Raw genomic sequence first — 144,179 nt, forward strand, 5'->3', positions numbered from 1 at the left:
GAAAACGGCGAATTGTTCTGGAAGCTTGTGGGAAAATTGTAAGTACCTATAGATTATAATTAATGTTGCAAAATTCCAATGGGAAAACTAGTGGTGAAATTAATTCCATAAATTTGACATTATATCTATTTTTGAAAAATAAATAAATAAATAAATAAATAAATAACTAAAATGCGTTGTGGATTTCATGCTGTCAAAATTGTTGTCAAATTTATCATTTCAGGACTTCCAAAACATTACCAGTGCAAAAACTTCAGTTTTCAACTTTTGAGTTTTTCAATTTATAGATTTTGCAATTTTTCGAATTGAGTTCCTCGAGTTTTCAATTTTTAATTTTTCCATTTGCAATTTTTCGTTTTAGTTTTTTATTTTCTTTATTTTTGTTTTTTCAATTTTTTGTTTTTTTTTTTTCTACAATTCTGCGGCAACTCTTCGAGTTTTCTTTTTAAATTTTCGAGTTTCAATTTTGAAAGTTTGCAGTTTTCGATTTGAAATTTCACGAGTTTTGAATTTTTCAGTTTTTCGTTTCTTCAGTTTTTCGAGAAAAACGAGAAAGTACAAGTTATTCTACGTGGCTTACATTAGAAGTACAGTCCAAAAGTATTGAATAATATATTGACACTATGTTTTTTATTATATCTCTTGTTCTTTGTGCCAAAAAATTGTGTGCTTATATTTTATCTATTTTTTTAATAGACGAAGTCTTCTTTTGCCAAAAAGAAACTGAAAAGATGTTTAACTTTCCTGTTGTTGAAAGAAAAGGACTAAAAGGACTAAAAGATGAAAAGGACGAAAAGGGCGACAAGGACGAAAAAGGACGATAAGGACGAAAAAGAATGATAAGGACGAAAACGACGACAAAGGACGAAAATGACGAAAAAGGATGAGAAGGACGAAAAGGACGGAAAGGGACGACAAGGATGAAACTACTGAATTTAATGTAAATGACATAAATAAACACTTTATTGAATCTGTCCCTAAGTTTTCCAGCTGTGGTGAGCAGCAATATCTTTCATCTTTTACTATGCAATCCTTTTCATCCGATCAATTTTTATTCAAACCGGTACATGTTGCAACAATTGAGACCTTTGTTTCAAACTTGAAACCTGTGCTGGTGTGGATTGCATTACAGGTAAAATGCTTCAGTTAGCTTCTACTTGGTTTAGTGAACCACTCACTCATATTATCAACCTCGCTTTTGAACAGGGACAAGTCCCTAAACTGTGGAACTTCTCTTTGGTGAAGCCGATTCCTAAGAAAAAAACATCTGTTTCTTTAGATGATTTTAGGAAAATAAGTCTGATTTGTAACACGCTAAAAGTGGCTGAGTTTGCACTATGTGCTCAATTTAAAACATTTCTAATGAAGAAAAACATTCTTCCGTCGCAACAGTCCGGATTTCGAGAAAACTTCAGTACATCTACAGTTCTCATTTCCTTGGTTGATGACATTTTTAGTGGATTCTCCACTGGTAAAGTCATTTTGCTAACTCTGCTTGACATGTCCAAGGCATTTGATAGCCTCAATATATCTCTGTTGGTTACCAAACTTAACTATTATGGAATGTATGGAGCCACCTTGAACTGGTTCTAGAATTATTTATTTAATCGTGCTCAGTTAGTTGACTGTAATGGTCAAATCAAATATGATGGCTTTAAATTCCGGGGTTCCCCAAGGATCGGTACTTGGACCTCTTCTCTTTCCTTTATATTCTGCCGACTTAGTAAAAGTTATTAAACATTGCTGTGTACACATGTATGCAGATGATGTACAACTTTATCTTACTTTTAATTCTGAAGAAACTGAAGCGTGTGTTAACCTTATAAATAGAGATCTAGAACATGTACAGCAATGGTGCGTAAACAACTGCTTGCAACTCAATCACAGTAAATGTGAAACGATTCTCTTTGGTATGCCTACAAAGCTTCTTCAGTGTAGAAATCGTGTTGAATTAAAAGTAAACAATCATGTCTTGAAAAGTTCCTCTGTGGTTAAGAGTCTGGGAGTTATGCTTGATAGCCAACTAAAGTTTGTGGAACATGTTAATCACATTTGCAAAAAAACCTTTTTATCTTTTAAGCAAATAAGTCCTTACAGATTTTTTCTGGATACTAAATCTAAAAAGCGGCTGTCAGATACTTTGATTTTATCTCATTTAAATTATGCTGACACAGTATACGGCCTTTGTCTATCTCAGCTGCAAAAATATCGGCTACAGAAAATTCAAAATTTTTGTACCCGGTATACATTAACTGTTCCACGTTTTGCTCATGTGACCCCCTTCATTAGACAACTAAATTGGCTGAAGTCAGGTGAACGACGTTTCATTCATTACGTCTTAATTGTTTACAAAGTGTTGCACACATCAGCACCTTCTTATTTGATTAACAAAATAGTGCTGCGATCGACTATCCACAATAAAAACTTAAGAAATGTGTGTTTTTCAGCTGACATACCACGCATAACCTGGTACCTATGTTTTAAGTCTTCATTTTCCTACTTGGCGGCGTATGTTATAAATAATGTCATTGGCGTAGAGAAGAGCCCCATTTTTAATCAAACTTCAGAGAAACTGCTAAAACAACGACTGCTGAATGGGGAAATACCAAATATAAATTTAGGTCTGCTTTAAATTATTAATAAATAAACTTCATTTAATACTAATGTCAGGTCAGATTAATATCAGTTTTTCCTGTATCAGTACCTTTTGTACCAATGTTTTTAATTTATTTATTTAAAATTGGTTCAATAAAAATTATTTTTATTTTTATTAATATTAATATTATTATAAAAAGGACGATAAGGACGAAAAAGGACGAACAAGGACGAAAAAGGAAGAAAAACCACGAAAAGGACAAAAAAGGATGATAAAGACGACAAAGGGCGAAAAGGGACGGAAAAGGACGAGAAAGGACGAAAAAGGACGAAAAACTACGAAAACGACGAAAAAGGACGAGAAGAACGAAAAAGGACAAAAAGTAGGAAAAAGACGAAAACGGACGAAAAAGGATGTAAAGGACGAAAAGGAGGAAAAAGGATAATCAGGACGAAAAAGGACGAAAAGAATGAAAAAGGACGAAAAGGCCGAACAAGGACGAACAAGGACGAAAAAGGCCAAACAGGACGAAAAGAACGACAAAAGAAGGGAAAAGGACGAAAAGGACGAAAAAGGACGAAAAAGATGAAAAACTATGAAAAGAACGAGAAAGGATAATAAGGACGAAAAAGAACGAAAAGGACGAGAAAGGAATATAACGTCTTTTCCCAAAAAGAAACTGGAAACATGTTTAACTTTCCTGTTGACTAAAAGGACTAAAACTACTGAAAGGACCGACAGGACTAAAAGAACAAAAAGGACTTAAAGGACGAAAAGGATAAAAAATACAAAAAGGACGAAAAATACGAAAAGTACGAAAAGGACGAAAAAGGACGATAAGGACGAAAAAGGATGATAAGGACGAAATTCAACTACTAGCACAAACATCAGCGATTAAAAAAAATGACATTTGGTTGATTTTGTGTACTCAACGCAAAGGAAAGGACTGATTGATGAATTCATACCCAGTTTTTTTCACAAAAAGGTTCATAAATTTGAAGAAATTCGGGAAAAATGTAAGATGACGGATAAATTTTGGCCAACGATTTATGAAGTTTCAAATAACCTTAAAATTTTTCACGATTTCACAGCATTCGGTTTTTGCAATTTCAAAGTTACATTGTAAAATATTGTTATACAATGTTGTTTTTTCCCAATAGCCTGGATGCTGAGGGTGAAAACTCGACACAGATTCATAAATCACACATACAAGAATATGTTATGTTATAAAATTTAAAGAATATTTGTTCGGTAGAATTCTAAGATGATGTCATAATTTTTTGGGAAGGCCTTACAATTTCAAAGTTAAGTTGTAAAATGTTACAGTTTTGAATTTTTCCCCAAAAATCTGGATGCTTTTAGCACCAAAAAAGAGGCAAATTAGAAGTAAATAAAATGGTGCGTTTCACCCCTCATTTTCTTTTTTAATTTATTATAGACTTGAATTTTTTAGTTCTTCAATCTTTCATTTTTTGTTTCATTTTTTCGACTTTCCAACTTTTGAATTTTTCAATTTATAGATGTTGCACTTTTTCGAATTGAGTTGCTCGTGTTTTAAATTTTTAATTTTTCAATTTGCAATTTTTCGTTTTAGTTTTTATAATTATTTGTTTTTTCAGTTTCACTTTTTCTTTAATTTTTCGTTTCGTCAATTTTTCCATTTGAAATTTTTCAATTTTTTGTTTTTCTTTTATACAATTCTGCGACATCTTTCCTAGTTTTAAAAATGTAATTTAAAAATTTCCCTAGAAAGTTCTACCCTTTTAAAAACATGTTTCATATGGTCATTTCTTGTGGAGAAATGCAAATTTTGCAAGTAAGCTCCACCCTTCAGCTCAGGATGAATAAAAAATTCATCACAATTGAGAAGGGGCGGGTGGGTGGGGCTTATATTTTGTGCATTTTTTCTTAATATACGAAGTCTTTTTTCCTACCAAGAAACAGAAAACATATGAAGTATCTTGTTGTTGGAAGAAAGCTCTATATCTTAAAAAAAAACGAAGATTAACCCCTCCCCACTCGCCCCGATCTCAATTGTGAGGAATTTTTCATTCGTTGTTATAAATAGTGGAGCGTAATTGCAAAATACATACTTTTGAATATTTCGTTCAATTTTGTGATTTTTCAGTTTTTCGATTTTTCAATTTTAACTTTTCAATTTTTACATTATTAATTTTTTTCGATTTTTGAGTTTTCAGTTCTTCCATATTTCAATTTTTCAATTTTCGGAATTTTTAAATTTTCGATTGTCCATTTTTTTTTTATTTTTACGATTTTTGAATATATACTGAAACAATGGTTAAAGTAACCCGAAATTTTAGCAAAACCATACAGTAAAAACCAGTGGCGTAAATATTATCGTGGCAGGGGGCGGTTCGCACAAATGCAGACGAATGAAATGTGTATAAATCAAATAACTTCAACTGTTTATGTTCATAATATAGCACGTTCTGATAACACACATCAGCGGTCGCATTTGTGCTAAAAGAAAATGAAATTTGCACGTTTAAAAAATATACAAAATTTACTTACAACATTTCAAATGGGAGACATTTTTCAGCTAAATCACAACATATCCTCTTCAAAATTTTCACTTTCACTCTCATCGTCACTTTCTCCCTCTTCACTGTCCGTCGGCACGTACATATCATACAGAAGTTCTTCAATTCTGTCGCTGTCACTGTCACTTTTAATGTTGTAGTCACCTGACGATAGCGGTGACAATAAATTGTAACGGTTATCGACCATGTCATTACCTTCCTCATCACTAGGCACGTACATATGGTATAACGGCGTTTCAAATTTGATTATTTTCTTGTTACTTTCGCCTATAGGAAGACCGTTCACTATTGAATAAAACTCTTTAGCTGTTTTCACCTCAAATCGTTCAACGATGTGTTTCCTGGAGACGTCTCTAGCCAGTTCCAATAAAGAAGGCACCCTTGGAAGAACGTCTATTTTTTTTGCAACAACTTTCGGCAAGTTTTCTATCGTTAATATGGCAGTTCTTAATTTTGGGTTAACGCAGAAATCTAGTAAGCGCAGTACATCATAGGGAATCCATTGGTAAAACCATGATGGGGACAAGTTCAAACGAGGGACATCCCAAATTGTATACTGACCAACGGCCGATTTTTCTGAAATTAATGCAGCGATATCTTCTACGCTTAAAGTAATGTATACGACCATTACAGTTTGATACGTTAGGAGACTTGCGTGCAGTAAAGTCCGAAAGAGGATGCAATCACCGAACCTCCTGTAGACAATGGGACACATGTCAATATCGCATTTCATACCATACTCGACCATGAACAAAACGAATGTTGTGGCTTCTAGTTCTGAATCTCCAGATTCACAAATACTTCTGCCGTCCACTCTTTCGAAAAATTCTATAACGCAATTGAAATAGAAGTCGTTTGTCGACAATAAATTTTCCATCCTTTCCTGGAAGACAGAAAAGGATCTAAAAATACAATTCGGCACCTCTTGTGACTCCAGAGCAGCTCTTACAGCCTCCGGGTGTCTCCGGACTACTGTTTTGAAGCGCTCGAAATCCATTCCCATCAAACATATTAGCAAAATTGCGTGATCTTTATTGTCATTGATCACAAATTCTAAATCGTAGTTAATTAATCTATCGACTAGAAATATTTTCACGTGATTGCGGTCTTGTGATTTCTCCAAGAACTTTTGCTTGTAGACTAGGTGAAGAAACGTCTGCAAACGCAGTTTGCCACACTTGGAGTCATCGTTCATGGTATGCATGAACAATTCCTATAAAACAAAATTTGATACTTGATCATACATCTGCAGCGACACAAAGTCGAACGTGCTGTATGGACCAAACAATTCGGAGCAGTTATCAGTGCGACTTTCTATTGCGGGGTTGCCTCCATAATAGAGTAACATGGCTACCGTCTCGTCTAGGCTTTCATCGTAGATTCCGTTCCAATGAAACCCATCCAAAATAAGGCGGAAAATGGTCTTCTTGTCTTTGTGGATAAAATTTGGGTCCAAGCCATGGTCTAGGCAGAATTTTATTTCCGCGGGGTCTGTGCTGTAGTATAGTGGAATATTATTAGCGTAGTGAAAGCTGTTCAATGAGGGTTGGGTTCTATCTAACTGTAGATGAAATGGGGAGACATCCAGGTACGAATATGCAGCCATTCTGAAGCGGTAGATGGGTGGACGGTGATTGCAACGCCAAATAGGTATTTCTTTCCTGAAATAAAAAAAAAGAGTTCAATACTGTGTAACTAAAAAAGGTAAATTATCAAACAATTATTTATCACTTAGTATTTTTAAAAATGTCCAAAGTCAAATCGTCTTTAAAAGACAAGTTGAAGGAATGGATGGAAAGAAAGACGTTTTTCAAATAGAAAACGACGAATTGTTCTGAAAGCTTGTGGGAAAATTGTAAGTACTAGGGATGTACCGACTAGTGGCCGACCGGTCGGATAAGCCGACTATTCGGCCGTTTTTCATCGTCGGCTAAACAGCCGATCGATCGGCTTTTTTATTAAAATTAAAATAGTATATACAACAATTAAACCCGGTGTACAGAACCTCAATTAAATATTTAATTGCGATTTAATTTTTAACCCTGCGTTAAAGTACCATGTGACCGACTCTACGCCAATCAGACGTCGCTAATGGCCTTGTTAAATGCGCGATCAACTTAATCTCAGTTAAAATATTGTATAAACTGGCCCTTTAAAATGTGTTATTCTTTGTTTTTGTACTGAGTTACTAAAAAAAATTAAATGTTAAAATTATCCAAACAAATTTAACACATTTTTTGGAAAACAAAGAAACTTTAGTTATTCCTTTTATTAAAATAGAACAAATCTTTAAGGTAGTCAGAGAAATAGAAAAAAAAACACACTGTTTGTCGCATTCATAAACCGGTTTTAGCAAAGCCGAACAGTCGGCCGACTAGTCGGTTTTTACTGGCCGAACAATCGGCTAGTCGGCCGGACCTACAGTCGGTACATCTCTAGTAAGTACCTATAGATTATTATTGATGTGGTGAAATTAATTCCATAAATTTGACATTATATCTATTTTTGAAAAATAAATAAATAAATAAATAAATAAATAAATAAATAAATAAATAAATAAATAAATAAATAAATAAATAAATAAATAAATAAAATGCGTTGTGGATTTCATCCTGTCAAAATTGTTGTCAAATTTATCATTTCAGGACTCCCAAAAATTTGAAAAATAATTGCGAGTTAAATAAATAAACGGTCCTTTATTTCATATTAATTTTAGATATTTTTTAATTTCAGACAGACACGTGTTAACCCAACAACACGACAATTTCAATTAACAAAAACTTCAAAACACAATGGTTTAACAACAAAATAATGTTAATATTAGAAAACATGTTATTATCTTATCTTTTAGTGCAAATCTGGTTAATATAGATTATTGAAATAAAATTAATCATTACTTAATTACGATAATGTGGTGTCCCAGTTTGAATTACAATTTCGCGCTGAGAAAAAAAAACGCGCGTAACTGCATTTGGATAATTAGAATTTGAAAAATAAATTAATAATATAAACATGTGGAGACTTTCAGTCGCAGATGGTTAGGATTGGAATGTAGGTAGCAAGTTATTTCTGGTATACTCCTGGCAAGCAAAAGTGGCAAACCTAACTTGCTATTTATGAATAAACACCTGCACAGGGCTACGTAGAAGACGCCGAAGCACTTTGGGTACACCATTGTATTATTATTTACCTGCCTACATTTACCGTTTCGCTTGTACCATCTTCTCTCCTGTGCAGGTGTTTATTCATAAATAGAAATTTTCTAATTCTATGACTATCTTAATAATATTATGAGCATCACGGACAAACAAAAAAATAAACACATATTCAATACGATCAAAATCAAAATCTGATAAATGATTACTCAAATCAAGCCGAAACAAACTATTACGCTTGTAAGAAAAAATTTTTGAAGGTGCTTTCACTCAAAATGGACCAACTTTTAGATCAATTTAAATGCCATAAATGAATTATTAGCGGGAAAATCCGGGTTGTTACCCAGGATGGTCAAGTACAAAAATTTTAAGCCGACGTCGTTAAAGGATTGAAATTTCGGTTCCTGGTAATTTTGTCAACGACCCAAACTCTAAGTAGATAGTTTCTAGATGCGTCATTAAATTTTCAATTAGGTAGTTATATCAAATTTAGAAGCGTAAGTAATGCTGTTAAAAATGTATGATGCTAAAATATCACAAAACAAAAAAAATGTTGGGTTTCAAATAATGTTGTTTTTAGAACAGCTGCTACCTACGCTACGTAGCTATTGTGTGCTTTATAACAATCTCGAGTGAAAAATTAAGGAGTGTGTTATAACGTATTACATTATTAAGAAAAAACATCCACAAACATTAGTTATAGAATATATAGAATAGAAAAACAATTGACACTAGATGTTTGACACGAAAAAAAAACTGTGGCATCTGTATTTTCCTCTAAACAAGTTCTATTTTACGAAATTAAAACTAAATTTAACGTACCTTAATAACACCACACTAAGACCGATACACTAGAAATTACGCAACGCGTCTAAAAGCCGGAGAACTTCAACTGTGATTAAGGTCGGACGATACTTTAACTTCGGTCTACAATCACCTTCGAGCTTTGGCCAAAGAATATTAACAACAATGATAAGAAGCTCTCGGACGAGAAGAAGGTGATTTATTTCTACTGCGCAGGCGCAGTTGTAAGACAAACATTTGTTGTTATTCATTTTCTACACATTTTGGTCCTGTAATCGTATCCAGTTTTCATTGAACTGCAAAATTTATTTCGTTATAAAGTTTTTCCGGTGTATAATTTCTTTAGTTAGTGCATGTCGATTTTGTTGTTATTTTTCTGGATTTTAAATTTGAAATTCCAATAGGGACGGGTAAAATTTTTGTAGAGCTTACATGGGTGCTCTTATCAGTCAAGGGATTAGGACACTCCAGGTACGAAATAAGCCGGTCGAGTGACCCTAAATATTCCACCTGCTGTACTTTCCAATCCTAATGATCTGTAACCGAAAATCTCTACACGTGGTTGTCAATATTACTGACTAGCATTCCTAGCTTATTTTCCAAATTCAATTTATTTAGATGCCGTTTCGCGCAATTGTTTTTTATTCAGCACGAAATTGTAAGTCAAATGGGACTCCACAATTATTGTAATTATATATGTATAATTTTCAATAAAAAAAATGTAACAATCTGTCCGGTAGTTTTAGAGATTATTATATGTCTAAACAAAATCCACACGGGCAAACAGATAGATAAAGAGACAGACACAGACATGGGGGTCCACCGTGAATTTATAAAGTGGGGCCCTGTGGTATTTTATACAGATGTTTTTTTGGGTATTATTATTACTATTCTTATTTTCGGTTTTGCTGGCGACACTGGCGTTTTGGAAAAATTATGTTGTTTTTGGAATGTTGATGACACTACCAAGAAAACAAAGCTAGTAAAAAAATTATGGAAGGTCATTTTGACCGAAATTCCCTCGCTTTTGAAGTACGGTCCGATAAATTCCGCTGCTTTAAAAATATATAAAATTAGATTCTACGATTTCGTTTTGTGATAACTGTTAACCTCTATAAAGTGTCGTAATTGACATCCCCGCAACCCCTACGTCTTTAAATATGAAATATATATAGCGAACTAACGCGAAAAATGTAAACAATTTCAATTTCGCACCATATGCGTAACTTCAACTGTTTATGTTTATACTTCGACCGAATTCAACTACTAGCACAAAAATCAGCGATTAAAAAAAAATGAAATTTGGTTGATTTTGTGTCCTCAGCACGGAGGAAAGGACTGATCGATTAATCTATACCCAGTTTTTTCACAAAAACGTTCATTAATTTGAAGAAATTCGTGAAAAATGTAGGATGACGGATAATTTTGACCAACGATTTATGACGTTTTAAAATTTTTCACGATTTCACAACATTCGGTTGTTGCAACTTCAAAGTTACGTTGTAAAATATTGTTGTACAATGTTGTTTTTTCCCAATAACCTGGATGCTGAGGTTAAAAACTCGACACAGATTCATAAACTACACATACAGGGATGTTATTTTATAAAATTTAAAGAACATTTGTTCGGTAGAATTCTAAAATGATGTCATAATTTTTTGGGAAGGCCTTACAATTTCAAAGTTAAGTTGTAAAATGTTACACAGTTTTGAATTTTTCCCCAAAAATCTGGATGTTTATAGCACCAAAAAAAGGGACAAATTAGCTGTAAGTAAAATGGTGCGTTTTAATTTATTATATACTTGAATTTTTCAGTTTTTCAATCTTTCATTGTTTTGTTTCATTTTTTCGATTTTCCAACTTTTGAATTTTTCAATTTATAGATTTTGCACTTTTTCGAATTGAGTTGCTCGTGATTTAAATTTTTAATGTTTCAATTTGCAATTTTTCGTTTTAGTTTTTATAATTATTTGTTTTTTCAGTTTCACTTTTTCTTTAATTTTTCGTTTCGTCAATTTTTCCATTTGAAATTTTTCAATTTTTTGTTTTTCTTTTATACAATTCTGCGATATCTTTCCTAGTTTTATAAATGTAATTTAAAAATTTCCCTAGAAAGTTCTACCCTTTTAAAAACATGTTTCATATGGTCATTTTGTGTAGAGAAATGCAAATTTTGCAAGTAAGCTCCACCGTTCAGCTCAAGATGAATAAAAAATTCATCACAATTGAGAAGGGGCGGGTGGGTGGGGCTTATCTTTTGTGCATTTTTTCTTAATATACGAAGTCTTTTTTCCTACCAAGAAACAGAAAACATATGAAGTATCTTGTTGTTGGAAGAAAGCTCTATATCTTAAAAAAAAACGAAGATTAACCCCTCCCCACTCGCCCCGATCTCAATTGTGAGGAATTTTTCATTCGTTGTTATAAATAGTGGAGCGTAATTGCAAAATACATACTTTTGAATATTTCGTTCAATTTTGTGATTTTTCAGTTTTTCGATTTCTCAATTTTAACTTTTCAATTTTTAAATTATTAATTTTTTTCGATTTTTTGAGTTTTCAGTTCTTCCATATTTCAATTTTTCAATTTTCGGAATTTTTAAATTTTCGATTGTCCATTTTTTTTTTATTTTTACGATTTTTGAATATATACTGAAACAATGGTTAAAGTAACCCGAAATTTTAGCAAAACCATACAGTAAAAACCAGTTGCGTAAATATTATCGTGGCAGGGGGCGGTTCGCACAAATGCAGACGAATGAAATGTGTATAAATCAAATAACTTCAACTATTTATGTTCATATTATGGCAAATTTTGATAACACACATCAGCGGCTGCATTTGTGCTAAAAGAAAATGAAATTTGCACGTTTAAAAAATATACAAAATTTACTTACAACATTTCAAATGGGAGACATTTTTCAGCTAAATCACAACATATCCTCTTCAAAATTTTCACTTTCACTCTCATAGTCACTTTTTACCTCTTCACTGTCCGTGGGCACGTACATATCATAAAGAAGTTCTTCAATCCTGTCGCTCTCACTGTCACTGTTAATGTTGTAGTCACCTGACGATGGTGGTGACAATAAATTGTAACGGTTATCGACCATGTCATTACCTTCCTCATCACTAGGCACGTACATATGGTATAACGGCGTTTCAAATTTGATTATTTTCTTGTTACTTTCGCCTATAGGAAGACCGTTCACTATTGAATAAAACTCTTTTGCTGTTTTCACCTCAAATATTTCAACGATGTGTTTCCTGGAGGCGTCTCTAGCCAGTTCCACTAAAGAAGGCACCCTTGGAAGAACGTCTATTTTTTTTGCAACAACTTTCGGCAAGTTTTCTATCGTTAATATGGCAGTTCTTAATTTTGGGTTAACGCAGAAATCTAGTAAGCGCAGTACATCATAGGGAATCCATTGGTAAAACCATGATGGGGACAAGTTCAATCGAGGGACATCCCAAATTGTATACTGACCAACGGCCGATTTTTCTGAAATTAATGCAGCGATATCTTCTACGCTTAAAGTAATGTTTACGAGGTATACGACCATTACAGTTTGATACGTTAGGAGACTTTTGTACTTGTTCGTATCTAATTCTATATCTAGGTGCAGTAAAGTCCGAAAGAGGATGCAATCACCGAACCTTCTGTAGACGATGTGGCACATGTCCATATCGCACTTCATACCATACTCGACCATGAACAAAACGAATGTTGTGGCTTCTAGTTCTGAATCTCCAGATTCACAAATACTTCTGCCGTCCACTCTTTCGAAAAATTCTATAACGCAATTGAAATAGAAGTCGTTTGTCGACAATAAATATTCCATCCTTTCCTGGAAGACAGAAAAGGAACTAAAAATAGAATTCGGCACCTCTTGTGACTCCAGAGCAGCTCTTACAGCCTCCGGGTGTCTCCGGACTACTGTTTCGAAGCGCTGGAAATCCATTCCCATTAAACATATTAGCAAAAATGAGTGATCTTTATTGTCATTGATCACAAATTCTAAATCGTAGTTAATTAATCTATCGACTAGAAATATTTTCACGTGATTGCGGTCTTGTGATTTCTCCAAGAACTTTTGCTTGTAGACTAGGTGAAGAAACGTCTGCAAACGCAGTTTGCCACACTTGGAGTCATCGTTCATGGTATGCATGAATAGTTCCTGGAAAACAAAGTTTGATACTTGATCATACATCTGCAGCGACACAAAGTCGAACGCGCTGTATGGACCAAACAATTCGGAGCAGTTATCAGTGCGACTTTCTATTGAGGGGTTGCCTCCATAATAGAGTAACATGGCTACCGTCTCGTCTAGGCATTCATCGTAGATTCCGTTCCAATGAAACCCATCCAAAATAAGGCGGAAAATGGTCTTCTTGTCTTTGTGGATAAAATTTGGGTCCAAGCCATGGTCTAGGCAGAATTTTATTTCCGCGGGGTCTGTGCTGTAGTATAGTGGAAGATTATTAGCGTGGTGAAAGCTGTTCAAAGAGGGTTGGGTTCTATCGAACTGTAGATGAAATGGGCAGACATCCAGGTACGAATATGCAGACATTCTGAAGCGATAGATGGGTGGACGCCAAATAGGTATTTCTTTCCTGAAATGAAAAAAAGAGTTCAATACTGTGGAACTAAAAAAGGTAAATTATCAAACAATTATTTATCACCTAGTATTTTTAAAAATGTCCAAAGTCAAATCGTCTTTAAAAGACAAGTTGAAGGAATGGATGGAAACAAAGACGTTTTTCAAATAGAAAACGACGAATTGTTCTGAAAGCTTGTATGAAAATTGTAAGTACCTATAGATTATTATTAATGTGGTGAAATTAATTCCATAAATTTGACATTATATCTATTTTAGAAAAATAAATAAATAAATAAATAAATAAATAAATAAATAAATAAAATGCGTTGTGGATTTCATCCTGTCAAAATTGTTGTCAAATTTATCATTTGAGGACTTACCAGTGCAAAAATTATTATTCTTTAAATAATCTTTCAAATTACAGAATATTTGCCGGATGTCTTGACCGAATTTGGGAAAATACATTTTCTAATCAATCTTGAGAAAATCTCGATGTTAATAAAAACTGGTCGAAGGTTATTTCAAGAGAACTTTCCTCGCCTCTGAAGCGGAGCCAAATAAATCCCGCTTTTTCGAAAAATTTTATTTTGTTTTTGCAATTTTTGTTTTCTGATATCCCCTTTAAAGTAAAATCCAGTGGCGTAAATAACGGTCTCACAGCTTTTTTGATTTGAATTTTTCAGTTCTTCAATTTTTCGAATTGAGTTCCTCGAGTTTTCAATTTTTAATTTTTTCATTTGCAATTTTTCGTTTTACTTTTTATAATTGTTTATTTTTTCAGTTCCACTTTTTCTTTCGGGAAAAATGTAAGATGACGGATAAATTTTGACCAACGATTTATGAAGTTTAAAATAATGCAGGTTTATTCATAAATAGAAATTTCCTAATTCTATGACTATATTAATATTATGAGCATCACGTACAAACAGAAAAATAAACACATATTCACTATGATCAAAATCAAAAGCAGTTAAATGACCGCTCAGTTCAAGCCAAAACAAACTATTACGCTTGTAAGAAAATGTTAACAGCTTCCCGTTTTTCGAGTCCACGAGATTCAATTTTTCAAGTTGCTTTCACTCAAAATGGACGAACTTTTAGATCAGTTTAAATGCCATAAATGAATTATTAGCGGGAAAATCCGGGTTGTTACCCAGAATGGTCAAGTACAAAAATTTTAAGCCGACGTCGTTAAAGGGTTTAAATTTTGGTTCGTGGTAATTTTGTCAACGACCCAAACTCTAAGTAGATAGTTTTTAAAACAATTGACACTACATGTTTGACACGAAAAAAAAAACTGTAGCATCGGTTTTTTTCTCCAAACAATTGCTATTTTACGAAACTAAAACTAAATTTAACGTACCTTTATAACACCACACGAAGACCGATACACTAGAAATTACGCAACGCGTCTACAAAGCGGGAGAACTTCAACTGTGATAAAGGTCGGGCGATACTTTAACTTCGGTCTACAGTCACCTTCGAGCTTTGGCCAAAGAATATTAACAACAATGATAAGAAGCTCTCGGACGAGAAGAAGGTGATTTATTTCTACTGCGCAGGCGCAGTTGTAAGACAAACATTTGTTGTTATTCATTTCCTACACATTTTGGTCCTGTAATCGTATCCAGTTTTCATTGAACTGAAAAATTTATTACGTTATAAAGTTCTCCGGTTGTATAATTCCTTTAGTTAGTGCATGTCGATTTTGTTGTTGTTTTTCTGGATTTTAAATTTGAAATTTCAATAGGGACGGGTAAAATTTTTGTAGAGTTTACATGGGTGCTCTTATCAGTCAAGGGATTAGGACACTCCAGGTACGAAATAAGCCGGTCGAGTGACCCTAAATTTTCTACCTGCTGTACTTTCCAATCCTAATGATCTGTAACCGCAAATCTCTACACGTGGTTGTCAATGTTAGTGACTAGCATTCCTAACTTATTTTCCAAATTCAATTTATTTAAATGCCGTTTCGCGCAAAAAATGTAACAATCTGTCCGGTAGTTTTAGAGATTATTATATGTTTAAAAAATTCACATGGGCAAACAGATAGATAGACAGACAGAGACAGTATCGAAGACTGCGGACATGGGGGTCCACCGTGAATTTGTAAAGTGGGGCCCTGTGGTATTTTATACAGATGTTGTTTGAGTATTATTATTACTATTATTATTTTCGGTTTTGCTGGCGACATTGGCGTTTTGGAAAAATTATGTTGTTTTTGGAATGTTGATGACACTACCAAGAAAATAAAGCTAGTAAAAAAATTGTGGAAGGTCATTTTGACAGAACTTCTCTCACTTTTGAAGTACGGTCCGATAAATTCCGCTTCTTCTTCTTTAAAAATATGTAAAATTAGATTCTGCGATTTCGTTTTGTGATAACCTCTACAAAGTGGCGTAATTAACATCCCCGCAACCCCTACGTCTTTAAATATGAAATATATATAGACAACTAACGCGAAAAATGTAGACAATGTCAATTTCGCACTATAAGCTTAACTTCAACTCTTTACGTTTATACTTCGACCGAATTCAACTACTAGTACAAACATCAGCGATTAAAAAAAATGAAGATTGGTTGATTTTGTGTCTTCAAAGCAGAGGAAAGGACTGATCGATTAATTCATACAGTTTTTTTCACAAAAGCGTTCATAAATTTGAAAAAATTCGGGAAAAATGTAAGATGAAGGATAAATTTTGACCAACGATTTATGAAGTTTCAAATAATCTTAAAATTTTTCACGATTTCACAGCATTCGGTTTTTGCAATTTCAAAGTTACGTTGTAAAATATTCTTATACAATGTTGTTTTTTCCCAACAACCTGGACGCTAAGGGTAAAAACTCGACACAGATTCATAAATCACACATGCGGGAATATGTTATTTTATAAAATTTAAAGAACATTGGTTCGGCAGAATTCTAAGATGATGTCATAATTTTTTGGGAAAACCTTACAATTTCAAAGGTAAGTTGCTAAATGTTACACAGTTTTGAATTTTTCTCCAAAAATCTGGATGTTTATACGAGTATTACGAAAAAAAGGAACAAATTAGCAGTAAATAAAATAGTGCGTTTCACCCCACATTTTCTTTTTTAATTTATTATAAACTTGAATTTTTAGTTCTTCAATCGTTCATTTTTTTGTTTCATTTTTTCGACTTTCCAACTCTTGAATTTTTCAATTTATAGATTTTGCACTTTATCGAATTGAGTTTTAAATTTTTATTTTTTCCATTTGCAATTTTTCGTTTTAGTTTTTATAATTTTTTTATTTTCAATTTCACTTTCTCTTTAATTTTTCGTTCCGTCAATTTTTCCATTTGAAATTTTTCAATTTTTTGTTTCTCTTTTATACAATTCTGCGATATCTTTCCTAGTTTTATAAATGTAATTTAAAAATTTCCTTAGAAAGTTCTACCCTTTTAAAAACATGTTCCATTTGGTCATTTCTTGTAGAGAAATGCAAATTTTGCAACTAAGCTCCACCCTTCAGCTCAGGATGAATAAAAAAATCATCACAATTGAGAAGGGGCGGGTGGGTAGGGCTTATATTTTGTGCATTTTTTCTTAATATACGAAGTCTTTTTTCCTACAAAGAAACAGAAAACATATGAACTATCTTGTTGTTGGAAGAAAGCTCTATATATTTAAAAAAAACACGAAGATTAATTCCTCCCTACTCGCCCCGATCTCAATTGTGAGGAATTTTTTCATTCGTTGTTAGACCGAGGGGTGGAGCGTAATTGCAAAATACATACTTTTGAATATTTCGTTCAATTTTGTGATTTTTCAGTTTTTCTATTTTCAATTTTTAAATTATTAATTTTTTTCGATTTTTTGAGTTTTCAGTTCTTCCATTTTTCAATTTTTCTATTTTCGGAATTTTTAAATTTTCGATTGTCCAATTTTTTTTTATTTTTACAATTTTCCAATATACTGAAACAATGGTTAAAGTAACCGGAAATTTTAGAAAAACCATACAGTAAAAACAAGTGGCGTAAATATTATTGTGGCAGGGGGCGGTTCGCACAAATGCAGACGAATGAAATGTGTATAAATCAAATAACTTCAACTATTTATGTTCATATTATAGCACGTTATGATAACACACATCAGCGGCCGCATTTGTGCTAAAAGAAAATGAAATTTGCACGTTTAAAAAATTTACAAAATTTACTTACAAAATTTCAAATGGGAGACATTTTTCAGCTAAATCTGGACACATCCTCTTCAAAATTTTCACTTTCACTCTCATAGTCACTTTCTACCTCTTCACTGTCCGTGGGCACGTACATATCATACAGAAGCTCTTCAATTCTGTCGCTGTCACTGTCACTGCTAATGTTGTAGTCGCCTGACGATGGTGGTGACAATAAATTGTAACGGTTATCGACCATGTCATTACCTTCTTCATCACTAGGCACGTACATATGGTATAACGGCGTTTCAAATTTGATTATTTTCTTGTTACTTTCGCCTATAGGAAGACCGTTCACTATTGAATAAAACTCTTTTGCTGTTTTCACCTCAAATCTTTCAACGATGTGTTTCCTGGAGGCGTCTCTAGCCAGTTCCACTAAAGAAGGCACCCTTGGAAGAACGTCTATTTTTTTTGCAACAACTTTCGGCAAGTTTTCTATCGTTAATATGGCAGTTCTTAATTTTGGGTTAACGCAGAAATCTAGTAAGCGCAGTACATCATAGGGAATCCATTGGTAAAACCATGATGGGGACAAGTTCAAACGAGGGACATCCCAAATTGTATACTGACCAACGGCCGATTTTTCTGAAATTAATGCAGCGATATCTTCTACGCTTAAAGTAATGTTTACGAGGTATACGACCATTACAGTTTGATACGTTAGGAGACTTTTGTACTTGTTCGTATCTAATTCTATATCTAGGTGCAGTAAAGTCCGAAAGAGGATGCAATCACCGAACCTTCTGTAGACGATGTGGCACATGTCCATATCGCACTTCATACCATACTCGACCATGAACAAAACGAATGTTGTGGCTTCTAGTTCTGAATTTCCAGATTCACAAATACTTCTGCCGTCCACTCTTTCGAAAAATTCTATAACGCAATTGAAATAGAAGTCGTTTGTCGACAATAAATATTCCATCCTTTCCTGGAAGACAGAAAAGGATCTAAAAATACAATTCGGCACCTCTTGTGACTCCAGAGCAGCTCTCACAGCCTCCGGGTGTCTCCGGACTACTGTTTTGAAGCGCTCGAAATCCATTCCCATCAAACATATTAGCAAAAATGAGTGATCTTTATTGTCATTGATCACAAACTCTAAATCGTAGTTAATTAATCTATCGACTAGAAATATTTTCACGTGATTGCGGTCTTGTGATCTCTCCAAGAACTTTTGCTTGTAGACTAGGTGAAGAAACGTCTGCAAACGCAGTTTGCCACACTTGGAGTCATCGTTCATGGTATGCATGAACAGTTCCTGGAAAACAAAATTTGATACTTGATCATACATCTGCAGCGACACAAAGTCGAACGCGCTGTATGGACCAAACAATTCGGAGCAGTTATCAGTGCGACTTTCTATCGCTGGGTTGCCTCCATAATAGAGTAACATGGCTACCGTCTCGTCTAGGCTTTCATCGTAGATTCCGTTCCAATGAAACCCATCCAAAATAAGGCGGAAAATTGTCTTCTTGTCTTTGTGGATAAAATTTGGGTCCAAGCCATGGTCTAGGCAGAATTTTATTTCCGCGGGGTCTGTGCTGTAGTATAGTGGAATATTATTAGCGTAGTGAAAGCTGTTCAAAGAGGGTTGGGTTCTATCTAACTGTAGATGAAATGGGGAGACATCCAGGTACGAATATGCAGCCATTCTGAAGCGGTAGACGGGTGGACGGTGATTGCAACGCCAAATAGGTATTTCTTTCCTGAAATAAAAAAAAGAGTTCAATACTGTGTAACTAAAAAAGGTAAATTATCAAACAATTATTTAGGTATCACTTAGTATTTTTAAAAATGTCCAAAGTCAAATAAATCGTCTTTAAAAGACAAGTTCAAGGAATGGATGGAAAGAAAGACGTTTTTCAAATAGAAAACGACGAATTGTTCTGAAAGCTTGTGGGAAAATTGTAAGTACTAGGGATGTACCGACTAGTGGCCGACCGGTCGGATAAGCCGACTATTCGGTCGTTTTTCATCGTCGGCTAAACAGCCGATCGATCGGCTTTTTTATTAAAATTAAAATAGTATATACAACAATTAAACCCGGTTTACAGAACCTCAATTAAATATTTAATTGCGATTTAATTTTTAACCCTGCGTTAAAGTACCATGTGACCGACTCTACGCCAATCAGACGTCGCTAATGGCCTTGCTAAATGCGCGATCAACTTAATCTCAGTTAAAATATTGTATAAACTGGCCCTTTAAAATGTGTTATTCTTTGTTTTTGTACTGAGTTACTAAAAAAAATTAAATATTAAAATTATCCAAACAAATTTAACACATTTTTTGGAAAACAAAGAGAGAAAAAAAAACACACTGTTTGCCGCATTTATAAACTGGTTTTAGCAAAGCCGAACAGTCGGCCGACTAGTCGGTTTTTACTGCCCGAACAATCGGCTAGTCGGTTAGTCGGCCAGACCTACAGTCGGTACATCTCTAGTAAGTACCTATAGATTATTATTGATGTGGTGAAATTAATTCCATAAATTTGACATTATATCTATTTTTGAAAAATAAATAAATAAATAAATAAATAAATAAATAAATAAATAAATAAATAAATAAATAAAATGCGTTGTGGATTTCATCCTGTCAAAATTGTTGTCAAATTTATCATTTCAGGACTTCCAAAAATTTGAAAAATAATTGCGAGTTAAATAAATAAACGGTCCTTTATTTCATATTAATTTTAGATATTTTTTAATTTCAGACAGACACGTGTTAACCCAACAACACGACAATTTCAATTAACAAAAACTTCAAAACACAATGGTTTAACAACAAAATAATGTTAATATTAGAAAACATGTTATTATCTTATTTTAGTGCAAATCTGGTTAATATAGATTATTGAAATAAAATTAATCATTACTTAATTACGCTAATGTGGTGTCCCAGTTTGAATTACAATTACGCGCTGAGAAAAAAAAAACGCGCGTAACTGCATTTGGATAATTAGAATTTGAAAAATAAATTAATAATATAAACATGTAGAGATTTTCAGTCGCAGATGGTTAGGATTGGAATGGAGGTAGCCAGTTATTTCTGGTATACTCCTGGTAAGCAAAAGTGACATACCTAACTTACTATTTATGAATAAAAACCTGCAAAGGGCTGGGTAGAAGACGCCGAAGGAATTTGGGTACACCATTGTATTATTATTTACCTGCGTACATTTACCGTTTCGCTTGATTTATATTCTCTCCTGTGCAGGTGCTTATTCATAAACAGAAATTTTCTAATTCTATGACTATATTAATAATATTATGAGCATCACGTACAAACACAAAAATAAACACATATTCACTACGATCAAAATCAAAATCAGAAATAAATGATCGCTCAGTTCAAGCCAAAACAAACTATTACGCTCGTAAGAAAAAAATGTTGACCAACAATGGACCAACTTTTAGATCAGTTTAAATGTCATAAATGAACGATTGGCGGGAAAATCCGGGTTGTTACCCAGAATGGTCAAGTACAAAAATTTTAAGCCCACGTCGTTAAAGGGATTAAATTTCGGTTCCTGGTAATTTTGTCAACGACCCAAATTCTAAGTAGATAGTTTTTAGATGCGTTATTAAATTTTCAAATAGGTGGTTATATCAAACTTAGAAGCGCAAGTAATGCTGTAAAAAATGTATGATGCTAAAATATCACAAAACAAAAAAATGTTGGGTGTCAAATAATGTTGTTTTTTGAAACAGCTGCTACCTACGTAGCTATTGTGTGCTTTCTAGCAATCTCGAGTGAAAAATTAAGGAGTGTGTTATAACGTGTTACATTATTAAGAAAAAACATCCACAAACTTTAGTTATAGAATATACCGGGTGTCTGGAAAATGGCGGATCAACTCTCCGCTACGCTCCTAACAATCAACTAGTGAGTCTGGGAAAAATAGTAAAAAAAATCCTTCTCACATTTTGGTGGAGTTATAATGATTTTATACTAGTCCAAAAGGTATAAGGTTATATGACCATCATAAAAGTAGTTGACCGCAAATAAATACCCCCTTTGTGTGGTTCGCACTAAGCTTACCGGCTGGCAATAAATCGTCTTCTAAACATTTCTTGCTTACATTTAACAGGGCCGGCTTTCAAAGCGAGTGGTTATTTCGGAACCCTCAGCGGCTGCAGGTAGTAAAGAAATAGTGGAGTGGTGGATTTACATATCTAGTGTAAGCCGCCCCTGAACGAAACACAACAGCCGATCGAGCTGCCGTGGACACGTTATTTACGACCCTAAAACCTTTTCTATTGTAAACAACTTAACTTCGACACAATGGGATGATTTTATGATGGCCATATAACCTTATAGCTTTTGGTCTACTATAAAATTGGTTCTTTTTTTACGTTTAACAACTAAACAACTCATTCATTGTCACAACAACAAGTAATAAAACTTTAAGTTAATATTTTTCTCGCCCATGACCATCTTTAATTACCATTTCAGTTAGAATGCACAAAGATATGGCTGTGTTGTTTTTGTAATAATTTGCTAAAATTCCATTTGACAACAATGTTTGCCTGATATAAAGCGAAGGTGGATTTCAGTCACCATTGTTACTAAGAAACCAGAAAGTAAGCCGGAGGTATTCGCGCATTAGATGTGTGCTGTGTTGCCAGTTTTACTTTAATAAAATTACATTTTTTTCGTAATCTACACTTTAAAGAATTTTTTTATTATTTTTTTGGGACTCCCGAAACTCCCGTATATAATGTACTGAAGAGTTAATCCGCCATTTTCCAGACACGCGGTATAGAATAGAAAAACAATTGACACTACATGTTTGACACGAAAAAAAAACTGTGGCATCTGTATTTTCCTCTACACAATTGCGATTTTACGAAACCAAAACTAAATTTAACGTACCTTTATAACACCATACGAAGACCGATACACTAGGAATTACGCAACGCGTCTAAAAAGCCGGAGAACTTCAACTGTGATAAAGGTGGGGCGATACTTTAACTTCGGTCTACAGTCACCTTCGAGCTTTGGCCAAAGAATATTAACAACAATGATAAGAAGCTCTCGGACGAGAAGAAGGTGATTTCTACTGCGCAGGCGCAGTTGTAAGACAGCTATTTGTTGTTACTTATTTCCTACACATTTTGGTCCTGTAATTGTAGGTATCCAGTTTTCACTGAACTGCAAAATTTATTACGTTATAAAGTTCTCCCGTTGTATAATTTCTTTAGTTAGTGCATGTCGATTTTATTGTTATTTTTCTGGATTTTAAATTTGAAATTTCGGTAAAATTTTTGTAGAGTTTACATGGGTGCTCTTATCAGTCAAGGGATTAGGACACTCCAGGTACGAAATAAGCCGGTCGAGTGATCCGAAATTTTCTACCTGCTGTACTTTCTAATCCTAATAATCTCTAACCGAAAATATCTATGCGTGTTTGCCAATGTCAGTGACTAGCATTCCTAACTTATTTTCCAAATTCAATTTATTTAAATGCCGTTTCGCGCAAAAAATGTAACAATCTGTCCGGTAGTTTTAGAGATTATTATATGTCTAAAAAATTCACATGGGCAAACAGCTAGATAGACAGACAGAGACAGTATCGGAGACTGCGGACATGGGGGTCCACCGTGAATTTATAAAATGGGACCCTGTGGTATTTTATACAGATGTTGTTTGGGTATTATAATTACTATTATTATTTTCGGTTTTGCTGGCGACATTGGCGTTTTGGAAAATTTATGTTGTTTTTAGAATGTTGATGACACTACCAAGAAAACAGAGCTAGTAAAAAAATTGTGGAAGGTCATTTTGGTAGAACTTCCTTCGCTTTTGAAGTACGGTCCGATAAATTCCGCTTCTTTCAAAATACATAAAATTATATTCTACGATTTCGTTTTGTGATAACTGTTAGCCTCTACAAAGTGGCTTAATTGACATCCCCGCAACCCCTACGTCTTTAAATATGAAATGTATATAGCTAACTAACGCAAAAAATGTAGACAATTTCAATTTCGCACCATATGCGTAGCTTCAACTGTTTATGTTTATACTTCGACCGAATTCAACTACTAGCACAAACATCAGCGATTAAAAAAAATGAAATTTGGTTGATTTTGTGTCCTCAACGCAGAGGAAAGGACTGATCGATTAATTCATACCCAGGTTTTTTCACAAAAACGTTCATAAATTTGAAGAAATTCGGGAAAAATGTAAGATGACGGATAAATTTTGACCAACGATTTATGAAGTTTAAAATAATCTTAAAATTGTTCACGATTTCACAACATTCGGTTTTTTGCAATTTCAAAGTTACATTGTAAAATATTGTTGTACAGTGTTGTTTTTTCCCAACAACGTGGATGCCAAGGGTAAAAACTCGACAGAGATTCATAAACCACACATACAAGAATATATTATTTTATAATATTTAAAGAACATTTGTTCCATAGAATCCTAAGATGATGTCATAATTTTTTGGGAAGGCCTTACAATTTCAAAGTTAAGTTGTAAAATGTTACAAAGTTTTGAATTTTTCCCCAAAAATCTGGATGTTTATAGCACCAAAAAAAGGGACAAATTGGCAGTAAGTAAAATGGTGCGTTTCACCCCACATTTTATTTTTTAATTTATTATAGACTTGAATTTTTCAGTTCTTCAATCTTTCATTTTTTTGGTTCATTTTTTCGACTGTCCAATTTTTCAATTTATAAATTTTGCACTTTTTCGAATTGAGTTTTAAATTTTTATTTTTTCCATTTGCAATTTTTCGTTTTAGTTTTTATAATTTTTTGATTTTCAGTTTCACTTTTTCTTTAATTTTTCGTTTCGTCAATTTTTCCATTTGAAATTTTTCAATTTTTTGTTTTTCTTTTATACAATTCTGCGATATCTTTCGTAGTTTTATAAATGTAATTTCAAAATTTCCCTAGAAAGTTCTACCCTTTTAAAAACATGTTTCATATGGTAATTTCTTGTAGAGAAATGCAAATTTTGCAACTAAGCTCCACCCTTCAGCTCAGGATGAATAAAAAATTCATCACAATTGAGAAGGGGCGGGTGGGTGGGGCTTATATTTTGTCCAATTTTTCTTAATATACGAAGTCTTTTTTCCTACCAAGAAACAGAAAACATATGAACTACCTTGTTGTTGGAAGAAAGCTCTATATATTAAAATAAAAACACGAAGATTAACCCCCCCACCAGCCCCGACCTCAATTGTGAGGAATTTTTCATTCGTTGTTAGACCGAGGGGTGGAGCGTAATTGCAAAATACATACTTCTCTACAAAAATTTACCATTTTCAACATGTTCTAAGTTTTTTGTTGTGAAAAGAAGGCTACAGTTATGATAAAAAATCAATCAAATCTGTCAAATTAAACAAAACATAACGTTAATTTGGTGATTAAAAGTAGGATAAAAACGGACATTACAAATCGAAAGAACGTAAATTTTAAATTTGAAATACTGGAAATTAAAAAAATCGGAAAATCGGATAACTGAGAAATCTAAAAATTGCATTATTAAAAAAATTGAAAATTGGAAAAATAATTGCGAAATCACGAATCAATGTAAATAAATGTTTTAATATTACAACAGCAATAAATAATAGGCAAGACTAACCTTTTTGTAAGATGTCCAAATCTAGTTTCGTGGGACTAGTGAAACAAACCGCCAAACTTTCACAGAAAATTGAGAACACATGTAGACAAATTATTTAAATCTTGCATACAGTATTTCATACACAAAAACTGTGTGTGTGAAATAATTTTGAACACAACGGTGAAACAAATGTTTGATAACATTTACAACAGATTTATTAAAGAAATTTATCCCAAATAACTAGTAAGAAGAAAATTCCCCAAGTTTGCTTCTCGAGTTAAATAAATAAACGGTCCTTTATTTCATATTAATTTTAGATATTCTTTAATTTCAGATAGACGCGTGTTAACCCAACAACATGACAATTTCAATTAACAAAATCTTGAAAATACCGTGGTTTAACAACAAAATAATGTTAATATTAGAAAACATGTTATTATCTCATTTTAGTGGAAATCTGCTTAATATAGATTATTGAAATAAAATTAATCATTACTTAATTAGGATATTGTGGTGTCCCAGTTTGAATTACAATTTCGCGCTGAGAAAAAAAAAAAAACGCGCGTAACTGCGTTTGGATAATTTGAATTTGAAAAATAAATTAATAATATTAGTCATAAACATGTAGAGATTTTCAGTCGCAGATGGTTAGGATTGGAATGTAGGTAGCCAGTTATTTCTGGTATACTCCTGGTAAGCAAAAGTGGCAAAACTAACTCGCTATTTATGAATAAACACCTGCACAGGGCTACGTAGAAGACGCCGAAACACTTTGGGTACACCATTGTATTATTATTTACCTGCCTACATTTACCGTTTCGCTTGATCCATCTTCTCTCCAGTGCAGGTGTTTATTCATAAATAGTAATTTTCTAATTCTATGACTATATTAATAATATTATGAGCATCACGGACAAACAAAAAAATAAACACATATTCAATACGATCAAAACCAAAATCAGATAAATGATTGCTCAAATCAAGCCGCAACAAACTATTACGCTTGTGAGAAAAAAATTTTGAAGGTGCTTTCTCTCAAAATGGACCAACTTTTAGATCAGTTTAAGTGCCATAAATGAACGATTGGCGGGAAAATCCGGGTTGTTACCCACAATGGTCAAGTACAAAAATTTTAAGCCGACGTCGTTAAAGGGAATAAATTTCGGTTCGTGGTAATTTTGTCAAAGACCCAAATTCTAAGTAGATAGTTTCTAGACGCGTCATTAAATTTTCAAATAGGTAGTTATATTAAATTTAGAAGCGTAAGTAATGCTGTTAAAAATGTATGATGCTAAAATATCACAAAACAAAAAAATGTTGGGTTTCAAATAATGTTGTTTTCAGAACAGCTGCTACCTACGTAGCTATTGTGTGCTTTATAGCAATCTCGAGTGAAAAATTAAGGAGTGTGTTATAACGTATTACATTATTAAGAAAAAACATCCACAAACTTTAGTTATAGAATATATAGAATAGAAAAACAATTGACACTAGATGTTTTACACGAAAAAAAAAACTGTGGCTTCTGTATTTTCCTCTAAACAATTTCTATTTTACGAAATTAAAACTAAATTTAACGTACCTTAATAACACCACACTAAGACCGATACACTAGAAATTACGCAACGCGTCTAAAAGCCGGAGAACTTCAACTGTGATTAAGGTCGGACGATACTTTAACTTCGGTCTACAATCACCTTCGAGCTTTGGCCAAAGAATATTAACAACAATGATAAGAAGCTCTCGGACCAGAAGAAGGTGATTTCTACTGCGCAGGCGCAGTTGTAAAACAGCCATTTGTTGTTACTTATTTCCTACACATTTTGATCCTGTAATCGTATCCAGTTTTCATTGAACTGCAAAATTTATTTCGTTATAAAGTTTTTCCGGTGTATAATTTCTTTAATTAGTGCATGTCGATTTTGTTGTTATTTTTCTGGATTTTAAATTTGAAATTTCAATAGGGACGGGTAAAATTTTTGTAGAGCTTACATGGGTGCTCTTATCAGTCAAGGGATTAGGACACTCCAGGTACGAAATAAGCCGGTCGAGTGACCCTAAATTTTCTACCTGCTGTACTTTCCAATCCTAATGATCTGTAACCAAAAATCTCTACACGTGGTTGTCAATATTACTGACTAGCATTCCTAGCTTATTTTCCAAATTCAATTTATTTAGATGCCGTTTCGCGCAATTGTTTTTTATTCAGCACGAAATTGTAAATCAAATGGGACTCCACAATTATTGTAATTATATATGTATAATTTTCAATAAAAAAAATGTAACAATCTGTCCGGTAGTTTTAGAGATTATTATATGTCTAAACAAAATCCACACGGGCAAACAGATAGATAAAGAGACAGACACAGACATGGGGGTCCACCGTGAATTTATAAAGTGGGGCCCTGTGGTATTTTATACAGATGTTGTTTGGGTATTATTATTACTATTTTTATTTTCGGTTTTGCTGGAGACATTGGCGTTTTGGAAAAATTATGTTGTTTTTGAAATGTTGATGACACTACCAAGAAAACAAAGCTAGTAAAAAAATTGTGGAAGGTCATTTTGACCGAACTTCCCTCGCTTTTGAAGTACGGTCCGATAAATTCCGTTTCTTTAAAAATATATAAAATTAGATTCTGCGATTTCGTTTTGTGATAACTGTTAACCTCTATAAAGTGGCGTATTTGACATCCCCGCAACCCCTACGTCTTTAAATATGAAATATATATAGCTAACTAACGCGAAAAATGTAGACAATTTCAATTTCGCACCATATGCGTAGCTTCAACTGTTTATGTTTATACTTCGACCGAATTCAACTACTAGTGCAAACATCAGCGATTAAAAAAATGAAATTTGGTTGATTTTGTGTCCTCAACGCAGAGGAAAGGACTGATCGATTAATTCATACCCAGTTTTTTTCACAAATTCGGGAAAAATGTAAGATGACGGATAAATTTTGTCCAACGATTTATGAAGTTTCAAATGATCTTAAAATTTTTCACGATTTCACAGCATTCGGTTTTTGCAATTTCAAAGTTACATTGTAAAATATTGTTGTACAGTTTTGTTTTTTCCCAATAACCAATCTTCTTGCTTCAAAAAGTGGTGCGTGCATGCATATGTGTACTCCCTTTGTTTTCTCAGTTTTCATAGTTAGTTTCTGCAATTTAATTAAATAACTATGTAAGTGTGTACCTAAGAAGATTGTGCCCACTGATTTGTGACTTCTTTTGCTAATAGATAACTTTACGTGGTATTAGTACCCATCATTGTGAGAAAATCACACTCGCTTATACTTATCGGTCAATTTTTTGCCAACAAGTGAGTGCCATATACTTAAAGTTATTCCTGGTGTTTCCTTGCTTAAACTTTTCCGTTGCCTGTTTATCCTTGTGTGTGTATAGACATATATATTTTTTCAAATCGCTGCGATAGGCACCGCCAGCGTGAAGGGTGTGTCCTTGTCTCTCCTTACTTACCTATTTAATTTAAGTATCATTCATTAATATGAATACTTGCACTTGTTGTGGTAAAAATGCCGAGCCACATAAAATGGTTAGTTGTTGCATCTCCAGTAAGTCCTTCAAAATCGAGTGTGTTGACGTAAGTAACACTGAGGCCAGAAAAATACATCAAAAATCTGGGCTCTCATGGACTTGCAAGTGTTGCTCTCAAGTCGGTAATGACATAAATGAGTTAAAGGAAGTTACTGTGGCTTTACAAAATGAAATTAAACTCCTCAAATCTGCTATTTCCACCAGATCGCAGTCTCCAACTAATTCTTTGTTAGATATAGAAAAAATTATTCAAGAAATCTCCGAACGGGAAAAAAGAAAATGCAACATAATTATTTATGGAAACAATGAGGAAAATAATACATCTAAAGATGAGCAATCAGCTGTTGATACTGTTTTTGTTAAAGATGTATTGTCGAGTTTATCAGTTACTGATAATGACAACATAAAACCTATTAGGCTTGGTAAATTTGATGCTACGATGACTGATCGACGTCGTCCCATAAAAATAACATTGCCATCTGAAAATTCGGTAATATCTGTACTACGCATGTCCAAAGAACTAAAAAAGTCGACTCGATTTAATAACATTTTTATTACAAGAGATAGAACTCCTATGCAATTAGAGCTATATCGTAACACAAAAATTGAGCTGAATCAACGTATCGCGAACGGCGAATCAAATCTAAGAATTAGATATGACAGAGGAATTCCTGTTATTATATCATCAAAACTCCCTGTTAGCCCCACGGTAAACTAAAATCGCCTAACAGATTACCAGTCTCCTTAAACATATATTATCAAAATACACGAGGCTTACGTTCTAAATTGCACGTATTTTATGAAAATATATCTGAATGTTCTTTTGATATCATAGTAGCAACGGAAACATGGTTAAATAATACTTTTTTTAATTCTGAAATATGTCCTTCATTTTATAGTGTTGTTAGATCTGATAGAAAATTTTCAACTATCGGAATTACTAAGGGAGGTGGTGTTCTTGTTTGTTTGTCTAATAAAATCACTTACAATGTTATTGATACTACAATAATTACAGACATAGTGCCCTCTATTGATTTGGTTGTTTGCGGTTGCCTCTTCAATTCGTTTCAGTTTTATTTAGCAGCCATTTATGTGCCTCCTGATACTTCTTCTGCCAATTTGGAGTTACTTTTTGAGGCACTAGAGTCCGTATTACTGAATAAACCAACTTTATTTGTTGGAGATTTCAATTTAACGCACTACAGTAGTAACAATTTAATATATAATTCTCCTCGTAGTAAAGAACACTTGTTTTCTACATTTTGTAATTTGCTTAATTTTAGACAACATAACTCTGTATTAAATGCTAATAATAGAATGCTGGACTTAATTCTATCAAATTTTGACTGTAACATTTCAGTTTCTCAAGAGGAATTTCCATTTGTCCCAGAGGATGCTCATCATCCTTCTTTGGCAATTACGACTGAGTTTCTTCTACCTTCTAAAACTAATAAGTTCCCAACTGCTGACAATACTAGGTACAATTTCAGAAAAGCCAATTACATAAACTTGTATAGTGATCTGCTGATGGTTGAGTGGTCGTTTTTAATGGACTTCAGTGATGTAAATTCTTGTTTGGATTCTTTCTATGATAAATTTTATAGCATAATGCACTCTTCAGTTCCGCAGTATAGATCAACTAAATCGCATTTTCCTTCCTGGTTTAATAAAACGATAATTTCAAAATTAAAACTAAAAAAATACTACCATAAAAAATGGAAAATTACTTGCTATGATTCTTATTATATCGAATTTAAGAGGCTTCGAAGTGAATGTAAGAGATTAATAAATGTTGCACACCATAGTCATTTAAATAAAATTGAAAATTCTCTATATGATTCTCCAAAAAATCTATGGAAATATGTTCAATCTAAGAAAGATACTACTCGTATTCCTAGTAAACTGTGTCATAATGCCAGGGAAAGTGAGAATCCTCAGCACTGTGTTGATATGTTTGCAGAACAATTTTCAAGTTCATTTAGACCAAAACTAAATGCTACTGTAACAGATGCTTACACTAATAGTCTTTCTTTTATTTTCCAAAATGTTTCCGAAGATGAAGTTATATCTGTAATGTCAACTTTATCTAATAAATTGACAGCCGGAGATGATCTCGTTCCTAGTTTCTTGATTCATGATACCCGATTTGTCCTTGCTAAACCTATTGCCATTATCATTAACCTAGCCATTAAGTCAGCAACATTTCCAGATAAATGGAAGATAGCGAGAATTGTTCCTATCTTTAAAAAAGGTGATTGCCACTTAATAAAAAACTATAGACCTATTTCAATCCTTTCTAACTTCGCCAAAATATTCGAAATTCTCATTTATCGAAATATCTATTATGATATTAAAAGTCATCTCTCCATTCACCAACATGGATTTCTACCAGGTCGGTCAACAATTACCAATTTAGCAGTAATTACACAGTTTATCTCGCAAGAATTAGACAGAAATAATAATCAAGTCAATGTTATTTATACTGATTTTTCTAGCGCTTTTGACTCAATAGATCATTATACTTTATTAAATAAGCTAAGCTGTTTTGGATTTGCGGCCAGTTCTCTCAAGTTATTGCAATCGTATTTAAATAATCGTCCTAACTATGTTTCGTATAACGGTTTTAAGTCCAAGAATTTTATTTCCACTTCCGGAGTCCCCCAAGGATCTAATTTGGGTCCCTTATTTTTTGTTATATTTATCAATGATCTATTAGAGCTTCTTAATTGTAAAGTACTGGCATATGCAGACGACATAAAGTTATACTCTTCAATTAATAATATCAATGATGTTAAAATCTTTCAAACTAACTTTGATAAATTAGTAAATTACTGCAGTAATGTTAAACTGGTATTAAATCCTGAGAAATGCTTCTACATGACATTCACAAGGAAAGTAAATCCTGTGCATTCTACGTATACTATAAATGGCCAACATCTAAAAAAACGTCAAAATGCTAAAGATCTAGGTATAACATTTGATTCGCCACTTTCTTTTTGGCAACATGTTAACAATATTTCCCTAGCGTCGTTCAAGATGCTAGGATTTATATATCGAACTGCTAAAGATTTCACTGACCCGATCTTAATGAAAATATTATATTTTGCCTTTATTCGAAGCAAACTTGAGTATGGTTCCATTATCTGGTATCCTTATTATGCGTCACATAGCCTGGTACTTGAAAAAATTCAACGCCGCTTTCTCAAATACTTGTGTTTCAAAATTGATGGTAACTATCCTGAGCGTGGTATAGACTATAACTTTCTATTATCAAAACACCAAATACTTAGCTTAAAGTAACCGAAGGGATATCCATAGTGCAAGATTTCTGTGGAAGCTTATACATGGCAAGATCGACTGCCTCCAATTGCTATCTAGCGTCGATTTCTATGTACGTGCCAACAATCGCTTCTCGACACGCAAGTACCTTCTTACCACCACGACCAAGAACCAACTTGTTACGTAAAGCGCCACTATCGCATATGTACATAAATGCTGGAAAACTATATGAAGATATTTTTTGTTGATGTAAAATGTAATGGGAAAGCATTTATTATTATTTTCATATTACTATATTTTTTTATTTTTTTTTATATATTTTTTATTATAGTATTATCGTATGTACTACTTTTTTTTTTTTTTTTCTCTTTTTAGTATTGTGCTATAAAAGGATTGTATATCTGTTGGGCAATAAAAGTTATTTATTTATTTATTTATTTATTTATAACCTGGATGCTGAGGATAAAAACACAACACAGATTCATAAACCACACACACAAGAATATGTTATTTTATAAAATTTAAAGGACATTTGTTCGGTAGAAATCTAAGATTATGTCATAATTTTTTGGGAAGGCCTTACAATGTCAAAATTAAGTTGTAAAATGTTACACAGTTTTGAATTTTTCCCCAAAAATCTGGATGTTCATAGCACCAAAAAAAGGGATAAATTAGCAGTAAATAAAATGGTGAGTTCCACCCCATATTTTCTTTTTTAATTTATTATAGACTTGAATTTTTCAGTTCTTCAATCTTTCATTTTTTTGTTTTATTTTTTCGACTTTCCAAATTTTGAATTTTTCAATTTATACATTTTGTACTTTTTTGAATTGAGTTTCTCGAGTTTTAAATTTTTAATTTTTCCATTTGAAATTTTTCAATTTTTTGTTTTTCTTTTATACAATTCTGCGATATCTTTCCTAGTTTAATAAATGTAATTTAAAAATTTCCCAAGAAAGTTCTACTCTTTTAAAAACATGTTTCATATGGTAATTTCTTGTAGAGAAATGCAAATTTTGCAACTAAGGTCCACCCTTCAGCTCAGGATGAATACAAAATTTATCACAATTGAGAAGGGGCGGGTGGGTGGGGCTTATATTTTGTCCATTTTTTCTTAATATACGAAGTCTTTTTTCCTACCAAGAAACAGAAAACTTATGAACTATCCTGTTGTTGGAAGAAAGCACTATATATTAAAAAAAAAAACGCGAAGAGTAACCCCCCACCCACCCCTATCTCAATTGTGAGGAATTTTTCATTCGTTGTTAGACCGAGGGGTGGAGCGTAATTGCAAAATACATATTTTTCTACAAAAATTTACCATTTTCAACATGTTTTAAATTTTTTGTTGAGAAAAAGGCTGCAGGTATGATAAAAAAGTCAAAGTCAATCAAATCTGTCATTTTTAAACAAAACATTTTGGCAAATGACATACCCTCTAAGAAAATAGAGGCGGGTGGACAGGGCTAGCACCTGCTCAGATAAGACTGATTTTGGCAGACGCCATACCCTCTGAATAAATACAGGGCGGGTGGGCGGGGCTAGTACTTGCGAAGGTAAAACTTATTTTGGAAAATGACAAACTCTGAGGAAATAGGGGGCGGGTGGGCGGGGCTAGCACTTGCTAAGATAAAACTTATTTTGCCCCTATTAAACTTGCAAAAACTTAAATTTAAAAGGTGTTAAATTGCATATTTCCATCGTAACGAGCAAATTCCTAAATCTGATTGGATATTTATTTTGTTAACAAATCAGTCCTTAATTTTTCTGTGACACCCTGTACGTCAAAATTAAAAAAATATTAATTATAAATCAAAAATAAATCACAAGTATAGACTCAACATATTTTGCACATTTAAGATAGGATATATTCAGCAATATTTTGAGGTGACGTCATCAATTTTCTAGGGGGGATGAGCAAATACATTTTGATCAAAAATTTACCACGCTTATGATTTTAAAGGACTTCAAATGATTCGGTTCTTCAGTTCCTTATTAAATCAATAAAATAAATTCACGCACTCATTAATTTTTTTGAGCAAATTTAAAAGATATGAATGCAGTGATCAATCACACACTAATCATATTGTGCACATTTTAGCAAAATTTTGAGATGGCATCATCAATTTTTTGGAGGAGATAAGCAAGTATACAGCAACTAAAAGTGTAGCACTATGTTATTTTATATGTACAATTTAAAACCCATTTTCTATGTACAATTTTGAAATGACGTCATCACATTATTGGTGGCGATGATTAGACAAATTTTGGTTAGCGTTTTACCAACCTAATATAAATACAAAATTTGACAACAATCGGCCCAGTACTTTCGGAGATTACCTGTCTAAAAAAAATCAGGACGGCAGACAGACAGACCGACGGACTCAATTACAAAATGAGGTGAAATGTTAAAAAAATACACCAAAAAAAAACTTTACGACAAAAATTGACTTTTTATTAAAAAAAAGCAATAAAAAAACATGATAAAGTACCTTAAAATACATGAAAAAACAGGTAAAAAAAGCTTAAATATATGAAAATAAAAAATATCCTGCATGTGTGAAAAATGTAAATAATTGTATCAATATTGTATTTTTCGTACTCTAATGGTCATGACCCATCAAGAGAAAATATGAAAGTAACCAGTTGCCCAATAGACTGGATTATATAGTCTTGCCTTCGGTATATAATGGTTTTCAAAATTAGTACAGCTTCATTGTTTCGAAAATTGGACGGTTTTCTTCTACTAGCCTCTTGAATAGATCGCAACTGCCTTCACGATGTCATGTAGAACTTCTTTCTACCTATAAATATGACAGAATTTATTTTTCTACTCGAGCTAAAAGCAGACAAAACCACTTACCGTCTTGGACTCCTCTTTGAACTAGGGTAGGATTTTCTACGAGAATGCCTAGCTAGCTAGCTAGGGATACTGCGAGACTGCAATAAATTGCTTGCCACACTAAAACCCCTCCATCTTCACTTGAAACTTTTCAACGATATATTTTAGAAGGACCTCCATTTTTTTCGAAACAAATTTTGGCAACTTTTCTATAATTAAAAAAGTCGAAAAAAATTATGACGCAGTTAAATTAGAAGTCGTTGGTAGACAATAAATATTGCATCCTTTCCATGAAGACAGAGAAGGGTCTACAAATACAATCCGGCACTTGTTCTGACTTCAGACTCTTACAGCTTCCGGATGTTTCCTGACGACTATTTCGAAGCGATCAAAATCGATACCCATCTAACATATTAGAAAAAAAGTGTGATCATTATTGTCGTCGACCACAAATTCTAAATCAAAATTAATCAGTCTGTCGACGAGAGATATTTTGACGTGAGTGCGGTCTTGAGACTTTTCCAAAAACTTTTGCTTCAAAAACAAAATTTTATACTTCATCGTACAATATCCACATCGCTGTCATCTCGTCTAAAGTTTCGTCGTACTTTCCGTTCCAATGAAATTCATCCAAAACAAGGTGAAAAATGGTTTTCTTGTCTTTTTCGACAAAATTTGGGTCCACCCCATGGTCGAGACAGTATTTTATTTTCGCGAGTCTGTGTTGTAATATAATGGAACATTAACGTAGTGAAAGCCGTCCAAAGAAGATCGGTTTCTATCAAACTGTATTCAACAAGCATTCTAAAGCGTTAATAGGGGGCGGTGGTTGCAAAAGCAAGTAGATGGTGGAAGATTTCTTTTCTTTTCTGAAATGAAAAAAGGAACTTAACACTTTCAATGGTAATGCGGGTTTTGAAATATTTCTAAACATGATTTTAGAAGCTATGGACCAGTTTTTTCCCATCGTTCGGAAAACACAATTTTCCAGATCAAGAAAAGCAGGAATAAATAATAACCGCTTTACCTATAAACTAAAAAAAAAAAAATGCGTAATACAGTAAGAATATTCTATGATTTAACTGTTAATAATTTAATAAACAAAATAATTTCCAAGTCTTATAAAAAATTAGATAAGACCGAAATTTCGAAGGCTAAAAAGTTTGCAAATGATCTGTATGTAACTAAATCTACAAACAAGGTTAAAGCTAGTCTACCTAGATAATTATGAGAAGAGTAAGGCAAAGAGCGTGATTCATCTGCGACTGAAAGTCTCTACATGTTTATGACTGATATTATTAATTTATTTTTCAAATTCAAATTATCCAAACGCAGTTACGCGCGTTTTTTTTTTTCTCAGCGCGAAATTGTAATTCAAACTGGGACACCACAATATCGTAATTAAGTAATGATTTTTATTTCAATAATCTATATTAAGCAGATTTGCACTAAAATGAGATAATAACATATTTTCTAATATTAATATTATTTTGTTGTTAAACCACGGTATTTTAAAGTTTTTGTTAATTGAAATTGTCATGTTGTTGGGTTAACTCGTGTATATATGAAATTAAAGAATATCTAAAATTAATATGAAATAAAGGACTGTTTATTTATTTAACTCGAGAAGCAAATTTATGGAATTTTCACCGTTGTCTTCAAAATTATTTCACACACTGAGTTTTTGTGTATCAAATACTGTATGCAAGATTGAAATAATTTGTCTACATGTTTTCTCAATTTTCAGGAATGGTAACATCTGTGAAAGTTTGACGGTTTGTTTCACTAGTCCCACGAAACTAGAATTTAGACATCTTACAAAAAGGGTAGTCTTTTTGTCTTGCGTTTTTGTTTTGTTGTAATATTAAAAGATTTATTTACATTAATTCGTGATTTCGCAATTATTTTTCCAATTTTCAATTTTTTTAATAATGCAATTTTTAAATTTCTCAGTTATCCGATTTTCCGATTTTTTAATTTCCAGTATTTCGAATTTACAATTTACGTTTTTTCGATTTGTAATGCCCGTTTTTACCCTACTTTTAATCACCTAATTAACGTTATGTTTTGTTTAATTTGACAGATTTGATTGATTTTTTATCATACCTGTAGCCTTCTTTTCAAAACAAAAAACTTAAAACATGTGTGAGAATGGTAAATTTTTGTAGAGAAATATGTATTTTGCAATTACGCTCCACCCTCGGTCTAACAACGAATGAAAAATTCATCACAATTGAGATCGGGGCGGGTGGGGGGGGTTTAATCTTCGTGTTTTTGTTTAATATATAGAGCTTTCTTACAACAACAGGATAGTTCATAAGTTTTCTGTTTTTTGGTAAGAAAAAAGACTTCGTATATTAAAAAAAAAATGGATAAATATAAGCCCCACCCACCCGCCCCTTCTCAATTGTGATGAATTATTTATTCATCCTGAGCTGAAGGGTGGAGCTTAGTTGCAAAATTTGCATTTCTCTACAAGAAATTACCATATGAAACATGTTTTTAAAAGGGTTGAACTTTCTAGGGAAATTTTGAAATTACATTTATAAAACTACGAAAGATATCGCAGAATTGTATAAAAGAAAAACAAAAAATTGAAAAATTGGCGAAACAAAAAATTAAGAAAAAAGTGGAACTGAAAACAAAATATTATAAAATCTAAAACGAAAAATTCCAAATGGAAAAATTAAAAATTCAAACTCGAGAAACTCAATTCGAAAAAGTGCAAAATCGATAAATTGAAAATTTCAAAAGGTGGAAAGTCGAAAAAATGAAACAAAAGAATGAAAGATTGAAGAACTGAAAAATTCAAATCTATAATAAATTAAAAAATTGGTCTAAAGAGTATAGACAGTACTTCCCTCGCTGTCGGAAACTTGACGACTGCATGCCTATTGTGTTTTTTTCTCATTACATTTTTGTAGTGGGAATTTAAAAAAAATTGCGATGACGTCATCAACATTTTTGCAAGGACACGTATATCAGTTGGGATAGATGTAGTGTATTACTAAGAATAAAATTATTGTATTCCCAAATTTTCGGGAAAATGAATTGGGTCGTTTTGAATATTGATTTTTTATAATCAATAAAATAACGAAAAAATTTACTCACGTATACGGCAACTGAAAATCGTTTATGTATAAACATTCTTAATTTAAGATGACAAGCGTAACAGCATACGTGAGAGTCAAACAGAGAAACTGTAAACAAAACGACCATCGGTTTTATTGCTTCGACTTCCGCTTATTATATAAAACATTGGGTTTTATTTTAATTCTTGACGGTGAAATTCACAATTGGTTGATTATAAACATGTCTATTTCACATTCGCGGAACCAAGTGAGCGCATAAAACAAATGCAGGTCTGTAATGTTAAAGTCGATGTAAATAAGCCTGCTACCCTTATGTTTCAACCGAGTTTTTCCTTTAACAAATTTTGTGTCTACCAAATTGGGTTGGTTGGGGTGTAATACTAATAATAAGTGTTGCCTTTAATTTAATCAATAAAATAAATTGACTTCATTAATTTTTTTGAACCACCTCTTAAGAAAATCTAAAAAATATGAATGGAATGATAAATCACAAGTACAAACTCATCATATTTTTTGCATTTTAGATAGGATTTATTCAGCAAAATTTAAGGGTGACGTCATCAATTTTTTTAGGAGGGATGAACAAATACATTTTGAACAAAAGTTTACCGTGCTTATAATCACTTTAAAATATTCCCAAGATTTCAAAGTATTCGGTTTTCTAATTCCTGATTAAATCGATAAAATAAATTCACGCCTTCATTAATTTTTTTGAGTCACCCTGCATATGCAAATCCAAAAATATGATTGGAATGATAAATCACAAGTACGGACTCATCATATTTTGTACATTTTAGATACGATTTATTCGGCTTTTGAGCTGACGTCATCAGCTTTTTGTAGAAGATAACCAAATATATTTTGACTAAAAATTTATTATGCTCTTTATAACCTTAAAACATCTGCAAGATTTCAAAGCATTCGGTTTTGTAGTTCCTGATTAAATCAATAAAATAAATTTACGCATTCATTAATTTTTTTGAGTCACCCTGTATATGCAAATCGAAAAAATTTGAACGGAATGATAAATCACAAGAAGAGACTCACCATATTTTGTACATTTTAGATAGGATTTTTTCAGTAAAATTTTGTGGTGACGTCATAATTTTTTTAGGGGGGACGACCAAATACGTTTTGATCAAAAATTTACCATGCTTATGATAATTTTAAAATATCTTCAAGATTTCGAAGCATTCGGTTTTGTAGTTCCTGAGTAAATCAGTAAAATAAATTTACGCTTTCATTTATTTTCTTGAATCACCCTGTATATGCAAATCCAAAAAATTTGAATACATACACGATTTTCAGTTGCCTCTGATACGTATACGAGAGTAAATTGTTTCGTTATTTTATTGATTATTACAAATCAATATTCAAAACGACCCAATTCATTTTCCCGAAAATTTGAGAATATAATAATTTTATTCTTAGTATTACACTACATCTATCCCAAGCGATATACGTGTCCTTGCAAAAATGTTGATGACGTCATCGCAATTTTTTTTTAAATTCCCACTACAAAAATGTAATGAGAAAAAAAACACAATAGGCATGCAGTCGTCAAGTTTCCGACAGCGAGGGAAGTACTGTCTAAACTCTTTAGACCAATTTTTTTTTTATTTTTCCGACTTTCCAATATCAGAAGCAATGGTTAAAGTATCCCGAAAATTTAGAAAAACCATACAGTAAAAACCAGTGGCGTAAATATTATCGTGGCAGGGGGCGTTCGCACAAATGCAGACGAATGAAATGTGTATAAATCAAATAACTTCAATTGTTTATGTTCATAATATAGCACGTTCTGATAACACACATCAGCGGCCGCATTTGTGTTAAAAGAAAATGAAATTTGCACGTTTAAAAAATATACAAAATTCACTTACAAAATTTCAAATGGGAGACATTTTTCAGCTAAATCTCAACATATCCTGTGCAAAATTTTCACTTTCACTCTCATCGTCACTTTCTACCTCTTCACTGTCCGTGGGCACGTACATATCATACAGAAGTTCTTCAATTCTGTCGCTGTCACTGTCACTGTTAGTGTTGTAGTCACCTGACGATGGCGGTGACAATAAATTGTAACGGTTATCGACCATGTCATTACCTTCCTCATCACTAGGCACGTACATATGGTAAAACGGCGTTTCAAATTTGATTATTTTCTTGTTACTTTCGCCTATAGGAAGACCGTTCACTATTGAATAAAACTCTTTTGCTGTTTTCACCTCAAATCTTTCAACGATGTGTTTTTTGGAGGCGTCTCTAGCCAGTTCCACTAAAGAAGGCACCCTTGGAAGAACGTCTATTTTTTTTGCAACAACTTTCGGCAAGTTTTCTATCGTTAATATGGCAGTTCTTAATTTTGGGTTAACGCAGAAATCTAGTAAGCGCAGTACATCATAGGGAATCCATTGGTAAAACCATGATGGGGACAAGTTCAAACGAGGGACATCCCAAATTGTATACTGACCAACGGCCGATTTTTCTGAAATTAATGCAGCGATATCTTCTACGCTTAAAGTAATGTTTACGAGATATACGACCATTACAGTTTGATACGTTAGGAGACTTTTGTACTTGTTCGTATCTAATTCTATATCTAGGTGCAGTAAAGTCCGAAAGAGGATGCAATCAACGAACCTTCTGTTGACGATGTGACACATGTCCATATCGCACTTCATACCATGCTCGACCATGAACAAAACGAATGTTGTGGCTTCTAGTTCTGAATCTCCAGATTCACAAATACTTCTGCCGTCCACTCTTTCGAATAATTCTATAACGCAATTGAAATAGAAGTCGTTTGTAGACAATAAATATTCCATCCTTACCTGGAAGACAGAAAAGGATCTAAAAACACAATTCGGCACCTCTTGTGACTCCAGAGCAGCTCTTACAGCCTCCGGGTGTCTCCGGACTACTGTTTTAAAGCGCTCGAAATCCATTCCCATCAAACATATTAGCAAAAATGAGTGATCTTTATTGTCATTGATCACAAATTCTAAATCGTAATTAATTAATCTATCGACTAGAAATATTTTCACGTGATTGCGGTCTTGTGATTTCTCCAAGAACTTTTGCTTGTAGACTAGGTGAAGAAACGTCTGCAAACGCAGTTTGCCATACTTGGAGTCATCGTTCATGGTATGCATGAACAGTTCCTGGAAAACAAAGTTTGATACTTGATCATACATCTGCAGCGACACAAATTCGAACGCGCTGTATGAACCAAACAATTCGGAGCAGTTATCAGTGCGACTTTCTATTGCGGGGTTGCCTCCATAATAGAGTAACATGGCTACCGTCTCGTCTAGGCATTCATCGTAGATTCCGTTCCAATGAAACCCATTCAAAATAAGGCGGAAAATGGTCTTCTTGTCTTTGTGGATAAAATTTGGGTCCAAGCCATGGTCTAGGCAGAATTTTATTTCCGCGGGGTCTGTGCTGTAGTATAGTGGAAGATTATTAGCGTGGTGAAAGCTGTTCAAAGAGGGTTGGGTTCTATCAAACTGTAGATGAAATGGGGAGACATCCAGGTACGAATATACAGACATTCTGAAGCGGTAGATGGGTGGACGGTGATTGCAACGCCAAATGGGTATTTCTTTCCTGAAATGAAAAAAAGAGTTCAATACTGTGGAACTAAAAAAGGTAAATTATCAAACAATACATTTTATTACAGATCTAAGTACCAACGTATATTGCTTTTCTAGGAAGAGCTTGGAAGTATTAAATACACCAAGTCCTCCTACAACTTTCTTTTCGAGTTCTTTTCCCCTATCATATGGTTCGTGTTGGGTTTTCGTAAAGTAATGTTCAAAAGTGTGAAAGTGTTAAAAATTATTTACCACCTAGTATTTTTAAAAATCCCAAAGTCAAATCGTCTTTAAAAGACAAGTTAAAGGAATGGATGGAAACAAAGACGTTTTTCAAATAGAAAACGGCGAATTGTTCTGGAAGCTTGTGGGAAAATTGTAAGTACCTATAGATTATTATTAATGTTGCAAAATTCCAATGGGAAAACTAGTGGTGAAATTAATTCCATAAATTTGACATATCTATTTTTGAAAAATAAATAAATAAATAAATAAAATGCGTTGTGGATTTCATGCTGTCAAAATTATTGTCAAATTTTTCATTTCAGGACTTCCAAAACATTACCAGTGCAAAAATTTCAGTTTTCAACTTTTGAGTTTTTCAATTTATAGATTTTGCAATTTTTCGAATTGAGTTCCTCGAGTTTTCAATTTTTAATTTTTCCATTTGCAATTTTTCGTTTTAGTTTTTTATTTTCTTTATTTTTATTTTTTCAATTTTTTGTTTTTTTTTTACAATTCTGCGGCAACTCTTCGAGGTTTCATTTTTAAATTTTCGAGTTTCAATTTTGAGAGTTTGCAGTTTTCGATTTGAAATTTGACGAGTTTTGAATTTTTCAGTTTTTCGTTTCTTCAGTTTTTCGAGAAAAACGAGAAAGTACAAGTTATTCTACGTGGCTTACATTAGAAGTACAGTCCAAAAGTATTGAATAATATATTGACACTATGTTTTTTATTATATCTCTTGTTCTTTGTGCCAAAAAATTGTGTGTTTATATTTTGTCTATTTTTTTAATAGACGAAGTCTTCTTTTTCCAAAAAGAAAGTGAAAAGATGTTTAACTTTCCTGTTGTTGAAAGAAAAGGACTAAAAGGACTAAAAGATGAAAAGGACGAAAAGGGCGACAAGGACGAAAAAGGACGATAAGGACGAAAACGAATGATAAGGACGAAAAGGACAAATAAGGACGAAAACGACGACAGAGGACGAAAAGAACGAAAAAGGATGAGAAGGACGAAAAGGACGAAAAGGACGAAAAGGGACGGCAAGGATGAAACTACTGAATTTAATGTAAATGACATAAATAAACATTTTATTGAATCTGTCCCAAAGTTTTCCAGCTGTGGTGAGCAGCAATATCTTTCATCTTTTACTATGCAATCCTTTTCATCCGATCAATTTTTATTCAAACCGGTAGATATTGCAACAATAGAGACCTTTGTTTCAAACTTGAAACCTGTGCTGGTGTGATTGCATTACAGGTAAAATGCTTCAGTTAGCTTCTACTTGGTTTAGTGAACCACTCACTCATATTATCAACCTCGCTTTTGAACAGGGACAAGTCCCTAAACTGTGGAACTTCTCTTTGGTGAAGCCGATTCCTAGAAAAAAACATCTGTTTCTTTAGATGATTTTAGGAAAATAAGTCTGATTTGTAACACGCTAAAAGTGGCTGAGTTTGCACTATGTGCTCAATTTAAAACATTTCTAATGAAGAAAAACATTGTTCCGTCGCAACAGTCCGGATTTCGAGAAAACTTCAGTACATCTACAGTTCTCATTTCCTTGGTTGATGACAATTTTAGTGGATTCTCCACTGGTAAAGTCACTTTGCTAACTCTGCTTGACATGTCCAAGGCATTTGATAGCCTCAATATATCTCTGTTGGTTACCAAACTTAAATATTATGGAATGTATGGAGCCACCTTGAACTGGTTCCAGAATTATTTATTTAATCGTGCTGTTAGTTGACTGTAATGGTCAGAAATCAAATATGATGGCTTTAAGTTCCGGGTTTCCCCAAGGATCGGTACTTAGACCTCTTCTCTTTTCTTTATATTCTGCCAACTTAGTAAAAGTTATTAAACATTGCTGTGTACACATGTATGCAGATGATGTACAACTTTATCTCACTTTCAATTCTGAAGAAACTGAAGCGTGTGTTAACCTTATGAATAGAGATCTAGAACATGTACAGCAATGGTGCGTAAACAACTGCTTGCAACTCAATCACAGTAAATGTGAAACGATTTTGTTTGGTATGCCTACAAAGCTTCTTCAGTGTAGAAATCGCGTTGAATTAAAAGTAAACAATCATGTCCTGAAAAGTTCCTCTGTGGTTAAGAGTCTGGGAGTTATGCTTGATAGCCAACTAAAGTTTGTGGAACATGTCAATCACATTTGCAAAAAAACCTTTTTTTCACTAGCAGCCATCAAGCATGCAAATGTCGACTCATTTAGAGATAACAAATTCAACTTTTGCGACCACCGGTTCAAAAAGAAAAATTGAGGTTATGTACGCAATGTTTGATGTGATTATTTCTTAAAAAATGAACAAATGTGTGCTACAAACATTACTTGAGTATACGCACGGTAGTTGGTAGACGGTAGAAGATAAAATGATTAACTCAGCGACAAGTATAAACGGTTTTCTTTGTGTTGAAGATTTAGATTAAGTTTGATTGGAAACCAAAACAAAATCATGTTGCGTCAAAAAATTGAACGTTTATTTTTTCAGTTTGTTGTCTTATGGTTTCTACTAGTGAAAAAAATAGTATATTAACCACGGTTGCACAGCCACTTCTAGACCTCGCGCTTCAGAGCCCTCGACGCTGCGCATCTCGGGTTCTAATTTGCGCTCGTTCTAGAATGCTTGGCTCTGCAACCTTGGCTGATAATAATATACTATTTATCTTTTAAGCAAATAAGTCCTTACAGGTTTTTTCTGGATACTAAATCTAAAAAGCGGCTGTCAGATACTTTGATTTTATCTCATTTAAATTATGCTGACACAGTATACGGCCTTTGTCTATCTCAGCTGCAAAAATATCGGCTACAGAAAATTCAAAATTTTTGTACCCGGTATACATTAACTGTTCCACGTTTTGCTCATGTGACCCCCTTCATTAGACAACTAAATTGGCTGAAGTCAGGTGAACGACGTTTCATTCATTACGTCTTAATTGTTTCCAAAGTGTTGCACACATCAGCACCTTCTTATTTGATTAACAAAATAGTGCTGCGATCGACTATCCACAATAAAAACTTAAGAAATGTGTGTTTTTCAGCTGACATACCACGCATAACCTGGTACCTATGTTTTAAGTCTTTATTTTCCTACTTGGCGGCGTATGTTATAAATAATGTCATTGGCGTAGAGAAGAGCCCCATTTTTAATCAAACTTCAGAGAAACTGCTAAAACAACGACTGCTGAATGGGGAAATACCAAATATAAATTTAGGTCTGCTTTAAATTATTAATAAATAAACTTCATTTAATACTAATGTCAGGTCAGATTAATATCAGTTTTTCCTGTATCAGTACCTTTTGTACCAATGTTTTTAATTTATTTATTTAAAATTGGTTCAATAAAAATTATTTTTATTTTTATTAATATTAATATTATTATAAAAAGGACGATAAGGACGAAAAAGGACGAACAAGGACGAAAAAGGAAGAAAAACCACGAAAAGGACAAAAAAGGATGATAAAGACGACAAAGGGCGAACAAGGACGAAAAAGGCCAAACAGGACGAAAAGAACGACAAAAGAAGGAAAAAGGGCGAAAAGGACGAAAAAGGACGAAAAAGATGAAAAACTATGAAAAGAACGAGAAAGGATAATAAGGACGAAAAAGAACGAAAAGGACGAGAAAGGAATATAACGTCTTTTCCCAAAAAGAAACTGGAAACATGTTTAACTTTCCTGTTGACTAAAAGGACTAAAACTACTGAAAGGACCGACAGGACTAAAAGAACAAAAAGGACTTAAAGGACGAAAAGGATAAAAAATACAATAAGGACGAAAAATACGAAAAGTACGAAAAGGACGAAAAAGGACGATAAGGACGAAAAAGGATGATAAGGACGAAATTCAACTACTAGCACAAACATCAGCGATTAAAAAAAATGACATTTGGTTGATTTTGTGTACTCAACGCAAAGGAAAGGACTGACTGATGAATTCATACCCAGTTTTTTTCACAAAAACGTTCATAAATTTGAAGAAATTCGGGAAAAATGTAAGATGACGGATAAATTTTGGCCAACGATTTATGAAGTTTCAAATAACCTTAAAATTTTTCACGATTTCACAGCATTCGGTTTTTGCAATTTCAAAGTTACATTGTAAAATATTGTTATACAATGTTGTTTTTTCCCAATAGCCTGGATGCTGAGGGTGAAAACTCGACACAGATTCATAAATCACACATACAAGAATATGTTATTTTATAAAATTTAAAGAACATTTGTTCGGTAGAATTCTAAGATGATGTCATAATTTTTTGGGAAGGCCTTACAATTTCAAAGTTAAGTTGTAAAATGTTACAGTTTTGAATTTTTCCCCAAAAATCTGGATGCTTTTAGCACCAAAAAAGAGGCAAATTAGAAGTAAATAAAATGGTGCGTTTCACCCCTCATTTTCTTTTTTAATTTATTATAGACTTGAATTTTTTAGTTCTTCAATTTTTCATTTTTTGTTTCATTTTTTCGACTTTCCAACTTTTGAATTTTTCAATTTATAGATGTTGCACTTTTTCGAATTGAGTTGCTCGTGTTTTAAATTTTTAATTTTTCAATTTGCAATTTTTCGTTTTAGTTTTTATAATTATTTGTTTTTTCAGTTTCACTTTTTCTTTAATTTTTCGTTTCGTCAATTTTTCCATTTGAAATTTTTCAATTTTTTGATTAAAGATTAACCCCTCCCCACTCGCCCCGATCTCAATTGTGAGGAATTTTTCATTCGTTGTTATAAATAGTGGAGCGTAATTGCAAAATACATACTTTTGAATATTTCGTTCAATTTTGTGATTTTTCAGTTTTTCGATTTTTCAATTTTAACTTTTCAATTTTTACATTATTAATTTTTTTCGATTTTTGAGTTTTCAGTTCTTCCATATTTCAATTTTTCAATTTTCGGAATTTTTAAATTTTCGATTGTCCATTTTTTTTTTATTTTTACGATTTTTGAATATATACTGAAACAATGGTTAAAGTAACCCGAAATTTTAGCAAAACCATACAGTAAAAACCAGTGGCGTAAATATTATCGTGGCAGGGGGCGGTTCGCACAAATGCAGACGAATGAAATGTGTATAAATCAAATAACTTCAACTGTTTATGTTCATAATATAGCACGTTCTGATAACACACATCAGCGGTCGCATTTGTGCTAAAAGAAAATGAAATTTGCACGTTTAAAAAATATACAAAATTTACTTACAACATTTCAAATGGGAGACATTTTTCAGCTAAATCTCAACATATCCTCTTCAAAATTTTCACTTTCACTCTCATCGTCACTTTCTCCCTCTTCACTGTCCGTCGGCACGTACATATCATACAGAAGTTCTTCAATTCTGTCGCTGTCACTGTCACTGTTAATGTTGTAGTCACCTGACGATGGCGGTGACAATAAATTGTAACGGTTATCGACCATGTCATTACCTTCCTCATCACTAGGCACGTACATATGGTATAACGGCGTTTCAAATTTGATTATTTTCTTGTTACTTTCGCCTATAGGAAGACCGTTCACTATTGAATAAAACTCTTTAGCTGTTTTCACCTCAAATCGTTCAACGATGTGTTTCCTGGAGACGTCTCTAGCCAGTTCCAATAAAGAAGGCACCCTTGGAAGAACGTCTATTTTTTTTGCAACAACTTTCGGCAAGTTTTCTATCGTTAATATGACAGTTCTTAATTTTGGGTTAACGCAGAAATCTAGTAAGCGCAGTACATCATAGGGAATCCATTGGTAAAACCATGATGGGGACAAGTTCAAACGAGGCACATCCCAAATTGTAGACTGACCAACGGCCGATTTTTCTGAAATTAATGCAGCGATATCTTCTACGCTTAAAGTAATGTATACGACCATTACAGTTTGATACGTTAGGAGACTTACGTGCAGTAAAGTCCGAAAGAGAATGCAATCACCGATCCTCCTTTAGACAATGTGACACATGTCAATATCGCACTTCATACCATACTCGACCATGAACAAAACGAATGTTGTGGCTTCTAGTTCTGAATCTCCAGATTCACAAATACTTCTGCCGTCCACTCTTTCGAAAAATTCTACAACGCAATTGAAATAGAAGTCGTTTGTAGACAATAAATTTTCCATCTTTTCCTGGAAGACAGAAAAGGATCTAAAAATACAATTCGGTACCTCTTGTGACTGCAGAGCAGCTCTCACAGCCTCCGGGTGTCTCCGGACTACTGTTTTGAAGCGCTCGAAATCCATTCCCATCAAACATATTAGCAAAAATGCGTGATCTGTATTGTCATTGATCACAAATTCTAAATCGTAATTAATTAATCTATCGACTAGAAATATTTTCACGTGATTGCGGTCTTGTGATTTCTCCAAGAACTTTTGCTTGTAGACTAGGTGAAGAAACGTCTGCAAACGCAGTTTGCCACACTTGGAGTCATGGTATGCATGAACAGTTCCTGGAAAACAAAATTTGATACTTGATCATCAGTAGGCGGAAATTTATCTTACGGATGCAATTCCCCAGTTGAAGCAAGGTGTGTTTTACGGCGATAGCGGGGACGCTTTGATCTGGTCCACAAGGTCGTAGCCAGTGCGTCGCTAGGAGTGGTTACAGCTTGTTAAAAAACTACTTCTATATTACTATATTACTTCAAAAAACAATACTCGATGCCCTTTTTAATTTTTCAAACACAGGACCACAGATTTGTGATCTTGAAATGTTATATTATGTTGATATAGTCCAAAAGAAAAATATATTTGTAATCAAACTATCGTCGCGACAGCACTGGATCTAGCGTATGAAACACAATTCCGCCCGTTGTTGATCATACATCTGCAGCGACACAAAGTCGAACGCGCTGTATCTACCAAACAATTCGGAGCAGTTATCAGTGCGACTTTCTATCGCGGGGTTGCCTCCATAATAGAGTAACATCGCTACCGTCTCGTCTAGGCATTCATCGTAGATTCCGTTCCAATGAAACCCATCCAAAATAAGTCGGAAAATGGTCTTCTTGTCTTTGTGGATAAAATTTGGGTCCAAGCCATGGTCTAGGCAGAATTTTATTTCCGCGGGATCTGTGCTGTAGTACAGTGGAAGATTATTAGCGTAGTGAAAGCTGTTCAAAGAGGGTTGGGTTCTATCAAACTGTAGATGAAATGGGGAGACATCCAGGTACGAATATACAGGCATTCTGAAGCGGTAGATGGGTGGACGGTGATTGCAATGCCAAATAGGTATTTCTTTCCTGAAATGAAAAAAAGAGTTCAATACTGTGGAACTAAAAAAGGTAAATTATCAAACAATAAATTTTATTACAGATCTAAGTACCAACGTCTATTGCTTTTCTAGGAAGAGCTTTGAAGTGTTAAATACACCAAGCCCTCCTACAACTTTCTTTTCGAGTTTTCTTCCTCTATCATATAGTTTGTGTTGGATTTTCGTAAAGCGAACTTTAAAAGTGTAAAAGTGTTAAAAATTCACCTAGTATTTTTTAAAATGTCCAAAGTCAAATCGTCTTTAAAAGAGAAGTTGAAGGAATGGATGGAAACAAAGACGTTTTTCAAATAGAAAACGGCGAATTGTTCTGAAAGCTTGTGGGAAAATTGTAAGTACCCTATAGATTATTATTAATGTTGCAAAATTCTAATGGGAAAACTAGTAGTGAAATTAATTCCATAAATTTGACATTATATCTATTTCTGAAAAATAAATAAATAAATAAATAAATAAATAAATAAATAAATAAATAAATAAATAAATAAATAAATAAATAAATAAATAAATAAATAAATAAAATGCGTTGTGGATTTCATGCTGTCAAAATTGTTGTCAAATTTATCATTTTAGGACTTCCAAAACATTACCAGTGGAAAAATTATTATTCTTTAAATAATCTCTCAAATTACAAAATATTTGCCGGATGTCTTGAACGAATTTGGGAAAATACATTTTGTAAACAATCTCGAGAAAATCTCGATGATAATGAAAACTGGTCGAAGGTTATTTCAAGAGAACTTTCCTCGCCTCTGAAGCGTAGCCAAATAAATCCCGCTTTTTCGAAAAATTTTATTTTGTTTTTGCAATTTTTGTTTTCTGATATCCCCGTTAAAGTAAAATCCAGTGGCGTAAATAACGGTCTCACAGCTTTTTTGACTTGAATTTTTCAGTTCTTCAATCTTTCATTTTCTCGATTTCAATTTTTCGAGTTTTCGACTTTGGATTTTTCAATTTATAGATTTTGCAATTTTTCGAATTGAGTTCCTCGAGTTTTCAATTTTTAATTTTTCCATTTGAGTCGAGAAATCAAAAATAGATTGAGAAATCGGAAAACTGAAAATTCATAATGTCAAAATTAAAAAATATTGAGGAACTGAAAAACCGAAAAATCAAAATATCTAAACTTTCAAATATTGAAGAATTAATATGGTAAAATTGAAAAATTGAAAAATCCAAACATCAAGAAATCAAAAAAATAAAAAGTTGAAAAATCGAAAAACTGAAAAATCAACAAACTGAGAAATCAAAACGCAAAAATTAAAAAAATTGGAAAATTGAAAAATCGGATAATTCAAAAATCGAAACATTGAAAAATCGAAAAATCGAAAAACCGACAAATCGAAAATCGAACCATCGAAAAATTCAAAAAATGACACATCGAGAAATCGAAAAAATTAAAACATTGAGAAATCGAGGAGTCTAAAAGTAGAGAAGGGGAAAAATTGAAAATCCGAAATAGGCGGAAATCGAAAAATCGAAAAGTTAAAAATTGAAAAACCGATAAATCGAGAGATTGAACAATCAAAACATCGAATCATCCGAATCTCGATAAATCGAGACCCCAAAAAATTGAAAAATCGAAAATTTAAAAATTTTGAAAATTGTAAAATTAAAATATAGACAAGTTGAAAAATTTAGAAATCGAATTATAAAATAGTCAAAAAATTGAAAAATCAAGAAGTCAAAAAATCGAAAAGTCCAATAATAATCGAAATATTGAAAAATCCCAAAACTGAAAGAAATATCCAAAAATTGAGAAATTAAAAAATTGGAAACTTGAGAAATCAAAAACCAATAAAGCAAAGTCGAAAAATCGAAGAATTGAAGAACTGAAAAATCGAAATTCTGCGAAGTCGAGAAATGGGAAAATTAAAAAATAAATTAATTGAGACCACGGAATACTGGAAATTTAGCAATGTCAAAATTCGAAAAATTGAAAAATAGAATTACTGAAAACTGAAATATCAAAAAATCGAGAAATCAAAAATGTTAAATTTAAAATACTGAACAATCAAAATATCGTAAAATTGAAAAATCGAGAATCCAAATATTAAAAATCAAAAAATTAAACTTCCAAAATGTAAAATTTCAAAATCGAAAAACTGAAAAATCGACAAATCGAGAAATCGAAACTCCAGAATTTAAAAAATTGAAAAATTAAAAAAACACAGAAATTGTAAAGTTCCCAAAATTGATAATGTTGAAAAAATTGAGAAATCGAAAACATAAAATCTAAAAATCGAAAAGTCGAAAAACTTTAAAAAATCGAAAAACCAAAATGGCAAAATTAAAAAATCCAAAAATTGAAAATAGATATATGTAAGAACTGAAAACTCGAGAAATAGAAAAAATTAAAACTTTAAAAATTGAAAAGTTAAAATATTGAAAAGTTGAAAAATTGAAAAATCGAAGTATAAAACAGTCGAAAAATTGAAAAATCGAAAAACTGAAAAATCCCACTGATAGAAATATCCAAAAATTGGGAAAATTAAAAATTGAAAAATCAAAAAAGCGAAGTCGAAAAATCGCAAACTTAAAAAATCGAAAAATTGAAAGTTCCAAAACCTGAAAAATCGAAAAATTTAAAAACTGAAAGATCGAAACTTTGGAAAGTCGAGAAATGGGAAAATCAAAAAATTAACTTGGAAATTGGAAAACTGAAAATTCGGAAACGTCAAAATTAAAAAAATTTGTAGAACTAAAAAACCGAAAAATCAAAATGTTCAATCTTTAAAACATTGAAGAATTAAAATATCGTAAAACTGAAAGATGGAAAAATCCAAACATCAAAAAATCAAGAAAATAAAAATTCGAAAATCTAAAATCAAAAAATCGAAAACTGAAAAATCATCAAATTAAAATTCGGTCACCACAAAGTGAAACACCAATAAGCCGAAAGTCCAGAGATCAAAGAGTGAATTTTAAAACACATACAATTTTTTTAAATATTGTCCTGTAACGTCTTATGACGTGGAATAGAGTTTTTCAATGTACAAAAGTATGTTACATATAGATAATAAGCGAAAAATTTATTTTCTTGGTTGAAATTAAAGAAAACACGATTATTATTTGAAATAAAAATAAATAATATCACGAACTTGTGCTATGTATTGAAAACATTCATTGTAAATAAGTAAATTATGTAAGTAAACCATAAAACCATCATTTAACACAAATTTATTAACAGAAAAATTCAATAAATTTTCAGTAACGAGTTATCGATATAATTGTACTTACATCATAAAATGTGAAAGAAAATTACTTATTTTCGAGTTTATGCGGCTAATTTTGCTCGTTTTTTATGTTAAGACATTAATGCATATGTTTTGCGTTTAATGTATATCTGCCTCTAGTCTAATAAATTTTCTAAAAAAATATTGTAAATTTTAAGAAAACGCATTTAAAATTATTTTCCTTTGTGTTTATTAGTAACAAAAGCGATCTCACCAACGCGTAAAAAAATTCCAATGTGTTATTTACATTTATTTTTACGTTTTCAATAGCACTAGCGAGTATTTCAAACAACAAGTAATAATTTGTTTGTATTATTTATTCATTATAATAATCCCATTTATTTATCAGAAACTTCTAAACGAAATAAAATCTAATTGACTAGAAATAACGACAAAGTTGTGTTAGGCTCATCTGGCAACGCCTGGCCCTCGATCGAGTGGTAGATTTAACAACAGTATTGTTGCCGTTATGAGGGGTTGTCTATGCGCGATTGGGGTCCAAGTTATTCGACGGCATTTGACGGCCAAATGTTGGTGCGCCATCTCTTATTCACCGGTTTTGGGCTTGTTCGCTCCAAACAATAGGATGGGTATTTAACCAACGCTCATTCTAAAATATAGTTATCGTAAATAAGTGAAACGAATACCGCCAAGTGGAACGTACTGTTCAATTATTTTCATTAAAATATCACTACTCAAAATCATGTTTTTCAAGCGCATATAAAAATATGTTTGATTGTTGGGCAGCAATAAATGCCACAGCAGAGACCGTGTTGGAAACTACATTATTTGGATGATTTTCCATTAAAAAAAAAATAACTTACGGCATGACCGGGATCACCTGCACTTTGTTTTGTTCACAGAACACTTACTACTTTTTTATTTCACGTTCACGTGTCACCGCTAGGGATATTTTACCTCAGTGCTGACCAGCCCATTATTGTCTACTCTTGTTACGACTCTGTATTAAAATAAATTACAATAAAAAAGCTTAAAATAAGTCTTCACAATAATCAGAAAAAAAATCCAACAATAACGCAAAATCCGAAGTACTGCCACCTTGATCGCGATACAGTCTCCCAAAAGTCCTTAGAAAGTCGGTAATCAGTTTCAACGTCTCCTACAACATCAGTTGGCTATTCACAAACACCTTTTCAACAGTAACACCAACCTGATCCCAGTCAGTCCTAAAAATCCCCGTACACTGGGATTCGAAAACTTCGCTACTCAACAAGTTGTGTTTAATTAAATAAGCACAAAACTTTGCGAATGCATCCCAGGTGGCTTTGCGGTCACGCGACTGCGCAAAAAACGCCACGTTGCGCGGACACAGCAAAGACTTGAATAAATCATCACAGCCATTGTAGTATAACCTCCAAATGTCGCAAGACTTTGAGAGGACATCATTAGAGAGGAAAGTCCAATCGTGTGCGACTAAAAATCCATAGATTAACAGAAAAAAAAACTCGGTTGTCTGTAAAGTCGGTTTACTGACGATAGTTGAACGTGACAACGTCTTAAGAAAATACTGATGGAATGGTAGCATTTTTCAAAAGAAAATTTTAATTTCATTTGTTTAATAGATTTGTATGTATACAGGGTTAGTCACGAGAAAATTACTTCTGAAAATTATTTTTACGCAACTCAAAATACGAATACCGTGTGCCACTTGATACTAACTGAATTTTGAATGAAATGCTTAATCCATGATTGCTTTGACTTTGGCACTTTTGGTGGTGACATTTTGACAATTGTGGAAAACGAGGTTACGCGAGTGTCCATGGTGGTACCATATTTACTCGGAGATCTCCGCTGGCGCCGCTAAAAAATTTGTCAGGGTTTGCGTCAAATAAATCAAATCTGGAAATATAATATTTAAGTGAAAAATCTAAAATTTAAAAATTCGAAATACATATTAAAAAATCCCTAAATTGAAAAATTTTAAAACTCAAACATTTGAAAATCGAGAACTTGAGACATCGAGAAATCTCCACACCAAAAGATCGAGAACTCGAAAAGTCGAAAAATTCAGAACTTGGTAAAAAAACCGATAAACCAAAAAGCGAAAAACCGGAAAATCTAAGAATGAGAAGGCGAAAAATCGAAAGGAAACCGTTAAATCGAAAAGTAAAAAATCGAAATATCGAAAAACTGAAAAATGAATTCCGAAAAATTGAAAAATCGAAAAATCTAAAAACGAGTAGGCAAAAAACGAAAGATTGGGAAACCGAAGCATCAAAAAACTGAAAAATCTAAAATTTAAAAATTCGAAAAATTGATGATTTTACGTCATCTCCAACTTTTACAATAGTAAATGTAAATTTCTTTCAGATTCTATTTCATTCCCTATTGCTATATCCAGAAACCACTCCCAACCCAGAAACCACCCTATTGGCCTCGCAACAACCCCCCGACAACTCACCCTCGACAACCACCCCCCATCTGTCGCCCGGAAAAATCGCCGCGCTCCAAATCCCGGAGCCGCTCGGGGCCGCTTCCCGAGACACCTGAATTCGCCGTAGACGAAATCGTTACTTGCGTCAAAAACAACCAGCGCAACACTTCAAAACGAATCGATTCCGACAATCCCATTGATGTCGACACGTAATTTGATGTACCGTTCCGAGGAATCGGCGAGAACGTGCTAACCGGATTAAATCGAGAACTACAAGATTTATGTGAATTAATGATAACCTTTCAGTCCATTGTTTCGCCGTAGTTCGATGTAAAATTGATGGATTCCGCTCGACTTACCTTCTCCTTATCGATGACGATGACGCTGTCGTCGTCCTGCAGCAGTATGGTGCGGTCGGCGCACGGGTCGAAGGCGACGGACCGGATGGCGGAGCCGCGCGAAGCGAGCGACTTGGGGGGGCTCTTCGACAGGGACCGCGAAAATTTCGTCAGCTCGCGCCGGGATAGGTCGAACTCGATCACGTGCTCGTCAGAATAGGCCACCACCAAATTCGGTACCTTCGGGTGAATCCCCAAAGCCGTAGGCGGCGATTTGTACTTCGGTACTTTACAATAACTGACGTAGTGATTATTCTTCAAAGTCCAAACCGCGACTGGGAGTCGCCGGACACGCCCAACAACGCAATCGTATCTTCCATTTCTGCCAATCAAACAACAATAAACAAACCGACCAATGGCAACCCACCACGTGCCCTTACCTGACTGGGTGTTGATGGTCTGCGTCACGACGGCTCTATCATTGGCGATTTCCACCACTTGCAACCCACCGACATTGGGTGCCACGATTACGCGACTTTGGGCGAAAATGGCGCCCAAGCACGGTACTTCCCCCCAGCCTTCAGTTTCCACGGGTACCAACTTCAGTTGTAATTCTTCCCTAACTAGTTTCAATAATCTAACACCTAATCTAGTACTGTACAAAATTAAACCCCCATCGTCGGACATCGTCGCACATAGAATCCCCTCTTTTCTGTCATTGTCATCTACTTTAACCACCTTTTGCACTAAAACTAATTTCTGTGGACGTTTATCTACGGTGAACATCCCCGTGCGCTTGTCTTTTTCGCCCCCACTTTCCCCCAAAGTCCACACTTCGATGAATTTGGGGTACCGCAACATGACGTAGCGCGCTTTGGAGCATAGTGTGACGCAAGGGGCTTGCAAAATCGGCGCGAACTTTGACAGGGTTTTAGGGGGGTAACTGCAAGCTAAGTAACCGTCGACGCCGCTGGAATATAACTTGTTACCATCGAGAGCAAGAGCGCGCACGTCGTGGTCGTGGGTTTTACGCTGGACGCTGCGCACCCATTTCTGGGAATCATCCTTGACTTTAACCCGGACGTAATTGACAATGTTGGGGTCCACCCCGGCGCAGTAGAGGGACTCCTCGTCTTCTGATAGACACAGCGAGAGGATGTCAGCTCTGTGGGACTGGTAGCTTTCAAGCTGAGCCCCCACTTTGCCGTCCCACACGGTGAGAACACCCCTGGAGTCTCCACTGATTATAGAGAAGTCTTGGGTGATGGTGAGGCACCACACGATCGTGGGCTTGTTGTGTTCGGCACGGCCCGTGATCATTTTATGAAGGGCTTGATCTACAACAATTTTACTTAACTAATTATTACCAAAAATGAGAAAAAACGTACTAGTGCGGACGCTCCAGATCCGTAACGCGTCCAAACTCCCGGACACTATATACTCCCCAGAATGGTCGAATTTCAAACACAAAATGCGTCCCTCTTGCTTGTCCAAGAACTTGTCAAAAAAAAAACGAGGTTGTCTGTAAAGTCGGTTTACTGACGATAGATGAACGTGACAACGTCTTAAGAAAATACTGATGGAATGGTTTTGGGCTTTTGATTTTGAAGCAGCGATTATTGGCTGCGCGAATGGCGTTGCTAAAGTAAATGCTACAGCATCTTGAACATCCATGGGTTCACTCATTGAAGGTAAAGGCTTATTCGTAACATCCTCTGGTTTGTCAGGCTTTTTTTCCATGGTGCGTTTGTAAGCAGTTCTGCAAAATAAATCGTCGTTCGAAACAATTTAAATAAAATTCTTAAAATATTATCGTTGTCACGTCAAAATTGACACTACATTCACTTTTCACTGCACTTGATACTCGACCAAAACATGTAAATGTACTATAATATAGCAGCTGTCCACGCAGACGCATCGCTCACTCAAGTAGGAGAGAGACGGATGGCGAACGCTGCCGAACGCGAAGGCCGATTGTGCCTCTTTGTCGCTCGTTCCGCGTTCTCGCTTGCACTTCAAGCCTTACATGGAACGTGACAGTAACGCCGCATGAGTCATGCTTTTTCGTGCGTGCAGCCGGCTCCATCGATTTATAAGACCTTGTCACGTCAAAAAAGAAACATCGACGATATCACACTTACGTAGTAAAAGCATCAAATCGAGGATCTGCGTGCATATCGTCGCTAAAATACACTGATTAAAGTCACTTCTCTCATTTATACTCCTGGAAGTATCGTCCAGAAGTGAAACTAAGACCTCCTGGGATAATGGATTATTTTCAATCACACCAACTGTTAAAACCTGGAAACTTTATAATTATTACGAAAATTCTGTTCATTGGACAAACCCTGTATTTTTCGAGCAAATGGGCAGCACTGGTCACATTTTCATTGTGTTCCATGGGAGTGCCACCAGGTGGCAACATGAAAATTGGCTTTCGTGGTTTTTTACCGTCTTGGTTTGTGATTTTTTGAATCTCGTCATTAAAATCTTTCATAAAAACAGCTAAAAAAATAAAAGTTAAGTGACTGAAGGTTAGAGTTGGCACCACTGACCCAAAGTCACGTGACTCTCAATCCACTGTTTGACACGTTCTAGGCATGTTTTCTTGGTAATTCCCACACACACTTGTATAGTTTGTGGTAAAACGTCTAAAGAAACCAAAGATTCGATAGCCTTTTGAATTTTCGAGTCGGTGATTGCTTCCATTTCGCTGTCACAAGCTTTCTGAAGTTCTTCCAAGCAAGTGACAGCTAACTGATTAGCCGTTGTTTTCAAGGCAGTCTACGATTTTTCACAATTTTACAACTTGAAGCTTAACCTCACTTCTTACCTTCTGGGTTTCTATATCTTCATTCTTTTTAAATTGTATGCAAGATTTGAACTTATCGGAAGCAAGCTTTTTATGTTTGGGGACCAAAGTGTGACACACGTATTTTACGCAAGTCGAAGCCACTCTTTCGCTTACAAATTCGACTGTTTTTCGAAGCGAAGTTGGTTGTCCGTTAAAGAAGGCCTCTTCTAGTTGTTGCTAATAAAAAACGGATGAGTGACTATCTGATGTTAAAACTACGCAACTAACCTCCAATTTTTTCCTAGCTACTTCATCGGGTGATTGCAGGGCTGTAACCGGTGTAATGTGCTTGATTGTAATGGAATGACTGGTTGAAGACGATGATAAAAGTTTCTTGATTTCATCCAAATATGGGCAACAGAAGTAAAGTATATCTTGATCGACGATCTCCAGTTGGTCGAGGTAGAATTTTGGGTTCGTATTAGTCGTGTCATCGAAATTTGGTGTTTGTGTGCAGAAATGGAGAAAGTTATTGTCAGGTAATTGTGGAAGCTCAAATAACCAACCAAGACAGAATTTTATGAGAAAGATGTTGGGGTCCGGACCCCAATCGAAATTTCGATAGATCCAAAAAAGAGTTGTGTGGACTTGTGCGTAATAAGGTAGTTTGAGCGTTATGTAATCTAACATGGAAAGGTATTTTATTAACCAAGGGACACACAGTATTACGGACTTGCGTCTGATAGAGTTTTCGAGGAGAGTTTTCACGTCGAAGGTTGGTCGAATCTGTAGAAAAATTGACTGTGATTATGTGGACTACAATAAGAAACGTAGATAATAATTGTTCACATCACAATTTCTAAAAACAATCTTTGCTAACTCATTTGGAAAGTACAAAAAGTTTAACCACTTTTCATTACAGTAGACTATTAAAGTACAGTTAAAGAAGCATGCTATCCGAATATTTCAAGTGAGTTTTTCCATAACAAAATTTTGTCATCAACATTTTAGTAACGACACATTAATTTGGAAGAAGCAGTGGAATTAATAACACTAATGACAGTTCTGTACACTCACGTTTTCGGAAAAATGGGGTGAGCCGTTCTTGATTTGATCAATAAAAAAAAATTACCTGATTCATTTTTTTTGTCATCTGTATAAGTACCTTATTCTAAAAACTTTGAAATGACAAACAAAAAGTATACAGTCACACGGAAGCAGCCATTCGTCGCATGGGCTCTTATACAATACTTCCTTAGGTTACACTCCGGAAGTAAAAGTGACATAGATGTTACAGACAATTTACTAAGACATTTTTTTCTCGCGACGCGGGATCCATTTTGTGTTTATTTATCATGTGTTTTGTTTGGGATAAGCTAGGGACAGTCCACGATATAAAATCTCAAAGCTAATAGTTTTAAGTACCCAGTTTCTTGGATCATGGCATAATTTAGCATCATGTCAATTCTTTGTTTGAATCGTTGATAAAGTGTGGTATAATTTAACATCATGTAAATTTTTTGTTTAAATCGTTGATAAAGTGGGATAAATGTCAAACTAATGTAACTTTGTTAGTTGGTAATTTCTCACCTAATGCAATTTTTCTCTATCTCGTAATTTTAGCCTCGGTAATTTTCTTTGCCGTAAAATTTAAAGAAGCCAAAAATTAAGCTCCACCCATACCCGTCTAAATAGTAATGAAATTTTCATTCATTGGAAGACCCAGGGGCGGAGCCTTATTGCAAAATTCATTAAAAAAAAATCGTCACAATTGAGGTGGGGTGGGTGGGCGATATATATATTTTGCATTTTTTTCTTAATATACATCGTATTGTTTGAACAACATGTTACTAAACAACTTTTTTTGATATCCTTGTAAAGAAATAAGTATTTTGCAATTAAGCTCCGCCCCCTTGGTTCATAGCGAATAAAAAAAATCATCACAATTAAGATAGGGTGGGTGGGCGGGCTTACATTTTGCTTTTTTGTTTTAATGTGTGGACTTCTTTTCACCACATGAAACTTAAAACATGTTGGACAATTTGTATAAGGAAATATCGATTTTGCAATTATGCTAATAATAAGTAGAGATTTACAGATAGCTTCCATAAAATTTGTCTTAATCACTTCTATGAAATTAAACTGTATAAAAAACGAATGTTAGAATGCGAGCGCAGCGAGCATATTCTGGTGTTATTAAAAATAATTCATTGGTGTCCCCAAGAAGCTAAATTATTAACAGAAAAATGTATTCGCTTATAGGAAAAAATCTTTAAAATGTAGAGAATTATTATTACACCGGAAGCCAAACAACTTTGCTAAGACAAAGTCCAGATTTAATAAAAAAAACCGATATAAAGTTGTATTTTTTTTTTACTAAAGAAAATTTGGTTATGACATCTTAATAATAAATCAATCAATAATAACAAATTTTGACGTAAATTAATTGTCACTGTCAAGCATGTCAGTTTTGACAAATGGAAGTAACGTGGACTGGTAGGTTTACCAATTTCAATCAAAATTCATTGATGCCAACTGAAACAGTACTCGTACTTGTTCAGTACGCTGTAGTTTTGGTAAAAAACGGTAAATTGTTCAAATAAACGTCAATTTGAGTTTTGTGTTTTTTTTTTTAAATTGCATCTGAACAATTATCTATAAATCAATAAAAAACTCACCTGTTGTCTAATTTTTAAATGCGTTGTTAATAAATTCTCTGAATAGTTGCTGACTTCGCTCTTATATGGAAGGGATTCCACGAACCCTACAAATTTTGCCAAGGTCCTTAAATTCTTTATACACGTGTAGTAAAATTTCTTCGTCACAAAATCCAACTGAAAAACCGAAAAATCAAAATGTCTAAACTTTCAAACATTGAAGAATTAAAATATGGTAAAATTGAAAAATTGAAAAATACAAACATCAAAAAATCAAAAAAATAAAAAGTTGAAAAATTGAAAAACTGAAAAATCAACAAACTGAGAAATCAAAGCGCAAAAATTAAAGAAATTGGAAAATTGAAAAATCGAAACATTGAAATATCGAAAAATCGAAAAACCGACAAATCGAAAATCGAACCATCGAAAAATTCAAAAAATGACACATCGAGAAATCGAAAAAATTAAAAGATTGAGAAATCGAGGAGTCTAAAAGTAGAGAAGTCGAAAAATTGAAAATCCGAAATACGCGGAAATCGAAAAATTGAAAAGTTAAAAATTGAAAAACTGATAAATCGAGAGATTGAACAATCAAAACATCGAATCATCCGAATCTCGATAAATCGAGACCCCAAAAAATTGAAAAATCGAAAATTTAAAAATTTTGAAAATTGAAAAATAAAAATATGGACAAGTTGAAAAATTTAGAAATTGAATTATAAAATAGTCAAAAAATTGAAAAACCAAGAAGTCAAAAAATCGAAAACTCCAATAATAATCGAAATATTGAAAAATCCCAAAACTGAAAGAAATATCCAAAAATTGAGAAATTAAAAAATTGGAAACTTGAGAAATCAAAAACCAATAAAGCAAAGTCGAAAAATCGAAGAATTGAAGAACTGAAAAATCGAAATTCTGCGAAGTCGAGAAATGGGAAAATTAAAAAATAAATTAATTGAGACCACGGAAAACTGGAAATTTAGCAATGTCAAAATTCGAAAAATTGAAAAATAGAATTACTGAAAACTGAAATATCAAAAATCTTAAATTTAAAACACTGAACAATCAAAATATCGCAAAATTGAAAAATCGAGAATCCAAATATTAAAAATCAAAAAATTAAACTTCCAAAATGTAAAATTTCAAAATCGAAAAACTGAAAAATCGACAAATCGAGAAATCGAAACTCCAGAATTTAAAAAATTGAAAAATTAAAAAAACACAGAAATTGTAAAGTTCCCAAAATTGATAATGTTGAAAAAATTGAGAAATCGAAAACATAAAATCTAAAAATCGAAAAGTCGAAAAAATTTAAAAAATCGAAAAACCAAAATGGCAAAATTAAAAAATCCAAAAATTGAAAATAGATATATGTAAGAACTGAGAACTCGAGAAATAGAAAAAATTAAAACTTTAAAAATTGAAAAGTTAAAATATTGAAAAGTTGAAAAATTGAAAAATCGAAGTATAAAACAGTCGAAAAATTGAAAAATCGAAAAACTGAAAAATCCCACTGATAGAAATATCCAAAAATTGGGAAAATTAAAAATTGAAAAATCAAAAAAGCGAAGTCGAAAAATCGCAAACTTAAAAAATCGAAAAATTGAAAGTTCCAAAACCTGAAAAATCGAAAAATTTAAGAACTGAAAGATCGAAACTTTGGAAAGTCGAGAAATGGGAAAATCAAAAAATTGACTTGGAAATTGGCAAACTGAAAATTCGGAAACGTCAAAATTAAAAAAATTTGTAGAACTAAAAAACCGAAAAATCAAAATGTTCAATCTTTAAAACATTGAAGAATTAAAATATCGTAAAACTGAAAGATGGAAAAATCCAAACATCAAAAAATCAAGAAAATAAAAATTCGAAAATCTAAAATCAAAAAATCGAAAACTGAAAAATCATCAAATTGAGAAATCAAAACGCAAAAATTAAAAAAATTGGAAAATTGAAAAATCGGATAATTCAAAAATCGAAACATTGATAAAGCTAAACATCGAATAATTCAAAAATTGAGACATCAAGAAATCGAAAACATTAAAAGATTGAGAAATCGAGGAGTCGAAAAGTAGAGAAGGGGAAAAATTGAAAATCCGAAATAGGCGGAAATCGAAAAATCGAAAAGTTAAGAATTGAAAAACTGATAAATCGAGAGATTGAACAATCAAAACATCGAATCATCCGAATCTCGATAAATCGAGACCACAAAAAATTGAAAAATCGAAAATTTAAAAATTTGGAAAATTGTAAAATTAAAATATAGAAAAGTTGAAAAATTCAGAAATCGAATTATAAAACAGTCAAAAAATTGAAAAATCCATAAGTCAAAAAATCGAAATATTGAAAAATTCCAAAACTGAAAGAAATATCAAAAACTTGAGAAATTAAAAAATTGGAAACTTGAGAAATCAAAAACCAGTAAAGCAAAGTCAAAAATCGAAGAATTGAAATATAGAAACTTTGCGAAGTTGAGAAATGGGAAAATCAAAAAATAAATTAATTGAGACAACGAAAAATTTCAAAATAGAAATACTGTAGAAGTGAAATATCAAAAAATCGAGAAATCGACAAATCTAAAATTTAAAACACTGAACAATTAAAATATCGCAAAATTGAAAAGTCGAGAAATCCAAATATTAAAAATCAAAAAATTAAAATTCGAAAATCTAAAATTTAAAAATCGGAAAACTGAAAAATCGACAAATCGAGAAATCGAAACTCCAGAATTTAAAAAATTTAAAAATTCATCACAATTGAGAAGGGGCGGGTGGGTGGGGCTTATATTTTGTGCATTTTTTCTTATTATACGAAGTCTTTTTTCCTACCAAGAAACAGAAAACATATGAACTATCCTGTTGTTGGAACAAAGTTCTACATATTAAAAAAAAAAACACGAACATTAACCCCCCCCCACCCCCCCCGATCTCAATTGTGATAAATTTTTCATTCGTTGTTAGACCGAGGGGTGGAGCGTAATTGCAAAATACATACTTTTGAATATTTTGTTCAATTTTGTGATTTTTCAGTTTTTCGATTTTTCAATTATAACTTTTCAATTTTTAAATTATTAATTTTTTTCGATTTTTTAGTTTTCAGTTCTTCCATATTTCAATTTTTCAATTTTCGAAATTTTTAAATTTTCGCTTGTCCATTTTTTTTTATCTTTACGATTTTCCAATATACTGAAACAATGGTTAAAGTAACCCGAAATTTTAGAAAAACCATACAGTAAAAACCAGTGGCGTAAATATTATCGTGGCAGGGGGCGGTTCGCACAAATGCAGACAAATGAAATGTGTATAAATCAAATAACTTCAACTGTTTATGTTCATATTATGGCAAATTCTGATAACACACATCAGCGCTGCATTTGTGCTAAAAGAAAATGAAATTTGCAAGTTTAAAAAATATACAAAATTTACTTACATTTCAAATGGGAGACATTTTTCAGCTAAATCTCAACATATCCTCTTCAAAATTTTCACTTTCGCTCTCATCGTCACTTTCTACCTCTTCACTGTCCGTGGGCACGTACATATCATACAGAAGTTCTTCAATTCTGTCGCTGTCGCTGTCACTGTCACTGTTAATGTTGTAGTCACCTGAAAATGGCGGTGACAATAAATTGTAACGGTTATCGACCATGTCATTACCTTCCTCATCACTAGGCACGTACATATGGTATAACGGCGTTTCAAATTTGATTATTTTCTTGTTACTTTCGCCTATAGGAAGACCGTTCACTATTGAATAAAACTCTTTTGCTGTTTTCACCTCAAGTCTTTCAACGATGTGTTTCCTGGAGACGTCTCTAGCCAGTTCCACTAAAGAAGGCACCCTTGGAAGAACGTCTATTTTTTTTGCAACAACTTTCGGCAAGTTTTCTATCGTTAATATGGCAGTTCTTAATTTTGGGTTAACGCAGAAATCTAGTAAGCGCAGTACATCATAGGGAATCCATTGGTAAAACCATGATGGGGACAAGTTCATACGAGGGACATCCCAAATTTTAGACTGACCAACGGCCGATTTTTCTGAAATTAATGCAGCGAAATCTTCTACGCTTAAAGTAATGTTTACGAGGTATACGACCATTACAGTTTGATACGTTAGGAGACTTTTGTACTTGTTCGTATCTAATTCTATATCTAGGTGCAGTAAAGTCCGAAAGAGGATGCAATCACCGAACCTCCTGTAGACAATGTGACATGTCAATATCGCACTTCATACCATATTCAACCATGAACAAAACGAATGTTGTGGCTTCTAGTTCTGAATCTCCAGATTCACAAATACTTCTGCCGTCCACTCTTTCGAAAAATTCTATAACGCAATTGAAATAGAAGTCGTTTGTAGACAATGAATATTCCATCCTTTCCTGGAAGACAGAAAAGGATCTAAAAATACAGTTCGGCACCTCTTGTGACTCCAGAGCAGCTCTCACAGCCTCCGGGTGTCTCCGGACTATTGTTTTGAAGCGCTCGAAATCCATTCCCATCAAACATATTAGCAAAAATGCGTGATCTTTATTGTCATTGATCACAAATTCTAAATCGTAATTAATTAATCTATCGACTAGAAATATTTTCACGTGATTGCGGTCTTGTGATCTCTCCAAGAACTTTTACTTGTAGACTAGGCGAAGAAACGTCTGCAAACGCAGTTTGCCACACTTGGAGTCATGGTATGCATGAACAGTTCCTGCAAAAAAAAATTTGATACTTGATCATCAGTAGGCGGAAATTTATCTTACGGATGCAATTCCCCAGTTGAAGCAAGGTGTGTTTTACGGCGAGTAGCGGAGACGCTTTGATCTGGTCCACAAGGTCGTAGCCAGTGCGTCGCTAGGAGTGGTTACAGCTTGTTAAAAAACTACTTCTATATTACTATATTACTTCAAAAAACAATACTCGATGCCCTTTTTAATTTTTCAAACACAGGACCACAGATTTGTGATCTTGAAATGTTATATTATGTTGATATAGTCCAAAAGAAAAATATATTTGTAATCAAACTATCGTCGCGACAGCACTGGATCTAGCGTATGAAACACAATTCCGCCCGTTGTTGATCATACATCTGCAGCGACACAAAGTCGAACGCGCTGTATGGACCAAACAATTCGGAGCGGTTATCAGTGCGACTTTCTATCGCGGGGTTGCCTCCATAATAGAGTAACATGGCTACCGTCTCGTCTAGGCATTCATCGTAGATTCCGTTCCAATGAAGCCCATCCAAAATAAGTCGGAAAATGGTCTTCTTGTCTTTGTGGATAAAATTTGGGTCCAAGCCATGGTCTAGGCAGAATTTTATTTCCGCGGGATCTGTGCTGTAGTACAGTGGAAGATTATTAGCGTAGTGAAAGCTGTTCAAAGAGGGTTGGGTTCTATCAAACTGTAGATGAAATGGGGAGACATCCAGGTACGAATATACAGGCATTCTGAAGCGGTAGATGGGTGGACGGTGATTGCAATGCCAAATGGGTATTTCTTTCCTGAAATGAAAAAAAGAGTTCAATACTGTGGAACCAAAAAAAGGTAAATTATCAAACAATAAACTTTATTACAGATCTAAGTACCAACGTCTATTGCTTTTCTAGGGAGAGCTTTGAAGAGCTAAATACACCAAGCCCTTCTACAACTTTCTTTTCGAGTTCTCTTCCTCTATCATATAGTTCGTGTTGGATTTTCGTAAAGTGAAGTTTAAAAGTGTAAAAGTGTTAAAAATTATTTATCACCTAGTATTTTTTAAAATGTCCAAAGTCAAATCGTCGTTATTTTTATTTTTTTTTTTTATTTTTATTTTATTGGTTAACGTTACCCAACAGGCCGGAGGCCCAATTACAGGGTAACGGGGGACATACACAACACCCAGAGCAGGACGGGAATCGAATCCACGACCCAAGGTGTGACAGGCAAGCGCGATGCTACCTAACCCACCCGGGTCCTTTAAAAGACAAGTTGAAGGAATGGATGGAAACAAAGACGTTTTTCAAATAGAAAACGGCGAATTGTTCTGAAAGCTTGTGGGAAAATTGTAAGTACCTATAGATTATTATTAATGTTTCAAAATTCTAATGGGAAAACTAGTGGTGACATTAATTCCATAAATTTGACATTATATCTATTTCTGAAAAATAAATAAATAAATAAATAAATAAATAAAATGCGTTGTGGATTTCATGCTGTCAAAATTGTTGTCAAATTTATCATTTCAGGACTTCTACAACATTACCAGTGCAAAAATTATTATTCTTTAAATAATCTTTCAAATTACAAAATATTTGCCGGATGTCTTGACCGAATTTGGGAAAATACATTTTCTAAACAATCTCGAGAAAATCTCGATGATAATGAAAACTGGTCGAAGGTTATTTCAAGAGAACTTTCCTCGCCTCTGAAGCGTAGCCAAATAAATCTCGCTTTTTCGAAAAATTTTATTTTGTTTTTGCAATTTTTGTTTTCTGATATCCCCTTTAAAGTAAAATCCAGTGGCGTAAATAACGGTCTCACAGCTTTTTTGACTTGAATTTTTCAGTTCTTCAATCTTTCATTTTTTCGATTTCAATTTTTCGAGTTTTTGACTTTGGATTTTTCAATTTATGGATTTTGCAATTTTTCGAATTGAGTTCCTCGAGTTTTCAATTTTTAATTTTTCCATTTGAGTCGAGAAATCAAAAATAGATTGAGAAATCGGAAAACTGAAAATTCAGAAATGTCAAAATTAAAAAATATTGAGGAACTGAAAAACGGAAAAATCAAAATGTCTAAACTTTCAAACATTGAAGAATTAAAATATGGTAAAATTGAAAAATTGAAAAATCCAAACAACAAAAAATCAAAAAAATAAAAAGTTGAAAAATTGAAAAACTGAAAAATCAACAAACTGAGAAATCAAAACGCAAAAATTAAAGAAATTGGAAAATTGAAAAATCGGATAATTCAAAAATCGAAACATTGAAATATCGAAAAATCGAAAAACCGACAAATCGAAAATCGAACCATCGAAAAATTCAAAAAATGACACATCGAGAAATCGAAAAAATGAAAAGATTGAGAAATCGAGGAGTCTAAAAGTAGAGAAGTCGAAAAATTGAAAATCCGAAATACGCGGAAATCGAAAAATTGAAAAGTTAAAAATTGAAAAACTGATAAATCGAGAGATTGAACAATAAAAACATCGAATCATCCGAATCTCGATAAATCGAGACCCCAAAAAATTGAAAAATCGAAAATTTAAAAATTTTGAAAATTGAAAAATAAAAATATGGACAAGTTGAAAAATTTAGAAATTGAATTATAAAATAGTCAAAAAATTGAAAAACCAAGAAGTCAAAAAATCGAAAACTCCAATAATAATCGAAATATTGAAAAATCCCAAAACTGAAAGAAATATCCAAAAATTGAGAAATTAAAAAATTGGAAACTTGAGAAATCAAAAACCAATAAAGCAAAGTCGAAAAATCGAAGAATTGAAGAACTGAAAAATCGAAATTCTGCGAAGTCGAGAAATGGGAAAATTAAAAAATAAATTAATTGAGACCACGGAAAACTGGACATATGGCAATGTCAAAATTCGAAAAATGAAAAAATAGAATTACTAAAAACTGAAATATCAAAAAATCGAGAAATCAAAATGTAAAATTTAAAACACTGAACAATTAAAATATCGCAAAATTGAAAAATCGAGAAATCCAAACATTAAAAATCAAAAAATTAAACTTCCAAAATGTAAAATTTCAAAATCGAAAAACTGAAAAATCGACAAATCGAGAAATCGTAACTCCAGAATTTAAAAAATTGAAAAATTAAAAAAACACAGAAATTGTAAAGTTCCCAAAATTGATAATGTTGAAAAAATTGAGAAATCGAAAACATAAAATCTAAAAATCGAAAAGTCGAAAAAATTTAAAAAATCGAAAAACCAAAATGGCAAAATTAAAAAATCCAAAAATTGAAAATAGATATATGTAAGAACTGAAAACTCGAGAAATAGAAAAAATTAAAACTTTAAAAATTGAAAAGTTAAAATATGTATTGAAAAGTTGAAAAATTGAAAAATCGAAGTATAAAACAGTCGAAAAATTGAAAAATCGAAAAACTGAAAAATTCCACTGATAGAAATATCCAAAAATTGGGAAAATTAAAATTTGAAAAATCAAAAAAGCGAAGTCGAAAAATCGCAAACTTAAAAAATCGAAAAATTGAAAGTTCCAAAACCTGAAAAATCGAAAAATTTAAGAACTGAAAGATCGAAACTTTGGAAAGTCGAGAAATGGGAAAATCAAAAAATTGACTTGGAAATTGGAAAACTGAAAATTCGGAAACGTCAAAATTAAAAAAATTTGTAGAACTAAAAAACCGAAAAATCAAAATGTTCAATCTTTAAAACATTGAAGAATTAAAATATCGTAAAACTGAAAGATGGAAAAATCCAAACATCAAAAAATCAAGAAAATAAAAATTCGAAAATCTAAAATCAAAAAATCGAAAACTGAAAAATCATCAAATTGAGAAATCAAAACGCAAAAATTAAAAAAATTGGAAAATTGAAAAATCGGATAATTCAAAAATCGAAACATTGATAAAGCTAAACATCGAATAATTCAAAAATTGAGACATCAAGAAATCGAAAACATTAAAAGATTGACAAATCGAGGAGTCGAAAAGTAGAGAAGGGGAAAAATTGAAAATCCGAAATAGGCGGAAATCGAAAAATCGAAAAGTTAAAAATTGAAAAACTGATAAATCGAGAGATTGAACAATCAAAACATCGAATCATCCGAATCTCGATAAATCGAGACCACAAAAAATTGAAAAATCGAAAATTTAAAAATTTGGAAAATTGTAAAATTAAAATATAGAAAAGTTGAAAAATTCAGAAATCGAATTATAAAACAGTCAAAAAATTGAAAAATCCATAAGTCAAAAAATCGAAATATTGAAAAATTCCAAAACTGAAAGAAATATCCAAAACTTGAGAAATTAAAAAATTGGAAACTTGAGAAATCAAAAACCAGTAAAGCAAAGTCAAAAATCGAAGAATTGAAATATAGAAACTTTGCGAAGTTGAGAAATGGGAAAATCAAAAAATAAATTAATTGAGACAACGAAAAATTTAAAAATAGAAATACTGTAGAAGTGAAATATCAAAAAATCGAGAAATCGACAAATCTAAAATTTAAAACACTGAACAATTAAAATATCGCAAAATTGAAAAGTCGAGAAATCCAAACATTAAAAATCAAAAAATTAAAATTCGAAAATCTAAAATTTAAAAATCGGAAAACTGAAAAATCGACAAATCGAGAAATCGAAACTCCAGAATTTAAAAAATTTAAAAATTCATCACAATTGAGAAGGGGCGGGTGGGTGAGGCTTATATTTTGTCCGTTTTTTCTTATTATACGAAGTCTTTTTTCCTACCAAGAAACAGAAAACATATGAACTATCTTGTTGTTGGAAGAAAGCTCTATGTATTAAAAAAAAACACGAAGATTAACCCCTCCCCACTCGCCCCGATCTCAATTGTGAGGAATTTTTCATTCGTTGTTAGACCGAGGGGTGGAGCGTAATTGCAAAATACATACTTTTGAATATTTCGTTCAATTTTGTGATTTTTCAGTTTTTCGATTTTTCAATTTTAACTTTTCAATTTTTAAATTATTGATTTTTTTCGATTTTTTGAGTTTTCAGCTCTTCCATATTTCAATTTTTCAATTTTCGGAATTTTTAAATTTTCGATTGTCCATTTTTTTTTATCTTTACGATTTTCCAATATACTGAAACAATGGTTAAAGTAACCCGAAATTTTAGAAAAACCATACAGTAAAAACCAGTGGCGTAAATATTATCGTGGCAGGGGGCGGTTCGTACAAATGCAGACGAATGAAATGTGTATAAATCAAATAACTTCAACTGTTTATGTTCATATTATGGCAAATTCTGATAACACACATCAGCGGCTGCATTTGTGCTAAAAGAAAATGAAATTTGCACGTTTAAAAAATATACAAAATTTACTTACAACATCTCAAATGGGAGACATTTTTCAGCTAAATCACAACATATCCTCTTCAAAATTTTCACTTTCACTCTCATAGTCACTTTCTACCTCTTCACTGTCCGTGGGCACGTACATATCATACAGAAGCTCTTCAATTCTGTCGCTGTCACTGTCACTGTTAATGTAGTCACCTGACGATGGCGGTGACAATAAATTGTAACGGTTATCGACCATGTCATTACCTTCCTCATCACTAGGCACGTACGTATGGTATAACGGCGTTTCAAATTTGATTATTTTCTTGTTACTTTCGCCTATAGGAAGACCGTTCACTATTGAATAAAACTCTTTTGCTGTTTTCACCTCAAATCTTTCAACGATGTGTTTCCTGGAGGCGTCTCTAGCCAGTTCCACTAAAGAAGGCACCCTTGGAAGAACGTCTATTTTTTTTGCAACAACTTTCGGCAAGTTTTCTATCGTTAATATGGCAGTTCTTAATTTTGGGTTAACGCAGAAATCTAGTAAGCGCAGTACATCATAGGGAATCCATTGGTAAAACCATGATGGGGACAAGTTCAAACGAGGGACATCCCAAATTGTATACTGACCAACGGCCGATTTTTCTGAAATTAATGCAGCGATATCTTCTACGCTTAAAGTAATGTTTACGAGGTATACGACCATTACAGTTTGATACGTTAGGAGACTTTTGTACTTGTTCGTATCTAATTCTATATCTAGGTGCAGTAAAGTCCGAAAGAGGATGCAATCACCGAACCTCCTGTAGACAATGTGACACATGTCAATATCACACTTCATACCATACTCGACCATGAACAAAACGAATGTTGTGGCTTCTAGTTCTGAATCTCCAGATTCACAAATACTTCTGCCGTCCACTCTTTCGAAAAATTCTATAACGCAATTGAAATAGAAGTCGTTTGTGGACAATAAATATTCCATCCTTTCCTGGAAGGCAGAAAAGGATCTAAAAATGCAATTCGGCACCTCTTGTGACTCCAAAGCAGCTCTCACAGCCTCCGGGTGTCTCCGGACTACTGTTTTGAAGCGCTCGAAATCCATTCCCATCAAACATACTAGCAAAAATGCGTGATCTTTATTGTCATTGATCACAAATTCTAAATCGTAATTAATTAATCTATCGACTAGAAATATTTTCACGTGATTGCGGTCTTGTGATTTCTCCAAGAACTTTTGCTTGTAGACTAGGTGAAGAAATGTCTGCAAACGCAGTTTGCCACACTTGGAGTCATCGTTCATGGTATGCATGAACAGTTCCTGGAAAACAAAATTTGATACTTGATCATACATCTGCAGCGACACAAAGTCGAACGCGCTGTATGGACCAAACAATTCGGAGTCGTTATCAGTGCGACTTTCTATCGCGGGGTTGCCTCCATAATAGAGTAACATGGCTATCGTCTCGTCTAGGTATTCATCGTAGATTCCGTTCCAATAAAACCCATCCAAAATAAGGCGGAAAATGGTCTTCTTGTCTTTGTGGATAAAATTTGGGTCCAAGCCATGGTCTAGGCAGAATTTTATTTCCGCGGGGTCTGTGCTGTAGTATAATGGAACATTATTGGCGTAGTGAAAGCGGTTCAAAGAGGGTTGGGTTCTATCAAACTGTAGATGAAATGGGGAGACATCCAGGTACGAATATACAGCCATTCTGAAGCGGTAGATGGGTGGACGGTGATTGCAATGCCAAATAGGTATTTCTTTCCTGAAATGAAAAAAAGAGTTCAATACTGTGGAACTAAAAAAGGTAAATTATCAAACAATAAATTTTATTACAGATCTAAGTACCAACGTCTATTGCTTTTCTAGGAAGAGCTTTGAAGTGTTAAATATACCAAGCCCTCCTGCAACTTTCTTTTCGAGTTCTCTTCCTCTATCATATAGTTCGTGTTGGATTTTCGTAAAGCGAACTTTAAAAGTGTAAAAGTGTTAAAAATTATTTATCACCTAGTATTTTTTAAAATGTCCAAAGTCAAATCGTCTTTAAAAGACAAGTTGAATGAATGGATGGAAACAAAGACGTTTTTCAAATAGAAAACGGCGAATTGTTCTGAAAGCTTGTGGGAAAACTGTAAGTACCTATAGATTATTATTAATGTTGCAAAATTCTAATGGGAAAACTAGTGGTGAAATTAATTCCATAAATTTGACATTATATCTATTTCTGAAAAATAAATAAATAAATAAATATATAAATAAAATGCGGAAATCGAAAAATCGATAAATCGAAAATTTAAACATTGAAAAACTGATAAATCGAGAGATTGAACAATCAAAACATCGAATCATCCGAATCTCGATAAATCGAGACCCCAAAAAATTGAAAAATCGAAAATTTAAAAATTTTGAAAATTGAAAAATTAAAATATGGAAAAGTTGAAAAATTTAGGAATCGAATTATAAAACAGTCAAAAAATTGAAAAATCCAGAAGTCAAAAAATCGTAAAGTTCAATAATAATCGAAATATTGAAAAATCCCAAAACTGAAAGAAATATCCAAAAATTGAGAAATTAAAAAATTGGAAACTTGAGCAGAATTGAAAAATCTAAAGTTTACAATAAATTGAAAATCAAAAAAGTAAAAAATCGAGAATTCAAAAAAAATACAACAATTCAAAAATCGAAAAGTCGAAAAATCTAAAATTTAAAACATTGAAAAGTTAAAATATCCTAACTGGAGAAATCCAAACATTAAAAAATCAAAAAAATAAAAATTCGGAAATCTATCACAATTGAGAAGGGGCGGGCGGGTGGGGCTTATATTTTGCCCACTTTTTCTTAATATACGAAGTCTTTTTTCCGACCAAGAAACAGAAAACATATGAACTATCCTGTTGTTGGAAGAAAGCTCTATAAATAAAAAACCACGAAGATTAACCCCCTCCCCCCAGCCGCCTCGATTTCAATTGTGATGAATTTTTCATTCGTTGTTAGACCAAGGCGTGGAGCGTAATTGCAAAATACATATTTATCTACAAAAATTTACCATTTTCAACATGTTTTAAGTTTTTTGTTGTGAAAAGAAAGCTACAGGTATGATAAAAAAGTCAATCAAATATGTCAAATTAAACAAAACATAACGTTATTCAGGTGAATAAAAGTATGGTACAAACGGGCATTACAAATCGAAAAAACGAAATATTGTAAATTCGAAATACTGGAAATTAAAAAACAGGAAAATTCGATAACTGAGAAATCTAAAAATTGCATTACTAAAAAAATTGAAAATTTGAAAAATAATTGCGAGTTATAGCTATTATGACAACTAGTGTTTTATAGACAGTTTAAAAATCAAGATCGCAGTTAAAATCCGAGCGACCGAAGGGAGCGAGGATTTTATAGAGCGAGATTTTTAAACTAAAAAACACGTGTTGGCTTCAAGATTATTTCAAACACTAACAGTAATTCATCAACTCCTTTTTGATCAATTCATTACTATCAATTTTGATAAATCATTTGTGAAGCTTCATAGTATCATAGTAAGATTGCTAAATTCATAAAACTTAATTATTTAACAATTACAGTCGCAAAAGTTGTCACCTTGTTCTTTATGGCCAGAATATTCAATATTAAAGGCCACTCTAAAGGCAAAAGAAAACATAGATATTGAAAAATTTGGTGCTGTTATTTCGTATATAAAAAAATTAAATGTTGGTTATCGTGGCAAAAAATCCAACGTTCTGACACGAGAAGAAATCAAAACTTTCTTGCAAGAAGCTGATGACGGAGAATATTTATTCGAGAAGGTAAGAATTACTTAATAAGAAGTATTTTTTATACATATGAAATCGTGTAGGTTGCTTTAATCTTTGGAATTGCCGGAGCTTGCAGAAAAGCCGAATTGTGTGCTATGAAATTTGATGATATACAAGACTAGTAATGTTCTGAATATTGTTATACCTGACAGTAAAACCCACAAATAAAGAAGATTCAGTGTAGTTAATGAAGGCTTTGGTGTTAATACCATTGATTTGTATCGACGTTATGTTGCTTTACGACCCACAAATTCACCATTGAGGTTTTTTTTACACTATTATAAAGATAAATGTACTCGCCAAAATGTAGGAATTAACACCTTTGGAAAAATTACCAGAAAAATTGCAACTTTCCTCAAACTGGAAAATCCAGCTAAATACACAGGTCATTCTTTTCGCCGCAGTTAGGCAACACTCCTGGTTAACGCAGGTATTGCAATGATTACCTTTATTCTTCAAAGTAACTTTATATTCAATGCAGGCGGAGACATTACTTTGTTGAAAAGGCATGGCAGGAGGGAATCGACCAAGGTGGCAGAATCTTACATACAAGAATCTTTTGGAGAAAGAGTGAAAATTGCTCAAAAAGTTAGTCAATTAGTTGACAATGAAATCGTTATGGACAAGCCCACGAACCTAAGTTACAGTGAAGCGTGTGGCAGTTCCAGTTCTAGCTCTAGTACTAGCAAGAACACCGCTCAAAATGTTTATTTTAATAATTGTACTTTTAACTTTGGTGATAATTATTGTAAAGATTCGAAATAAAAAACTTGAAATATGCGAAATCGCATTTTAAGAAGCTATAAGATACGTTGCCAGTGACAGCGTACTTTAAGAGAACAACGTTATTTTAAATCAAAGTTAACATACGAGTTCTTATGAACCATAGAAACAGTATAAGATGTTAGTGTTTGAAAAAATAAATACACGCTCCTTTATTTCATATTAATTTTAGATATTTACTAATTTCAGATAGACGTGTTAACCCAACAACACAATTTCAATTAACAAAAACTTCAAAACACCGTGGTTTAACAACCAAATAATGTTAATGTTAGAAAACATATTATTATCTCATTTTAGTGCAAATCTGCTTAATACAGTTTATTGAAATAAAATTAATCAACACTTAATTACGATATTGTGGTGTCCCAATTTGAATTACAATTTCGCGCAGAGAAAAAAAAACGCGCGTAACTGCATTTGGATAATATGAATTTGAAAAATAAATTAATAATATTAGTCATAAACATGTAGACTTTCAGTCGCAGATGGTTAGGATTGGAATGTAGGTAGCCAGTTATTTCTGTATACTCCTGGTAAGCAAAAGTGGCATACCTAACTTGCTATCTATGAATAAAAACCTGCACAGGGCTAGGTAGAAGACGCCGAAGCACTTTGGGTACACCATTGTATTATTATTTACCTCCGTACATTTACGTTTCGTTTGACCCATCTTCTTTCCTGTGCAGGTGTTTATTCATAAAAAGAAATTTTGTAATTCTATGACTATATTAATAATATAATGAGCACCACGTACAAACAAAAAAATAAACACATATTCACTATGATCAAAATCACAAATAAATGATTGCCCAGTTCAAGCCGAAACAAACTATTACGCTTGTAAGAAAATGTTAAATGCTTCCCGTTTTTCGAGTCCACGAGATTCAATTTTCAAGGTGCTTTCTCTCAAAATGGACCAACTTTTAGATCAGTTTAAATGCCATAAATGAACTATTTGCGGGAAAATCCGGGTTTTTACCCAGAATGGTCAAGTACAAAAATTTTAAGCCGAGGTCGTTAAAGGGATTATATTTCGGTTCCTGGTAATTTTGTCAACCACCCAAATTCTAAGTAGATAGTTTTTAGATGCGTTATTAAATTTTCAAATAGGAAGTTATATCAAACTTAGAAGCATAAATAATGTTGTTAAAAATGTATTATGCTAAAATATCACAAAACAAAAAAATGTTACTTGTCAAATAATGTTGTTTTTAGAACAGCTGCTACCTACGTAGCTATTGTGTGCCTTCTAGCAATCTTGAGTGAAAAATTAAGGAGTGTGTTATAACGTATTACATGATTAAGAAAAAAACATCCACAAACTTTAGTTATAGAATATATAGAATAGAAAAATATTTGACACTACATGTTTGACTTGAAAAAAAACTGTGGCATCGGTATTTCCCTCTAAACAATTGCTATTTTACGAAACTAAAGCTAAATTTAACGTACCTTTATAACACCACACGAAGACCGATACACTAGAAATTACGCAACGCGTCTAAAAAGTCGGAGAACTTCAACTGTGATTAAGGTCGGGCGATATTTCAACTTCGAGCTTTGGCCAAAGAATATTAACAACAATGATAAGAAGCTCTCGGACGAGAAGAAGGTGATTTCTACTGCGCAGGCGCAGTTGTAAAACAGTCATTTGTTGTTACTTATTTCCTACACATTTTGGTCCTGTAATCGTTTCCAGTTTTCATTGAACTGCAAAATTTATTACGTTATAAAGTTATCCCGTTGTATAATTTCTTTAGTTAGTGCATGTCGATTTTGTTGGTATTTTTCTGGATTTTAAATTTGAAATTTCAATAGGGACGGGTAAAATTTTTGTGGAGTTTACACCGGTGCTCGTATCAGTCAAGGGATTAGGACACTGCAGGTACGAAATAAGCCAGTCGAGTGATCCGAAATTTTCTACCTGCTGTACTTTCCAATTCTAATAATCTCTAACCGAAAATATCTAGGCGTGGTTGCCAATATTAGTGACTAGCATTCCTAACTTATTTTCCAAATTCAATTTATTTATGTGCCGCTTCGCGCAAAAAAAATGTAACAATCAGTCCGGTAGTTTTAGAGATTATTATATGTCCAAAAAATCCACACGGGCAAACAGATAGATAGAGAGAGAGAGAGTGACAGTATCGGAGACTGCGGACATGGGGGTCCACCGTGAATTTATAAAGTGGGGCCCTGTGTTATTTTATACAGATGTTGTTTGGGTATTATTATTACTATTATTATTTCCGGTTTTGCTGGCGACATTGGCGTTTTGGAAAAATTATGTTGTTTTTGGAATGTTGATGACACTACCAAGAAAACAAAGCTAGTAAGAAAAATTGTGTAAGGTCATTTTGACAAAACTTGCCTCGCTTTTGAAGTACGGTCCGATAAATTCCGCTTGTTTAAAAATATATAAAATTAGATTCTGCGATTTCGTTTTGTGATAACTGTTTACCTCTATAAAGTGGCGTAATTGACATCCCCGCAACTTCTATGTCTTTAAATATGAAATATATATAGCTAACTAACGCAAAAAATGTAGACAATTTAAATTTCGCACTATATGCGTAACTTCAACTGTTTATGTTTATATTTCGACATAATTCAACCAGTAGTACAAACATCAGCGATTAAAAAAAATGAAATTTAGTTGATTTTGTGTCCTCAACGCAGAGGAAACGACTGATCGATTAATTCATACCCAGTTTTTTTTCACAAAAACGTTCATAAATTTAAAAAAATTAGGGAAAAATGTAAGATGACGGATAAATTTTGTGCAACGATTTATGAAGTTTCAAATAAACTTAAAATTTTTCACGATTTCACAGCATTCGGTTTTTTCAATTTCAAAGTTACATTGTAAAATATTGTTATACAATGTTGTTTTTTCCCAATAACCAGGATGCTAAGGGTAAAAACTCGACACAGATTCATAAACCACACATACAGGAATATGTTATTTTATAAAATTTAAAGAACATTTGTTTGGTAGAATTCTAAGATGATGTAATAATTTTTTAGGAAGGCCTTACAATTTCAAAGTTAAGTTGTAAAATGTTGCACAGTTTTGAATTTTTCCCCAAAATTCTGGATGTTTATAGCACCAGAAAAGGGGCAAATTAGCAGTAAGTAAAATGGTGCGTTTCACCCCACATTTTCTTTTATAATGTATTATAGACTTGTATTTTTCAGTTCTTCAATCTTTCATTTTTTCGACTTTCCAACTTTTGAATTTTTCAATTTATAGATTTTGCACTTTTTCGAATTGAGTTTCTCGAGTTTTAAATTTTAAATTTTTCCATTTGCAATTTTTCGTTTTAGTTTTTATAATTTTTGGTTTTTTCAGTTTCACTTTTTCGTTTCGTCAATTTCTCCATTTCAAATTTTTCAATTTTTTGTTTTTCTTTTATACAATTCTGCGATATCTTTCGTAGTTTTATAAATGTAATTTCAAAATTTCCCTAGAAAGTTCTACCCTGTTAAAAACATGTTTCATATGGTAATTTCTTGTAGAGAAATGCAAATTTTGCAACTAAGCTCCACCCTTCAGCTCAGGATGAATAAAAAATTCATCACAATTGAGAAGGGGCGGGTGGGTGGGGCTTACATTTTGTCCATTTTTTCTTAATATACGAAGTCTTTTTTCCTACCAAGAAACAGAAAACATATGAACTATCCTGTTGTTGGAAGAAATCTCTATATATTAAAAAAAAACACGAAGATTAGCCCCCTCCCACCCGCCCCGATCTCAATTGTGATGAATTTTTCATTCGTTGTTTTAGATATCCTTTAATTTCAGATAGACAAGTGTTAACCCAACAACACGACAATTTCAATTAACAGAAACTTCAATACACCGTGGTTTAACAACAAAATAATATTAATGTTAGAAAACATGTTATTATCTCATTTTAGTGCAAATCTGCTTAATATAGATTATTGAAATAAAATTATCATCATTTAATTACGATATTGTGGTGTGCCAGCTTGAATTACAATTTCGGGCTGAGGAAAAAATGAGCACCACGTGCAAACAAAAAAATAAACACATATTCAGTACTATCAAAATCACAAATAAATGATTGCTCAGTTCAAGCCGAAACAAACTATTACGCTTCTAAGAAAATGTTAAAAGCTTCCCGTTTTTCGAGTCCACGAGATTCAATTTTCAAGGTGCTTTAACTCAAAATGGACCAACTTTTAGATCACTTTAAATGCTATAAATGAACTATTTGCGGGAAAATCCGGGTTGTTACCCAGAATGGTCAAGTACAAAAATTTTAAGCCGACGTCGTTAAAGGGATTATATTTCGGTTCCTGGTAATTTTGTCAAACACCCAAATTCTAAGTAGATAGTTTTTAGATGCGTTATTAAATTTTCAAATAGGAAGTTATATCAAACTTAGAAGCATAAATAATGTTGTTAAAAATGTATGATGTTAAAATATCACAAAACAAAAAAATGTTACTTGTCAAATAATGTTGTTTTTAGAACAGCTGCTACCTACGTAGCTATTGTGTGCCTTCTAGCAATCTTGAGTGAAAAATTAAGGAGTGTGTTATAACGTATTACATGATTAAGAAAAAAACATCCACAAACTTTAGTTATAGAATATATAGAATAGAAAAATATTTGACACTACATGTTTGACTTGAAAAAAAACGGTGGCATCGGTATTTCCCTCTAAACAATTGCTATTTTACGAAACTAAAGCTAAATTTAACATACCTTTATAACACCACACGAAGACCGATACACTAGAAATTACGCAACGCGTTTAAAAAGCCGGAGAACTTCAACTGTGATTAAGGTCGGACGATATTTCAACTTCGGTCTACAGTCAACTTGGAGCTTTGGCCAAAGAATATTAACAACAATGATAAGCAGCTCTCGGACGAGAAGAAGGTGATTTCTACTGCGCAGGCGCAGTTGTAAGACAGACATTTGTTGTTATTCATTTCCTACATATTTTGGTCCTGTAATCGTATCCAGTTTTCATTGAACTGCAAAATTTATTACGTTACAAAGTTCTGCCTTTGTATAATTTCTTTAGTTAGTACATATCGATTTTGTTGTTATTTTTCTGGATTTTAAATTGGAAATTTCAATAGGGACGGGTAAAATTTTTGTAGAGTTTACATGGGTGCTCTTATCAGTCAAGGGATTAGGACACTGCAGGTACGAAATAAGCCGGTCGAGTGACCCTAAATTATCTACCTGCTGTACTTTCCAATCCTAATAATTTGTAACCGAAAATCTCTACACGTGCTGGTTAATATTACTGACCAGCATTCCTAGCTTATTTTCCAAATTCAATTTATTTAAATGCCGTTTCGCGCAATTGTTTTTTATTCAGCACGAAATTGTAAATGAAAATGGGACTCCACAATTATTGTAATTATATTTATATAAGTTTCAGTAAAAAAAATGTAACAATCTGTCCGGTAGTTTTAGAGATTATTAGATGTCTAAACAAAATCCACACGAGCAAACAGATAGATAAAGAGACAGACCCAGACATGGGGGTCCACCGTGAATTTATAAAGTGGGGCCCTGTGGTATTTTATACAGATCTTGTTTGGGTATTATTATTACTATTATTATTTTCCGTTTTGCTGGCGATATTGGCGTTTTGGAAAAATTATGTTGTTTTTGGAATGTTGATAACACTACCAAGTAAACAAAGCTAGTAAGAAAAATTGTGGAAGGTCATTTTAACAAAACCTGCCTCGCTTTTGAAGTACGGTCCGATAAATTCCCCTTCTTTAAAAATATATAAAATTAGATTCTGCGATTTCGTTTTGTGATAACTGTTAACCTCTATAAAGTGGCGTAATTGACATCCCCGCAACCCCTATGTCTTTAAATATGAAATATATATAGCTAACTAACGAAAAAATGTAGACAATTTCAATTTCGCACTATATGCGTAACTTCAACTGTTTATGTTTATACTTCGACCGAATTCAACTACTAGCACAAACATCAGCGATTAAAAAAATTTAATTTAGTTGATTTTGTGTCCTCAACGCAGAGGAAAGGACTGATCGATTAATTCATACCCAGTTTTTTTCACAAAAACATTCATAAATTTGAAGAAATTCGGGAAAAATGTAAGATGACGGATAAATTTTGACCAACGATTTATGAAGTTTCAAATAATCTTAACATCTTTCACGATTTCACAGCATTCGGTTTTGTGCAATTTCAAAGTTACATTGTAAAATATTGTTGTACAGTGTTGTTTTTTCCCAATAACCTGGATGCTAAGGGTAAAAACTCGACACAGATTCATAAACCGCACATACAGGAATATGTTGTTTTATAAAATTTATAGAACATTTGTTCGGCAAAATTCTAAGATGATGTCATAATTTTTTTACAAAATCAGAAATAAATGATCGCTCAGTTCAAACCGAAACAAACTATTACGCTTGTAAGAAAATGTTAACAGTTTCCCGTTTTTCGAGTCCACGAGATTCAATTTTCAAGGTGCTTTCACTCAAAATGGACCAACTTTTAGATGAGTTTAAATGCCATAAATGAACTATTAGCGGGAAAATCCGGGTTGTTACCCAGAATGGTCAAGTACAAAAATTTTAAGCCGACGTCGTTAAAGGGAATAAATTTCGTTTCCTGGTAATTTTGTCAACGACCCAAATTCTAAGTAGATAGTTTTCAGATGCGTTATTAAATTTTCAAATAGGTAGTTATATCAAACTTAGAAGCATAAATAATGTTGTTAAAAATGTATGATGCTAAAATATCACAAAACAAAAAAATGTTGCGTGTCAAATAATGTTGTTTTTAGAACAGCTGCTACCTACGTATCTATTGTGTGCTTTCTAGCAATCTCGAGTGAAAAATTAAGGAATGTGTTATAACGTATTATATTATTAAGAAAAAACATCCACAAACTTTAGTTATAGAATATATAGAATAGAAAAACCATTGACACTACATGTTTGACTTGAAAAAAAACTGTGGCACCGGTATTTCCCTCTAAACAATTGCTATTTTACGAAACTAAAGCTAAATTTAACGTACCTTTATAACACCACACGAAGACCGATACACTAGAAATTACGCAACGCGTCTAAAAAGCCGGAGAACTTCAACTGTGATTAAGGTCGAACGATATTTCAACTTCGGTCTACAGTCACCTTGGAGCTTTGGACAAAGAATATTAACAACAATGATAAGAAGCTCTCGGACGAGAAGAAGGTGATTTCTATTGCGCAGGCGCAGTTTTAAAACAGACATTTGTTGTTACTTATTTCCTACACATTTCGGTCCTGTAATCGTATGCAGTTTTCGTTGGACTGCAAAATTTATTGCGTTATAAAGTTCTGCCGTTGTATAGTTTCTTTAGATAGTGCATTTCGATTTTGTTGTTATTTTTCTGGATTTTAAATTTGAAATTTCAATAGGGACGGGTAAAATTTTTGTAGAGTTTACATGGGTGCTCTTATCAGTCAAGGGATTAGGACACTCCAGGTACGAAGTAAACCGGTCGAGTGACCCTAAATTTTCTACCTGCTGTACTTTCCAATCCTAATGATTTGTAACCGAAAATCTCTACACGTGGTTGTCAATATTACTAGCATTCCTAGCTTATTTTCCAAATTCAATTTATTTAAATGCCGTTTCCCGCAATTGTTTGTTATTCAGCACGAAATTGTAATTCAAAATGGGACTCCACAATTATTGTAATTAAATATATATATATACGTATCCAACCGTCGTTACCAAACCCAACATATTAAACAGACGTTACCAAGCCCGGCTGTTTTTCCGAGTATAATATAATAAATTTAATGGTTTTTGCAATAACAAACTTAAAAAAAAGTAGAGGGGTAAAATTATTCCTTGAAAAAAGTTAACACCATATTCATCCAACGTTACCAGACCCACTATGTCCAACAGCTTTCTCAGTCCCATTTCAGTATAAATAACACAGTTAACCGACGTTATCAATCCCGACATTGTTGCCACATTAAATTTATGGAAAATCGCTTCACATTGTATTGATCTGTAAAATTTCTTGTGTATCTTGAAAGTTGGATTTACAACCAGTGGATATGCAAAAGTGTCACAAAAGAAAATAAGGAAAACCAAAAATATATCTTATCTGCCTGTCTTTTTGACGCCATGAGTGCCATGACAAACGGATAACTCATTAATAAAATAAACGCCAAGGCGATTTTTTTATTAACAGATATGCAAGTTTGATAGACATTAGTAACATTTTCTTTTTACTAGTTGTACATGTCTATCGAGTTAGTTCAACTAAAATTTGGATACATATTCCCACCTAATATTTTAAGAAAATGTATAAAATAACATAATTTTACACTTGCGATTTATTAATGCAATTTTTATTTGACCTTAGGCTTACAGATTTGTAAAAAAAATGTTATGTTATCTAACCTTTTCTTACACATTACATAAATCACAAATTAAGATTTTTTAATATTAACATCCTAAAAAAATCGAAATTTTTACCACAAAATGGTACAATATGTGTTAGAAACTTTAAGATTGATTTAGAGATCTAAAATTGCATATTCTTTAAGAGTAACTTTAATATTTCAAATTATTAATTAAAAAATTTAAGAACGCTAAACTAGTATTAAAAAGACCCTCTTCAAAATAGTTACAATGCTCCATAGCAATTATTTAATCAATACTTGTTAATAAGGGCGATTAATAATCGCCTATTAACAAACGAGTTGGTTGCAATACTTCTCCGGTGATTGCAATTTCATACACGAAACTGCTAAAAATCAGTTCCAAATTTCATGATATTTATAACATTTAAATAAAAAAATTCACATCAAGTGCGCGGGGGTATATCTGATTGCTGTATTAACCCATTAATATATAAATCGTTTGTTAATAGCAGTAATTAATGAATGATTTAGAGACAGAATCACCAAAAAATGTTTTTAAGCCTAGCTGGCAGCTTTAGAAGCACAACAAAATTCTCTATAATTTTCTGCAATTTTAAGCTTGTCTCTGTCTATATTGTTAAATAGAAAAAAATAATTTCATGAATTATCGGTAATCTTAGTGTCAAAACTCAATGCATAAAACGTTTGCAAATTTACAGGCCCTCGAAGGATCTCGATCCCTTAATAATATTTAGCGTGGCAAACGCTACAATGAAATTAGTACATGTGAAGTCCATGTGTCGTTTTTAGTTTTCGTGTACATATTTTGTCTGAACCATATGAATTCTGCAAAATAATCCTTATGCTTGCTGAGACACATTTTAAGACTTTCATCTTTCTCTAGATTGTCTGTCATCTAAGTATACCGGGTGTCCCACGTAACACTTTCGGGCACAATAACTCAGGTATTTTTGAACGGATTGTTATGAAATTTGAAATGTAGGTATTTTGATAGATGAGGATTAATATGAACCGGTGAGAATAATCATTATCTTGAAAAAGTAAATTTTCCATGCCTTAATTTAATTTTGAAATAATTAACTTTAATTAATTTGCATCACTTGATTAAACATGAAAAATAAATACTGTATGCAAAATTTCATCTCCGAAATACGTCTGGTTAGCCAAACCGATAAATTATTGCGAAAATAATTCCAAAAATTATTAAAGGATAGGTTACTATGGAACAAGAAACTGCTATCCTCGCATTTTGGACACCCTTGCGGGAATTTGATACCTGTTTGCCAAGCGTTATTTTTTGAATTTTAAGAAAATACTAATTTTCAGTCACTAATTTTTTTGAGACAGCTGTATAACCAAATCTAAAAAATATTAATGCAGTGATAAATCACAAGTATAAAGTCATCATATTTTGCATATTTAAGATAGGATTTATTTAGCAAAATTTTGAAGTGATGTCATCAATTGTTTTTTAGGGTGGATGAGCAAATACATTCTGATCAAAGATTTACCATGTTTATGATAATCTTAAACATCTCCATGATTTTAAAACATTTGGTTTTGCAGTTCCTGATTAAATTAATAAATTAAATCACGCATTCAATAACTTTTTTGTGTCATCCTGTTTATGCAAATTCAAAAAATGTGAATAAAATTTATACCGCAAAATTTTGATGTTTCATAATTTTGATTTTTTTCCAAAATTCTGCACTTTTCGGATAAAACTCAATACGTAGTCAAACTACATGTGTAGGACTATGTTATTTCATACAATTTAAAACCCATTTACTATGTGCAATTTTAAAGTGACGTCATCACATTGTTGGTGAGGACGATTAGACAAATTTTGGTTAGCGTTTTACCATCTACATGATATTCCTAATATACTCGTAAATACAAAATTTGACAACAATCGCCCCGTACTTTCGGAGATTATCTGCCTAATAAAAATCCGGGTCTGCAGACAGACGGACAGACGGAAATGGGAGACCTATTTCTTCGTCCTGTAGGGGTAATGAAAGGTCGAAAAAACGTAGAAGTAGAGAGTCGGCCGATGGACTTGATTACAATACTTCCTTTACTTACGCTCAGTAAGTAAAAATTTAACTAAATGCGAAATTCTAACGAACAGAAATAAAACATTTGCCGACAAATATATTCATTAAAAAAAAATTTAATAAAAACTAAATGTTGCTTTAAAAAGATTGTTGTCGAAATTTACCAATAGATGTACAAATTAGATGTAGTTATAAGAATGATCTCTGTCAATTAATATCAAGTGAGAATCAATTAATTTAGAATATAATCAAGTTCCTATTTTCAAATAAAAATTAAGTAAAATATGGATACGTAGATCATTATAGCGAATTTGAAAATAAGAGAGGATTAAAAAAAAACTACACTTACAGAAGTATACAATTTTGCACTTTTCAAATTACATTCAGTTAAACGCTTTGGTGACCTGACCTGACCACGTTCATTATAACTATAAATGCTCATTCACAATGGGCATAAAGCATAAGGATGTCATAAGGATTAATGCATAAGAATTTATGTTTAGTGCTCTATTATGCTTCTATTCGTTTACAATGAGCATAATGCTTAGGACATCCTTATGCTTTATGCCTATTGTGAATGAGCACTTATGCTCATTGTGAACGAATACAACCATGGAGCACTAAACATAAATTCATATGCATTAATGCTTATGACACCTTATGCTTTATGCCCTTTGTGAATGAGCACTAAGGCATAATTATGCAAAATTTTGCGGAGTCGTTTTCTAATTTCTGAAATTAATTGTCAAATGTTGTATAATTTTTATATATTTTTCAAAAAATTGACATATATCGTCTACTAAATATAAATACAACGATCTGATTTAAAAAAAATAATTTTTAACTTTCATTTGTTTTTATCTACGACATAGAACTTTTGTTTTTTAAATGACACCAGACACTCTGAATATTTTTTTAAGATTCATGTAGAGATTTTTTCTAAATTTATTGATATATCATAGTGTACATAATACGTTAATATTTTCAAACATTAATAATTTAATACATCATATTTGCAATAAAATGTCTTGAGTTAATAATGTTTTCGTATAGAAGTTTAATTTTCAAATTTAAAACTCCTATACATTAATAAGTGTTATAAACCGTGTTAAACTTGCTGTGTAACAAAAATTTTGGTACATTTTTCCGTCACAGTTACCTTGCTAAAAAAATTAAATTAATTTTTACCGCAACTTTTTAACAAAATGCGAAACATGGTACATCAATGTATTCAGAAAAAAAAAATCACAAGAATTAAAAAAAATATCTAGGATGTCATTTAAAAAACAAAAGTTGAATGTCATAGGCAAAAAAAAGAAAAAAATCAGTTTTACAATTAAGATCGCAATACATTTAAAATGATTTAATTTGATCTATTCAAAAAAATAATATAGCTACGGTCCCGGGCTTTTTTTTTCGAACATATGGTATATTTAAACTAAAAAACCTTATCTTTATTATTTTTATTAAACATAAGGCTGAATTATGTATTTAGTTAATTAGCATTTTACCCCCGTCTCCACGATAATCCTAAACTGTATCTATAATTTCAAAATAATCTGTATAGTATATAATTTTGGAAATTGTCTCTAACAAGAACGGCGGACAAATGACAATGAAAGACATAATTTTTCATATTCTAGGTATAATAAGAGTTATGTAACATCGAGAAAACATGAAACTAGCCATTCCTCAAACGATTCATTGTAAAAATGCTTTATTAATTCAAATAACATATTTTTACTTCATGCAAGCAGTCAGATACAAGTAGAATAAGAAAAGCACTCATGATTTTCTTAAATACTGAACTGATCTGATAGAATGCAGTGTTGCAGATTTACGGATCTGGTAACGTTGGTCCGATGTGGACGATTTTATGCAGGCAGATATTATATACAGCTAAGCGACACGACGCCCTCTGCAGAAAAGGGGAATGAACTATTTCTGTATAAAATTTGACGTTCAACAGTTTTACCAGACCCACTTTTTTATTTCAATTTTTAATTGTACTGGGCTCAAGAAGGCGATATACATGGTTAAACGTTATCAGACCCGAACCCGGGTCTGGTAACGTCTCAAAAGGTCTGGTAACGTTTACTAGATGTATCGAGTCGGGACTGTGTAGGCGGTATAACAACTATATATATATAATTTTCAGTAAAAAAATTGATTAGAGATTATTATATGTCTAAACAAAATCCACACGGGCAAACAGATAGAGAGACAGACAGAGACATGGGGGTGCACCGTGAATTTATAAAGTGGGGCCCTGTGGTATTTTATACAGATGTTGTTTGGGTATTATTATTTCTACTATTATTTTCGGTTTTGCTGGCGACATTGGCGTTTTGGAAAAATTATGTTGTTTTTGGAATGTTGATGTCACTACCAAGAAAACAAAGCTAGTAAGAAAAATTGTGTAAGGTCATTTTGACAAAACTTGCCTCGCTTTAGAAGTACGGTCCGATAAATTCCGCTTCTTTAAAAATATATAAAATTAGATTCTGCGATTTCGTTTTGTGATAACTGTTAACCTCTATAAAGTGGCGTAATTGACATCCCCGCAACCCCTATGTCTTTAAATATGAAATATATATAGCTAACTAACGCAAAAAATGTAGATAATTTCAATTTCGCACTATATTCGTAACTTCCAACTGTTTATGTTTATACTTCGACCGAATTCAACTACTAGCACAAACATCAGCGATTAAAAAAAAATGAAATTTGGTTGATTTTGTGTCGTCAACGCAGAGGAAAGGACTGATCGATTAATTCATACACAGTTTTTCTCACAAAAACGTTCATAAATTTGAAGAAATTTGGGAAAAATGTAAGATGACGGATAAATTTTGACCAACGATTTATGAAGTTTCAAATAATCTTAAAATTTTTCACGATTTCACAGCATTCGGTTTTTGCAATTTCAAAGTTACGTTGTAAAATATTGTTATACAATGTTGTTTTTTTCCCAATAACCTGGATGCTAAGGGTAAAAACTCGACACAGATTCATAAACCGCACATACAGGAATATGTTGTTTTATAAAATTTAAAGAACATTTGTTCGGCAAAATTCTAAGATGATGTCATAATTTTTTTGGAAAGAGTTACAATTTCAAAGTTAAGTTGTAAAATTTTACACAGTTTTGAATTTTTCCCCAAAAATCTGGATGTTTATAGCACCAAAAAAAAGACAAATTAGCAGTAAGTAAAATGGTGCGTTTCGCCCCACATTTTCTTTTTTAATTTATTATAGACTTGAATTTTTCAGTTCTTCAATCTTTCATTTTTTTTGTTTGTTTCATTTTTTCGACTTTACAACTTTTGAATTTTTCAATTTATAGATTTTGCACTTTTTCGAATTGAGTTTCTCGAGTTTTAATTTTTAATTTTTCCATTTGCAATTTTTCGTTTTAGTTTTTTCAGTTTCACTTTTTCTTAATTTTTCGTTTCAATTTTTCCATTTGAAATTTTTCAATTTTTTGTTTTTCTTTTATACAATTCTGCGATATCTTTCGTAGTTTTATAAATGTAATTTCAAAATTTCCCTAGAAAGTTCTACCCTTTTAAAAACATGTTTCATATGGTAATTTATTGTAGAGAAATGCAAATTTTGCAACTAAGCTCCACCCTTCAGCTCAGGATGAATAAAAAATTCATCACAATTGAGAAGGGGCGGGTGGGTGGGGCTTATATTTTGTGCATTTTTTCTTAATATACGAAGTCTTTTTTCCTACCAAGAAATAGAAAACATATGAACAATCCTGTTGTTGGAAGAAAGCTCTATTTATAAACAAAAACACGAAGATTAACCCCCCCCCCTACTCGCCCCGATCTCAATTGTGATGCATTTTTCATTCGTTGCTAGACTGAGGGGTGGAGCGTAATTGCAAAATACATATTTATTTCTTTACAAAAATTTACCATTTTCAAGATGTTTTAAGTTTTTTGTTGTGAAAAGAAGGCTACAGGTATGATAAAAAAGTCAAAGTCAATCAAATCTGTCAAATTAAACAAAACATTTTGGCAAATGACATACCTTCTAAGAAAATAGGGGCGGGTGGGCGGGCCTAGCACTTGCTCAGATAAGAGTGATTTTGGCAGACGCCATACCCTCTGAATAAATACAGGGCGGGTGGGCGGGGCTATTACTTGCGATGGTAAAACTTATTTTGGCAAATGACAAACTCTGAGGAAATAGGGAGCGGGTGGGCGGGACTAGCACTTGCTAAGATAAAACTTATTTTGCCCCTATTAAACTTGCAAAAACTTATTAAATTTAAAAGGTGTTAAATTGCATATTTCCATCGTATCGAGCTAAATTCCTAAATCTGATTGGATATTTATTTTTTAACAACTCAGTCCTTAATTTTTCTGAGACACCCTGCACATCAAAATTAAAAAAATATTAATTATAAATTAAAAATAAATTACAAGTATAGACTCATCATATTTTGCACATTTAAGATAGGGTATATTCAGCAATATTTTGAGGTGACGTCATCAATTTTCTAGGGGGGATGCGCAAATACATTTTATGAATGAATGCAGTGATCAATCATTTAAGAAAAAATCACTTTTACAATTTTAGGATCTTGCCCACTGTTTTCTTGGGGGATTTGTCATTTGCCAAAATCAGTTTTATCTTACTCAGTACTAGCTGAGATTAGACAGATTTTAGTAAATAGCATTCTATAACAAAATAAAGGGCGGGTGGGCGAGGCTAGTACTTGCTAAGAGCAGACTGATTTTGGCAAATGACATACCTTCCAAGAAAAGAGAGGGTGGGTGGGCGGGGATACCACCTGCTAAGATAAGAGTGATTTTGGTAAATGAGATACCCTCTAAGAAAAGAGAGGGCGGGTAGGCGGGGCTAGTACCTACTAAAATAAGACCGATTTTGGCAAATGACAAACCCTCTAAGAAAATAGAGGGCAAGATCCTAAAGTTATTTAATTATATCATACTTACGATGCGTAAGCATAGCAAGTATGATATAATTAAAAGTGGCATTGCAAGTCAAAGAGTCAAAGTAAATATGCATAAAGTTGAAAAAGTGAAAATGTTTTAAATTATAATTATTTGAAATGAAAACTAGAAAAATTGTAATTCAAAAGTTGCAGAAATTTGCGAAAATCGGTCTTTTTTAGCAGGTATACTAGCCCCGCCCATCCGCCCTCTATTTTCTTAGAGGGTATGTCATTTGCAAAAATCGCTCTTATCTTACCACGCACTAGCCCCGCCCACCCGCCCTTTCTTTGCTTAGAGGGTATCTCATTTGCCAAAATCACTATCATCTTAGCGGGTAGTAGCCCCGCCCACCCATCCTCTCTTTTCTTGGAAGGTATGTCATTTGCCAAAATCAGTGTTATCTAATCAAGTTCTAAGTACCTGATAAAATAAGATGTACTTTGGCAGATGATATACCCTCTAAAAAAAGAGAGGGTGGGTGGGCGGGGCTAGTAGCTGCTAAGATAAAACTGATTTTGTATAATAAGATACAAGTTTTTTAAGATTATCGTAAGCATGGTATATCGTTAATCATTTTTTTTTCATTTATAGCCTCCAAAAAAACGATGACGTCATTTTATAATTTTGTAGAACAAATGTTTCTTAAATTTTATAGCATATTGTGCACATTTTAGCAAAATTTTGAGATGACATCATCAATTTTTTGGAGGGGATAACCAAGTATATTTTGATTAAAAATTTATTATGCTTACCAAAAATCTGGACATTTTGGGTAAAAACTCAACAAGGAATCATAAACTACATGTTATTTTATATGTACAATTTAAAACCCATTTTCTATGTACAATTTTGAAATGACGTCATCACATTATTGGTGGCGATGATTAGACAAATTTTGGTTAGCGTTTTACCAACCTAATATAAATACAAAATTTGGCAACAATCGGCCCAGTACTTTCGGAGATTATCTGTCTAATAAAAATCAGGACGGCAGACAGACAGACCGACGGACTCAATGACAAAATGAGGTGAAATGTTAAAAAGATACACAAAAAAAACTTTACGACAAAAATTGACTTTTTATTAAAAAAAAAGCAATAAAAAAACATGATAAAGTACCTTAAAATACATGAAAAAACAGGTAAAAAAAGCTTAAATATATGAAAATAAAAAATGTCCTGCATGTGTGAAAAATGTAAATAATTGTATCAATATTGTATTTTTCGTACTCTAATGGTCATGACCCATCAAGAGAAAATATGAAAGTAACCAGTTGCCCAATAGACTGGATTATATAGTCTTGCCTTCGGTATACAATGGTTTTCAAAATTAGTACAGCTCCATTGTTTCGAAAATCGGATGGTTTTCTTCTACTAGCGTCTTGAATAGATCGCAACTGCCTTCACGATGTCATGTAGAACTTCTTTCTACCTATAAATATGACAGAATTTATTTTTCTACTCGAGCTAAAAGCAGACAAAACCACTTACCGTCTTGGACTCCTCTTTGAACTAGGGTAGGATTTTTTACGAGAATGCCTAGCTAGCTAGCTAGGGATACTGCGAGACTGCAATAAATTGCTTGCCACACTAAAACCCCTCCATCTTCACTTGAAACTTTTCAACGATATATTTTAGAAGGACCTCCATTTTTTTCGAAACAACTTTTGGCAAGTTTTCTATAATTAAAAAAGTCGAAAAAAATTATGACGCAGTTAAATTAGAAGTCGTTGGTAGACAATAAATATTGCATCCTTTCCATGAAGACAGAGAAGGGTCTACAAATACAATCCGGCACTTGTTCTGACTTCAGACTCTTACAGCTTCCGGATGTTTCCTGACGACTATTTCGAAGCGATCAAAATCGATACCCATCTAACATATTAGAAAAAAAGTGTGATCATTATTGTCGTCGACCACAAATTCTAAATCAAAATTAATCAGTCTGTCGACGAGAGATATTTTGACGTGAGTGCGGTCTTGAGACTTTTCCAAAAACTTTTGCTTCAAAAACAAAATTTTACACTTCATCGTACATTATCCACATCGCTGTCATCTCGTCTAAAGTTTCGTCGTACTTTCCGTTCCAATGAAATTCATCCAAAACAAGGTGAAAAATGGTTTTCTTGTCTTTTTCGACAAAATTTGGGTCCACCCCATGGTCGAGACAGTATTTTATTTTCGCGAGTCTGTGTTGTAATATAATGGAACATTAACGTAGTGAAAGCCGTCCAAAGAAGATCGGTTTCTATCAAACTGTATTCAACAAGCATTCTAAAGCGTTAATAGGTGGGCGGTGGTTGCAAAAGCAAGTAGATGGTGGAAGATTTCTTTTCTTTTTTGAAATGAAAAAAGGAACTTAACACTTTCAATGGTAATGCGGGTTTTGAAATATTTCTAAACATGATTTTAGAAGCTATGGACCAGTTTTTTCCCATCGTTCGGAAAACACAATTTTCCAGATCAAGAAAAGCAGAAATAAATAATAACCGCTTTACCTATAAACTAAAAAAAAAAAAATGCGTAATACAGTAAGAATATTCTATGATTTAACTGTTAATAATTTAATAAACAAAATAATTTTCAAGTCTTATAAAAAATTAGATAAGACCGAAATTTCGAAGGCTAAAAAGTTTGCAAATGATCTGTATGTAACTAAATCTACAAACAAGGTTAAAGCTAGTGTACCTAGATAATTATGAGAAGAGTAAGGCAAAGAGCGTGATTCATCTGCGACTGAAAGTCTCTACATGTTTATGACTGATATTATTAATTTATTTTTCAAATTCAAATTATCCAAACGCAGTTACGCGCGTTTTTTTTTTCTCAGCGCGAAATTGTAATTCAAACTGGGACACCACAATATCGTAATTAAGTAATGATTTTTATTTCAATAATCTATATTAAGCAGATTTGCACTAAAATGAGATAATAACATATTTTCTAATATTAATATTATTTTGTTGTTAAACCACGGTATTTTAAAGTTTTTGTTAATTGAAATTGTCATGTTGTTGGGTTAACTCGTGTCTATCTGAAATTAAAGAATATCTAAAATTAATATGAAATAAAGGACTGTTTATTTATTTAACTCGAGAAGCAAATTTATGGAATTTTCACCGTTGTCTTCAAAATTATTTCACACACTGAGTTTTTGTGTATCAAATACTGTATGCAAGATTGAAATAATTTGTCTACATGTTTTCTCAATTTTCAGGAATGGTAACACTTTCTGTGAAAGTTTGGCGGTTTGTTTCACTAGTCCCACGAAACTAGCATTTGGACATCTTACAAAAAGGTTAGTCTTTTCCTCTTGCGTTTTCGTTTTGTTGTAATATTAAAACATTTATTTATATTAATTCGTGATTTCGCAATTATTTTTCCAATTTTCAATTTTTTTAATAATGCAATTTTTAAATTTCTCAGTTATCCGATTTTCCGATTTTTTAATTTCCAGTATTTCGAATTTACAATTTACGTTTTTTCGATTTGTAATGCCCGTTTTTACCCTACTTTTAATCACCTAATTAACGTTATGTTTTGTTTAATTTGACAGATTTGATTGATTTTTTATCATAACTGTAGCCTTCTTTTCAAAACAAAAAACTTAAACCATGTGTGAGAGTGGTAAATTTTTGTAGAGAAATATGTATTTTGCAATTACGCTCCACCCCTCGGTCTAACGAATGAAAAATTCATCACAATTGAGATCGGGGCGGGTGGGGGGGGGTTTAATCTTCGTGTTTTTTTTTTAATATATAGAGCTTTCTTACAACAACAGGATAGTTCATATGTTTTCTGTTTTTTGGTAAGAAAAAAGACTTCGTATATTAAAAAAAAAATGGATAAATATAAGCCCCACCCACCCGCCCCTTCTCAATTGTGATGAATTATTTATTCATCCTGAGCTGAAGGGTGGAGCTTAGTTGCAAAATTTGCATTCCTCTACAAGAAATTACCATATCAAACATGTTTTTAAAAGGGTAGAACTTTCTAGGGAAATTTTGAAATTACATTTATAAAACTACGAAAGATATCGCAGAATTATATAAAAGAAAAACAAAAAATTGAAAAATTTCAAATGGAAAAATTGACGAAAAGAAAAATTAAAGAAAAAGTGAAACTGAAAAAACAAAAAATTATAAAAACTAAAACGAAAAATTGCAAATGGAAAAATTAAAAATTTAAAACTCGAGAAACTCAATTCGAAAAAGTGCAAAATCTATAAATTGAAAAATTCAAAAGTTGGAAAGTCGAAAAAATGAAAAAAAAAATGAAAGATTGAAGAACTGAAAAATTCAAGTCTATAATAAATTAAAAAAGAAAATGTGGCGTGAAACGCACCATTTTACTTACTGCTAATTTGTCCCTTTTTTTGGTGCTATAAACATCCAGATTTTTGGGGAAAAATTCAAAACTATGTAACATTTTACAACTTAACTTTGAAATTGTGAGGCCTTCCCAAAAAATTTAGACATCATCTTAGAATTCTGCCGAACAAATGTTCATTAAATTTTACAAAGTAAAATATTCCTGTATGTGTGGTTTATGAATCTGTGTCGAGTTTTAACCTTTAGCATCCAGGTTGTTGGGAAAAAACAACATTTTATAACAATATTTTACAATGTAACTTTGAAATTGCAAAAAACCGAATGCTGTGAAATCGTGAAAAATTTTAAGATTATTTAAAACTTCATAAATCGTTGGTCAAAATTTATCCGTCATCTTACATTTTTCCCGAATTTCTCAAATTTATGAATGTTTTTGTGAAAAAATTAGGTATAAATTAATCGATCAGTCCTTTCCTCTGCGCTGAGGACACAAAATCAACCAAATTTAATTTTTTTTTTAATCGCTGATGTTTGTGCTAGTAGTTGAATTGCGTCGAAGTATAAACATAAACAGTTGAATTTACGCAAATTGTGGTTAACAGTTATCACAAAACGAAATCGCAGAATCTATTTTTATATATTTTTAAAGAAGCGGAGTTTATCATTGAATCATCATCATAATAATCATTTATACTTCAAAAGCGAGAAAAGTTCTGTCAAAATGACCTTCCACAATTTTTTTACTGGCTTTGTTTTCTTCGTAGTGTCAGTTCTTTTTATTCATTTTATCTGACATTTTTGTGATGAAGTTTCAGATTTGTTTTTTTACTACCAACTTAACAGTGGAAAACCAAGTCCTAAAGGACTTTTATTTGATGCCAATTTAGTTCAACAGGTGGTGGTTTTCTAATTTTTGATTCAACAGTAATCTGAATTTGAAAAATAAATTTAAAATGATTTTTTGCAAAATACGATGTTCTAGTTTTCCATATAAAGTTTAATTTTGTGGTTTCTCCTAAAGCTTATATGACTAGATCGCAAAATAAATTGATATAACTTATATAGTCTTACCTTCCGTATGTAATGGTTTTCAAAATTAGTTCAACTCGAAAGACTGAGCGTTTCCTTCTACTAGCCTTTTGAATAAATCACAATTGCCCTCATCCATGGAACTTTTTCTAGCTATAAATATGGCAGAAATAAATTTCTAATTGGCTCTAAAGGAGAAACAAAATCACGTACCGTTTTGAACTCCTTCGCTTACACTATCATTATCATCGTCATTGTCATTGTTGACGTCATTTGCAGTCTTCAGACTCTTTCAAGTAGACGATTGAGCATTTTTTTCCTGAAATGAAAAAATTATGTTTCGATGAATTAAAACGTCTGCAAGATTTCGGACTGTTTAGTATAACTTATATAGTCTTACCTTCCGTACGTAATGGTTTTCTAAATTAGTCCACCTCCAAAATCAACATCCATTGTATCGAAAATTGGGGGGTATTCTTCTCCTAACCTTTTAAATAGTTCGCAATTGCCTTCATCGTTGTCATGTAGAACTTTTTTATAACAAACGTGTGTGACTCCTCTTTGAACTACGGTAAGGTTTTTTGCTACAGTATCCAATAGATTAGGTTCCATGTACGGGGTACTATAGGACTGCCATAAATTGCTTATCGCACTATAAAACTCCTCCATTTTGTACTCGGATACCAGAATTTCTTCTCTTCTTCACTCAGGTGCTGTGCCACTGCACTTCGATTGAACTATTAATTCGCCAGGAGGGGGGGTTGAACAAGAATCACGCACTATCACCTGAAGCGATAAAGTGTGGCGGATAGAGTCCCCTAATAGTAAACATTGACCTTCTCTTCATTGGAAACCACCAATACACTCCTGACCACCCTTGTAAGCTCAATATTAAAATCATTAACAGTGCTGATTTACTTTTGGGTAGCTTGACATCTGATTTATAGAAATTTTGTTCTTTTCAGGCAAGCAAGAAATAGAAAATCAGTATTGACTATTTGCTCGAGTCTGCTATAAATATGATTGTTCAGGTAAACAAGTGGTTAGTGAAGTGATGAGAATCTAAATCTTGTCAGTTTTGTGTATTGATTAATATATAAAATGACAGATTAATAAAAAATATTTGAATAATTTTTTGAAAGAAAATATTTTAGTGGAATGTATAAAATTATAAAAATTTGTATACTTTTATACAAATGTATATGTATACTTTTTATGTCAGCAACGAAAGAAGTCGACTTGTAAAAGAGTTTCAACGATGTTGGTCAGCTAAGAGTATTTATGAGTTTTGTGACCTAAAGTACCTGGACTGATTACCTGAAAGGGTCGGTCGGCAAGGCTCCCTGCTGCGTAAAACTCAGCCATTTATTGAAACAGAAAACTTTGTAAATAGGGTTGCCTAGTTTCACTTTATTTTCATTATTCAGTATTTTTTTAAAAAGAAAATATTTTGGTAAATATAAATTTTAAACTAAAATGACCGGGTCTTCCCCATAGAGCTCAATGTTGTCTTTGCACTGATATAAAAGTTGAAGCGAAAAGTGCTCTCTCCTCGTCTAAAAACGCAAATTCCTTCGAAGAATGAAGGATTAATTAAACACTAAACAATCACTTATTTTAAAAACTAGTGTGTCTTCCCCAGAGATTTAGACATAATCTATCAATTGAAATGTCGATCTTTTTTTCAAAATTGAAATTACGCCCGTAAAATGAAAATCTATTTAGCTCATTCTTCGGTCTGCTACTGGGCACCCTTAAGAATGCGACCGATTACCATGTGGTCATGATTTGAAGAGGGCGTATCTAAGTAGCATGTCCTCAACGGATTAGAAATTCCAGGAAAATGTAAGGAGACAAACAAATAAGGTAAGTAGCTTAAAGTCTGCTGCCTGATAACCGTTCACCAGTACGAATTATATGCAGGGTTGTCGTTAGCAAAACTGATGACTATTAATTTGAATAGAAATACCAGTTAATGATATTCGTGTTGTAGACTCTCTCTTCGTAGGAGTTACTAAAGGACTTACCAAATTCTATAGTGTAGAATTATTGTAGCATTATGAACAAAAATAGAAAAACGTGAGGGCTGTCCTTAATAACTTATACAGTCATACACTTTTTTTTTACCACAAGTATCGAGTCAAAATATTTTGCAGATTTGAAATAGAATTTATTTGGAAAATTTCGGATAAGTCATTTTTTGGGAGGGCATAAACGAATAAATTTTGATTAACGATTTACCCGGACTACAATAACCTTAAAACGGGGGCAAGATTTCAGAGCATTGCAAAATGTTATACAATGTTTTTTTTTCCAAAATTCTGGATGTGAAAACGCAGCACGGAATCATACACAAGTACAGAAATATCGTATTTTGTAAAATAAAAAAAAAAATTATACAATTGCAAATTTTGGAATGACGGCATCCCATTGGTGATGGCCAACATTTGGTTAGCTTTTTACTATCTACACGCTGTTCCTAATACATGTATAAAATTTGATAACAATTGGGATGGTCATTCTGTCTAATAAAAACTGATACAGATGACAGACAGACGGAAAAAGTAGACCATTTTTTTCGTATTCTAGGGGTCTTTAAACGTCGAGAAAACATGAAAGTAGCAAGTCGTCCGATGAACTCGAATTTAATTGTTTTCATTCTCCATTTTTTTGCTTTTTAATTTATCAAAATGTCGATTTTCAAACTTTCGAGTTTTTAAGTTTACAATTTTGTTATTTTTCTATAATTATTATTATTATTTTACAATTATCCAATTTGTCAATTTTTCCATTTCTAGTTTTATTATCATGCATTTTTAAAATTTGCCGTTTTTTCAGTAGTTCAGTTTTTGATTTTTCAATTTTCGGAATTTCATTGTTCTGATATTCCAATTTTTTTTATTTTTTATTTTTCAAAATTTCGATTTTCAATTTTTCAATTTTAAGGTTGTACGAGTTTTCAGTTTGAAATTTTTTTAGTTTTCAGTTTTTCTTCATAATTTTTCAATTTGTCAATCGTCCAGTTTTTGATGAATTAGCTTTTGGATTTTTTACTTTTCAATAATCAAATTTTTACTGTTTAATAAATTTTCGAGTTTATAGTTATTCAATTTTTCGATTTTGTAATTTTCCAATTTTTCAATTTTTTGATTTTTAATTGTTCAAAATTTCAAATTTAACTTTTCGAGTTTTTGATTTTTCAATTTTGCATTTTTACAATTTTTGAATGTCTCAATTATTCGGTTTTTATTAATCAGTTTCTCAATTTTTGAGTTTTCAATTATTGGAATTTCATTGTTTTGATTTTCCGATTTTTTGATTTTTAATTTATCAAAATTTGGATTTTCAATTTTTCAATTTTTAAGTTTTCAATTTCATAATTTCGCAAGTGTTTGATTTTTAAATTTTGGTAATTTTTTATTTTACAGTTATCTGATTTTTTCATTTTTCGATATTAACATTATTCCATTTACAATTTTATATCTGGGCCATTTTTTAAATTTACATTTTAATAATTTTCCGATTTTTTAATTATCCGAATTTCATTGCTCTGATTTTTTGATTTTTAATTTTCCAATATAACCAATAACGCCTTTATTAGAAATTTGATTTTTAATAGTTTTACTTTTTTGTTAATAAAGGTGTCCGATTTTGCAATTTTCTATTTTTGTGATTTTTAATATTTCAAAATTTCGGTTTCCAATTTTCGAGTTTTTGATTTTTCAATTTCATAATTTTGCAATTTTTTACTTTACAACTTTTTAATTTTCCAATTTTTCTCTTTCAAAATTATACATTTTTCAGTTTGTAATTTTGCATTTTTTTATTTTTGAGCTTTATATTTTTAGGGTTTTTCGTACTGTCAATTTTTGTCAGTTTTTGAATTTTCGATTTTTCGATAATCAGATTTTCCAAATTCTCAATTTTTCGGTTTTTCATTTTGTAATGTAATAACTTTGAAATTTTTCATTTTTTCTGTTTAATAAATTTATTTATCAGTTTCTTAATTTTACTCTTTGTGATTTTCAATTTTGCATATTCAACATTATTGAATGTCTTCATTATTCGGTTTTTACTAATCAATTTCTCAATTTTTGATTTTTAATGGTTTAAAGTTTTTAATTTTTCAGTTTATTTTACAATTTTTTCTTAATAAAGGTGTCCGATTTTGAAATTTTCTAATTCTGTCATTTTTAATATTTCAAAATTTCGGTTTCCAATTATCCGAATTTTAGATTTTTCAATTTCATTATTTTGCAGTTTTTTACTTTACAATTTTCTCATTTTTCAATTTTTCGGTTTCAAAATTATACATTTTCAGTTTGTAATTTAGATTTTTTTTTATTTTTGAGTTTTATATTTCACAATTTTTCGTTGTGTCAATTTTTGTCAGTTTTTAATGAATCAGTTTTTAAATTTTCGATTTTTCGATGATCAGATTCTCCAAATTCTCAATTGTTCAATTTTTCGGTTTTTCAATTTGTAATTTAATAACATTGAAATTTTTCATTTTTGCTGTTTAATATATTTTCGAGGTTAGTTTCGATTTTGTAATCGTCTAATTTTTTAATTTTTCGATTTCTAATTGTTCAAAAGTAAATTTTTGAGTTCAAATATTTTACAATTTTTAGTTTTTGAAGGTAGCCGATTTGTCAGTTTCTTAATTTTACCATTTTTGGATATCTTAATTATTCGGTTTTTATTAATCAATTTCTCAATTTTTGATTTTTCAATTATTCAATTTTTATTGTTTTGATTTTTCGATTTTTTGATTTTTAATTTATCAACATTTCGATTTTCAATTTTTCAATTTCTTGATTTCGCAATTTCTTGATTCTTAAATTTCATTAGTGTTTTATTTTACAATTATCTGATTTTTCAATTTTTCGATTTTAAAATTATCGATTTACAATTTTATATTTTTACCATTTGTTAAATTTACGGTTTAGTAATTTTTCGATTTTACATTTTTAACTTTATAATTCTGTTTTTTTTTTAAATTTGCCATTTTTTCAGTTGTTAAGTTTTTGATTTTTCAATTATCCCAATTTCATTGTACTGATTTTCCAATTTTCTGATTTTTAATTTTTGAAAATTTTGATTTTTTATTTTTCAATTTTTTAGTTTTGAAATTTTCAAATTTTGTAATTTTCCTATTTTACAAATGTCTGATTTTTCAATTTCAAAATTATACGATTTTTCCGTTTGAAATTTTGAGTTTTCTATTTTTTAGTAATCAGATTTTCAAATTCTCAGATTTTTCAATTTTTGCATTTTCGATTTCTCATGTTTTAAATTAATAACTTTGCAATTTTTTAATTTTACTGTTTAATAAATTTTAGTTATTCGATTTTTCGATTTTGTAATTTTCCAGTGTTTGATTCTCCAATATTTCAATTTTAACTTTTCAAGTTTTTAATTTTTGGTTCAAATATTTTACAATTTTTCGTTTTTGAAGGTAGCCGATTTGTTAGTTTCTTAATTTTACCATTTTTGGATGTCTTAATTATTCGGCTTTTATTAATCAATTTCTCAATTTTTGATTTTTCAATTATTCAATTTTTATTATTTTTGATTTTTCGATTTTTTGATTTTTAATTTATCAAAATTTCGATTTTCAATTTTTCAATTTCTTGATTTCGCAATTTCTTGATTCTTAAATTTTATTAGTGCTTTAATTTACAATTATCTGATTTTTCAATTTTTCGATTTTAAAATTATCGATTTACAATTTTATATTTCTACCATTTGTTAAATTTACGGTTTAGTAATTTTTCGATTTTACATGTTTAACTTTATAATTCTGTTTTTTTTTTTAATTTGCCATTTTTTCGGTTGTTCAGTTTTTGATTTTTCAATTATCCCAATTTCATTGTACTGATTTTCCAATTTTCTGATTTTTAATTTTTGAAAATTTGGATTTTTAATGTTTCAATTTTATAGTTTTGAAATTTTTAAATTTTGTAATTTTCTTATTTTACAAATGTCTGATATTTCAATTTTAAAATTATACGATTTTTCCGTTTGAAATTTTGAGTTTTCTATTTTTTAGTAATCGGATTTTCAAATTCTCAGATTTTTCAATTTTTGCATTTTTCGATTTCTCATGTTTTAAATTAATAACTTTGCAATTTTTTAATTTTACTGTTTAATAAATTTTATAGTTATTCGATTTTTCGATTTTATAATTTTCCAGTGTTTGATTCTCCAAAATTTCAATTTTAACTTTTCAAGTTTTTAATTTTTTGGTTCAAATATTTTACAATTTTTCGTTTTTAAAGGTACCCGATTTATCAGTTTCTCGATTTTACATTTTGTGATTTTTCAGTTTTGTATTCTAAGAATTTTGGATGTCTCAATTATTCGGTTATTATTAATCAGTTTCTCAATTTTTGAGTTTTCAATTATTCGAATTTCATTGTTTTGATTTTCCGATTTTTTGATTTTTAATTTATCAAAATTTGGATTTTCAATTTTTCAAGTTTTTGAGTTCTCAATTTCATAATTTCGCAAGTTTTTGATTTTTAAATTTTGTTAATTTTTATTTTACAGTTATCTGATTTTTTAATTTTTCGATATTAACATTATTCCATGTGCAATTTGATATCTGGGCCATTTTTTAAATTTACATTTTAATAATTTTCCGATTTTTCAATTATCCGAATTTCATTGCTCTGATTTTTTGATTTTTAATTTTTCAAAATTTCAGTTTTATAGTTTTGCAATTGTTCAATTTGAAAATTATTAGACTTTCAATTTTATGTTTATGCAATGTTTCAGTTGAAAATTTTAAAAATTTTTCGATTTTACAAACATCTAATTTTTCATTTTTGTAATTTTTCAATTAATTTTTTGACTTTTCAGTTTTATATTTTTACATTTTCAATTGTCAGCTTATCCAAGTTTCTAAATCTTTCGATTTTCAACTTTTCGCTCGTAGACAAACACAAAAATATTATAGGGCGTTAAAGCTCACTTATAGCCTATAATTTAGTTTCTTACACTGTTGCTAGAATTGTCTATTTTTGTTCCAATTTATAGAGGTTATCATAAACAAAAGTTCTCAAAATCAGATTTTACAATTTTTCAAAGAAGCAAAATTTGTTCGGCTGTACGCTGTACGTCAAAGCCGAGGGAAGTCCTCTCGAAATAACCTTCCTACAGTGGCCTCAAACAATTTAACCTTACATCGAATTCAAATAATTATATAATACATTTAGTTAAATTTAGTATTTTCTGTAATGTTGTGCACGATGATCAAAATCGAGCGGGGAAGGTTTTTTTCGAAGGTTAGATAAGTAATAAAAATCGCAATTTGCACGTTTAAAACAAAAAGAAAATGTATTTACAAAATTTAAAATATATTACGTACATATTTCCCGTACATTTGAATAAAATCAATGTTTCTTCTTCGCTGATAGCTAATATCATGGTCACTGCCATCGTCATCACCATTGTTTATACCTGTAATCTACGTTTGTGCCGGGAGGGTACAGAGGCTTTTCCAATGTGATAATCTTCTGATTACTTGCACCTATAGAAGTGGCAAAGTATACATTTTAACAAACATTTATTCTATAAATCATACTATAAATTAAACTTATTAAAATTTTAAAGAAAACTTAAGAGCCCAATTCCCTGGAAAAAGCTCATTAACATTAATTTTAAATCAGTGCAGTCACTTTGTTTCTCTCGCCACGTATCAGTTAGCTTATTATTTATGTATACCTAGTATTGCACAGGTTAGTTTCATTACTTGACAGTTACAACACGTGAATCCTAGGGTGCCATGTTTATTTATAACGTGGACTTGAACCATTTCAACACCAATTACACACGATAGTCTTATTACGTTTGAGTATTTTTTGAAATGAGCCTCAAGTAATATTGTGGTTTAATTATTTCAAGAAAATCCAACTTACCGTTGCCGAGATATTCAACTGCTTCCATACTTTTTAGCAACCCTGTATGTATATCAACTTAAACTTTGAATTTGAACTGCAAAATTGGTAATTCCAGACATAAAAATCATATAATTATTTGAACAAACAATTTATTAAGATAACAATTAAGACTTCAAGAGAATCCTTCTTGTGGTAAGCAGTACTGCATCCACGATGGCGTCGGTACCGTTGTCCAGTACGGTACGATCGAGCTAGGCTGGCTGTTGGTACTCCCTGACATGGTCTGTGGAGGTGGAAGCACCGTCTGCTGCTGACTGGAGAAGTTGAAGTCCAGGTTCCCGTCCACGCTCAGTTCGTACTTAATCAGATCTTCGACGTTGCAGTCCAGACCGCCTTGTAACGACTCCACGTTTATGTTCAGGTCATTCACGACCGGAATTTGTTCATGGGGTGTATGGACGCTGATGTTCCCCACGTAGGCGTCTGGTTGGAGTTTAAAACCTTGTTCTAGACTCGCTGCAAGCTGATTAACTGAATAGTTACCCGGAATTCCTGACCTATAGTTAGCCGAATTGAACTGCCAAGCGGAAGTCCAATCGGGCTCAACACCTACGACCGCTGGTATGGGCGACAACCGGCCACAAGAAGACGCGTTTGACCAAGCTCGACGCTTGAAGTCCGGCCACAAATCCACACTTTGTGTGACAGCCGACCTAGGTCTAGGAGTGATCTCAGAAAGGGCGCCTTTTCTCAAAAGTTCGACCCTCTTCATCACCCGCGCTCTCCCACTTTCGAATTTCCCGGTTTCCATCGAAGCTGCCCTTCTCCGTACCGATTTTCCAGGTGTGGGGTCCGGATTGACCATCCACCAGGAGGATCTTCCAGTTTCTTCGTTGTGGACGCGCATGAAGCGTTTGTGTAGAGACAGATTATGCCGAATCGAGTTTTTCCATCCCGCCGAGCTGTTCTTGTCGCTTTTTTCCTTGAAATAGGGCACGTTCTGCACCATCCAGTCGTAGATTTGGGAGAGCGTCAGCCGCTGGTTCGGTGACGAGGTGATCGCCTGGGTTATCAGGTCCGCGTAGGACAGGTTGCCGCAGACGTTGCGGCGGTTCGAGTTCTTCATGGCGGGGGCGGCGGGCGTGCACTTGGTGCCGTCCTCACCGGGGTCCACGTTGATCACGGGCCGCGACATCGGCCAGGTGTTCGAGCGCAGGCGGGGTTGGGGCTCAAAGTCCTCGAGCTCGGCTGGGGCGTCCTCGAACATTTCGTTCCTGAAAATAAGTATTTGAACATATTCAGAAAATCAGTTTCACACAGCTTAGTACAGGAAGATTGATTTTAGTTAAAATCTGATCATGAAATATTTGAAGCATTAGTAGTAAGTTAGTATCGCTTATAATCTTACCTTTCGTATGTAACTGTTCTCTAAATTGGTCCAGCTCCATTAGCTTCCATTGTCTTCTCAAAAGTTCGCACTTGTCTTCACCGATGATCATGTAACTATAAATATTACAAAAATTGATTTCTAACGTGCCCTAAAGAAGCTCGTACCGACTTGGAGCTAGGCTAGCGTTTTCTGATATTTATAAACAAGAATACACCAAAATCGAAAAAGTGGGGTGGTTTAAGTCTGCCAAATTTCTCTTCATAGAAAATCATGAGTAAGCCGCTTAGGATTATGTTAATGATAAAGATTTACAGCCCTGAAGAAGAAGAAGAACAAAGATATGCATGAATTATTTTAGCTTATATATATTACAATTGTCAATGAGGTTCGACTCGGACAATCAACTCAAATGAAGACAGGAGTTATAAATCATTACCATCCCGGGGCCAGAAAGTCATTATCCTCTACTTTTCGAACTCTATTTTACCAGTAGTGAGAGCAAAACAGTTATGAAGCAAACAAATTTCGTAGTAAATCGCATTATTTACTGATTTGTCATGATTTCAAAATTCATATTTATTAAAACTGCTTATATCAGAAAGTGTAAAACCCTTCAACTCCAACTTTCAGGTAGTCCCCACGCCCGACCCTAATTATCAGTGGTGGTCGAACTGACCGGATGTTCTAATCCGTTGATTTATGACTAAAGGAATTAAGTCTGTTTGGTGGGGGAACTGACAAAGTCCGATAATTTTGCTATTTTTCGATTTTTAACTTTTGTAATTTTTCAATTTTATATTTTAACAATTTTTCGATTTCTCTGTCCAGTTTTTAATGAATCTGGTTTTCATTCTTTTTTTTAATTTATCAGACTTTCCAATTACTCGATTTTTGAATTTTTCATTTTTCAGTTCGAATTTTCAATTTAATAATTTTGCTTAATTTGTTTTAAGTTTTGGATTTTTTAGTTTATTTTACAATTTTTCGTTTATAAAAGTGTCCGATTTTGCAATTTTTGATTTTTCAGTTAACCTATTTCATTGTTTTGATTTTCTAATTCTGTGATTTTTGAAGGATACGGTTTTTCAGTTTTATATTTTAACAATTTTTTGATTTCTCAATCGTCCAGGTTTTATTGAATCGGTTTTTCAATTTTTCATTTTTCAATTATCAGATTTTCCAATTTCTCGATTTATTTCGAATTTGCAATTTTTCGATTTTTTTTCAGTTGTTCGGATTTTCAATTTAATAATTTGACAGTTTTTCATTTTTACAGTTTAATATATTTCGATTCTACACTATCCAATTTTTCAATTTTGTAATTTTACAAATATTTCGTTATTTGATTTTTAATAGTTTTACTTTTTCGTTAATAAAGGTGTCCGATTTTGCAATCTTTTATTTCTGTGATTTTTAATATTTCAAAATTTCTGTTTCCAATTGTCCAAGTTTTTGATTTTTCAATTTCGTTATTTTGTAATTTTTTACTTTACAATTTTTTGATTTTTGAATTTTTCTGTTTCAAAATTATACATTTTTCAGTTTGTAATTTTGCATTTTTTTTATTTTTGAGTTTTATATTTTACAATTTTTCGTTGTGTCAATTTTTGTCAGTTTTTAATGAATCAGTGTTTAAATTTGAGATTTTTCGATGATCAGATTTTCCAAATTCTCACTTTTTCAATTTTTCGATTTTTCATTTTGTAATTTAATAACTTTGAAATTTTTCATTTTTAGTGTTTAATAAATTTTCGAATTTAGTTTCGATTTTGTTTTTTCTAATTTTTCAATTTTTTGATTTTTAATTGTTCAAAAGTTAAGTTTTCAGTTTCAATATTTTACAGTTTTTCAGTATTATCTTGATTTATCAGTTTATTAATTTTACCATTTTTGGATGTCTTAATTATTCGGTTTTTATTAATCAATTTCTCAATTTTTGATTTTTCAGTTACCGAATTTCATTGTTTTGATTTTTCGATTTCTTGATTTTTAATTTATCAAAATTTCGATTTTCAATTTTTCAATTTCTTGGTTCTTAAATTTTATTAGTGCTCTATTTTACAATTATCTGATTTTTTAATTTTTCGATTTTAAAATTATCGATTTACAATTTTATATGTTTATTAAATTTGTTAAATTTACGGTTTAATAATTGTTCGATTTTACATTTTTAACTTTATATTTCTGTTTTTTTAAATTTGCCATTCTTTCAGTTGTTCAGTTTTTCATTTTTCAATTATCCCAATTTCATTGTACTGATTTTCCAATTTTCTGATTTTTAATTTTTGAAAATTTCGATTTTCAATTTTTCAATTTTATAGTTTTGAAATTTTTCAATTTTGTATTTTTCTATTTTACAAATGTCTGATTATTCAATTTTAAAATTATACGATTTTTCAGTTTGTAATTTTTAGTTTTCTATTTTTTAGTAATCAGATTTTCAAATTCTCAGATTTTTCAATTTTTCGATTTCTCATGTTTTAAATTTTAAATTAATAACTTTGCAATTTTTTAATTTTACTGTGTAATAAATTTTCGGTTTATAGTAATTCGATTTTTCGATTTTATAATTTTCCAAATTTCCAGTGTTTTGATTCTTCAAAATTTCAATTTTAACTTTTCAAGTTTTTAATTTTTTGGTTCAAATATTTTACAATTTTTCATTTTGAAAGGTACCTGATTTATCAGTTTCTCGATTTTACACTTTGTGATTTTTCAATTTTGTATTTTAAGAATTTTTGGATCTATCAATTATTCGGTTTTGATTCTTCCATTATTCGAATTTAATTATCTTCATTTTCCATTTTTTTGATTTTTAATTTATCAAAATTTCTATTTTCAATCTTTCAAGTTTTTAAGTTTTCACTTTTGTTGCTTTTATATTTTTATTATTATTATATATATTATATGCTATTTTATATTTTCAATTGTTCAGTTTTTGATTTTTCAATTATCCGAATTTCATTGTTCTGATGTCCCAATTTTCAGATTTTTAATTTTTCAAAATTTCAGTTTTCAATTTTTCAATTTTAAAGTTGTACCATTTTTCAGTTTGTAATTTTTTCATTTTTCACTTTTATATTTTTATCATTTTTCAATTTGTCAATCGTCCAGTTTTTAATGAATCAGCTTTAGGATTTTCTATTTTTCAATAATCAAATTTCCCAAGTTCTCAATTTTTTAATTTTTCATTTTTCGATTTTTCATGTTTTAATTTAATAATTTTGCATTTTTTTTTATTTTTACTGTTTAATAAATTTTCGAGTATATCGTTAATATCGAATTTCCGTTTTTGTAATTTTCCCATTTTTCAATTTTTTTATTTTTAATTGTTCAAAATTTCAATTTAAACTTTTCAAGTTTTTCATTTTTCAGTTTAAATATTTTACAATTTTTCGTTTTTCCACTTTGTGATTTTTCAATTTTGCATTTTTACAATTTTTGGATGTCTCAATTATTCGGTTTTTATTAATCAGTTTCTCAATTTTTAATTGTTCAATTACTCGAATTTCATTGTTTTGATTTTCCGATATTTTGATTTTTAATTTATCAAAATTTCGATTTTCAATTTTTCAAATTTTTGGGTTTTTAATTTTATAATTTTGCGTTTTTAAAATTTTGGCGTTGTTTCAGTTGATCAGTTTTTGATTTTTCAATTATGTGAATTTCATTGTTCTGATTTTTCAATTTTTTGATTTTTAATTATTCGATTTTGATTAATCAATTTCTGAATTTTTTATTTTCAATTATTCGAATTTCATTGTTTTTCGATTTCTTGATTTCGAAATTTTTTGATTCTTAAATTTTATTAGTGCTCTATTTTACAATTATCTGATTTTTAATTTTTATGATTTTAAAATTACCGATTTACAATTTTAAATTTTTACCATTTGTTAAATTTACGGTTTAATAATTTTTCGATTTTACATTTTACAACTTTAATATTCTGTTTTTTTTAAATTTGCCATTTTTTTAGTTGTTTTTTTATTTTTCAATTGTCCCAATTTGATTGTACTGATTTTCCAATTTTCTGATTTTTAATTTTTGAAAATTTCGATTTTCAATTTTATAGTTTTGAAATTATTCAATTTTGTCTATTTTACAAATGTCTGATTATTCAATTTTAAAATTATACGATTTTTCAGTTTGTAATTTTGAGTTTTCTATTTTTTAGTAATCGGATTTTCAAATTCTCAGATTTCTCAATTTTTGCATTTTTCGATTTCTCATGTTTTAAATTAATTTTTCGATTTTGTAATTTTCCAAATTTTCAATGTTTTGATTTTTAATTGTTCAAAATTTCAATTTTTCGAATTTTTCAGTTTGTGGTATCCTCCCTTGTTCGCGGCCCCACGTGAGGGCGACAGATTGTGGTAGCTCAGCGGTTTATTGATAATAAGCAAACAATACAAAGCAAAATATGGGTATGGGTTATCGAAGTGGTGGCAATTCTCGTCGGGGATGGTGGCGGCTCCTGGGACTCAGAGCGTCGTAGGGGATGACGGCGGCGATGTATGTAGCACAGGGCACCTGGACAGTGCGACCCTGGAGATGACGACGTCGGCGGTGCGGCACAGGAGACCTAGAGAATGCGACCCTGGAGATGACGACGTCGGCGATACGGCACAGGGGACCTAGAGAGTGCGACCCTGGAGATGACGACGTCGGCGATACGGCACAGGGGACCTAGAGAGTGCGACCCTGGAGATGACGACGTCGGCGATACGGCACAGGGGACCTAGAGAGTGCGACCCTGGAGATGACGACGTCGGCGATACGGCACAGGGGACCTAGAGAGTGCGACCCTGGAGATGACGACGTCGGCGATGCGGCACAGGGGACCTAGAGAGTGCGACCCTGGAGATGACGTCGTTGAAGCGGCGCAGGGGGACCGTAAAACAGTGCAGCCCTGGTGATGATCTCGAAGCGGCGCAGGGGACCGTAAAACAGTGCAGCCCTGGTGAAGATCTCGAAGCGGCGCAGGGGACCGTAAAACAGTGCAGCCCTGGTGATGATCTCGAAGCAGCGCAGGGGACCGTAACACAGTGCAGCCCTGGAAACGACCAGAAGGGGACCGAGACAGTGGAACCCTTAAGGTGGAGATGGTGGAGTTCCATCTGCCTGAAAAGCGTCCGAGTTGCCCTTTTATAGGCAGGGTTGAGATGCGTGGGAGTACCTGCACAATGAAGTAGCTTCAGGTGGGGTGCGTTCCAGTGGGGGTGAGCTTGGTGGGGTTGATATCGGCGCTGCCGAGGACAGCGCCCTCGAGAGGGTACTAGCGGAGCGCTTTGAAAGCTCCGCTACAAGTTCAAATATTTTACAATTGTTCGTTTTTACAGGTATCCGATTTATCAGTTTCTCGATTTTACTTACACTTTATAATTTTTCAGTTTTGTATTTTAAGAATTTTTGGATGTATCAATTATTCGGTTTTTATTAATCAGTTTCTCTGTTTTTGATTTTTCCATTATTCGAATTTAATTATTTTCATTTTCCATTTTTTTTTATTTTTAATTTATCAAAATTTCGATTTTCAATCTTTCAAGTTTTTAAGTTTTCAATTTTGTTATTTCTCTATTTTTATTATTATTATTATTTTATAATTATCCAATTTGTCAATTTTTCCATTTTCAGTTTTATAATCCTGCGCTTTTAAAATTTGCCGTTTTTTCAGTTGTTCAGTTTCTGATTTTTCAATTTTCCGAATTTCATTGTTCTGATATTCCAATTTTCCAATTTTTGATTTTTAAAAATTTCGAGTTTCAATTTTTAAATTTTAAAGTACGATTTTTCAGTTTGTAATTTTTTCATTTTTCAGTTTTATGTTTTTATCATTTTTCAATTTGTCAATCGTCCAGTTTTTAATGAATCAGCTTTTGGATTTTCTATTTTTCAATAACCAGATTTTCCAAGTTCTCAATTTTTTAATTTTTCATTTTTCGATTTTTCATGCTTTAATTTAATAACTATGCACTTTTTTATTTTTACTATTTAATAAATTTTCGAGTATATCGTTATTCGAATTTCCGTTTTTGTAATTTTCCCATTTTTCAATTTTTTTATGTTTAATTGTTCAAAATTTCAATTTAAACTTTCCAAGTTTTTGATTTTTCAGTTTAAATATTTTACAATTTTTCGTGTTTCCACTTTGTGATTTTTCAATTTTGCATTTTTACAATTTTTGGATGTCTCAATACTTCGGTTTTTATTAATCAGTTTCTCAATTTTTAATTTTTCAATTACTCGAATTTCATTTTCCGATTTTTTGATTTTTAATTTATCAAAATTTCGATTTTCAATTTTTCAAATTTTTGAGTTTTCAATGTCATAATTTCGCAAGTTTTTAATTTTTAAATCGTGTTATTTTTCGATTTTACAATTACCCAATTTCTCATTTTTTCCATTTTCAATTTTATAATTTTGCGTTTTTGAAATTTTAGCGTTGTTTCAGTTGATCAGTTTTTGATTTTTCAATTACGTGAATTTCATTGTTCTGATTTCCCAATTTTTTGATTTTTAATTTTTCAAAATTTCAGTTTTATAATGTTGCAATTTTTCGATTTTAAAATTTGTAGACTTTCAATTTTATATTATATATTTACTAGTATTATTATAAAAGTCAAAAATTTCGTAGTGATAATTAGATTTAACGTATAAAGCGACACCACCACCAAGAGAATTACGGTCACTCCTAGCTATATTGTATAGTGGTCCAACTCTGACTTCGTTTTTATGGCACTGCAATCTCAATTACCGCAAGTATTAGGAACTCTATTGAAAATGTAAATAGCCGTGCCATAAATCATCTTAAAAGTTTACTGGTGCATACGGCCCTGTGTAGTGTAGACAGTTGGTCCCTTGACGGTTTATGACCGCTGTATTACTTACGCCAGAGGGCTATTGTGGAACACTTAACTCCTTCACAATAGGACACAGTCATAAAAACGAACCAGCAGTCGGAGCACTATACCCCGAAAAAACAAAGTGAGCATCCGAAATACATTACATTGTATTAGCTCTGCACCAGGTTTCACTTAAACCGATAGCGAAGTAATCATTTTCAAATACAAAGTCCTTAAATTCAAGCATCTTATTACACAATGACCTTGCAATAATATGACAAACTGAAGGACAATCTTGTGCTACGAAATTTGCGGGGGAAGCAACCGTTTGCGAAAAAACTTATGCACGAGACTTGGGAACACTGGTTAACGATTTTTTGGACGAATTTCATACTATAGGCTGTGATTTGGCTTTATTTAATGTTATTAGTTATTACCTTTTCATGTTGATTATCCTGTTTTTAGGACTCTGTTTACGTTTTTTGAGTGTTACGAGAACAAAGTCGTTGTTATCTGAGGTGTTTTTCACAAGCGTTGTCTTTTCGGCATTATCACTACATTCCGTTTCAAAATAAGTGAGATTTATCAATTTATTCATCACATTCACTTGTACATCGTGAATCAGTTGATAATTATTTACCTTGTTCGAACTTGGTATCGTATCACAACGGATGTTTTTGTAGTAGTACTTTGTGCAGACCTGTTATCAGCAGTTGTGGGTGCTCATCTCCAACCTCGATTCCTCCAACTTATTTTCGAACACAGAAATTGTTGCTTGCAGATCCAATATGGTATTTTTTAGGACTTTATTTTCCAATACATCAGGTAAGTCGACCTCTTGAGTATTTTATTGATCTTCCGAATCATCTACAGCACTCTGAAGGTCACTAGAAATTAACTTTTTCGTGCAACATTTTGCTCTATCTGACCAACCTTTATGAAACACTGATTTACAAGAAAGGAAACCTTTTTTCTTGTCACTGAATTTTTACAACAAATACAAGGCAGAATATATTGTTTTTTCATTTATACAGTTTAATAAATTTCGATTCTACATTATCCAATTTTTCAATTTTGTCATTCTGTGATTTTTTTAATCTTTAAAAATTTCGGTTTTCAATTGTCCGAATTTTTGATTTTTCAATTTCATAATTTTGCAATTTTTTGCTTTACAATTTTCTGAGTTTTTTTAATTTTTCAGTTTTAAATTATACATTTTTCAATTTGTAATTTTGCATTTTTTTATTTTTGAGTTTTATATTTTTAGAATTTTTCGTCAGTTTTTGTCAGTTTTTGAATTTGCGATTTTTCGATAATCAGATTTTCCAAATTCTCAATTTTTCAATGTTTCGATTTTTCATTTTGTAATTTAATAACTTTTTAAATGTTTCATTTTCACTGGTTTTTTTTTATAAATTTTCGAATTTAGTTTCGATTTGTAATTTTCCGATTTTCAATTTTTTGATTTTTAATTGTTCAAAATTTCAACTTTATTTTCCTTAATTTTTCAGTTTAAATATTTTACAATTTTCCGTTTTTCAACGTATCGGCTTTATCAGTTTCTTAATTTTACTCTTTGTGATTTTTGAATTGCATTTTTACCATTTCTGGATGTTTTAATTATTCGGTTTTAATTAATCAATTTCACAATTTTTAATTTTTCAAAATTTCGATTTTCAATCTTTCGAGATTTTAAGTTTTCAATTTTGTTATTTTTCTATTTTTATATTATTATTATTATTATTTTACAATTATCCAATTTGTCAATTTTTCCATTTGTAGTTTTATAATCCTGCGTTTTTAAAATTTGCCGTTTTTTCAGTTGTTCAGTTTTTGATTTTTCAATTTTCCGAATTTCATTGTTCTGATATTCCAATTTTTTTAATTTTTTATTTTTCGAAATTTCGATTTTCAATTTTAAAGTTGTACGAGTTTTCAGTTTGCAATTTTTTGATTTTTCAGTTTTATATCTTTATAATTTTTCAATTTGTCAATCGTCCAGTTTTTAATGAATTAGCTTTTGGATTTTTTATTTTTCAATAATCAAATTTTCCAAGTTCTCAACTTGTTAATTTTTAAATTTTTCATTTTTCGATTTTTCATGTTTTAATTTAATAACTTTGCATTTTATCTTTTTTACTGTTTAATAAATTTTCGAGTTTATAGTTATTCGATTTTGTAATTTTCCAATTTTTCAATGTTTTGATTTTTAATTGTTCAAAATTTCAATTTCAACTTTTTAAGTTTTTGATTTTTCAGTTAAAATATTTTACAATTGTTCGTTTTTAAAGGTATCCGATATATCAATTTTTCGATTTTAGACTGTGATTTTCCAATTTTGCACCTTTACAATTCTTGGATGTCTCAATTATTCGGTTTTTATTAATCAGTTTCTCAATTTTTGAGTTTTCAATTATTCGAATTTCATTGTTTCGATTTTCCGATTTTTTGATTTTTAATTTATCAAAATTTGGATTTTCAATTTTTCAAGTTTTTGAGTTCTCAATTTCATAATTTCGCAAGTTTTTGATTTTTAAATTTTGTTGATTTTTTATTTTACAGTTATCTGATTTTTTAAGATTTCGATATTAACATTATTCCATTTACAATTTGATATCTGGGCCATTTTTTAAATTTACATTTTAATAATTTTCCGATTTTTCAATTATCCGAATTTCATTGCTCTGATTTTTTGATTTTTAATTTTTCAAAATTTCAGTTTTATAGTTTTGCAATTTCCCAATTTTAAAATTATTAGACTTTCAATTTTATGTTTATGCAATGTTCAGTTGAACATTTAAAAATTTTTCGATTTTACAAATATCTAATTTTTCATTTTTGTAATTTTTCAATTAATTTTTTGACTTTTCAGTTTTATATTTTTACATTTTCAATTGTCAGCATATCCAAGTTTCTAAATCTTTCGATTTTCAACTTTTCGGTCGTAGACAAACACAAAAATATTATAGGGTGTTAAAGCTCACTTATAGGCTATAATTTAGTTTCTTACACTGTTACTAGAATTGTCTATTTTTGTTCCAATTTATAGAGGTTATCACAAATAAAAGTTCTCAAAATCAGATTTTACAATTTTTCAAACAAGCAAAATTTGTTCGACTGTACGTCAAAGGCGAGGGAAGTCCTCTCGAAATAACCTTCCTACAGTGGCCTCAAACAATTTAACCTTATCCAATTCAAATAATTATATAATACGTTTAGTTAAATTTAGTATTTTCTGTAATGTTGTGCACGATGATCAAAATCGAGCGGGGAAGGTTTTTTTTCGAAGGTTAGATAGCAATAAAAATCGCAATTTGCACGTTTAAAACAAAAAGAAAATGTATTCAGAAAATTTAAAATATATTATGAACATGTTTCCCGTACATTTGAATAAAATCAATGTTTCTTCTTCGCTGATAGCTAATATCATGGTCACTGCCATCGTCATCGCCATTGTTTATACCTGTAATCTACGTATGTGCCAGGAGGGTACAGAGGCTTTTCCAATGTGATAATCCTGAATATAAAGTGTTCTTGAAAAGGAAATAAACGCAAAAAATATCAGGACGGTCATTATCAACAGAGAGAAAAATAATTTTAGAGAATAAAATAAAAAATCATTGAACGAGTTTAGACAGTATTTCCTCTGTCTTGGAAACTTCAGTCAATGCATGACAGGGGTTACATCTTACATCCCAAAGCATACATTTTAACAAACATTTATTCTATAAATTCTGTCATGAAGTAATTAACCAAAACTTGAAAGTTAAACCATACTGTAAATTTCGAAATAAATTCACGTGACAAAGATTCAAGAGGATTAAATTTTCTCGCTTAGAGGACTATAAATTAATGTCAGAAAACTTAAGAGTATTAAGTAACTTAATACCACACGTGATTATTACCTGTTGTATCCAATGGAGTTCAAAATTAAATCAGTGCCAGGACCGACCAAAACATTAAAGTGTTCTTCGACAAGCGTTTTGAATAGATCGTTGTTGCCTTCCCGGATGGCCATGTAGAACTTTTGTCGTATCTATAAATATGTAACACAGAAATAAATTTTTAATTAACGTAAAGAAGAAACAAAGTTGCGTACCCTGTAGGAGTACCATTTCCCTCAAAATTTTGTTTCTATGGAATTTAACGTGAACAAGTGAGACACAGCTACTGATGCATTGTATTGGTTGCCATAAAAGATAAAACTTCGTGCTGAGGTGTAGAGGTGTTGAGTGCTCCTGTGTTACCCCAGTTTTATGGTGTTTTTCATCTGGTTTAATTACGAATTCTAGGCTCCTCTAGTGCATGGTAGAGCTTCAGACCCCCTTGAAGTCAGGTAAGTTTGTCTGATGAACCTGAAGGGATTGATTTTTTATTGATTTGCATGGAATATATTGATAATTTTATCGATCGGTATATTCGAACTTCTTGTGAATTGTTTTTGCTCCGTTACTTTATTTGAGGTCGGTTGTAAGTCATCGCCTCCTAGTGGAGGTGGTGTTGATACGGAAGGCTTGTTGATTAATTTATCTTCCTATTTATTTGGTTAGTATCAAAATGACGATCAAGTGCACGAATTGTCAACGTGGTGATAATTACATTTCATGTAAGTAGACAATGTTATAACAACTTTCACTTATCATGCGTTAGTCTCACGGTTGAGACCTTCAATTTAATGGGGACACGTTAGACGAGGTATAATATTTTTTTGGTTTTTTGTATGAAAAAAATGATATTAATTTAGATGTATCATACATCAAACTACAGCTTTTTTCATATTCTAGAGCGCAGAGACCAGTTCAATCAACTAAAAAAATATGGCTGAGAAATATCGTAAAAAAGCACCATTGTATGTTTTCTTTTCAAATTTTTTGAGTCATAACCATCATAGAATCGCTTGAAAATTCGCACATGGATAAAACATCACTTTTTACAGGGCGCAGAGTCATTAAATCTTTGTTAGTGCTACAATTTGTTTAAATAATAATGTATTTATTAAAATCAAAATATACCACAAATTAATGCAAAATACGTCGAATAATTTTAACAGGAATATCAGAGGAAAATTAATGATCTATTGGTTAGCAGAGTTTTTAACAAAAACCAACAATTATTGAAAAAAATGGGTATCAATTCGACAGAATTTGAGCAGTTAGTTCAGTACTTTGCCGATAGGAGCGCCACTAAAATTTACGGAAGCGACTTTCCAGGTAAAACCCTTATCGCCTGCTATGCCATAAGCTGATTGTTAGAGTTCTCGGCTGATTTTTCTAATTTATGGCAAGGAACTCAGTTTTATAACCAGCCGCCAGGACCGGCCGCAGTAATTGTTAAGGAAATTGACTTTTACGCAATGAGGTACTATCATAAAACCGAATTAAAACTGGGGAACTATAATATTTTTACTCCACTCAGGATCCTAAATTCAATACACATGATTACTAAAAATTCATTGTAATATTATTGTTAATATATATTTTGCTTTGTTAATTTTTAAAACTAATAAACATATTTATAATAATAATGAAAAATATATAAAATACAGCTTTTGTTTAACACGTATAAGTAGCTAAGTGTATCTACTACTTATCCCAGAGAGGAGGTGTTTTAAAGAAGCCCTACGCCCAGTAACTTCTCCCTTCATTGTTTACTCGAAAAAAGTGCTCGTATATGTTTTCATTTGCCGAGAGATCATTTTCAAAATATATTTATAATAAAAATATGCAAGTCTTGGTGATGAAAAATGTACTCCTAATAAATTATTAAAGTACATAAAAAAATAGAAACACATTTTATTTATTTAAAAAAAATCTCTCGCAAAGGCACGTTCCTCTTTCTTCTTGAATCAATTATTTCGGGCAATAATGCGCCAAAGTAAATTCTGCCAAGTTTTTACATATATTTCTTCGTCTTTATAAATTTTTTCTATATTTATTCCTTTGGGTGTCCATACAACAAAATAAACTTGCCCCTGGACTTGAAAGTAGTAATCATGATTTTTTTTTAGTTTCAATTCTCTGTCTGTCAATGTACAAAATTTGATTATTTTTTTTCTAACCGCTTCTTCGGGAGACAAATCCTGCGATTTTGAAGGGCATTTAATTTCGACTAATGCACTCCTATCCTCTCTAGAACCCTGTCTGGACTAGCAGCCAAGTAAGGAAATTGTTTTGAAATAAACAAGACACACCGTTCAGTTATTATATTTTTATTTATTTCAAAACACTTGACAGCTTTTTCCTCAATTTGTTGTCCATAGTATGTATGACTATTACCTCTAAATGTACTGTACAACAGAGACTCCACAGTTTTAGCCATTGCTGTAGTCGGTCTAAGTTTGTAAATACGTCCAAAATTTGAAGCCGTAACCCTAATTTCTCTTTATTTTGCCCAAATGTGCCTGTTGCCTAGTGTCTATTTCAATTTGGTCTAATTTCAAAGATAATTTTCTCAAAAAAACCTCTTTGGCTGTCACAAATGTTTCTACATCCATGACAGGATTTTCTAAAAAATATTTAAACCATAATCGCAGTCGGGACCAGCATACGTAATTTTTTTTACGAATACTTTGTCTAAGACGAGTTTGTTTTATAGACAAACAATATTTTTTTGTTATTAAACCAGGACCGTTTTAATCATAATATATTTACTTATCCCCTCTAAAAAATTGATGACGTCACCTCAAAATTATGCTGAATAAATCCTAAATTGTATAAAATATGATCTTGTGATTTATCATTCCATTCATGTTTTTTGGATTTGCATATACAGGATGACCCCAAAAATTAATGAATGCCTAAATTTATTTTATTGATTTAATCAGGAACTACAGAACCCAATTCTTTGAAATCTTGCAAATGTTTAAAGGTTATACAGAGCATAATAAATTTTTAGTCAAAATATATTTGCTTATCCCCTCCAAAAAATTGATGACGTCAGCTCAAAAGTTTGCCGTATAATCCTATTTAAAATTTACAAAATATGATGAGTCTCTTCTTGTAATTTATCATTCCATTCATATTTTTTGGACTCGGATATACAGGGTGACTCAAAAAATTTAGTGAATGCGCAAATTTATTTTATTGATTTAATCAGGAACTACAAAACCGAATGCTTTGAAATCTAATGTGAAAAAAAAACATAATAGGCATGCAGTCGTCACGTTTCCGATAGCGAGGGAAGTACTGTCTAAACTCTTTAGACCAATTTTTTTGATTTTCCCATTTTTCCATTTCTCAATTTTTCAATGTTTCAGTTTGTGAATTTTTGCACTGTTTCGATTCTTTAATTTTCCTTCCATTTTTAGGTTTTTCGATATTTCAGCTTTGGAATTTTGCAATATTTCGTTTCTTCAATTTTTCAAATTTTTGATATTGTGTTTTCTCGGTTTTTAAATTTTTCGATATTTTAATTTTTCAATTTTTAAAATTTTAGGTTTTTAGATTTCTTACTATCTCGACTTTTCGATTTTTCAGTTCCATGATTTTTCAATTTGTCGAATTTTTAAATTTTAGATTTTTTGTTCTCGATCATTCAATTTTCTGAGTATTCAGGCTTAGATTTTTTTGTTGTTCAATTCTTGGATTTTTAAAATTTTTGTTTTTTAAATTTTCCTATTTATCAACTTACTGGGATTTCAATGTTTTGATTTTTTGATTGTTCAATTTCTCGATTTTTTGAATTTTTAGTTTTTGATACAATTTTTTTTTCAAAAATTTTCAATTTTTCGATTTATTAACTTTACGATATTTCAGTTTTACGATTTTTAAATTTTTTTATTTTTCAGTTCTCAATTTTTGACGTTTCTAAATTTTTCGAATAACTGATTTTTTGATTTTCCCATTTCTATATTTCTAAACTAAGTTGTGATTTTTCAATTTTTCGATTTCTGAATTTTTCAATATTTCAGTTTTGGATTTTTTCGCTTTTTCGATTTTTCAATTTTCCTTCCATTTTTCAGTTTTTCAGTATTTAAGTTCTGAGATTTTGCAATGTTTCGGTTCTTCAATTTTTCCATTGTTTGATGTTTCTATTTCTGGGTTTTTCAATTTTTCGATAGGTATTTTAATTTTTCAATTTTTAAGTTCTAGATTTTCCGTTAATTTTTTTGTTTTCCTTGATGTTTTGATTTCTCGATTATTCGATTTTTCAAGTTCTCGGTTTAGATTTTTTGGTTTTCCAATTCTTCGATTTTTAAATTGTTTAATTTTTAGATTGTTCGATTTCTCGATTTATAGATTTTTCAATTTTTCGGTTTACCGATTTTTTCATTTAAAATGTTTCAATTTTTCAATTATTAAGTTTTCAATTTTTCAATTTTGGTGTAATTTGAAAACGGTCTAGCGTTCCCCCTTAAGGGGCAGCAGTAATTATAGCTGCTGATTAGCCGGACAATTGTTCAAATTGTACTTTTTCTTGTATTTTTCCATTCTGTTTGTTCGATTATGTTGATCTATAAATGGGCGATCAACTAATCAAACAATAATTATAAAAAAAAAACAAGAAAATTCGCAAAATCAAACCTTTTAATTTTTCGAAAGAGGTGGATTTCACAAGCTGTACTTTATGGGCGAGGAAAGTTCTGTTAAAGTAATCTTCGACTAATTTTTTTAACGGTTATGACAACTTGAAATGGCGTATTTTTTTTTTTTGTTAAATAATTCAAAAATTCGTTCTGTGTTAACTTAATAGCAACCGTTTAGAATGTTGAGAGCCTCATTGTTTCTTCTGTCAATTTTTCGATATTTCGACTCGAAATCCTTGGTGTGTTTGTACTTGATGCATAAATGCAACATCAAATTTCACTGGAATCTACAGTATCGTGTTGTTCTTCCTCTATTATACAAGAAACAAGAAATAAGAATAAAATTTTATTATAAAATATTTCCAAAACTTCATACACTTAAATATAAAAATTTAAAAAACAAATAAGCTAATCAACTTCGTCACTGTCATCACTTTCGTTATCGTCAGGCAAATTCAGGTTGTAGATTTTCTTTTCCAAAGATATAATTCGTTTGAAACCAATCCCTATTGGAAGCGAACCAACCAACGTATAAAAGTCCTTCGTAGTCTTTACGTCAAAGCTGCGCACTAGGTGTACCTTAAAAGCGTCTCTGGCTAGTTCTTGAAGTAGCGGCACTTTTGGAAGACACTGTATTTTATTAAAGACACTCTTCGGTAAATCCGGTGTGCCCAAAAACGACTGTACTAATTTTGGATGAGCGAAAAAATCCAAAAGTTTATTTGCGTCAGTCGGTGTCAAGTAACCGTAATCTGTTTTCAAGACTGTTCTACGAGTAGTCCATTTTGAAAAAGAAATCGTTTCGGCGATATTGTGCACAGTTAAAGTGAAGTTGGCGACGATGACACTAAACATTTTACTAAGATTATTGTTGTACGGCTCACTGGGGTTATACACGTAAGTGTCTACGTGTAACAGTGTTCGGAATAGCTGGCAGTCGCCAAATTTTTCGTAGACGAAGTCCCGCAGGTGTGAAGAACACCGAAAACCATACTGTAACATAAAAAATATAAGTTTCATCGCATCTTGTTCTTCAGCGTCCTCCATAATCTCATAAAGTTCTTCGTTGTCTATATTTTCAAAAAAATCGACCGCACAGTTGAAGATGTTTTCCTGTGCAATCACCCAATTCATTTTTTTCGTAATTTCATAAACTTCCTCAGGAAGGTTACTGAACACCTCACTTTCTTCTAATATTGCCTTTAGAGCCTCCGGGCACCTTTTCACCATATCCGCACAGCAAGCAAAATCCATACAGACAAAACTTTTGAGTAACCCATGCCTCATCTCATTCCCGTCTACAGTAAACTCAAGATCGAGATTCTTTAGCTCATCTATTACACGTGCTTTGCGGATGCATTTGTACTTTTTCAAGTACTTCTCGGTCTCTACTAGTCTAAGAAACGCTCTTAGGGAAATCTTCCCAGCACACTCTCCGTCTCCAAAAGTGTACAGAAACAGCTGCTCGAAAACAAACGACGAAACTTCGTCCAGCATGTTCAAACAAACGTAATCAAAGGCTGTGTACTTGTGACCATCGTGTTGAAATTCTTCTGTAGGAAGGGCATCGTAGTACAGAAGTAAGCAGACCATTTCGTCCAGATCTTCATAGTGGGTGTCCCCAAACTTGAACTCTGTTAAAACGTGATGGAATAGAGTGTCATCGCGTGTGTTGCCGAAATTCGGGTCGAGTCCTTTACTGAGGCAATATTTCATTATTCTTATCTTTGTATGATAATCTACTCCTGGAACAGTGTAGTAATACGTTACGTCCAACGGTGCACCGTTTTTCAGGAGGGCGCGAAGAAACTCCAGAGACCTGTTGTAACGGTAATGGTATGCATCACCGTATATGAGGTTCATCAATAAAGAAGGAACACCATGTCTGAAACAAAATTAACCACATAAGTAGTGACTCAGTTTGTGTCATTTTGACTTGACAATGTCTCAGTTAATCCATCGACAAAGTCTTTTTTTTTTCAAGTTTAAATGTCACTTCTCGTATTGTAAAAATTTTTCCATATTTTAAAAAAAACCTTTTATTCAAGTTTCTGAAGTGTTATGTTTGGGTTTATTTTTATTCTTATTATTGATCGCTTTTGTATTCGAAAATGCAAATAACCCGTGAAAAAGTTGCCCAAAGCTGGAGACAATGGTACCCAAAGTATTGCAAAGATTCCGTGGGACTCATTCTTGCATAATACTAAAAATAAAAGTACTGGATTCCCAAATTTTCGGGAAAATGCATTGTGTCGTCTTGAATATTGATTTATGATCAATAAAATAACGAAACAGTTTAAATCGGTTTAGTTACATTTACATTATATTACGAAATTACGAACTAAAAAAATTAAAAATTTTCCTTGTTATTTTGCGTTATTCTTTTTTAAGTTTCGTTTCGTGTAAATACAGAAAATTTAAATCAACATATTGTTCAGGAATTACCTATTTTTTAAAAAATTTTATAATTAAAAACAAATTAAATACAAGTTCTGTTGGATATGTTAATGAATTAACTTTAAATTCTCTTAAACAAACGAGTTTCGTATAAGGCCTGGAAAATTTTTTGGTAATAATTGCTTCTAGACAATTAACACACTTTAAATTTCGTCTTACTTGCAATCACCAGTTTGTCATGAATTTTTAATTTTTAAAATTCAAACTCTTAATTTTTTCTTTTAAACAACAACTTTCCTAAACACGTGATTTGCGCTAATAGTTCTGTTAAACTTTGAATGTTGATATTTTGTTCAGCATTTGTTTGTTCCGGATTAACAATTTTTTATTAAACGATATCCATCGTTTGCGCTGTTATTACAATTAATTAAACCACAGTGCATTTTCAGAAAATATTTTCAATATTTGACTTTGTACTTAAAAAAAATGACAAGTTATAAAAAATCACGGTCAAGGGGATTGCTGCAATTTTTTTTAGTGTTTCTGTTATATAACCTAAAATATTTTAAAGTTGAAACGATCATTTCGTGTCCACACTCTATTATGGTGTTACAGATCAGCTTCCTTTCAATCTTAAAATCTATATATTTAACACTTACGGAGAAGCCAGTATAGCAGTAGGAATGTCAAGTATCGACATATCGTTGTTCATTTTTCACACAGTGTAAGAAGTTAAACTCAACCGTAGAACACAAAATGAACGAATGACTACTGTGAATACTGTGATGACGTTTTCTGTGACGTAGACAAAGTACCACCACCACCCCAACCCAAATCCTACCCATAACTGGAACTACCAGAAGTTATCTAAAATAGTGACTACGAAATTAAATAGCTACTCCAGATGGCGTTCGTTACAGTAACGAATAAAATAAAGAAAACATAATAATTTTGAACGAAACTTTACCTTTATACCGAAATCTTAAACTCTGAAGTTTAACACATGCTTGAAGATTACCATATCAAAATCTGACTATTCAATCCTACCAACATTTTGATGACGTCATTTCAAAGGATTTCTAAATAAATACGTAGGTATTTAATACCAACTTTTAGAGTAATAGGGGAAAGGTGCCTAAAATGATCCCCCTAAGGGAAAAATTCTTTAAAAAATACAAATTATTATTATTCATGTAAAACTGTAGCATTATTTGCAAGAACATTGATTTATCTAGGTAACAGTATAAGCCAATTGGTGATTCGATAATTATAAAAAAAGTTATTAACGTTTTTCCAGGACCTTACAAAAGGATCATTTTAGGCATCCCCATAGGTAAAATGATCCCTCGGCATGGGCATAATGATCCCTTTGAATTTTGACCATAAGGGGACAGCATCAACAAGAAAAATCAAATCATGACATAACTGATAAATATTTTATTTCAAAAATTAACAAAAAAATAAATTCTTAAAAAAAATAAACAAAAAAATTCGAAAAGCATCGAAAATACGGGGTGTATAATTTCTGGAAGAGTTTGAGACAATACTTTAGTCATCAGTACGTGCTAAGATAAGACTAATTTTGCCAAATGGGATACCCTCCAAGAAAAAAGAGGGCGGGTGGGCGGGCCTACTACCTGCTAAGATAAAACTGAATTTGGCAAATGATATACCCTCTAAGCAAAGAGAGGGTGGGTGGGTGGGACTAGTAACTGCTAAGATAAAACTGAATTTGGCAAATGACATACACTCTAAGAAAAAAGAGGGTGGGTGGGTGGGGTTAGTAAGTGCTAAGATAAGACTGAATTTGGCAAATGATATAGCCTTTAAGAAAAGAGAGGGCGGGTGGGTGGGTCTACTAACTGCTAAGATAAAACTGAATATGGCAAATGATATACCTTCTAAGAAAAGAGAGGGTTGGTGGGTGGGGCTAATACTTGCTAATATAAAACTGATTTTGGCAAATGAGATACCCATTAAGAAAAGTGACGGCGGGTGACTGGGATTAGTACCTCTCAAGACTGAGAATTTCCCAAAAATAGAACACGAAAATCCCTAAAATTCTTTTAAATTATTTAAATTTCCCCGTCTTAAGAGGTACTAGCTTCACCCACCCTCCCTCTCCTCTCTTAGAGGGTATTTCATTTGCGAAAATCAGTTTTATTTTAGCAGGTAGTAGGTGGGTGGGGCTAGTAACTGCTAAGATAAAACTGGTATTGGCAAATGGTATTCCCTCGAAGAAACTAAAGGGTGGGTGGGCGGGGTTAGAGGATATGTCATCTGCAAAAATCAGTCTTATCTTAGCAGGTAGTAGCCCCGCCCACCCACCCTCTCTTTTCTTAGAGGGTATATGATTTGCAAAAATCAGTCTTATCTTAGCAGGTACTAGCCCCGCCCAATGATCCGGGATCATTTTGCCTCAAGAAAAAGGGATAATTTCGCCTTAGGTAGCATATCCGCATTCAAAAATTGTAAACTAACCTTCAATTTTTACATGCGGTAAAAAAATCATAACTAACCTACGACTGAAATGTATCTAATTCTGTCAAAACAACTACCACCGCTATAAGACCTTTCAAATGGAAGTAATGGACTTTTAAAATATATCTTACCTTAGATCAGAGGTGGTTATTTTGCATATTTTGGCACAAAACTGTGCAGAATACACAGAACGCCATCAAACTTTCAGAAGGTACTAATTACAGAGCGCTTAATCAAATGACAGTTATGTTTGGTAGATGGAGCCACAAATTTTCTTACAATTGATGGGGATCATTTGACCTGAGGGGATCATTTTAGGCACTTTTCCCCTATATAATTCATGTTGTCAAAGTTGCATGACCTGCAGAGTACGAAATGAGTGGTCTCCCGGTTCTCCGTCAACTCCAGAATTTACAATATATATCTTTTTAATTTTATAAAATAAGATACTTCTGCATTTGTGATATATGAATCCGTGTTGGTTTCACTCCAGACAACCTAATTTTTGGAATTTTTTCTTTACATTTACTTTGACATTACATTCATTTATTTGTTTTAACTTATCATAGAAAATAAAACTCTCAAAATCAAATGTTATAGTTTTTTGAAAAAACTTGTATTTATTGTTATTATATTTTATTTGGTATCACCCGTAATTCCATTTGCACATTTTTCAAATTTTCGACTTGTAAATTTTTCGATTTTTCATTTCCTCGATTTTTAGTCTTCGTTTGAGAGAATCAAAAACATTGCTAAACTAAAAAACAATACGTGATATGTGTTAATTAATTTTGTTCGTGAAAATAGATATTTATTAGGTAAAGGTTATAAAATTTTAAAACTGGTTTCTTTATCATTGAAAACACAAAATAACTAAAAAATATTATTTTCACCAAGTGCTTGTTGAGTAAAATTACCAGGGATATTATTCTCTCAAGTGGTATCAACATAACTCAAATTTGATTAATCAATAATTTGGAATTTAACGATTGAAAAACAGACCCTAAGAAAGTTTTTATGTTATAAGATTCCTATCTGATTTTCGATGAACCTCCCTTTATTATTATCGACTTTATTTATTTCATTAAAACATTTTTCCGTTTTTTAAACGGTTAAGACAACTTGAATTGGCGTAATTTTTAAAAACGATATAAACTAATACCCACAAAATAAAAGAAAATTTATTTACAAAACTGCTTAAACTTAACTATAAAAATGTAAAATAAAAAACAAATAAATCAATTAAAAAATGTTGTAATAGTCTTTGTTGCCACTTCTGGCATCTTCAGGCGAAATCACGTTGTAGAGTGTCTGTTCCAAAGATATCATTTTTTTGAAACCAATCCCTACAGGAAGCGAACCAACCAACGTATAAAAGTCCTTCGTAGTCTTTACGTCAAAGCTGCGCACCAGGTGTACTTTAAAAGCGTCTCTGGCTAGTTCTTGAAGTAGCGGCACTTTTGGAAGACACTGTATTTTATTAAAGACACGCTTCGGTAAATCTGGTGTGTCCAGAAAAGACTGGACTAACTTTGGATGAACGAAAAAATCCAAAAGTTTATTTGCGTCAGTCGGTGTCAAGTAACCGTATTCTGTTTTCAAGACTGTTCCATAAAGTGTCCAACTTGAACAAGAAATTGTTTCGGCGATATTATGCACAGTTAAAGAAAAATCGGCGACAATGACACTAAACATTTTCCTACGGTTGTTGTTATACGGCTCACTGGGGTTATACACGGAATGAGAGGTGTCTACGTGTAACAGTGTTCGGAATAGCTGGCAGTCGCCAAATTTTTGGTAGACGAAGTCCCGCAGGTCCGTAGGACATTTAAAACCATACTGTAAAATAAAAAATATAAATTTCATCGCATCTTGTTCTCCAGCGTCCTCCACAGTCTCATAAAGTTCTTCATTGCTTATATTTTCAAAAAAATCCACCGCACTGTTGAAGACGTTCTCTTGTGAAACTACCCAATCCATTATTTTCGTAAATTCATAAATTTTCTCAAAAAAGTACACCTCACTTTCTTCTAATACGGCCCTTAGAGCGTCCGGACACCTCTTCACCATATCCATACAGCAAACAAAATCCATATCCACAAAAATTTCCAGTATCTCATACCTCATCTCATCCTCGCCTATAGTGAACTCAAGATCGAGATTCTTAAGCTCATCTATTATACGTCTTTTGCGGTTACATTTTCTGTACTTTCTCAAGTACTTTTCGGTTCCTACTACTCTAAGAAACGCCTTTAAAGAAATCTTCCCTGCACACTCTCCGTCTCCAAAAGTGTACAGAAACAGCTGTTCGAAAACAAACGACGAAACTTCGTCCAACATGTGCAAACAAACGTAGTCAAAGGCTGTGTACATCTCACCATCATGTTGAAATTCTTCTGTAGGAAGTGCACCGTAATACAAAAGTAAGCAAACCATTTCGTCCAAATCTTCACAGTTGGTGTCCTCAAAGCTGAACTCAGCTAGAACGTGATGCAATAGAGTGTCATCGCGTGTGCCGAAATTCGGGTCGAGTCCTTGACTGAGGCAATATTTTATCATTTTTATTTTTGTATGATAATTTATTGGAGTAACATTGTAGTAGTCCATAACATCCAACGGTGCATCGTTTGCCAGGAGGATGTAAAGAAAAGCCGGAGACTTTTTGATACATATACCTATTTCGTCGTCGGATTTGGGAAGTATCAATAAGTGAGGAATTTCTTGCCTGAAACAAAATTAATGACATAAGTATTCAACTTCAAGAAACAATACATTATCAAAAACAAGCTTTTACTCTTAGATATGATTAAAATAGGAAGACAATCTACTAATAATAATGAAAATTTAAAAATTCAAAAGTATGTCGTAAAATCCTATGGTGGTTTCAACAAGATGGAGCTCCACTCAATTTTCTTCGCATTTATACCGGGTGTGTGAAAAATAGCGGATAACTCTTCCGTACGTTATATATGAGGGTTTCGGGAGTCCCAAAGAAATAATAAAAAAATTCTTTTGATGTAAATTACGAAAAAAACGTAATTTTATAAAAGTAAAATTGGCAACACTGCACGCACCGGATCAAAATACCGACGGTCCAGACTATTTTATTGTTCTGACCTCCGCTTATTGAATAAAACACTACTTTTTTTTTCATAAAGATCTCAAAGATGTAAAAGATCACAAAGACCCTAAACATCAACAGATAAAAGGATGATAAAGATTTCACCGGTTTTAAAAATTCTAAGTTTATTAATAGATTGGAAAATTCCAAAGCTCAAAGATTCTAAGATCTAAATCTAAAAGCTCTAAACATTTTTAGCATCTCAAAAAATATGAATTATTCTAAAGAGACAAAAAGATCCTAAGCATCGTAAAATCATCACCCTAAGAAATTCCTAAAAACCCTCCAAAGGTCTCCAAAGTATAAAAGACTCCGTCATTCCAGAATTCGTTGAGTTCCAGAACATCATAGAGATCATAATCATTTTACAGATTCTATTAGAATCTCGAGAGTCTAGGAATTCGAAAAATTCATGAGAATCTAGGATAAAAATTTCAGAGATTTTAGAGGTTCCAAATATTCTAGAGTTTCTAGAGATACTACAGAGACCCCATGTATTTTAAGAAATTCAAAAAATTCCAGAAATTTCAGAAATTCCGGAGATTCTAGATATTTTAAAGATGATAGAAATCTAGTGATTCTAGAAATGCTAAAGACTCAAGGGATTTCAGAGATTTCGGCGATTCCAGAAATTCTCCTCGAGTTTCTAAGAGTCAATAAAAATTCTAGAATCTACTGATTCCAGAGTTTCTATATACTGTAGAGATTATAAAGCTACTAGAGATTTCAGGGAACCTAGACTTTCTAGAAATTACAAGAATTCTAGAAAATCTAGGCATTCCAAAGAGAGCAGATATTTTAAACAAATTAAAGATTCCAAAGATTCTAGAAATTTAATGATTCTAGACGTTATATATATTTTAGGGATTACAAAGCTTCTAAAGGTTTTAGGAATTCTGGTGATACGAACAATTCTAGAGATTATAAAGATTCAAGAGATTCGAAAAACTCAATAAATTGAGAAATTCAAGAATTTCATTAGATTCCGGAGATCCTACAGGTTCTAGAGATTCTAGAGGTACCAAAAATAGTAGAAACTTATTGATTCAAAAGATTCTAGGTACTTTAGAAATTATAAAGCTTCTAGAAGTTCCGGAAAACCTAGGCATTCTAGAAATTCTATAAATTCTAGAGTTTCTAGATATTCCAGAGATTGCAGAAATCCAATAGATTCCCGATATACTAGACACACTAAAAATTGGAATCTCTAATATCTCCCACTAGGGTCTAGAAACTAGTGATTCTAGAGATTCTATATATTTTATTATAGCATTTTTATAAATTCCAGAGATCGTGGAGATTCTAGAAATTCAAGAGATTCCACTGAATCCAGATATTCTAAAGATTCCCGAAATTCAAAAAAATGTTGGTCAAGTAATATCATCCTAAAGATCTTATATATTTAAGGAATTATAACATTTCTAAAGGTTTTCGAGATTCTAAAAATTCAGGAGGTTCCAGAAATTCCACAGATTGCACAAATTCATATCAGGGTAATTATAATTTGTCTAGATATAGGGGAGGCTCAACATCCCCTAGTTCTTCCTAACTGCAGCCTTGTTTAGGGGTTATGAAATATCGAGAATATATGAAAGTACCAAAATGCCCGATGAACTCTATTACTGTACGTCGTTAGGTTATCCTCGATAAGAAGAACAAGTTGAAAGTGTTTATGTTTATACATCGGAATAATGTCACGTAGAAATTAGTATGATTTGAATGAGTTCGTCCCCTTAAAACAGAGGATCAAAACTGTTAAGTAGTAAGCTACAATTGACAAAATGTTCTGAATATCATTATTATAATTCTTATTAAATAAAGACGTTTGTATATATTTTCACATTTTCGAGAAAATGGGATGACTCGTTCTTAATTTGATCAATAAAAAATATGAATGCAATAATGAATCACAAATAAAAACTCATATTTTGCACATTTTGGGTAGAATTTATTCGGCAAAATTTTGACATTAACAATTTACCATGCTTACAATGATCTTAAAACGTCTGCAAGATTGCAAAGCATTCAGTTTTGCAATTCTTGATTTATTAAGTGAAATAGATTGACTGATTTAATGATTTTTTTGAGTCACCCTCTATAAGCAAATCTAAAATTCTGTTTATAAATAAAGCTGGAGGGTCGAAATTTACGGTATTTGTGAGGTATACAGTACAAATAATACGTCTCATTAAATATAAATATAAATTGTGGAGGAAACATAAAAGATATAAAAACAATATAAGGATTTAAGAACTCAACTAAAGAATAAAATGATAATAGCTCACAGGAACCCCCTTACTAAAATTGATAATGATATCAAATCTAATCCGAAAAGAATCTTGGAGAATTTCAACATTTTGTCCTGTTTTTAAGAAGGGTGATCAGTCTGAGATCAGAAATTATCGTCCCATTTCTATCATTAATAATTTCAAGAAAGTTTTTGAATTCATTTTGTATGACAGAACTCACAATCATGTCATTAACCAGATAATCTCATTATCAGCATGGTTGTTGTTTCAAAAAGATCTACTGTTACGAATGTTGCGTCTATTGCACAATTTCTCTGTGAACATCTGGATAAACAGATTCAAGTGGATATATAATTTTTACGTGAATTTAACCGTTTAAAAAGCATAAGCAACGGAAGCTGTCAAAGGGGGAATAATTTTCCCGTTTTTCCGATGTTTTTCATTGCTACGTCGCTCCTATTGATCGTAGCGTGATTTTATATAGCCCATATGTAGATACGATAAATGGACTATCCAACAGAAACAGATTTTTTGAATTCGAACAAGTAGTTTCTGAATTTAGCGCGTTCAACCAAACAAACTCTTCAGTTTTATAATATAAGTATAGATCTGCAAATTCCGTCACTGATTAATAGAAGAAGATACTTTTATATAAAGTTTTTATCACAGATTTTAAACCATGTAGTTGACTGTTCAAAATATGTTTGCGAGTTCGTTCTTTTAACTGTCGGTCACATAATTTGTTTCATCTGGAGACAGCTAGAACAAATGATTTGGTGATGTCCCTAGTACATCAAATGGTTGGCTCTTACACACTGATGAAGTCAAAAGCAGATACATATGCACTAAAAATATCAGATTTCCAAGGTCTCTCAACGCCTAATACTTAAGGCATTTGCGATATTCGAACTAGGTTCATTCAATATAAACGTACCTATATCTGGGACCAGTAGTGAGAGACAGCTGCTGTTATAGTTTGTACTTTAAATGTTAAGGTGAAGTTCGTCTGTAAATGGGAAAACCTGTTGACCAACTTGAATAATAATAATAATATAAATAATAAAGAAAAAACTCAACTCCTGTGTGCATTCAGTGTGGTAACCAAACCAAGACATCTTTTTTACAAATGCATCATAGGGATTTACAAAAAGAGTTTGGAAATTCTCAGTTGAAAAACCATTAACACGACTGAAATTTTACACCTTGTAAATCAACATTAAAAATGTAGCATTTCACTATTGTTTCAATCTGTGTCAAAAATGTAAATTTTGTGGATTTTACCGTAGGAGCGCCCTTAACATTAGAGTAGAGATCAATTGAAAACAGCACAACGCTGATTCCGGCGAATCCACTTTCAAATTTGAGGGGTGCTTTCAGCTGTTTTACAGTGGTGTGCCTGCGGTTGCTGTTTTTAATTTCGTCCGTGTACGCTATTTTATTATCATTATTATTATTCTATATTTCCGTTTTATATAAGCATTTCTTTACAAAACTATAGTTCCTTTTGGATTGTTTAAGGTGGGCTAATAACTGGTAAACATAAAAGTGATAATTGGTACATTTTCAGTGTGCATTTTTCAATTTTTACTGTGCAACCATGTCAACAAAGAAATATTCCACATTAGCAACTGTCAAGCGAATAATTACTGGAATATTTTTTTACAATTTTCTACATTTACGTCCTCAACAAAATTTTTCATTGATCCCTAAAGAACAACAATCTCGACGCCACTGGTCGTGTTATTTCCAAAAGATTTCTACTATAGCATTCTTTCATTTATAAATATGTACAAGAGTCCCGACAATTTATATTAGAAAATTAAAGAGTTAGATGTGGATATATTTTTAGACATTTAACAACAATTTAACGTTCTGATCAATGGCGGCTCGTCCATGGAATCAACAATCAAATATGTTTTGCACTTTTCAGATGTGTATTCAAAAAATTCAACAACCGATTCACCCACAGGATTATCAAGTAAAATTTTGAGACGTTTTTATTTTGAACTAACATTTGGCTTTCATTGTGACTTTAACAAAGAAATATTCTGATTGTAATTGTTACCTGTGGCGACATCCTGCATGATGACCTAATGTAACCGTTCGTGGCAAATTTAGCCCAGCGCGGTCTTTCTGGCTTCTTAACCATTGTTTCAATACTCTCAGCAAACCCAAGTGGCTCTCTTCTATGCTCTGAAAGGTCGGCTTCCTTTCCATCTAAAAATATAGGTAGAACACACTGTGATGACGAAGTGGCGGAAGCTACGCAACATCTACGCAAACGTAAACAAAGTAGCACCACCACCACAACACAACCCCTACCCATAGAATCCTCTACCCCTAACTTCAAGAACTATTGGAAGTTATCTAAACTGGTGCATACGAAATTGAATAGCTACTCCAGATGGCGCTCGTAGCAGTAGTTAGAATTTCTTAAACGAATGAAATTAAAAAAAAAAACATAATTTTGAACGAAACTTTACCTTTATACCAAAAGGCTTAAACTCTGAAATTTAGCAGATGCTTCAAGATTATCATACCAAAATTTGACTATTCAACCCTACCAACGCCATCTCGAAAGATTTCTAAATAAATATTATTATAACTTACCTAATTATACATTTCTTCTTATTACATTATTCCTTTTCTCGAGTTCCCAATATTCCAAACTTTTGCATAAATTTTATTTACTTTTTCGCTTCCTGAGCGTCAGCTAAGAAAGTATAGTAATTGAGTCCATCGGGCGACTTGCCACCTTCGTGTTTTCTCGAAGTTTCATGGCCCCTAGTGTACGAAAATAGTGAAAATAATCTCCGTAACTACTAGACCAATTGTTAAATTTTGTATGTGTTTTACGAATATCATATGAATGGTAAAACGGTAATGAAAAATTTGGTTAATCATCCCCACCACTAATGGCATGACGTGGACTCCAGAATTTACAATATAAGGTACATACATTTTTTTAAGTTTTCACTCCTGACATCCAGATTTTTGGAATTTTTTTCTTTAAATTTATTTTCACTTTATATTGTACAAATAAAATTGACCAGTAAAGTGAATGACGCGCGAAATTTGAACTCAGTTCATAACACGAGACCCGTATTTCAGTTCCCCGTGTAATCCTTATGGGTGAAATCGAGGCGTCACTTTAACGCTTAAATTGTACCATTAAAGTAATTTTCTTATATATCCCACTACCTGTACCATTAAGACTGATATTTTTACTGTTGATCTTGATACCAAACATGAACGGAACCGGTAGTATTTAATAAATATTTAAATTCAACTTTTACCACTACATTTGCCTCGAACGTATGTCGTACAGTGGTTCATACTGCCATTGACTTCCCCCTCCACATAAATGGCTTTGATTTTCAGATGCTACAGATACGGCTGTGAATTTAAAATAATACATAAAGGAGATCTCATATTTGCAAATGTTTTCAATCAATTGCCAAATTTTGATTTAAGAATCATCATCAATCCCAAGCTTTTTTCTTTTCACACATTTTTGCTAGAAAAGGAAAAACTTAGCATTCCTGATTAAACCTTTCATGTACAAGTAAAAATCACTCTCATTTTAGTACGAATTGGGTCTGAAACACCCCTTTAAAAAAAAAAAATCACAATTTAAAGAACAATTTATTTCAAAACAAAAAAAAAGTATTTTACAATAAAAAATTGCACTTCCTAATGCAAAATCTGATTCACTTTTGGTGAAAAACTGACCCACAAACTGTTTTCTTGATGGGCCATTAAAATAGTCCTCGGACACTAATAGTTCTTCGACACTGTGAAGTAGATTTTCTTCAGATCTTTCTAGTTCAGGGCCCAATAGCAAAAGCAGTGCTTCGCTCCTATCAGTTTGTCCTAAGCTTTCATGAAGTTGTACCTCAACATTAGCTGTTTTTAGGCTGACTTGGGGATTAAAAGAATTTTCAGAGACAACAGCTCGGACCTCAGCTGATTCACTTTTCTTCAGATGTACGTCTCAAGCACGCAAATTATTGGTCCACAATACATTATAACGTCCGTGTAGGGCAGGTGTAGCCATATGATGATATACAAATGCACCTCTTGGGGTTTCACATGTTGCCTCTCTTAAGGAATATCTATGCATAATAAAACAAAATACATCATAATTTTACTTGACACAGAATTTATCAATATACATTAACTTACCATAATCTTCTCGCATTCTAGCTCGAATAAACTCTTCAAGCACATTTAATTCAGTATACCAATTGACTTTCGCTACATTATTTGACTGTAAAGAATTTTCTCCAACAAAAAAAAGTGGCAATTGCCCCTATTGTTAACACATGTCTTTCTGTCATTATTAATAACAAATACAAAAAAACCAGTCCACAGATACATACAACCCAATGTGAATCAATATCACAGAACTAATATATCATCCAAAAATTGTGATTATGATTGTTTGTTGTGATGAAAATACGAAATCAACTGTCATATTTTGGGGATTTTCACGATCTAAACGTCACTAGTACCGCAAAATATTCGCGTTCTTTTTCTTTCCCAAGTGTTTCTGGATTTTCCGTTTCACTCATGCGCAAGACGTTAGAAACGATGTACGTTACTTCGATGGATAGCGTTGTTTTTAATTTGCAATATATCTTTAACAGAAGCTTTTTATATAGTTAAACCTTTAGTAACAGGAAGATAATTGTACAGTCTTTATCGCTTGTAGCATGAACTAGTTAAGATTTCTACCTATGCGGCGTATTTTGTCTGTAAAATCAAGCTCCCATAAGAAACCCATAGTAGAATTTTTGAATTATGAACTGCCGCGCATTCTAAATTCTAACCTTACTTTACTGGTCAATTCACAAATTCAAAGCTTATAGTTTTTCGAGAAAATTCGGATTTATTTACCTTCCAATTTTTTATATGACAATTTTTCGTTCTTCCTTTTTCTTGGGTTTTACAGCTTTTTGGTATCACAATTTTGCGTTTTTTCATTTATTTTTCAATTTTTCCACTTGTATATTTTCGATTTGCGATTTTTCAATTTTGAATTTTTGCATTTTTTTTATTACAATTATATTTTCAATCTTTGATTTTTCAATTCCTGGATTTTCCATTTTTTAAATTTTTCGCTTTCTCTCTTTTTCAATTATTCAAATTTTGAATTAATCGATTTTTCACTTTTTCAAATGTGCGATTTATTATTCGTTGTCTCGGTTTTTTAATTTTTCCATTTCCTAATATTACGATTTTTTAATTTTTACATGTTTGAATTTTTCGAATTGTCAATTTTTTTATTGTTCAGTTCCTCGATTTTTCAATTATTCCATTATTCGATCTTTCAACTTCTCAGTTTTTTGATTTCTCGATTTTAATTTTTTCGGTTTATCCATTTTTGGAATTTTCTCTTTTTCGATTTTCCAATTTATTCGGCTTTCCGAATTTCCGATTTTCCAAGCTTTCGATTTGTCTATTTCAGTAATTCTGAATTTGTTTAATTTTTCGATTTTTCAAATTTTCGATTTTTTCTTTCCCGTCCTGGATTTTTCGATTTCATGATTTTTCTATTTCTCGATTTATTAATTATCTAAATTTTAGCTTTTTCAATTTTTTGATTTTTCACTTTTTCGATTCTTCAGTTATTCGTTGGCTTGGTTTTTAATTTTTCCATTTCCCAGCGTTTCGATAAAGATGTTTCAATATCTGGAATTTTCGATTTTCTGAAAAAACCAAATGTTATAATTTTTTTTTTAATTTGGATTTATTGTTATTCTTATATTTTATTTGGTATCAGCCGTTGTTCCATTTGCAAAATTTTTCAAATTTTCAACTTGTAAATTTTTCCGTTTTTCCTTTCTTTAATTTAGGGATAGATAATAAAAGGCAGGTCATTATGTATTTTGTTTCATGTTTCAAGCGCCGACCGTACAGCCCTCGGGCATTTTTCCACAACAACTTCGAAAGAATCTAATTTCATCCCTATCAAAGTTGCTAAGCATTCACCACATTTTTCATTCACGGATTCGAAGTCGAAGTCCATCAGTCTGTCAATTAGAAATGTTTTAACGTAGTTCCAGTCTTTAGACTTTTTTAGGTATCTTCTGTTGTCTTTTCCCCGGATTTGGAAAGAAGCCCAAAGGTAAAGTAACAAATTTCTCCGGTATTCAAAAAGGGTGATTGACAAATATCGACCCATTTGTATTTGTATCCTTTGCAACTATTCAAAAATATTCGAATCAGTTATTCACAGACGTATTTTCTTTTCCGTTAAAAGCTTTATCACCCCATTTGAACATGGATTCGTAAAAAGGAGATCAACTATAACAAACCTGTCATGTTTCAGTCAGTGCGTCTCAGAGGCTCTTGATGATAACAGTCAAGTAGATGTCATTTACACTGACTTTAACAAGGCTTTTAATCGGATTGATCACTATGTACTCCTTGCGAAACTTAGCTCACTTGGACTTTTTAACTCATTGCTTCAACTGCTTAAATCTTACCTCCTGGACAGGAAACTTTTTGTTAAGTAGCAGAATTTTGTTTCTGACGGCTTTTGTCCCACCTCTGGTGCGCTGCAAGGGTCTAATCTAGGGCCTCTACACTTTTTACTATGCGGGAATGATATTTTGGACGTGCTGACCTGCCAAAAACTGCTCTTCGCTGATGATCTTAAGCTATTTTTGACAGTTAATACGATACAAGACTGTCTGCTTTTACAGGATAATTTACACTTATTATCTGCATGGAGCGAAAAAAGCTTTTTCCTTTTTCCCAGAAAACTTTGTTAATACAGTATTTTTATTTTGAGTATTACAGTCCACCGTTCGAAGTTGATATAAGTGTTCTTGCAAAAATGTTGATGACGTCATCACAAAATTCTGGCACTGTATAATGTTCTGAAAAATTATACTCTTTTGTATTACAAAAAAAAAATTGATGTCATTTTCGGCGAAACTAAAGCTGGGATACCCGGTATTGTTTGAAATCAAAAACATTGCTAAATTGAAAAATACGTGATATTTCTTAATTAATTTTTGTTCGTGAAAATAGATATTTACTAGGCAAAAGGTAAAATTTTATCTTTTATTATAAACTGGTTTCTTTATTATTAAAAACACAAAATAACTAAGAAATAGAATTTTTCACCAAGTATTTGTTGAGTAAAATTGCCATGGATATTATTCTCTCAAGTGTTATCAACACACCTAAAATTTGATTAATCAATAATTTGTTATTTAACGATTGAAATCAGTTTTTATGTTATAAAATTCTAATCTGATTTTCGATGAACTTCCTTTTATTATTATCGACTTTATTTATTTCATATAAAACATTTTTCCGATTTTTAAACGGTTAAGACAACTTGAATTGGGGTAATTTTTCAAAAACGACGTAAACTAATAGCCACAAAATAAAAGAAAATTTATTTCCAAAACTGCTTAAACTTAACTATAAAGATGTAAAATTAAAAAACGAATAAATCAATTAATAAACAATGTCGTAATCGTCATTGTCATCACTTCCGTCATCGTCAGGCAAAATCACGTTGTAGAGTTTCTTTTCCAAAGATATAATTCGTTTGAAACCGATCCCAATTGGAAGCGAACCGACCAACGTATAAAAGTCTTTCGTAGTCTTTATGTCAAATCTGTTCACTAGGTGTACTTTAAAAGCGTCTCTGGCTAGTTCTTGAAGTAGCGGCACTTTTGGAAGACACTGTATTTTATTAAAGACACGCTTCGGTAAATCTGGTGTGCCCAGAAAAGACTGGACTAATTTTGGATGAGCGAAAAAATCCAAAAGTTTATTTGCGTCAGTCGGTCTCAAGTAACCGTATTCTGTTTTCAAGATTGTTCCATAAAAAGTCCATTTTGAAAAAGAAATTGTTTCGGCGATATTATGCACAGTTAAAGTAAAATCGGCGACAATGACACTAAACATTTTCCTAAGGTTATTGTTATACGGTCGAGTGGGGTTATACACGTAATGAGAGGTGTCTACGTGTAACAGTGTTCGGAATAGCTGACAGTCGCCAAATTTTCGGTAGACGAAGTCCCGTAGGTGCGAAGGACATTTAAAACCATACTGTAAAATAAAAAATATAAATTTCATCGCATCTTGTTCTCCAGCGTCCTCCACAATCTCAAAAAATTCTTCGTTGCATATATTTTCAAAAAAATCCACCGCACTGTTGAAGAAGTTTTCGTGTGAAACCACCCAATCCATTCTTTTCGTAAATTCATAAATTTTCTCAGGAAGGTTGCACATCTTATTTTCTTCTAATACGGCCCTTAAAGCGTCCGGACACCTCTTCACCATATCCACACAGCAAACAAAATCCATACCCACAAAAGTTTCCATTATCTCATCCCTCATCTCGTTCTCGTCTACAGTGAACTCAAGATCGAGATTCTTCAGCTCATCTATTATACGTCTTTTGCGGTTACATTTTCTGTACTTTCTCAAGTACTTCTCGGTACCTACTATTCTAAGAAACGATTTTAAAGAAATCTTCCCTGCACACTCTCCGTCTCCAAAAGTGTACAGAAACAGCTGTTCGAAAACAAACGACGAAACTTCGTCCAGCATGTGCAAACAAACATAGTCAAAGGCTGTGTACATCTGACCATCATGTTGAAATTCTTTTGTAGGAAGTGCACCGTAATACAAAAGTAAGCAAACCATTTCGTCCAAATCTTCATAGTAGGTGTCCTCAAAGTTGAACTCTGCTAGAACGTGATGCAATAGATTGTCATCGCGTGGGCCGAAATTCGGGTCGAGTCCTTGACTGAGGCAATATTTTATCATTCTTATTTTTGTGTAATAATTTATAGGAGTAACACTGTAGTACTCCATGACATCCAACGGTGCATCGTTTGCCAGGAGGATGTAAAGAAGAGCCGGAGACTTTTTGATGCATACATCTATTTCGTTGTCGGTTTTGGGAATCACCAAAAAGTGAGAAATTTCTTGCCTGAAACAAAATTAATGACTTTTAAGTATTCAACTACAAGACACAATACATTATCAAAAACAAGCTCTCACTATTAGAGATGATTAAAATAGGAAGACAATATACTAATAATAACGAAAATTTAAAAATTCAAAAATTTGTCGTAAAATCCTATATTGGTTTCAACAAGATGGAGCTCCACTCCATTTTCTTCGCATTTATACCGGGTCTCTGAAAAATTGCGGATAACTCTTCCGTACGTTATATTTGTTTAATAAACCAAAATTTTTACCAACAATTAATAGTCATCTTAAATATGCAAATACATATATCAAAATAAAACAAATTTTGCAGAAACAAGTTGTAAAAAAAATTATGTTATAGTTTGAGTTTGAAGAGGGCACAGAGGCGCTGTTTTGTTGATTATTGTGTGTTATCACAACCAGAGTCCACGGTTGGATCTGTTGAAGGGTTTGAAGAGGACGTAGAGGCGCTCTCATCTGAACTTATATTCTCTTCTGCTAAATTGAGCTTGTTGATAAATTCTACTTTTTGATCCCGCGAGTCGAATATCAACGTGATTTTCAATGCTGGATGCAACCATATATGTACCCAGTTGTAAGGAGTCAAATCCAAGCGCTGGGGCGGTATTTGAAATCCCGTCAAGCCTCCAGGAAACAGGGGAAAAGGATCCATTGAAATTGCCCCGTTTAGGGCCACTACACGTGTTCGCAGATCACTTGCCTTGATGATTAATGTACAATTGTTTAAAAAGGCCATCTTTACTGTGTGACGACTAATTTGAAATTTGAATATATGAGGGTTTCGGTAGTCCCAAAGAAATAATAAAAAAATTCTTTTGATGTAAATTACGAAAAAAACGTAATTTTATAAAAGTAAAATTGGCAACACTGCACGCACCGGATCAAAATACCGACGGTCCAGACTATCTTATTGCTCTGACCTCCGCTTATTGAATAAAACACTACTTTTTTTTTCATAAATATCTCAAAGATGTAAAAGATCACAAAGACCCTAAACATCAACAGATAAAAGGATTATAAACATTTCATCGGTTTTAAAAATTCTAATAAGTTTATTAATAGATTCGAAAATTCCAAAGCTCAAAGATACTAAGATCCTAAAAGCTCTAAACATTTTTTGCGTATCAAAAAACATGAATTATTCTAAAGAGACAAAAAGATCGTAAGCATCGTAAATTCATCACCCTAAGAAATTCCTAAAAACCCTAGAAACACAGGTCTCAAAAGTACAAAAGGCTCCGTCATTCCAGAATTTGTTGAGTTCCAGAAGAACATAGAGATCATAATCATTTTACAGATTCTAGAGTCTCGAGAATCTAGGAATTCGAAAAATTCAAGAGATTCCAGGGATTAAAGAAATTTCAGAGATTTTAGAGGTTCCAAAGATTTTAGTGTTTCTAGGAATCCTATAGAAACCCCATATATTTTAAGAAATTCAAAAAATTCCAGAAATTTCAGAAATTCCGGAGATTCTAGAAATTCAAAAATTCAAGAGATTTCAGAGATTTCTGCGATTCCAGAGATTCTAGACATTCTATAGGTCCTTAAGAAACTAGAGTTTCTAAAAGACAATAAAAATTCTAGAATACTCTGATTTCAGAGTTTCTATATACTGTAGAGTTTATAAAGCTACTAGAGATTTCAGAGAATCTAGACTTTCTAGAAATTCCAAGAATTTTAGAGAATCTAGGCATTCCAAAAAAGCCAGATATTTTAGACAGATTAAAGATCCCAAAGATTCTAGAAATTTAATGATTCTAGATGTTATATATATTTTAGGGATTACAAAGCTTCTGAAGGTTTTAGGAATTCTGGTGTTACTAACGATTCTAGAGATTATAAAGATTCAGGAGATTAGAAAAATTCAAGAGGTTGAAGAAATTCAAGAATTTCAAGAGATTCCAGAGATTCTACATCCACATATTACAGAAGTTCTACAGATTATAGATATTTCATAGATTTTAAAAATCCTAGAGACTCTAGAGGTACTAAAAATTCGAGAAATCTACTGTCTCAAGAAATTCTACGTATATTAGGGATTATAAAACTTCTAGAGATTCCGGAAAACGTAGGGATTCTACAGGTTCTATAAATTCTATAGTTTTTAGATATTCAAGATACTCCAGAGATTGAAGAAATTCAATAGATGCCAGAGATACTAGAGTTACACTAAATTTTAAAATCTTTACTATCTCGCACTATGTTCTAGAAATCTAGTGATTAGATATTTCAGTTAGTAATGTTATTATAAAACTCCTAGAAATGATAGAAATTTAAAAGATTTCACATATTCCAAAGATTCCGAAGGTTCCCGAGATTCAATGAAATTCAAATGATTCTAAAGATTTTAGAAATACTAAAGATTCTAGAACTAAAATAATTTTAAACATTCTGGAAATTGAAGATTTTTCAGAAATTAAAATAATTCCACAGATCCTCGAAATTCGGCAAATATTATAGAGATACTGTATATTTGAGGGATTATAGAACTTCTACACACTCTATAGACTAAAGATTCCAGAGAATTTAGAGATTCTCGATATTTTAAAAATTCCAGCGATTTTAGGGATACGAGAGATTCAAAATATTCCAAAGTTTTCAGGAATTCCAAAGATTCTAGATATTTTAAAGATTCTAGAAATCTAGTTATTCTAGAGATTCTAGAGATTTTAGAATTTCAAGAGATTTCAGAGATTCCAGCGATTTTAAAGATTCTAGAATCTACTGATTCCAGAGGTTCTATATACTTTAGAGATTATAACGTTACTAGAGTTTTCGGAGAAGAAAGTTTTTAGAAATTCTACGGATTCTAAAAATCTAGAGAATCCAACGATTCCAGAGAATTTAGACATATTAAAGATCCCAAAAATTCTAGAAATCTAATTACTTTAGTTGTTATATATATTTTAGAGATTACAAAGCTTCTAAAAGTTTTAGGAATTCTAGTGATATTAACGATTCTAGGGATTATAGCAATTCTGGAGATTCGAAAATTTCAAGAAATTGAATAAATTCAAGAATTTCATGAGATTCCGGAGATCCTAGAGGTTCCAGAGATTCTAGAGGTACTAAAAATAGTACAAACCTACTGATTCAAAAGATTTTAGGTACTTTAGGAATTATAAAGCTTCTAGAAGTTCCGGAAAGCTAGTTATAAATTCTAGAGTTTCTAGATATTCAAGATATTCGAGAGATTGCAGAAATCCCACAGATTCCCGATATATTAGACACACTAAAACTGTGGCTTCAAATACAGATCTGTATTCTGTTGAGTGGTCGTTTCTTAGTATTATGAAAGATGTAGATAGAGCTGTTGATTCTTTTTATAGAAATTTTTATGAGATTCTTGATGGTCATGTTCCACTAAAATCCAAATCTAATGGAAACTATCCTATACGGTATACAGTACAAATAATACGTCTCATTAAATGTAAATATAAAGTGTGGAGGAAATATAAAAGATATAAACGGGTGGATGATTATAAACAACATAAGGATTTATGAGTTCAACTAAAGACTGAAATGATAATAGCCCACAGGAACTACCTTACTAAAATTGATAATGATATTAAATCTAATCCGAAAAGAATCTTGGAGAATTTCAAAATTTTGTTCTGTTTTTAAGAAAAGTGATCAATCTGAGATCAAAAATTATCGTCCCATTTCTATCATTATTAAGTTTTTGAATTCATTTTGGATGACAGAACTCCCTCATGTCATGAACCAGATATCTCATTATCAGCATGGTTTTGTTTCCAAAAGATCCACTGTTACGAATGTTGCGTCTATTGCACAATTTCTCTGTGAACATCTGGATAAACAGATTCGTGTGGAAGTTATTTACACTGATACGTCTAAGGTTTTCGATCGTGTTGATCACCAGATTTTAATTCATAAAATGGAGTCTTTTGGTTTTTCTACTGACTTCCTAGCCCTGGTTAAGTGCTACCTTAGTGATGTCAATACATGCAGTATCGTGGGTATAAAACTTCATTGTATAAGCAAACATCAGGAGTTCCACAAGGCGCAGTGCTAGGCCCAGTTTCTTTTACCATGTACGTCAATGATCTGACAGACAAATTGAGTACTCAC

At 32.2% G+C, this 144,179-nt stretch overlaps 5 protein-coding genes, 1 long non-coding RNA gene and 1 pseudogene across 8 annotated transcripts in view; all 7 read right to left on the reverse strand.

Annotated features, from left to right (window-relative positions):
• Positions 1-5,713, reverse strand: part of LOC135138468 (uncharacterized) — a 6,656-nt gene extending 943 nt beyond the window's left edge. Inside the window, exons 1-3 of the mRNA XM_064068442.1 lie at positions 5,474-5,713; positions 5,353-5,424; positions 5,129-5,301 (exon numbers count right to left, since the gene is read on the reverse strand). Of these exons, the coding sequence (XP_063924512.1) occupies positions 5,129-5,301; positions 5,353-5,361 (182 nt within the window). The 5' untranslated portion in view covers positions 5,362-5,424; positions 5,474-5,713. The remainder of the gene's footprint in view (positions 1-5,128; positions 5,302-5,352; positions 5,425-5,473) is intronic.
• A 29,184-nt stretch (positions 5,714-34,897) lies between these two features.
• LOC135138701 (uncharacterized) lies at positions 34,898-47,814 on the reverse strand. Of its 3 annotated transcripts, none has more exons than XM_064068682.1 (7): positions 47,663-47,814; positions 47,318-47,613; positions 41,110-41,887; positions 40,919-41,054; positions 40,159-40,763; positions 35,205-36,052; positions 34,898-35,145 (listed from the first exon to the last, which is right to left on the reverse strand). In XM_064068682.1, exons 2-4 carry the CDS (start codon positions 47,320-47,322, stop codon positions 40,998-41,000), a joined length of 840 nt encoding a protein of 279 aa, XP_063924752.1. In that variant the 5' UTR covers positions 47,323-47,613; positions 47,663-47,814; the 3' UTR covers positions 34,898-35,145; positions 35,205-36,052; positions 40,159-40,763; positions 40,919-40,997. The 3 variants fall into 3 exon arrangements, with proteins under 3 accessions (XP_063924752.1, XP_063924753.1, XP_063924751.1); XM_064068683.1 differs by having other exon boundaries at positions 40,159-40,331; positions 40,383-41,054; XM_064068681.1 differs by having other exon boundaries at positions 40,159-41,054.
• A 676-nt stretch (positions 47,815-48,490) lies between these two features.
• LOC135138858 (U3 small nucleolar RNA-associated protein 4 homolog) lies at positions 48,491-57,366 on the reverse strand (annotated as a pseudogene).
• Positions 57,365-65,298, reverse strand: LOC135138469 (codanin-1-like). The gene is made up of 10 exons (XM_064068443.1): positions 65,201-65,298; positions 64,447-64,985; positions 64,304-64,395; positions 60,815-60,970; positions 58,425-58,922; positions 58,176-58,373; positions 57,898-58,126; positions 57,690-57,847; positions 57,484-57,643; positions 57,365-57,441 (listed from the first exon to the last, which is right to left on the reverse strand). The coding sequence occupies exons 1-10, from the start codon at positions 65,296-65,298 to the stop codon at positions 57,365-57,367; spliced, it is 2,205 nt and encodes a 734-aa protein (XP_063924513.1).
• Positions 65,299-104,267: 38,969 nt separating this feature from the next.
• LOC135138470 (forkhead box protein O-like) lies at positions 104,268-105,362 on the reverse strand. The gene has a single exon (XM_064068444.1). The coding sequence runs from the start codon at positions 105,360-105,362 to the stop codon at positions 104,268-104,270; it is 1,095 nt and encodes a 364-aa protein (XP_063924514.1).
• Positions 105,363-126,931: 21,569 nt separating this feature from the next.
• Positions 126,932-133,371, reverse strand: LOC135138982 (uncharacterized). The gene is made up of 2 exons (XM_064069043.1): positions 133,165-133,371; positions 126,932-128,454 (listed from the first exon to the last, which is right to left on the reverse strand). The coding sequence occupies exons 1-2, from the start codon at positions 133,314-133,316 to the stop codon at positions 126,972-126,974; spliced, it is 1,635 nt and encodes a 544-aa protein (XP_063925113.1). The 5' UTR covers positions 133,317-133,371; the 3' UTR covers positions 126,932-126,971.
• Positions 133,372-134,727: 1,356 nt separating this feature from the next.
• LOC135138187 (uncharacterized) lies at positions 134,728-135,944 on the reverse strand. Its single transcript, XR_010282001.1, has 2 exons — positions 135,285-135,944; positions 134,728-135,214 (listed from the first exon to the last, which is right to left on the reverse strand). It is a non-coding gene; the product is annotated as an uncharacterized LOC135138187 (long non-coding RNA).
• Positions 135,945-144,179: the final 8,235 nt, after the last annotated feature.

Source organism: Zophobas morio, unplaced genomic scaffold (assembly GCF_036711695.1).
Source record: "Zophobas morio isolate AGI-343-1 ecotype UQ-CSIRO unplaced genomic scaffold, CSIRO_AGI_Zmor_V1 ptg000030l, whole genome shotgun sequence".
Classification (NCBI taxonomy): domain Eukaryota; kingdom Metazoa; phylum Arthropoda; class Insecta; order Coleoptera; family Tenebrionidae; genus Zophobas; species Zophobas morio.

Bases quoted from the DNA above. Each gene is read 5' to 3' on its own strand.
- LOC135138469 (XM_064068443.1), bottom strand. From the start codon at position 65,298: ATGTTTGATGGGAATGGATTTCGAGCGCTTCAAAACAATAGTCCGGAG. The intron at 58,923-60,814 runs GTGAGTTTTTTA...ATTTTTCTACAG, and splicing joins ATTTAAAAATTAGACAACAG to ATTCGACCAACCTTCGACGT. The intron at 57,442-57,483 runs GTAAGTGTGATA...TGACGTGACAAG, and splicing joins CGATTTGATGCTTTTACTAC to GTCTTATAAATCGATGGAGC.
- LOC135138982 (XM_064069043.1), bottom strand. From the start codon at position 133,316: ATGGAAAGGAAGCCGACCTTTCAGAGCATAGAAGAGAGCCACTTGGGT. The intron at 128,455-133,164 runs GTAACAATTACA...ATTTTGTTTCAG, and splicing joins CATGCAGGATGTCGCCACAG to GCAAGAAATTCCTCACTTAT.
- LOC135138470 (XM_064068444.1), bottom strand. From the start codon at position 105,362: ATGTTCGAGGACGCCCCAGCCGAGCTCGAGGACTTTGAGCCCCAACCC.
- LOC135138701 (XM_064068682.1), bottom strand. The intron at 41,055-41,109 runs GTAAGGATGGAA...ATTGCGTTATAG, and splicing joins GATCCTTTTCTGTCTTCCAG to AATTATTCGAAAGAGTGGAC.